Below are 136,154 nucleotides of genomic sequence, written 5' to 3'. Positions count from 1 at the left end.
AAGTTTTATACCTAAGCTAAGTTCACAGGAAGATTTTTCTGAAAGGTCAGAGAGGAATTGTAAGTTTATCCATAAGTGCCACAAGAATCAATGCACAAGAAGTCCGGAGATATTGATCTTCCCAGTGTACAGTTCCTATTGGAGTTATCGTTCTCCAGTTGCACCAATTTCCTTTTCAACAGGGGTAAAACTTTTATGAGATCCCTCAAGCCTGCGTGCAATATTTATTCAGTTAGTCTAATTAAAGGCATTACTATGTACATAGTTACTGGATCTGTCCCCAGTGGCACTTCACATCATAAATAACAGATGTGAAAGGTACTCCTATTGGGACAAGCACTAGTATCAATTCTTATACTATCTCTAACACCATTACATCACCTCATCATTCTTTAGGATTTTGTGTTAAGTTTGGACAAGTACCATTAAGATGATACAAATTTGGGATAATTAAACTTAGTAGATCTTCATGGACCCGGATGAAGAAAATAATTTTGAGTTGTATTCACTTGACAGTAAGGTAAAAAAAAATGGAAGTTATAATATTCATAAATCAGCATTACCAAATCCATGAAGCTTAATTGCATGGGAGTGGCCCAAGACAACAGAACTTTAAATGTGCATTCAAAAATTCAAAAAGCTTTAGCATCGGCCCCTGAAGTACAAGGGAAAAAGAGGTAACACTTTGTGCTTCCACTCTGAACTTTAGACTTGTTCAAACTTCAGATTTGGATTAATCCAGATATGTCATAGTATAGAAGCACATATTAAGTGGAAGGGAGAGAGGTTGTAACTGTACAGTTCAATTGTCTTTTCAGATCAATGCAGCAGCTACAATAGAAGATCAATATATGTTCATGCCAACAACATGGATTCAGCTGCCCACAAACATCAAGGGGGTTTGCCTAACCTCTCTCAGCTACATGTCATCTGCAACATGTCAGAATATACTCCTAACCCACAAGGGTTTAATGTTGTTCCTGAGGTGTGGGCCAATACAGTATCAGCAAAAAGGCTAATGACAGTTTTCCCCTTTATTCTGCACATATACCATGTATAGAACTGTTTTCAGCTAAAATATCTCTATTTCACCCTACATTTTTAACAGCATATAGAATTTTGAAACCACAAGGGAATTTCAGAGAGTGCATAAAGTCCATCTACCAACCCCAAGGCAGATGCAGCTATACAAATCATGCCTGACAGACACTTGTCCAAGTTCTTCTTAAAAGCCTACAGTACTGGCATCTATGGCAGCATACCCCACTGCCTAAACTAAATTGCTCATGCTATGATTAAGTCCATTATATCTTTCCATCCACTCAGGCATAAAGGACAAGTTTTCCCCTTCCTATTTGGGGGACAATTATATCTTAAGACATTCTCCTCAATTCTCTTCGGTTATGCCAAAGCACATTCTTTTCCGATTCTTCAGTGCAGTTCTGATCATTTTTAGTAACCTTTTTAGGACCTCCATCCAAAGGAGCCACATTTCTGGAAGTGCCACATCTTAGACTTTATGAAGTAATTTAGATGATGCTTTATTAGTGCTGGCTACAACAGAAATATTTTCAGACCCTTTCCTCAATTTCCCCAACGTACTTGCAGGTCTCCCTTACCCCTTTCCCAACATAATTGTCATGTATAAATCCAGTGAATATGCTAGTGAGGAGACCAACAGCAGGTTCTTACTGAAGTTGTTAAAGAACACCAGACACAGGACAGAACCTTGCATGCTGCCATTCAATAGCTTTTAATTTGGACAATGAATAATTGGCTACTACCCTGAACCTTTCTAATATGGAGATAAGTTATTGCTTCTCTGCTTTCCACAAGTCCTGTTATGTCACTGTAAAGAAAATTAATTTGACAGTTTGCTCCTTAGAAATCCATGTTGACTCTCACTTCTCATATTTCAAGAGCTTAATAAGTTGGACACTTTATTCCAATAACAATTCAAGAAATTTAGCTTCAGCCAGTAGACCTATAATTCCAGACTCCTCTTAGTACATCCCATCCCCAGTTCCTAAAGATAGGCAAGATTTACTTATTTAACTTTCTAGCCATTATCTGTCCTCCTCAACTTCACAACTTTTACATCTTTCCTTAGAAGAACAGCTTTCAGGCATTTTTTGCTGGAAAATGTTTGGGAGAGAACCCTGGGTGTTTTACAGATGATTGACATTGTAAGCACAGGATACTTGGCAGGAAAGGAGACAAATTAGTTGAGCTGAAATATACCAGAACTGAAGAAAAAACATGTAGACAAAAATATATGACCCACTTTCTCAGCACAGGCCAACAGTAAATGGAATAAGTGACATTTAATATGGTGCAAATTTGGAGGAAGACATTGCTGGGTCTTAGGTAGCCTTGCATGGAGACAGCACAGACATGACACAGTAGGGCGACTGGTGATTAGATCAGGTAGCAATGGCAGAAGGAGGGGACGTGATGAGGCTGAAGGAAGATTGACAGCTCAGAAGGAAGCGCACTTGGTACACAAATTCCTGTGAAGAAGCATGTAGGAAGGCTCTGTAAAATGAAATATTGAAAGAATCCAGAAGAGAGAATACAGAAGTGTTAGTGCTATCCCAGTATAGAGCAAAATATATTGCAGCAAACAGAGGTGAAACATTTTGCAGGAATGGAGAAATCAAGTCAATAAATGTATCAGAAATAGGACTGTGACCAGAGATGCAATAAATGGCATGCAGCTGTTGCACTCCTCTTCTTGTTCACTTCCACATTTGATAATAGTCCTTCAGCAATCATTAACCCCTTTGTTAGCTAAAAAGGACAATACTGACATCCAGCTGGGCCTTCCTCCGCATGGATTACTTTCCAAAACCAGATATCCACCTTTTCCAACTCTTTTTTAAATCACTATCAAGGTATTTTTATACTTAATCAGCAGCTGACATCTGTCAGTGGCCTTATACCCTTACTCACAGCTAAACAGGTCTGCCCTACCCTCTCAGCTCCCTGAATGAGATATCGTGCTAATGTAACAAAAAAGAATCTTTGCTGCTTCACTGTCAAAATAAGCTTTTCTGTTTCCAATATTGCAATGGGAGCTGAGAGTTAGAAGGGTCAAAAACATAATTAAAGCTTGCTTGTATAACCACTTTTTTTCCTCTTTGTGGGTCTTTTGCAAATTGAAGGGTTCGGTTGTTTTGAAGGAAAACAGCGTCTCAGAAATGCATTGTGAGTCCTGGCAAATAAATACTAGTCCTTTTGTAGCCAGCTCCAGGATAAAATCCTTACACATTTCATTGCTCTTTTTATTTATTGAAATGTTTTGTTTCTGGGTGGATTTTTTGAAGATCAACATCCCATTCCTGCCAACATGCTCGGACAGCTATGCCCATGCACAGCTGTTGATTCAGTCTCACAGTGCAGTTTTCTACAGTGCCACATCAACACAAATAACCCAAATTTTTGTTTCCTGATTTGGCTAATCAATATTTCCTCATTGTATTTGTTTTAATAACTGCATTTTTGGACTGTAACCACAGTAATTATGTTCACAGATTAGACTTAGAGCAACTCGGTCATGTTTCTATATACATAAGAGGACTGGTCTCATGCAGAAAACATATCCTGTGAAACCCCACTAGCAAGCTGCAGCAGTACTTAGATAAACTTGAGCCTCTTGAAGTACTGTTTCAGTTACCTGTCCTATGACATCAGAAGTCAGAGTGCTGTTGTCTTCCACTTGAAAACTTAGTGAGAACATGGGAACAGATGAACAATGAAGGCATTTATGATATTCTTGCAAGAGGCAAAAACTGGTTTCCAGGAGTTAATTTTTTTCATCTCATTTTTCTTTTCTTCGAGCCAACTTTTTTTTTCCCCCCCAGACTGTTAGAGTTCATAAAAAAAACTTCTGGCTTCCAGCAAACTTATGTTCTGCTTTCATCTAGAAAGGCAAAAATGTGTTCAGCCAAAACCACAATATTCACCGCTATTTGAAACAATCTGCGCAGCTCTTTTACATCCCTATTTGCAGAGTGCCTTACAAAATTCAGTACAGTAACCACAGCACTAACCTTCCCAAATGTCCATGCACATCAGCCTCTAGGTAAAGTGAATAATACTTATTCACATGTCATCACTGACTTGTGTGACTGGGATCAAAATAGCTCCATCAACTAGCGTGTGTGAACATTGCCTTTATCATCTTACCAACAGAGACTCCAGAATTAGAATTGCAGTGGGTATTTCTGCTGATCTGAAAGATTTAACATCTCCTCATCAAAAATTCCATTTGAGATAAAAAATGAATGTTTCCAAATCTAGTATTGCTGTACACAATGTAGGGAAGAGACAGTAATTTGGTATCTCAATAAGTTTTTTTTAAAAGAATGTTGAGACAAAACTCATTTCCACCAATGAAGCATCAGGGAAATTAAAATAAAGATGTATGACAGGTTCATTTTTTGTATAATTTGACATGGGCAGACCTGACATTCAGTGCAACTGAAACTTAGAAATCCCTGTTCGAGATCAGTCTTGATGAACATAACAGAATTCAAACATACAATAGGCAAACCAAAGCATTCAGTGTAGCAACAAAACTTCCCTGTCTACCCCCAAATAAAATAATGAATTCACCATCAAATGTTTACCCAGAAGAACAAGCCTTTAGTGATTTCCAGTCAAATTGCATGATCAACTTGAACCAAAACAGACGGGAGAAATAATGGGAGCTCAGTTTTAGCATTTTCAAGCAAAAAATATTGAACATTTTTCATCTAAAAATAAAAAGCTATATTTTAATATAGGTCAAACCATTATAAAATAATTTTTAAGTTAAACCACTCATTTCAGACCAGAAATTTGCGTTCACCCAAAAGAAATTGATGGGAAAGATAACTCCCACCTTCACCCATCTGGTTTGGTTTGTCCTGAAACCATTTTCCCTCTGTTCCTTTCAAATGCTTTAATTCAATCATTGAACTGAAAAAGTCCAGCTTTATTTAACATCTGTGCTTTGATGCACATATATAACTGGAAGATTGCAAAGCCTTTTGTTAAGCAGTATTTAATTATATGACAAGGAACTTTAAAAAATGTTGGGTTTTTATTAGATGTCACTGGGGGCTGTTCAAACTGATCAGCTGGGGATAGAATCCATGCACCAAGAAAAAGAAAACTTTGTAGTGGACAAACCATCACTTTAACCTGATGCGCAATGAACTCAGAAAATAGTGTTCTTTTCTTGCTTGCTTTACACTCCTTACTCTTCAGTAGCTTTCACTGTTGTCAGGAAGGGGCCATTGCTGCCGCCATGAAAGCTCTAGGACCCAAATAATCTATTTTAATCAAGAGAAACATGCAGTACCTCCAAGAATCATCATCTACACTGCAGGTCAGAACTGATCTCACTTAATTAAATTAAAAAGTTTAATTAACCATTGTGTAGTAAAAGTTGTTTCCTTGGATCCAGGGGTTACAACTGAGGAAAGGGAAGCAGATAACTTCATAAACTTTAAACACAAATACAAAAGCATGCACAAAAAAAGAGATTGTGTCAAGGCAGAAAATTTCCTGCAATGTTTCTACTTTCCCTCTATACAGATGCATTACTAAAATATATGCATCTTTGATGTAAACACAAAAATAGCACTAGACCAGAGTGCAATATAAATGTGCAGTAAAGAAAAAGACAACTGAAATGAAGACAGTGATAAACTATGGCACTCCATAGCCTCCTCCAACCACTCCTCCCCCTTTCCCTTCTAAGGATTTCCAGGCAAGACTTGATTCAAAGTCTGAGTAGCCTGCACAAACGGCATAGGCACCTGCTAAATGGGAATTTTGAAGGGTGAGGGGAGATGGCACAGCACAAAGTGATTCACTTGAATTTCTTTCAGAACATTATAAATTTAAGGCATACTGTGAGGCAGCTTGTCCAAAATTAATTTGGCTTCTGTGTTTGATAGCTTGTACAAGTCAGAAAAACTATGGCCCTTATCAGAGCGAACTAAGCTTACATCACTCACAGCAAGCAGCATGGTAACGTGCCTCACAAGACTATTTGCAGACAGCCATGGTTCTGCTTTATCTAAAATGCTTTAGATGTAAACAAAATCAAGTGGTATGATAATGAAGGATGTCAAATTTTAAAGTATTTCACGGGATAATTTCAACTGCCATGGAGGTCTGCATGAGACAGAAAAGTTGCCATTAGGTTGTTCAGTTATTTTTTGGGCAGGAATTTTCTGTTAGGAGTGAAAACTGAACACATGACTGACCAATTCAGTCAACTTTGAAAAATCAAAGTAATAAAGCAGTGATTACATACAAACAAGCATAATTTGTGTATATATGTAATCTGTTATTTTAGCTCAGAAGATCCACTATTGGCTTCATTCCACCCAGGTAATGACTCAGGTACTGAAAGCATGGCAGAATGAGCTGCTTCCTTCCCATTATAAAGACAAAAATACCCTATTCAGTCTCATTCCAGAGCTGCCACCCTTACTCTAAAAATGGAAACTGAAAGGAGAGCAGTAGTATTTTAATCACTGCTTCTGAAAAATCCTTTTCTCTTTTCTTCTGATGCATAATATCCAATTCAGTATTCCATCTGAATGGGTTTGATATGAAAAACCTCAAGTGATGGTGCATAGGAATATAGAATAGATAAATCCGTGCAGATGACAAGAAAGGACAGCACAAACTAGTATCAGAAACCTGGAGTGGAACTTACATCTTTGTTGCCATACATCACAGTTCACTGAATGGCTTGCTTTTTTAGATCGAAGACTCAGTGAACATGGGATTCTAAGTATGACTTCTTTGGCAAATCAAAGCACTTCATGCTTCAATAGGAAACAAAGCAAAAGCAATTAATTCCTTAACATTCTAAAAATAAGGTATGCAACAATAGGGAAAAATTCAGATATTTTTGGAACCCAGGTTGCAATGCAGGATTTTATCACACATGCTTGTTGCGGATTAGCTCACTACAGTTCTCCAAACTTGCAGAGTAAGATTTTTATCTTAGAACACTGTTTTTATTCATTGCTGAGACTGAACAGCAGCCCTAGGTATCAGTGAGCATGCCTGTACTTGTTCCAGTGGAGCTCACTACCTCATCTGAGAGGGCTCACCCTCAATGGCTGAGCAAGCCAGCACCCAAACACCTTTGGCATTCAGGAAAGTTAAGGACATAAGTCTACGGTTGAAGTCCCCTTCTTTAATTTGAAGAGAAAAAAAAAAAAAAAGCATCACTGAGGAACCACAGCACATGGTGACCCTATGCAAGGAGATCAAAGCACCTGCAACAGGATGTTGCTGACTTGCACAGTAGATGCTTTTGCTGCATCTGTCAAAGCCCCTATACAAAACAGGAAGTAGACTCATTGCTGGAAGACCTCCATTTCAGTCCATCAGCAATACCAGTAGCATTTGAACACATTTGGGTTTGCTGGCTCTCCAGTCAACTTACAAACTGCAAGAGGTCATAAGCTGACAGTTTAGATTCTGGAGAAAATCCCTAAGCTCTTTATAAATACCAGACACACAACCTCATAACATTGAGGTTTATAACAATATAATCTAACACATCTAATATACACCTATTGGAAAAAGAGTTGCATCAAATTCAGAACAATAATTTTGTAAGTAGTGTCCTTTGGAGGATTACTAGTGCAGCAACACATCATCAGTAGGGTAAAACTTTTAAGCAATACTTTTTAATGCAATACTTTTAAGCCTATATATTAACAATATAGAACAACATTCCTGAATAGAGGTCCCCTATAAAAATTATGGTGTGCATTTTCAGCCAGGTTGAAAAGAGAAAATACAGTAAAGTGTGGGGGGTTTGTTTGTTTGTTTTGTTTTTTAAACCATCAACTACAATGATTTAATGTTACGTAAGATTCAGAGAAAGTTTAATTTTGAAGTTGAATTTATCACAGCATTAAGTTTAATAGAGTATGAAAATTAGACACTGAAGTCTCAAAATCATAATTAATGTTACAAAAGACTTCCTCTTCAGAATAAATTACTGCTCATTGTTAAGTCAGAGAATTCCCCAAGAAAACAATACTGTTAAAACAGATACAATGCTGATCACCAAGCTTTCAAGTATTACCTAAATACATTGTGGGTTGAACTGGTCATGTGGGAAGCCAGCTCTTTATTGAGCTGTCCAACAGGCTCCAAAGGGACACAATTTAAATTATATCAAAGAATAAATTAGGTTAATTCAAAGTACTGGTGATGATGATCAGCCCCATATATTAGATTATGCAACATTCCTATAAACTTTTATTCAAGAGCTCACAAGTTCCTCATCACTCATCAGGCATGCAGAGTTAGATGCTAATTAAGAAAGCCCTCACTCACACAAGAGCTGTTATACCAAAAAAAGAAAAGTCTTTTTAAAAAAAAAAAAAAAGGAATTCTCAGTTGGTATCTTTAAACAGCCACTAAAGACAGGATACTATTTCGAAATCTGTATTCTCAACTACTTTCTGAAGCGGTGATTGGTATTTCATATCATATACTAGAAAACTTCAGCCCTTAAAGCAATCTTTCACACATTGCTCATTATATTTATAGATAAGCATAGAAGCAATCAGCTCCCACAGTGGTGCCTTGCTGTCTGTCTAGAACTACTCTTCTATTGTAAAATTTTCAGACAGTGCTTTTGCGTATTAATAAACAAAGCAGTCAAGCCTGCCTCCTTTCACTAGTTTAATCTCAGAATATCTAAGCTGCCCACAAACCCATATATCTTTATGAGCAAATATTTGGCACAGAAACAAACTTTATTAAAGATCTGTACTTCACACTACAAATCAGAAATAGACTTTTTGATGGCCTTTCTTTATATATATAGTACAAAGTATGCCATTAATAAACAAACATATGTCCTAAATCCCCAGTCAACTTTACAGCAAAGCTGTCTTTATGAACATAGTATTAGACCCCCCCCCCCCAAAAAAAAAAATAATAATACACATTTGCTTAATAAAGAAAGCTGTATGGCAGACTACATCTGCACCCATATTACAAGAATATACATATACAAGTTAAAAAGTACTTTAAACGCATATTCACAAAGATATCTTGTGATACAATGCTTAATTTCATTCCAATTTAGCAATTTCCCCTATGGAAACACGGTGGATCTCTTATTTCCCTTGAGCTTTTCCATCCGTGTTTTAAGGCCTACACCTGCATTAAATTGTTTTCAACTTAATCTGCTAAGAGTTAAAGTTCATAGAAAGAAATCTTTTAAGTTTTAGACATCAGAATTCTTACCATAGCACCAGGAACATAGGTGGCATATTAAATAATTAAAAAGCCAGATATGGCCAGAACCCCAATTAAGAAGCTGCAACCTACTACAGGGAAATGGTAATGGGCAGTAAAAGTCTCTGGATTCAAGCAGTACAGACATTCAATGCTGCTTTCCACTTCTTGCAGATGCATTCAGGAGATGCACTGAATGTTTCCCCAGATGTTTACATTAACGCTTCTTTAGAAGATAATTAATCAACCAGCTAATCAACTCTAATTTTGTTATTAGAATTTTACAGTTAATGGATACTCCACGTGAAAAGCAATCCCCAAGCTTACTGTATTTCTTCTCTCCACAACAGTTCCATTATTATTTTTTTTTAGGAATTACAGTTGCATCTATGTGTAAAAAAATTTGATGAAGCATAGAAGAAGCCAGAAAAACTGAAGTAAAGCAAGTAAAACTTTTTCAGATAAGCTATGCCTCATATAAGTTAATGAGCAGCTTGGCCTTTTATCCAAAGGAGTTCCTCAACACCAAGAAAGGCTTTCAAGACTTACCTTTCAAGGGACTAAAGTTACATATAACAAGCTATTCTAGGCACACAACCTGAATTCAGTAATATCATTCAGGTTATGTAGCTGCCCATTTTCTTTGTTCCAGCTAGTAAAGGCAAACTAAGTATGTGATGTTCTGATGTGGAAACAGTGGCACGTTAGCTCTATTAACATTTGGAGAAAAACAAAATATAATGCTTTTGCTTCTCTAAGTTATATAACCAATCTTAAATGGATCTGCTGAAGTTTACTAAAAGCACTTCCAGTAAGGCATCACTTTGGCCCAATTTTAAGAATATCTTGTATGTTAGGAATATTCACAAGTATTTTGTGAATACTTGTGAATGACTCCTGCCTAACTAACCTGATTTCCTTTTATGATAAGATCACCCATATGGTGGACCAAGAGAAACCAGCTGATGTGATTTTTTTGGACTTCAGCAAGGCTTTTGACACGGTTTCCCATAGGATCCTACTGGACAAAATGTCCACCATACAGCTAAATAAAAACATCATACGATGGGTGAGCAATTGGCTAACGGGCAGGGCCCAAAGGGTTATGGTAAATGGGGCTGCGTCAGGCTGGCGGGCGGTCACCAGTGGGGTCCCTCAAGGCTCCATTTTAGGGCCGGTACTTTTCAATATTTTTATAAACGATCTGGATGTAGGAATAGAGGGTATTTTGAGCAAGTTTGCTGATGACACCAAACTTGGAGGAGTTGTGGACTCAAATGAGGGCGTAAAGGCCTTACAGAGGGATCTGGACAGGTTGGAGAGCTGGGCAATCACCAACCGCATGAAGTTCAATAAGAGCAAGTGCCGGGTCCTGCACCTGGGACGGGGAAACCCTGGCTGCACGTACAGACTGGGCGATGAGACGCTGGAGAGCAGCCTGGAAGAGAGGGATCTGGGGGTCGTGGTAGACAGCAAGTTGAATATGAGCCAGCAGTGTGCCCTGGCAGCCAGGAGGGCCAACCGTGTCCTGGGGTGCATCAAGCACGGCATCGCTAGTAGGTCAAGGGAGGTGATTGTCCCGCTCTACTCTGCGCTGGTGCGGCCTCACCTCGAGTACTGTGTGCAGTTCTGGGCACCACAGTATAAAAAGGACATGAAACTGTTGGAAAGTGTCCAGAGGAGGGCTACGAAGATGGTGAAAGGCCTGGAGGGGAAGACGTACGAGGAACGGCTGAGGTCACTGGGCCTGTTCAGCCTGGAGAAGAGGAGGCTGAGGGGAGACCTCATCACAGTCTACAACTTCCTCGTAAGGGGGTGTCGAGAGGCAGGAGACCTTTTCTCCATTAACACTAGTGACAGGACCCGCGGGAACGGGGTTAAGCTGAGGCAGGGGAAATTTAGGCTGGACGTCAGGAGGGGGTTCTTCACAGAGAGGGTGGTTGCACACTGGAACAGGCTCCCCAGGGAAGTGGTCACTGCACCGAGCCTGGCTGAATTTAAGAAGAGATTGGACTGTGCACTTAGTCACATGGTCTGAACTTTTGGGTAGACCTGTGCGGTGTCAAGAGTTGGACTTGATGATCCTTAAGGGTCCCTTCCAACTCAGGATATTCTATGATAAATTCTATGATTCTAATTTTCACCCTGGATAATGAAACAGTATGTATGTACATGTATGTAAAAAAAAAAAAAAAAAAAAAAACAGTATGTTTTTTAAGTTGCCTGTTTTACCTACATAGGTTTTATTTTGTCTTGTATGTTTCTATTTATAACCAGTTCCTCTTTGAAAGGCAATGCAATAGATACTTATAGAGGAAGCAAAGCCCCGCCTGTTCCAAAAGTATGCTGTCACAGATACAGGAATACTCAAGTTGCATGCTTTATTTTTTCTCATTACTGTTCCCTCTTTTTTCATAGCCATTTTCTGTTCATTTCTTGGTGCTGGATCCTGTTCTTTCCCTTGAATTTCTCCCAAGTGGCAAACAAGTTTATTTGTTTTTGTATTTGACTCAGAGTTTTAAAGTCATCACTGCCAAATTAGGTTCAACACCAACTATGAGAAATAGATTCCCATGAACAGAAGTTTTCTGCAAGTTCTCTATTAAAGAAACACAGATTGAACATACACACAATGTATTTGTCTTGGGCATTGCAAAAGAACTTATTCCATGTCATGTGCATTTCATATATTGGTTCTCATAGCGTACACACAAAGACTGATGACAGTGTAAATATTTGCACTATTTTCAGAATCAAACTTCATTGTCTGGTTTTTGTTAACAAACATATTGATTTTGCTTCTTCAAGTTATATAACAATCATTTTATGACTGAGCTCTTCTGTCAATTAATAGTAGCCCCCATGGGAAAAAAAAATAAAAAAATAAAAAAAATGGATTTTAACATTGTTTTAAGGTTGCAGTCATCTAGGTTCTCGAACTTCACTTCAGTATTTTTCTACACCAAATTTAACACAGATTTTAACTAAAAAAAAGATTAGAAGAATAAATTCACTTCATTTTCCCCTTAGTTTTCTTCTAATCCAAAGTCACTGACAACTGATTTAAGAAGTAGGTCTGATAAAATGTGAATGCAAGCTATGTGTTTTCTTTACACTTTTTTGTCCATGCTGCATAGGTAAATGATAAAAGAATTGCAAATAGAACTTCTGGTCCTATCCATAAGGAAAGAAAAAGAACAGAAAATTTTCCTAGTAACAAGAAAGAAAAGCTTTATGTACAATTGATCTGTTAACTTTACATCTATTCTAGAAGAAAAGCTGTACTGCTGAAGATTTCTGCTCCCTAAAAGTATTAAACACTTACCTTTCAGAAGCCAATTTGATATAGTAAGAGCATCTTATCCAAGCTCATGATCTATGATAGCAGCAGAAAAATAAATCCTTACAGGACAGCCAATAATACAAACATGTATGAGAGATAAAGACATCATTCAATTTTCCCTTGTATTTGTTGGCAATCATATCACACTGCACTTAAAACAATGTTTCATCAAACTTTTTCCACATACATACCGTTTGCAGGCCCAAGACTTTTCTTCACATCACAGCATACATGCACAGCCACAGGGGCGCTCAGTGGCCTCAACCCACAGGGGAGGTTGGGTGAAACAAAGAGCCTAAAACAACAAAGCAGAGACCCCACTTACACACTGAAGTTGTCACACACCTACATGGCTGCAGTAAGAGCAACCTTAACCTGAAGGCATGAGCCTTTAACAGCTCAGTCCCCACATCACCTCTGAAAAGGAAAACTTCCTTTCTGGTTCCTCCCACTCACTCAGCTCAAACTATAACCAGTCATAACTGTAAGGAACATTAACAGAAATAACCCACCTAAGAACCTCAGCCTTTTCCTGAGGAGCTACCTAAGGATAAAAGGGTTGCTCTTTGCTCAGGACTGGCCTTAATAGTTTCCACCAAGGGGACAGCGCTCCCGGCCAGGCCTGGGCTCGGCACAGTTGCAGGCTGGGCCCAGGTGCTGCCCCTCAGCTCTTGTGCCCTCAGAGCAGCTGTGTCCTCAGGGCAGCTGTGTCCTCAGGGCTGTGATACCTTGCAAACCTTGGTCTGAGCTTCTTCTTCAGCTTCCCTGCATGCCATGTGCCCATAGCGTGGCACAGCTGTGAGGGGTAGTCAAGAAGGTGTGCCCGGCAGGTGCTGCTGAGAGCTCCCTGAGGCACTGCTCTCAGCAGGGCTCCCTCAGCACTGCCCTGAAGGTGTGAGGTGAGTGCGCCAAAATGCCTCCCCTTCCCAGAACAACGGGCTCCTGTCGGGGAAGTACCTAAATGTGAACTGACTGCCGCAGCCAGCTTAACCACCAGGCTCCTCAATATTCCCCCACCAAGTACCCCAAAGGCAAGGTGCCGTCTCTAAATCCACATGGATGTGTGCTGCCAGGTGTGGGCTATCTCTGACAGTGAAATGGCTTTCCAACAAATTAATATGCCTCATTAGCAGCTGCACCTGCTGAGCTGCTTTGTCGCCCAGTACCAGGGTATTCTCTATGAAGTGCTAGAAACCCAGCTCTTGCCTGTAATTTCTGAGAAATTCTCAGAGGAACTTTCTGGAAACACCCAGAACACGCGGAGGAAGCTGCACGCTCTGCAAGCCCTCAGGGCAAACCTGCCCGTGCCACATGGAAGATGGTGCCCACGGGCTGGTAGCGGGGCTCAGCCTCTGCAGCTCTGTGCTTCCAAAGTTGATTAACACACGCTAGGAATGTTTCTGTCCTTGGTTGACCTCTAGGGTGTTTATTTGTTTTAAAGTGATTACAAAACATAACATCGACCGTACTACAGCTTGTTTAAATGTCATATTTCTACCTGTGTTCCTCGTTTCACAGCCCTTTGGCTATCTGTTACATAGTGTTCAGCTAATGCTAGCTAATGCCTTACCAGAAGGGGACTTCAGATGCTACACAGAAACAATAAATAAATAAATAAAGTACATAGTAGTCTATGTAAAAATTTCCAGAGCACTTTTTGATTCATCCAGACAAAGAGAATTTCACCTCCTAAAGTCATGCTGATGGTTGGTTTTTTTTTTTTTTTTTTTTTTTGTTTTGTTTTGTTTTTGCTTGTTTGTTTGTTTGTATATGCGTGTATGGCATGATCAAACTTTTGAGTTGCAACAATTCTTAATTAAGTACTTAAAGATTCCGCTTTGCCTGGCAGCCCTGTCCTACTGTGACTTTAAAAAAGTATCAGTCCAAAATTTGTTGAGCATTACAAAGAATTCAGAATGTTTCTGCTTCTAATACTCATCATCTGTCTAGAAAACATATATGATCATAAACAGCTGTTGCATTAGACTTTTAATCAGCCACGATTTTCAAAAGAGACAAAGAATGTTGGAAGGGATGATGGAAAGTTATTGCAGAAAATGCCCTACTTGAGAACTCCAATATCCAGTTTTAGGAGGCAGAACTTTGCTAAGCACTGTATAAAGTTTTTATATATAGCATATTGTATTTTGAAGAGTATAGCTCTCTGAAATAAGTAGAAATAAAATACTCAAATACAGTACACAAAACAAGCAAAACTGTAGAAAATGCTTCAGACAGGTGTGTTTTTTTTTTTGTTTGCTTGTTTTTTAAATATATGTAATTATAAATATATATAATTAAGATATGTATCACTAGCTTGCACAGATGGAAAAGAATAAAGGTTTAGCCCAGCAGTTCATTTTCTCTTCAAGTTACATAAATCTCATTAATGAGGGGTTATGAAGTCTTATTGGAGATGCAGCCTATCCCCTTGCCTAGAAAATGTTGATTTTCAGGCACGGCCAATTTCTCTTCTCATAAATGTTAACATTAACTGCACTAGCTTTGTTGGAGTCAGGAGTCATTATAGGGTAGCTCCTGACTCATTTTTTTAATAGAACATGCCAATTTGAAATAGTAATACATCTACTCCATGTTATCCATCTGCCATAAAAACACAAGATTGGAGGGGGGGGGAAAGGTACTTGAATAACTATTTTAAAATATCCCAAACTCCTGACATTTAACTATTACAAATAATTTCACTAAGTATTAGAAGGGATTTATGATACAATCACTTTGAAATTCAGAGCCTTAGGACATCCTAAACACATTCATCCTGGGAACATCAGAGTGCTTGCTCTGCGTTCAGTCTGCATAAATTTTTCCAGCATTTCTCTTAGTCCTGACTCATCCCCAGACCCCTGCCTGCTGAGCCCATTTCACCCAGGGACAGTGACAGGGAAGAGGAGTCTGGGCCTGTGCTCTCTTAGATGGCCTGTGCCTGCAGCAGAGGCTGGCACAGATGCCTCAGAGCATCTTTTTGTGAGGGAAAAATACTGGAGCTAAGGTGCTAGGGCAAACAGTCAACAAACAGCAAGTGATACAAATTTCCTGGCAAAAGCCAAAATCTTTTACTTTAGCTTAAAGCCATGTACTTTGTCTTCTTTGCTCACAGGCAGGTGAGGGCTTTCCTTCATTCTGGGTTGCTTCAGAGGTCACTCGGCAGCTATTACAAACTCTACTTGTCTTTTCATTCCTTTTCCAGCTGGTTATTCCCATTGTGCCTGACAGCAGTTCAAGCTCAAACCACTGCAAACAGCGAAGGTATTTAGTCTGAAGAAAGCTGCTGTTAGATGGTCAGGACAGACACAGTGTAAAATGCTGTCCTAGGCTTCTACTTCAACACTGAAAATAAGGTTATTCTGTCATATTCAGATTAGTGCATACATCTCCTAAAAGAGTAACCACGGGAGCTTGAGATTCTGCAAGCCCTGGATGGACACCAGAAATCGTCACTTATGACAAGCACTATATAGAAAATATATTAGAGGGATAACTAGGACCCTGCTGTCTATCCAGCTGAGACAACACTGGCAAATTCTTTTTAAGTGGTCAGAGACACATAGTAGGTTGTAATTTAATTTCTGGTGCCATCTCCACCAGACACCGCAGATACGGATTCCAAGCATAGCTCAACTACTTACTGAAATTCACTGCACATTGCAAGCCATCATGTGAAAGACAGGTGGAAAAGTCATGGGAATGAACAATCCTTTGTCCTTCAGAGGTTTTCCACACACGGTCTAAACAACATGCATTTCCAAAGTGTTCCCAGGCAGAATTTTAATTTTCACTATAAATCAGATTCATTAATCAATAGAACTTGCAGAATTACATAAGTGTGGAGTATCTAATAGCTGTAAAAAACAAAACAACAACAGCAAAAAACAGTGCTGAAGCCTGAGTAACATGGAGGTATCTTGCATGATCTGCCTGCATGGCTAGAGTTCTGGAAGCAGCACCAGTGATTTACAGTGTTTTCTGGAAAAGGCAACCTATGGATTCCGTGTGTGATCTGGGGACATTCCATCTCTGAGGCCTGAGCATCCCCATTTTCATTGGCCTTCATGCCATGTCTTGTGAACTGCTCAGCACTTTATAATTACCAGCATTAATACATCTTTAATGTGCAATAAAATGTTTTTCAAAATCAATAGCACGAATCTCTCATCTTTAGATGCAGTAAAATGTGCTATAGATTAATGTTTTAATAGCAAGAAAGATACCTAATATATATCAAAAAAATGCACAAAGATATAGTCTGCTTTATGTCATGTGCCTAAGTGTTTTACTATTGCAGATTATTGGATATTATCTTAAAGGAACAGGGTAATACAAGTGATAAAAATTCTTGAAAATCATAGTTAATTTCTGCTTCTGTTCTGTAAAACAAAACCCGTGAAATAAAGTAATCTTTTCGGGAAGTGATCAATCACATCCAGGAAAGAGAATCTGGGCATTTCTTTGTTTCCATTACAATAAGAAACTGATCTATAAATGAAGAAAAGTATAGCACTCAGAAAAGAAAAAGAATTGGAGAGAGCGTGTGTTGTTTTTTTCCCCAGTGCAATTAATGTTATTCTAAAATATATTAAAAGAAAACCAAATACAGGAAGATAGGAATCACCATGCCAAACCAGATCCAAGATTCTTTGTCTAAGACAAAAAAATGTGGCATTGAAAGCAAAACAATTCTACACTAGGAGAGTAGGAAGTGATTTTTCCATTCCCTCCTGTCCTGATTCTTTTTTGTAAACCAGAACAGTTGGTTTGAATCTCATCATGTATGGAGGTCATCCGGGTTTTCTCTGCCAAAGGGCATTACTTTGCACATCTGTCCCAACTGACCTTCTTCTGTTCACAGTCCCCTGTTCCTCTTGATGCTTAAGACTCCATATTCATCAAGAAATTAGAAGTGCTTTCTTAGCTGTAAGTACTCACTAATAGTCTTCTTGGAAATTTGCTACACCTGGGTTGCCAACACTATGAAATATGTCTCCAACAGCCTCTTAATTTAGGTGTGCTCTCAAGAAAAGCATGTTGCAACAGCTTTCACTCTCTACAGTTCCTGCCTGCCTGCCTTAATGATATGAATCAGTGCTCCTGTTAACACGTTTCCCCATTAGTGTTGCTTCTGTTAAAAATGTTTAATTTATATATTTATTTATATATTTATTTATTTTTGCATAGAGTTGCAATTATTAAGATTTAATGGATGCTCCTGAATATCAGGAGAGAAAAAGAACTCAGCTAGAACAAGGTATGATTCTGTTTCATGATAAAGCTTATGCTCATAAAGACTGCTAATTGGAAAGTAAAAGGACCATCTTTGTATCAGAAATTAAATCTAGCTTCAGTGCTTCTGGAGACAGAAACGCTGAGGTTTTTCTAGTCTGACATTCTGTGCAACAAGCCACAGAACATCTCCTAGTAACATCTCAAGCTTGTTTTTGCACTCTAGACCGCGTTCAGCATTCAAAAACAACAAAGATGCAGAATTAAAAACAAATCCCAAGATAAGCTCTTCTGAAGTTTAACTAGTCTTGCTGAAGTTCTTCTGAATTATTTTCACTTATTTTCAAAATGGATTTGGACATAAGTGTGGGCATCAACTGCTACTTTCTGAGCTACCTAAATCTTCTATATACTGTGTGTTTCTCCAGAGATTCCTGGTTTTCAACATCAGTCCTGGATTTTGATTCCATTAACTGAAGTGAAACGGACATGCAAATTTAATAGATAGCTCTGAAAGTCCTAATTCCTATTCTGTGCTCATTCTGCCAAACTACTGCAGCATCTGAGGTAGGAGATGGGAAATGTATGAGATGGGAGAGGGAACTATTTTGCTTGATGTCAAAGGTGATTTAATTTCTTTCAAGAAATCAGACTCTTGTTTCTCTTGAAACTGTACCGAAAAAGGAAAGTACAGGAGCAAAAATATTTATTCTAGATATAATACTGTGCATGTTTCTTTGAGACAACTGATCTAATGAACAGTGTGATCTGACACACACTTAAGTCAGCACGATTTTCTCAGCACTGACAGCACTTCCGTGTTGCTCCAAACTCACTCACTCGGGTACTAAGCACTATAGCTGCTCTGTCTTTGCAGTCTGCCCTGACAAATCTGTCCTGCCTCTCAGCCAGGCTAATTAATTCTGATGAGAGTGCTGGAATAACATTGCTAGGCTGCATCTGATTTGTGGCTCCGAGCTCACCGGCTCAGCATTGGTTGAGGAGCTCCAGTGCTGTGCTCGTCTGTATGAAGCCTTCAGATAGCAGCACTGCAGTGAACATACATCATATATAGACTCTTGCTAACATTCAAGCTTTTGACAGGTTCGCCCTAGTTATACGGGGGATAAAAAGGAACTGCAAACTGATGTGGACTCATAATTTTCATTTTCCTCTTGAAGAGTTAATTTCAGGTATGTCTAGGAAGCTGTGAAAGGTTTGGCTCCCAGCACCGTGTTCTCCTCATCCAAGGCAACAAAGATTAAATAAGACTTCATTTATGCAGAAAAAAAAAAAAAAAAAAAAAAAAAAAAAGTAGTAATAAAATCCTATTTGCTATATCAATAAGGTTGGGTTAGTTTTTGTTTGGGGTGTGAATATTGGTGACATTTGGTGCTCACAAAAGTGGGAGATTAATCCAGGTCAGAGCAAAATTTGGTGCAAAAGGACCCTGTGTAAACTCCCACACATCTCCATCAATGCATCTCAGTCAGGAGGGGCAGTGAAACGTGGCTGCTGTCCCAGCACCGGACCTCTTCCGAGGGGAGTGCCAAATCTGCTGAAAAGCCCCAATGGTTTGCTTGATTGCAAATGGGTTTCAAGCCCATCAGAACAGCACATTTAATTATACCTCTCTGTTGCTTAAGTCTGAAATTGTAACAGGTACTTGTTTGTCCTCCAGCTATGCTCCTGTAATTGCCCCTATCCAAGAATAAACCAGGAGGTAGCAAAAATTGTATCTGTGATGACGGTTGGTTGGTTGGTTGGTTTTAACTAGATGTTGATTTTTAATATGCTCGACTGAATCTTGATGTAAAAGAAGCCACTTCTAAGGGCAAATTCATGTTGCCTCTTGCTTTGATCTTTTACACACAGACACACATACAAAAACCTTATGCAAAGGAAGAGAGGATTTGAAAAAGAAACAGGTGTTAGACTCTGAAAAACACTATAACCAGGTCAATAGGAATTTCCCACTTGCTGTTCAAATTCTGTGCCTGTTTGCCAAGGAATCAAGGCTAACCACATACAGTTTCCCAGCTATATACTGCTGGCAGGGATCTTATCACTGAGCCAAATTAGCAGGAAGGCATATTCTTAGATTGTTGTTGGCTAGGGGCCAATTCAACAGTGGGCTCCAGGTAAAACTTGAAACCGATTATTTGTGCCTTTTTTTTCTTAAAGAAGCAGAATGTGAAAGTTAAAACTACAAGTTTTACATACCCTGTGTTGTTCTTCACTTACAGGGCAACAGAATCCAAAAACTGAATTGTTTCAAGGCACAGTAGTGTGCCAAATGCACATTTTTATGTAGATGACCTCTGTTTTCCCTTGCTTTGGGGAGAGAAGAAAGAGCTTATTACAGGAGGGAAACTTTCTGCATAGAGGCAATATTTGTGAATGTCAGTATCTCCGGTACAGAAGGGCAAAAATATATATATTGAATGTAGCCTATTCATACTTGCTTCTCTTATTTAAACCCCAACATACGACACAGCAACATCACTGGGAAAAATCCCACTAATTTTCATTGATACAGGACAGAGTCCTGGCTTGGAAGAATGGTGTGATCATATTGACGTCACTGGACACTTTTAAGCAATGTTGCAAAATCAGTTCACCCATGGAATTGCTTCCCCCATGCTCATAATGTGCTTTGTGGAGCAAAAGCCCACACTGGGAAAAATGAGGGAAGGCTGTAACTCAGGGAATTGCTTACGCATTACCCTATTGGGTCAATTTTTTATTTATTTTTTTTTTTCTAGAGAATGTGAAATGCATTGGGCTTAAAAAGCTCTCAGCTTATGTAAGAGATGCCAAAGGGCAGACTATTCATTAGCCAAGACATAAAAGTAAAAAGGCTGCTTCAGGGCCTTGAGGCAGCACAGTTTCTTGAGCTGTGCTTCATAACAGCTGCCCTCCAAAGTCTGGTTAACGTCATCAGAAGTGCTCTTTAACAGAGGACTAAGACCATGTCCTTACTGGCACAGAATCCCCACTCTGGGCAGTCCCTACATGAAAAAAAAAATAAAATAAAAAATAAAAATTAAAAAATCCTCGGTTTCCAGATCTCTCTTTCTATCTGAACCCTGACACACTGGGGCTCTTCCTTTACCTCAGAGTAATCGCCATAGGAATTTTTGCTCTTTTCTTCTTTAATATTACTTTCCACTCTTCTTAGTCTTTGATAAACAATAGCTGCTCAGATATTTGTTACAACATGTACTGCTGGCCCTGCACATTAGTCCTCTCTGCAGAAACTGACTTGATCATTTGACATTTGATTTTTCGAGGTCCCTTCCAATTGCTAACATTTTGTGATTCCGTGACCATCACAGAGCAGCCTTACAGAGTGTGTGCGCTTTGGATTTACAGGAAAGCAGGGAACCAGTACCAGAAAGCAATGGGAGTGCACAAGTTCCTTCCTACCACGTGATTGTGTTACTTTTTGCTGTAGACATGATTAGTGTCTAGCAAGTGGTGTGATTAGCATTTTTTTCCCTTAAATGCTGCTATAAAATGATATAATTGGCTAAAAATTCTTTGCGCTAAATCTGGTACGCCTTTTTCCCATGTAGAAGTCCAGCAGAACAGCCGGACACCTGCATCTATTTCTTGCATACAGCCCACTTCCCTAATGTGGAGATATATCCTGCTCTAGCTTCTGGGCTGGGTTACTCATGCTACCTTCTAGCAGCACTTTATATGTGAGCACTGGCTGTGAATCACTTCAGAGGAGCCATCAGCACACAGTTGTAGCTGTTCAGAGCAGTTACCATCACAGGGTCACTCGTTTGTGTTTGTGATGTCTCTCAGCCAAGAGTGTCAGGTTGCAGGGGAATGTGTTGGCTGGGACGTCTACTGTAGCTCAAGCTCTTGCCAAGGAAACCTGAATAAACCTTATAAAAATATTCTCCCCCTTCCTATTTATCTTAGATTTTTGAAGTTATAACTATTTAATTTATCAGACTTGATTTATTGAAGTATTTACCTTGGATGCTGTTGTACTTGATGGTTTTGAGCAAAGAAATGACTAATTCATAATGACAGTTGGGATGAAAAAAATCGCAGCACCAGGAATTAAACTAAACAAACTCTTGATTTATTTATATTTTTAGCTACAAGCAAAAGCTTGAAGCTGAGTAATAGAGTGCTAGCTGCAATTTAAAAAAAAAAAAAAAAAAAAAAAGCAATACAGAAAGGAACCAAAGCAAGAGAAAATTCCATAAATATAAGGAAAAACATACCCATCTGCTCTATCCAAAAGCTTTGGAGGAGAAAAGGGAGAAGAGATTGAAATGGCTATTGAATAACACTCATTTGATGACTCCTGAGTATTTCTTTACATAAAAAGCATGCAAGTGTGAGGCCATCTCAGTTCAAGCTTCCTTACTCCTTCTCCAACAGTGCCTCCTGCTAGAAGCCTGCTGCCATGCAGCAAGCACCGCTGCTGGCTGCGTGCCTGTACTGCTTTAACTTAGTGAAGCTTCTTGCTATGAAAAGAAGCCTACTGGAAGGCTGTGGAGAGAGACCAGAAAAGGAGATGTGGGGATTGTTAATACATTTCTGTGTAGCAGTGTAAAACCCATGACTTCAAGGACTACTGAGCTGGAAAGTCAAAAATAGCACTCTTGAAACTGTGACTCTCACAAAACACCGTCAGAAAACTATTCCTGCTAGATGGAAAAGTTGAGAACAAAATATCTAGTTTGCGGCTATTTCTTTCGTACCTGTTCTAAGATGAACTTCCACAATAAAATCTCAGCTGGTATTCACTTGGGATGCAGAGGTGCAGATGTAGCACACAGAGTAGAAATGGGTCTTGAATGAAAATATATGAACCTCCTATCTGTAAGTACATGAATTCAGCTAACTTGTTTTTCTCACATCTCTATATGCTTAACTTTAAATTCTACATAGATAGTCATAAACTTTATATCAATAAAGATTCAAGTTTTAGTGTAAATAGTCGGTCAGCACTTAGCCAGCATTATTGGTTTTACAGGGCTCAGTGGTTGTCCTAACAGCTAAAAACGAAAGATCTAAAATCTCGGCAATCTTCAGAAATGCTAAAGCAGAGCCCATGGAATCCTGCACCATGATATGACAGCTGTGCTGACATCTCCTACCTTAGCAATTGCAGGTTGGTATCAGAGGCTGAGCCACAGACCCCAACAAATGGCATGCTACGACGAGTAATCAACCTCTGTAACATCTAGCCAAGTGGCATATGAACTTCATACAGTCAGTGATTCCAAAGCAGCATAAGACCTTTAGAAGAGATGTAACATAAACTTTTTTCTTGACACAAGCCAGGAAGCCTGTGGCATTAAGGTAAGGAGCGCTGCCTAGACTTGCTGTGCCTTAAGGGCTGCCTGTACCTGGCCACGCTCGTGGCTGATCCTGACTCACCCTCGTCTCCTTGGCCTCACAGCTGCTTCGTTGCTTTGCACTTGCATGGCGAGCAGTGGTCCACTGTGTGATGCTGGTTGGTGTCACCAGCCCTGCCCTGCTCACTGTGCCCTCGATGCAATCCCTTCCCTGCCTGCCTTGCTTCACCCTCGATCCAGGTTCTGCTTCCCTGGCAGGGCAGCCAGCTCTTGATGCTCCCTGGCACCTTGCACTGATGACATCCATGCCAGAAAGGAGCAGGGAGGACAGAGATGTGGATGGAGATGGAAGTGGAGAGGCTGTGGCAGAAAACAGATGTCTCTTCAAGTCAATGAAATATTTGATATAACAAAGAATGAGAAAAACTATACATTTGATATTCAGGTATTCAGGTATGAAGAGGCCACCATTCAGTAACTCAAGCAAGAGCTACCAAAGGAAAAGGCAGAGACTGACTAATTGGACTGAGGAGGCAAGAATGGGGCTGTCTGCTGGAAAGGGGGCTACAAACTTTGCCTGCCTGCCATGTCCACAGAAAAAGTATTTCCATTGTGTTTGGAGCAGGGGCAAGGCATGATTTGGTAGTGGAAATTGCTTGCTCTCTTGGGAAGGAGACAGAACTTATGGAATAATTTTTAATGCCATTTAAGAAATTGAATTTCTGTTCTGTGGGAATTTTATTTATACTAAATCAATACATAAAGTCAGAATTTCATTTTACTGATGAATAGGAATTATATTGAAAATCAGCATAGACAAAGGAAACACTTTTAAAGATGCTGAACTGTTGTAGTCCTGAAGTGGTTTCAACGACAAAATGACATAACATTAAAATATGACATTTAAATATTTCATAAAAGACAAATAATTCAGTGCCAAAACTATAACAAGACACGGTTGTTCTCAAAATGACATTAACATAAGTAAAATAGGCTGAAAAATGATTCATTTCTTTCTTTTTTTTTTAAACTTCAAAACTAACACTTGCCAAATTTCTGCATTTGGCAAGAACTTCATTTTTGAGTGAAAACTTACTATTGTCCTTTTTTTTTTTTTTTAACATATTTCTCTGAAGTTGAAAAGTATGAGTGATGACTTCTATTTCAACAAGAGAGCTGACAAATGATTTCTTGGTAGACTGTGATGCTACCACTGATTTATTCTGTATGTATGCAGTCTGCTGTACCTCACATGTAGTTTATTTTTTGCAGTCATTTCTGAGAACCACTATTATAAAGTCTATCAGCCCCACAATCCAATATTGACTCCATGCTGTATTGCCTTACAAAAAAGTTAGCACAGGCACACTACTTTATTCCATTTTTTCTTTTCTTTGTCAGCCCAAGAAGCTTCTGAAAAAAAAACATCAGTTTAAAGTTGGGAATGTTATCTCACTGATATAGCAATGAATTATGTTCACAACCAAATTATCGAGGCTAAGAATGGAGGGTTCGGCTACAACATGCACTCCAAACCAGAGCTTTGTCTTACACAGACACAATCTATGCATTTGTATAAACAAATGCTATCTTCGTTACCTCAAATGGCTCCATGCTACTGAGATGGAGCAAGCTGAACGCAGCGCAGAGCTCTGAACAGAGGTGTTTGAAGAATTTCAGCACAGCCTGGCGGGTAAACTGAGAAAATGCAGCAGGGCCACTAAGGGACTGTAGGGAGCACTGCTGTGGGCACACTCTGCGTGGCCAGGATCTCAGCTAACTGTCAGGCAAGGTCAAGCTAGCATGAGGTTTGCCCTCCAAAACCAAAACTGTGATACTGAGTTCTAAAATTGGTCCAAAGTAAATTTCCTGTTTCTGCTTTGCCTCTGTGTTGTACAGTCACACTTTTGGATTCAAAACACAACCTGGCTGTAAATAGTTATATGCCTGTTCCTTTGAAAAAGGTTTATTATTTTAATTTCACAAATTCAGTAATGTTATGTATTTCTGATGCTGACAATACTGAGTCTGAGGACTTAGCTGTTTGATAACCCCCCTTTTCATTAAGGTTGAACAAGACTTTAAGATTTATTTACAGTAACTTACTGTATTACTGTAGAATTTCTTTCTGTCCCTAGCAAGGAGATATTTTAAATTAAATTTCTTTAATAATGTTGCAGTTGTCATCTTCCTTTCATTTGCATTGAAAAGAAAGATCAACTAATAAAACTTTTGTATAAAACTTTTCATTTATACCTTGCTATACGTTTATGATGTACTGGGTTCCATTCTTCCTCTGAAGCCTTACATTTTTCTGACCACCACAGCCTGGACCAGTCCCAGGCTCAGTGGGCTGGACATTTTTATGTCGTATAACATTCATCTCAAGAATCACGATATGGCTGATATTCATAACATACTCTCTCTGCAAAAGATATTAATATTACTACCTTGCTCGTTACAGAGTGCAAGAAAGTTATGAAAATATAAACAAAAGAGAAAAAACACAAGGTTCATCCCCAGCTGTAGTTACCTGACCAAGAAAGACCTTGTGAAGGCTCTGAGACCCTTCCTCTCTCCACATCTTCCTACACCTGGCTCCACTAACACATCATCATTCTTCCACTTTTCTACTGGTTTCTATCCAGTAAATTGTGGCAGAAATCCAATCCCTTTGATCACATTAAACCTTGATTAACTGAAGTGGTCTCCCAGATTACCTGCTGCTTAACTCACCCATTGCTTAGCTATTTCCATCCTGGATTTCAGATTATAAAATACCTGTGAACAACAGCTAACTCTTAGCTTGAGGCTGTGGTTACCTGTCATTTTTCAGTTTAACTCTACTTGAGAAAGTCAACAAAGTTTTGTATCTTACTTTGCATGTTAGTTTCTCAGTTTCTAGGCTATGCCAGGTATCTAGCCTGCTTACAATGTTGTTCTTGTCTTAACAAAACGGTTTCTTAGCAGATTATTAGCTTGGGCTTTGTGCCTCACCTGTGATGTGCTTCGCTGTGTTCCTGGGAGACATAAAAATACAACCACAGATCACCCACATGAATACAGAGCATCCCAGCATAATGGCACTCTTCTACAGATTCTGTCACCACCTTTTGGATTTTTGAAACTCAAATGGCAATAGAAAAGGAAAAAAATAAAAGGCACCCTGATGTATACATAGAAAGTTCCTAGAAGTAATCAGAAATTCTAAAACTTATTAAGGCAGACTCCATCAATTGTCACATTGGGATTGTATGAAGTGTTATTTTATATATATATATATATATACGCACACACATATACACATGTGAATGTTTGCTGCCACTGTACCTTGATAAGACTACCAAGCTGCAGCACCTAACTGATAATTGTGCATTAATTATTTGATCTCAATTAGCTGCAAAATTAAATTAATGTTTTAACTGTGACCATGTATGTTTTTTACATAGCTCTCAAGTATTTTCAATTATTTTTATTTTTTTTGTAAGGAGAAATTAGGAGCATGCAGTGATAAGTGGAGGGGCACTAAGTCTGTTGAGTTTCTTTAATGACTTCAAGCAAGAGAAAAATGGTTTTTTTCACCTGTAACGAGAGAATCACAACACTTACCTGGATTCATACACAGTATTATAAGAATTTCCTACTGAAATTTGTATTTTTATCCATATATTGGACGGCACAAGATTTTGTGCATTTAGAAGAAATGACTAGTTTACAGACTGTTAGAAAAATTTCCACCATGTTAACTATTAATTAATATTTTTATTTGTCTTAAAAACAGTAGGCTAAAATTCAGCAAGAAACAGTAGAAGTATCACAACTATAACATACAAAATCTCTTAAAAAAAAAAAAAATTGTTGTACTAGTTGAAATATACATGGTTTGGAGAAAAGCATCTACTCTGAAAACAGGTGATATGCATTCATGGAAGTAAACTCTTTAAATTACAGGATATAAGCATACAAAATAAATGTGCAAGCACACAATATTTCAAGCTCTAAGAGTAAACAGAACGTGTTTTCTGTCAGAACTGTAATCATTCAAATCTCCAAACTTTCTGCTTTGAATCTAATATTGAAATCTCAGATGAATTTATATGGAGCAACAAGGACATCTTGAGGCAAGTTAGAAAAATGCAAAACTTCTACTCCACGTTGATTTGGGAGGATTTACTAAAAATCTGACCCTTGGAATTAGCACACAATGTAAACAATAAGCTCTTGAAGTTGTTTGGCAAAGTCCCATAAATTCCACTTATTTAAACAGTGCTTGGTCAGCACTCCTGAAGTGATAGAACACATGCTTACCAATTAGAGTACTTGCTAATAGTTTTGAAGACAGGCCTGTTTTAGTAATACACTACTCTTGCTGTGTTGAGTTGTTTTCCTCCTTGTTACAGATGTTAAAAAACAAACAAAACAAAACAAAAAAAAAAACACTTCCCACTGCGGAATATAAGAACATTGTATTACACTGTACATATTTTTAAAATGAAAAGCACAAAAGCAGTGAAAAGTTTTTGAAGAATTAAATTCAAATCTACACAAAAAACGAACTTTCACAGTTCTTTGTCACTCTATGAGTTTCAAGTATTCCGTTAAATTTGTAACTTTGAAAATCTGATATAAAAATAGATGTCTTCCAAAAAGGTATGAAGAGGGAAAAAAAATCATATACTTCCTATTTTGGTTAAGATTTTTTGCACATGAAAATGTACTGTTTATTTTTTTAGCAAAAAAAATTAAGTTAAAACTGGAGTTGTGGGGCCATTTGTTGAGCTTTCTGTTCCCTTAGTAGTATCTGCAGCCTTAGAATCCTCCCAGACTTCAGGAGCCTCATTTTCCTCTGGTATTGATGTGGTAAGATCAATAGTGATCAAATCAGTTTCCTGATCTTTTTTTTCTACTTCATTGCAAAATTCAACTTTATCTTCCTGCTGGCTGTTCTTCTTTATTTGTCCATTCTGTGCAGGGTAGATACTGGCAATGGTGTCATACAGAAATTGGTAATGTTCCTTAAATATAAAGAGAAGAGGTTAGTATGAATGAAACACACAGAGCCCACAAATAAGCCCATTCATTCTTTCTTTTCTTAAATTTTAGAAACATAGTACACAATTGAACATGCAGAACCACATGTGAAGCAGCTTGCACAGTTTTTGGCGTACAGGATAGTGGTTCTATGGTTTATTCTGATTTCATGTGTATATAATATCTCTGTAGCTGCTTCTATCAGATGCTCCAAGTTGAGTCACTCAGTACCCTCTTGGTTCACAAGGCAAAGTCCCCAGATATGTTTTTCAGAGTACCTAAATTGTAAACAACATTTATCTCTGGGAGAGTTATATCTTATCTTAAACTAAACCTGGTTTGTTTTTTCAGTAAATAAAAAGTGTATGCCACGGAGACGCAAATTCTCTGGAGTGACTTAAAAAAAAGTCGATGGCTCACAACCTGTGAAATGAATTTCGCCTCCTAACCCAGGGTGCTGTGCACACGTCTCTAAACCAACTATAGAAATACCAATTTATGCAATTTGTAATTGTATAATGTGCAGCCTTCCACTAGGTGTTATAGCATTACATCGCTGGATACCTCACAGACTTCTTTATTCTTAACAGCAATGCCAATTTCCAAGTAATGATTAGTGGTTGTGCATGTCTTGATTATAATTAGTATTCCCTATGCAGAAACGATGCATAACATGATAAGGATATTTGTAACTGTGATAAGCAATCTTGTGATTTGTCCTGTTAAGTCACAGGATTTACTTACAAAGGTGGAGACCACTCCCAGCCTGGTGCGACGAAGAGCTTTTACTACTTGGAAAACATCTATTACTTCTTCTGTTTCTGCACTTTCCAAGAGGGTCATTAAAGCACAAAATACACCAGTCTGCTGCGATCCATCACTAGAAGAAAACACGCCTTTTTAAAATGTATAATCAGCAAGACTTCTCACTAAACAATAGCTTAATTCAAAGTCTATATAATGAATTACATTTTTAAAACATTTTTTACTGGACAGAAATTATTACAATTAAGAATATCTGTAGGACACACACAAGACAGTTTATCTAGATTCCATCTGGAACTCATTTGAACACTTAACAGATAAGAGAGAAATTAGAAGTTTTAGTCTTAAAATCTCAGCAATCATTATCAGGATTATCTTCTCTTTAAAACAGTATGCGAGGAAATTCCTGGAAATGATCCTAACTTATGCACTGGGTTGAACTAACAGCTCTGCTGGGTCCTCATTAGTAGTACATTACAAGAACACTCTGAGCTAGCATTTCTTCTCAAAATACATGTACCAGGCAAAAGCACCCAGCTCTACCCACCTACTCCACACCCATGCCGGCTGAAGAGAAGTGCACTCACCTTTCAGCACTATAATCAAAAAGCTCAGTTCTGAGCATTTTAAGGAATTTTATACAAAGAGCTGAGTGTCTCCCACAAGCCATATCAAGCAAGGCTTGTGGGAAAAGGTGGGTATCACAAAATTGTGGTTATTAAGTATATCCAGAACTTAGAGCCAGGTTACAGAGCGTGCTGCATTCATACCCACCGGCAGTGGACGACAAGTGGTACACTGCGGTTGTTTCTGTTGTCCTCAGAGGCTGGTCTGGTTGGGATTTTTTGTTTAAGGTTTAGAATCATGCTGACTAAATCTTTAGGATCTTCTGGAACATCCAAGCCATTCCACCTGTGATACTGATACTGATACACCTTCTGCGTTTCTTTCCTCTGCAAAACAGCAGTGGAAATAGCGTAGTTAATGTTAAGGCTAAAATTAAAGATACATGTAGAACACCCATTGCAACCATTTTACAAAAGAAATCTTTTATTCCTGGGGAACTATATTGTGATATGAGTTCTGCCTTTGTGCAAATATGAGCTAGGCAGAGGTCTAAGCACTGCTTAAAGTACAAAAGAGAGCTGACCTCCTGAGACTCCACTACTACCATCTCAGCAACTCACTCAGTGGTAAATTTTAGCCAATTTGTAACATTTATCATGATTAACTGCTGGTCTTGAAGAGAAATACTTCAGTTTCTTAGCGCAGGGGGTACGTGTGTTTGGAACTGTCCCTGCCCCCTTTCTTTGTGCTAGGCTTATAATTAGAAGAACTAGTGTAAAACTTCCTTTCATAATTTGCAAAGAAACTTTTACCTTCAGATGTGTAACATCAAATGCTCGTATAGTATAGCTAGGACAACAGTTGACATCCGTCATTTGAACTTCTATGCCATCATATGTTTGTTTGCCTTCTCCCCAGTACTGTGCACAGAGTTCCTAAAATAGATAAAAGTACAAGTCAGCACTTACCATTCAAATTTCCTTTTAGTTTATCTTCCACATGCACTTACAGAATGTGTTCACTTCAAAGTAGTAGGAGTTTCTCTGTATTTTAAAATATAGCATCAAACAACACTTTCCCTCAAAAAATTAATTAGAGGTCAAATTAAGGAGGTAAACAATAGAAAAAATTATATTGGAAATACAAATTCCTCATCCCATGAAACACACTTAAGTGGAGAAAGAGAATAAGAGAATGAAATTCAGTGTTTTCCTTGTATATAGAGGACCCTTAATATACCAGTGTGAAAATGATGCCCTCACCTGATCTCCTTCTTTTAGCTCTGTCAGCATAACAATGACTTTGACTTTTCTTTGGAATACCATCTGCCAGAAGTCAGAGATAGTTTCCTGAAGTGGTCCCTGTGTTGCAATCATGGCTTTTGGACCCCAGTAACCCTATAAAAGAGATTTTAAGTTTTTTTTTCTTTCCTTAAATTCATTTGAAATGTGATTGTCATGCAGCAGAACTCGTTATATAATGTAAAGTGATTATCCATTTGTTCATAGGGAAAATATGCCTATCACAATAGGCAATGAATGATCTTACAGCAATTATAACAGCCAAATGACATTAAACTCCCAATATCACTTCCAAAGTATTACTTCCAGACTGACAACAAGATATACTCATGCTATGGTGAGACCTGCTATTATCTACAAAGCATATTTTTTCAGAACTAAAACAAATATTTAATTCTACACAGTTGTTTAATTACACCAATGAGAAGTTTAAACACTACACTAGACTTAGTGCACCAGTCAGTTGACACTGAGCTATCCAAAAGCAAAAAGAATCTAGATAAATCTAATTTACCTAATAATTCCATAGCATATGTTATCCAATTAGCAACTGATAACTGCTCTCCTTGGAGGTAAATATGACACCAAAAAATTGATGGCCCAAATTTTTACTAGTACAGTTTTGTGTATGTGAATAACTGTACTCACATTTCACTCCCAGAGAAAATATTAATACGGATTGTCTTGTAGTAGTGAAATGTAGAAAGTTTTGATTATTAAAATTCTAAATGGATTTGCCAATCAACCATCAGATCTTCCTCCTCTGTTCAGGTAAACTTATTCTACTTGTGAAGCCAATAAGAGAATGAGTTCAAGCTAGTATATAGTTATCATAGGCAAGCTTTATCTGAAAGCTTGTGAGATGCTTAAAATGGACCCTCTATATACATACAGTTATGAAGGAAGCATTGATGTATTTGCTTGATTCTTCACAGTCACTTTCTTCATCTGAAGAATCATCTGAATCATGTTCACCCTCCTTAGTTTGCTCCTCTTCATTCCTGATTGGCACTCGGTTGAAGTCATCTGCATGAGACAGTGTCACAGTTATGCCACTGCTGCTCATACACAGCATTAGAGGAGGGTTGTTTCCACATCACCATTCTGCTTCCTCCAAGGAATCCCAGCTACTGTTTTTTATTGCTGGACGAAGATGGCCACACACGTGGTGGCCTGGCTTCCCCTGTGGCTTGGTTGCTTTGCTCCGGGAGAAGAGCAAAGATGAGTTTTTCCAATGACCCTGAACTGTAGCAAGTTTCTGAACTTGGTGTTGTGCTACTAAGTGTGTTTGTGCCTTCCTAAGCAGTAGAAGGGAGTCAGGGAACTGGTGGCTGATTTTGCAAAACCCTTGCAATACATGCTAAAACCAGTTCCCAGGCAGCTGCATCTTTACTGGGGAAATGCCAGAGGCATCAGGAAAAAAGGATTTGACAGAAGAGGGCCAAGGGCTCCTCCACCTTGGGTAATGTCAAAAGCCAACCTTGATGTAGTCAACATTTGAGAAAGACTCCTCCAGGTTCCCACCCATCAGGCTTCTTCCTTCTCTCTCCTAATGCAATTTTTAAGTGAGCCACAGACATTTTGGGATGTGTTGCATCCAAGTACTGAGCAAAGTTTTACCCTATACATAAGACAGTGACCTGCTCTTTGAAACCTAACACCTGTGATCCTTCACTAGCTTGTCAGTCACCAAGTTCTAGTTCTTCATTTTCATCAAAGAAAAAGGCAGTTGGTTTCTGATGTTTTAATGGAGTCTGTAAGCAGAAAAATTCCAGTTCTTCAATAACAGACTGCAGAATAAAGGCCACTTTATTTGAAATAAACTTAAACACTCACGAGAATTCACAGTTTTTTTTAAAAAAAATCTTCTTTAAAACACTAAGAGAAGTTTCTAATTTTACAACATTGAGAAAATTAATTAATCAAATACATCTCAGTAAGGTAATTTACTGTCCTCGTTTGTTCTAAATATATAGGTTTCCATAAAGAAGATAATAGATAAAATAACAAAATGTTCATAGAAAATACTTACATGGAATTGTATTGGCATTCCTATTTTTGCTTTTATTTTCTTCTCGATTTCCAGTGTTCTGTGTCCGCCAGCCTTTATAGGAAGGCAGTCTCTAAAGAAAGAAATGTGGCATTATGCTTGGAATAAAAACAGTTTCTAGGATCATTGTCCCCTCTGGACACCCATATCCTGTCTTCATCTCCCAGCGCATCACTTCTTACTATAATTCTATAAATTTTGGTCACATCTGGACTACATTGTACTACATGTACAATGGCATGGACAATATGCACATAGACACAAGTAATCATTTTACGCCCCTAATCTTTATTAAAAATAGCAAGAATAGAAACCAAAAGCAAGAATCAAATTTAATTCATTTTACAGGATGGTTTTCTTTCATGAAGGTAAAGAAATTGTTTCTGTGCCAGAGAAAGAAAATAGCACAGAAGTGATCTATTTTATATGGTACCTCTTTTTCATGGCTATATGTTAATGTTCTATGTTAATGTTAATGGGAGTGACAGGTTAGTGCACTTGAAGGCAATGCTTATTTACCTGAAATTCTGCCTCCAGCAGAGATGGATCACTTGGAGGATCTTTTCTTTTCAGATTGTTAAGATAGGAATGCAGTTCTGAGAGACTGATCTCTGTTTCTCCATATTGATTGTATTCCACTAGTGCTTGATGGATAAGGATGTACTGTGACTGGTATTTCCCATTTGAAGGATTTAAAAATGAAGTTATTGATGAGTAAAAAAATCATAGCACTTTTTAAAACAATTATGAAAAACAACTACTTATATGATGTTATTAGTGGTAATAACATTAAACATTAACTTTATATAGGCATTAAATTAAACTATTAAAAATCATAGGGGCTTCCAAATTAAATATTTTGGAGCATAGCGTGTTGGATGAACAGTGTTCTGTAAATAAACATCATATCTTTCAAAAAGCATGCAATTGAGATTTGAAAAATTTGATCTGAAAAATGTCTAAATAAGTTAAAAACATACATTCCACCAGTCCATGACATATATTGTACTCTCAACTCAACTGAAAATCCCAGGAGACAGAGAGATTTTTGAATATGAACATTAAGTTTGATTATGTAAATTCACCTTTGTTCCTTTGTATTTATGAAGTGTATGCCAGAAGCTGGATTATCAAATCCAAAATGTTACTGTCTTTTTTCTCTAATGTATAAACTTAAAAAGCTAAAGTTTCTAAAACTTAAAAATTGTAGTGGAAGTTTTTCTCTCTCTTAATATTTTTAAAGCTATATTTTCTATGAAAAACTTCACCTGAATTGTAGGAGTACCCAAGACTGAGCAGAGCACTTCTGAGAAAAAATGATGAAGAACTTAGAGAAGGAGAGTTCCAAGTGAAAGGAATGTTAGCAAGATACCTCTACTTGAACCATGAGGCACCGCTGCCGACGCAGCTTCACAACATAGCCATAAACATCCACTCTGCCTTCTGCATCCAGCCCCTCCAGCATTGCATCAATTCCAATATAGGTTCCAGTGCGCCCAACACCAGCACTGCAAAGCACAAAGGGATTTGATTATTGAAGGAGAATGGCATCTTCCAGTCCCTCCCTGAGAGAGGAGAAGTCAGTGAGACAGAGAAAGTGAAAACACATGAGAAGTGGATAGAAAGGAAATGAAAACTGTTCTTGTAGTGAATTAATTGGCAACACTAAAAATTATAAGGTTGGATTTTAAGCATCTTTTAATGAAAATAAGGCCGATATTGTCAAAAATGGTGTTTATAGCCAGAATAGCGTGGCATTTACCTGGCTGCTTTTCAAAAGTCTATGTATCCTCAAGTTTAGTTGACTTGAATCAGGGCTTCAGACTTGACTTGACTTGACTTCAGGGACTTCAGAAAACAGGCTTTTCAGTGCCTTTCTAGCTATTTCACTCTCAAGTAATCAAATCACAAAATTTGGGATCAAAAAAGTATCAAAACTACTGAGCTTTCCTAGCTCCCTTTTGTGAATAGTTTCACTTCATGTTCATTTAACATATTTACATATATAAGATTTACCTGCAATGAACCACTATTGGGCCACTAAAAAAGTTGCTTAGAGCATTAACTCTGCGGCGGAGCTTAAGAAGGAGATGAGGATCCTCAGGAACTCCGTGGTCTGGCCAACTTGTGAACTGAATGTGAGTGACTTCTCTTCCAGCTGTCCTTTCTCTTCCCTAGACAAAAAGATGTATATTTTTTTGTTTGGTTGGTTGTGTGTTTTTTTTAACATATCTATATATGCAAAGCTAAAATCAAGTGCAGATACACAAAGCAAAAGAAAAATAAGGACAACAGTCATCAAATGTTGAAACAGAAATTTCAAATAGTGTGCTGTCATGTGGTGCTCAATGGTCTCTCAGGTTACAACATCTTTCATATTCCATTTAAATTAAAAAAGTAGCAGTGAAGAGAGCTGTGAACCATGAATTCACAATAACTTATACAGTGAACAAACAGGAGGTTCAAAATGTTGTTACAAGTACTTTGTTCTCAGGCTAGCTTATGATCCAGAGTATGTCTCCCCATTCTATTCATGAATAGCTTGGCTAGTTTATAGTTCTGCTTGCTTCAAGGGATACTGGCTAGTAATTCTCTCATGTCTCCTAGAAGTACTTTGCTGAATGTACCACATATTAAAAATAAAATTAAATTAAACTAGCTTAGAATAGAAAAACGTACAGGAGAACCTATGATTTTCAATGATACTAACTCTCTTTTTTAAGTCACTTGATTAAGGCTTAAACCATGTCTAGGGTTGCGTCTTATTTTCATATGTTGCTGCTAGATTCAAAGAGAAGACACACATTTTGATAATCATTATAAAACAAAATGACAAAGACTTCCTAAGGCATTTTTACTGGCCAAGATTCATTGTGGCTTCATGGGTATCTTTCCAGTAATTAATCCCCAAATTCTTGCTCAGATTTGAACTATCCAGCTGTGACACAGCTGTTCATACAGTTATTCACCACTCTTTCAGGAATTATACATCACTATTGCGCCAGAAATGTAGAAGTCTCCAATTTCTTGCCAGGGACGACTTAAATTCCACAACCATATTCAGTTTTATCTATATTATTATGACGTCAGCCAAACAGAGAACAGACAGCTCTAAAAATATTAGTTGTCAGCCTGCAGCAATCTTTCCCTTCTACTATTAGATTGTTCTAGTCACAGAGCAGTGTCTTCAACAGTTAATCATCATATTCTCTCTGTCTTCACATAAAGTTGCAATTTTGGCATTACTGACATGCAATGAGACAGCAGAGTAGGAATTCCCAGCTGTAATCATGGATCAAGATGGGTGGAGTCTGTTGCTTGAGTATTTTGCTGAAGAGCTGTGATTTGTATTCCACTTCCCCATACTGGAATATATTTGCAGAGTGTGAGCGGAACATTTAGCCTTAGATGGCAAATTTTCTTCTCAATTACAAATACAGCAACTAATATGATTTCCGACGTATAAAAAAGACTGGTTAACCAGCCTTAGCGACTCTTCACATAGCCAAATGGTAATTTTAAAATGCTTATGTTTATAAATGTACTTGAGATTACCAGAATTTGTACACTGTACAACTGCACAACTATTATGAGGGTAGATAATGTTGGTCTGTGAGTCACATTCATTTTACTTGTAAAAGACAATGCTGAGATACATAAAAACCATGTAAATTTCTGGATTAAAAACAAGCTAAATATCTAATGAAAACACACGATATTAGGTTTTCCATACTTAGTACATTAAATGTCCTCTTAAATGTAGATTCCAGAGTATTAGGGAAAATACAGTTTTAAGAAGGGAAATGCATGTCTAACTCATATTTTCTGTAATGAATGACACCTACATGTGGCAAGTTTTTATTTAAACCAACTATTGCTTGGGGAAAAACAGCAGGCATCTTCCAATGACAGCTGACTCTTCTCACGCTTTAAAAGATTTTTTTAACAAAACCTACAGACTCCAAATACACATTCCAACTCCAGCCAGTCTTACACTCCTGAGTCAACTTACCTTTGTGATATGTAGTTTCTGAATTATATAGTCTGGACACATTTTACTTTCATTGATCTTCACAATAATGTCCCCGTATGTTGCAGAACCATTCTCCATTGATGGCCAGTACTGGGCACATTTGTTCTACAAAGATATGAAGTTAACTGTGAGCAAGCATAAGAGCAAACTGGCAGACAGTAGAGAGCTAAAAGGAAGTCTGATTTTAAATAGACAGCAACTTAGTATAGTTTTCCAGTTTCTCATAGGTCTTGTCCTCTCCTGAAAAGGTGGTCACTACTTAGGATATCACTGCCAAATAATTCCAAATATCCATGGAATTTAACTTGTAACATAAAGTGACAATACTGTACAATAGGTGCACAGCAACCCATTCTGTTTTCAGAAAAAAAAGGATGGATGGATGGATGGATGGATGGATGGATGGACGGACGGACGGACAGACGGACGGGTATTTCTCACCCTGTTTCCTTCCTCACAGCGAGTAACCATGACAATAATTGTTGCCTTCTGCTCCCAGATCATTCTCCAGAAATCATCTGTGGTTTCATCCTTGGGGCCTGGCAGGAGATATATTAAGGGATTTTTTCAAAGAGTCCAGCTACACAAAAGCGCCTTATTGATACGTTTAGCCACACAGTCTGAAAAACTAACCAGAGACCATGCAAATAACAGCCACAGTTTTGCTTTCTTTATGACTGCAGCCATTAGGCTAAAATATTTTAAAAGTTGTATATATATATATCCGTGAAATCTGTATATATATCTGTGAATATCTGTATATATATATATATCTGTGAAATATGAAAATCCCTTGCATAAAACTACGCCTCATAAGAAATCAGACTGTGAAGTACAATTTGTTCATCTTCAAAAAATTTTCAAATTTCAAATCTCATTGGCAATTTTTTTCACATTTAATTTCAAAATGTGAGCTTTTCCATTTTTCTTTAAATTCACTAATACTTTGTGACTACTTCCTAAGCGGTTGAACGAAGAAAACAGATTCTTTTAAATTTAGAAATTACCTTGTGCAGCAATATATTTTCTTGGTTCCTTGAAGCCCTGTAAAAATGTACAACGTTATTCAACTTTTAAAAAGAAAACAAACACATTTTTAAAAGATTTGCAAATTTAGAAATCAATTAAATATGCAACACTCCAATAATATCAAATACATTAAAAAGACTGAAAAAAATCAAATGGAAATCCTCAGGGTGTCTGATACATGAAATGTGCAGACCACAGGGTTTCTTCAATAGCGTCTAAGAGGTTTTATAAATAGAAATCACTCACATCAATATGACTTGCATTGATATAGTCTGATCCTGGATCTCCTGGTATCTCAGAGAGCTCAACACGGTTATGGTCATCTGTTTAAAGTATTTAAACAAAATAATTATATTGTCTCAAAGCACTGAGAAAACAAATATTTACAGAAAATTTATGCAAAAACTGTAATACTCACATGGAAGGATATCAATGTAACGGTTTTTGTTCTGATTATGGCTTTTTTTGGCCTCCCTTATTGAAAATTTAGTGAAAATTCTAGGAATACTCTGTAAAATACAATGTTTATTTAATTAGTAATCATGTACTTAACTTACAATCAAATACATATGAAAGAAATTTGCTGCTAAGAATCTGGAAGATAACTTTCATACAATACTATTTCATGTATGTCTTCTATTTAAAATAAATGAAAAGTATTCTCCCTTAATTATATATCTTCACAATTCTATATTATTTATATCGCCATGTCTAATTAGTGAAAGAGACTGTAGAAAGTTAACCTCATAAAGTACTTTTGAACCCCTCCAGAAAGATAAATAAAAAATATATGTTTTCATCAGATCATAAGGAGTACTTGGTAGCAAAATTAGCTGAAGCCATATTTGACCTCAGATGAGAATTCACTCAATTTTCTAGGTTCTTTGTTATTTATTTATAACTAGTGCATATACTTTAGACATGCTCCTCAACAGAATTTTTCCAACCACCTGGCTACAAATCTGTGGTATATTTTGAGCCAATGACAAACCTGAAATTCATCCAAGAAAAGTCTTCCTTCATCAGCAATCTTCCTCTTATATGTCTCCAACAATTTCTCAGAAGGTATTGGCTCTATGTTCAGAAGCTGTCTTTCATCATCCTTAACTGTGTAAATATGTTGAACATTTATTTTTACTGTCTTTCAAAATGTAAACTACATATCAGTAATGTAATGTGCTTCTCAAATTGTCAGTTAAATTAACAAAAAGATGAACCCGGTTATTTCTACTGAGTATATTTATTTTTCAAAAACTTGTTCCCCACACAATCTACAAGCAAACAGATTCTGGGAATAACAGGCCTTGTTCAACTGTGGATGCATCAGAAGGAGGCCACAAGCAGGGACTTTGCATGAACAGCACTTTTGTACAAAGTGGCCGTTGTCATACTTGGGTCACGGCAACAGACAGCCCAAACACCCACAATAATGATGGGGGTGTACTTTAGTTCTAATCATTTCCTGGCAATGTTTAAATGGATTACTATACAAACAACCTGCTTAACATTTCTTTTGAAATATAACAATAAATGTTGCCCACTTTTCCTAATTTTCTCCAACTTATTCTGAGTTGTTATAATCTGTACTATCTTTTATAATAATGATTGAACAAGGCTTAACATCTCTAACTATTCATCTGTTGATTTTTCAGTTCCGTTTAAAAGATTGTTTAAACAATTAAGTGTATCCAAGCAAGTGGATTTGGGTACCAATACAGTATTACTCCCAATTTAATGTAATTAATTTTTGTGGGCTTGAATGTAATAAAAGATGTTTTCCTGAAGCTTTCTGGTATTGACTTAATCAGTTTTTCTTCATAAGCTTTGAAATCCTGTACAAAAACCTACACATTATGTTTAGTTTCAGTCTTTGAAATTCTAAAGCCTTCAAAATTTATAGCGATAAAGTACTGCTTTATGTTAAAATTCTTGATTTTAAGAAGGTATAGGGAAATGGGAAATCTGGGGTAACTTTTTTTTAAATGAAATAATACCAGTTTTTCAAACTGGTAAACTTTCAGTTCATTTAAGTATAAATACTTCTGGAATATATTTGAAGTTCAATATTTTATCACGTAGAGAAATACTGAATGTGTGTTTTGTTTGTTTGTTTGTTTTTCTCTATAATAGGTTTTATTATGTCAGTATCTGTAATCTACATATAAAACCTAGAATGTAAACAATCCAAAAGTGGCAGTAAGATGTGACTAATTTTATTTCCACCTGCTAAATATATAAAGATACTCACCTCCTACGAGGCTGATGTCTTCAGAAGAATTGCTGTAGAAAAGCAAAAGCATCTGTAAAAGCTTTGTCTAGTAAGACATATCTGATGAGTTAAATAAATACAGTTTCATATATGAACACCCACCAAGACTGTTCAGTAAACAGACAGCATTACAAGCTCTTAGTGAAATAAAAGTGACACAGCTAGGACTTTCAGATCCTGTACAGAGATACTTGGGATCCCTGTCCTACAATGAGCGCTATCACAGGGGAGAAGCAAGGGAGCTGCATCAAAGAGTCTTGCATAATTTTCATGGAATCATATCATAGAATGGCTTGGGTCAGAAGGGACCTTAAAGACCACCTAGTTCCAAACCCTCTGCCATGGGCGGGGATGCCACCCACTAGTTCTGGTTGCCTCGTCCAACCTGGCTTTGAACACTTTGCTGTGGATGAGGCATCCACAACTTCTCTGGGAAGCCTGTTCCAGTGCCTCACTGGAGTGAGAATATCCTCCTAACATCTAATCTAAATCTTTTAGTTTAAAACCATTCCCCTTTGTCCCATCATTACCTGCCCAAGCAAAATTTGCTCTCCATCTTTTTTAGAAGTCTCCTTTAAGTATCGAAAAGCTGCAAAGAGGTCTCCCTAGAGCTTTCTCTTCAGGCTGAACAGCCCCAGTTCTCTCAGCCTTTCTTCATAGGAGAAGTACTCCAGGCCTCTGATCATCTTTGTGGCCCTCATCTGGACCTGCTCTAACAGCCCCACGTCCTTCTTGTGCTGGGGGTCCCAGACCTGGATGCAGCACTGCAAATGGGACCTCACAAGGGTAGAGTGGAGGGAGACAATCACCTTCCTACACCTGCTGGCCACTTTGTTTTGCATGTATTATTTTTAATACTTTTGACTTACTTTATGAAGGAAAGGTTTTGCAGATACTTGTGAATATTTTTTCACAAAAGTAGTAACAAAGCATATTGTTCTGGCAGATTAATTCTTCTGTGGCCTGAAAAAAGGTACGCTAGAGAGATTTTAAATCTTGTTCGTTGTATTTGCATTGCCAGACAAACCACCAAGAGAGATTTTGAGTTTTGTTGTTTTTGTTTTTGTTTTTTTTTTAAAGGATGAAAAGATGAAAGGATGTCTTTTCCATGTATTAGTGAAATATGAAACTTCTAACACTTTTGCACTACCTGTTGTGAAATATCTTTGAAAAATAAAAAATAACATTTTTATAAGGAAGGGAGAGAAATATGAAGCTTACCTAAGCTTTTTTTGGTGAAGGTCATAGATTTTATACAGAACCAATAGCAAAGCAATTGATGTCACAACGATCAAGAACACCAAGAATATGATCAGGGCCCTAGAGTTATCTAGGAACAGGAAAAGAAAAAAATATATTATTTTTCAAATAAATAATTAAGAGCATAAAAACTTTAATTTTTTTCTCTCTTTGTTTTTAAAAAATCTGTATACAGAACCAGCCTCTTTTTTTTTTTTTTTTTTTTTTTTTTTAATGAAAAGAACTAAGTAATTATTTTTAAATATTGAACTTAGGTTTGTTATTTCAAAGTTTAAAAATGGCAAGCTCACTGACAAGGAGAGAACTTTTTCATTAAGAAAACTTTCACTTAAGGTCTTTATGCCCACCTGTCGAGATGCTACATCTCACTCACTGGCCTGGCATTGACATGGGCTGCGTGAGCTGTACATGTGAGCAGGGGAGCTGCCAGCTGCTCCTGGCTTTCAAGGCTGTTACACTGTTTGACAGAGGGAATGTGGTGCCTCATCCCCCAGCTGCAGGACTGAATTATCCTGTGATCAGTTACTCATTATGTGAAGGATCTGTTCCTAAATTAATTTATTAATTTACCTCTTTTTAATCTTTTTTTTTTTTTTTCCTGTCAGCTCTTGCCAGTGCTACAAGGACATTTCAGTAACATATTCTTCAAATAAAAACGTCTTTTATCCAATTTATTTTCTGATTTTGAATTGAGTTCAAAACAGGCCTTCTCATTTGGGAGCATCAATGACAGGTTCCCTGTGACCCTTACTGTTGATTAGACTCCAACAGCAAATATGAAGGTAAAGTGCCCAAAAAGATTCAATGGAAAAAGCCTTCCAGGTGTATAAGTTACTTGAGATAAGTAATAAATAAAATTCTTATTTATTTATTTCTCTTGTCTATAATACTTCCCATATCTACAATGCTTGGACTTTCTCATAATTTTTGGCATTGGACACATAAACTCCATGGGAGTGGGGAATCCCCAGCAACTCACACATGTTCAGCTCCTGAAACACAGTATCTGAACACAGGAAAATAATTCTAAAGTGAATAATATAAGTCAGAAGAATGAATTTCTAATCACATTGGAACGTTTCCTGAAGAAGCCACAGCTATGTAGTTATTCTGAGTCATGTTTGGTGACTTGTCAACGTCATTCATTACCTTAACGCTGAAGGAGGATATTCTTTTTTTTTTTTTTTGAATGCAGAATAATTATTAACTATAAAAATAGGCAGATTGAATTTTTATTTAGAAACAATTGTAATAGAATTCACAATTTACATTATTACTCTATACTATGCTAAAGACAAAAAGTAAAAATGCCATATTTATTTACTTACATCTGGTTTTTATACTTCCTTTTACTGGGTTGCTTTCATTTTCGCCATTAAACACAAGGATCTGCATGCAGCAGGTGAGAATAATAACAATGTTAAGATATAGCAAGTAAAAATGCCTGCATAATTTGTTTCCAAAAGCAAAGAACTATGGGTCTTTGAAACGCATCCATCTATTTTCAAAGAATAAACCTCATTGACAGCATGATCTATTGTCAATCTTTATACAGCCCTTTACAGCCCATCTCAGATCTCCACTTATGTTACAGCAAGATCTAGATCCAGAAATGTGTGTATGACTGAATAAAAATGTTAGTGTAAGAGGAGAGACAGTTTACAAAGTCAAAATCAGATGCATCTCAACAGCAACAAAATCCAGTCTATCCCAAAGCAAATCTCTCAGCTCTGAAAAGTAACCAAGTGATATGTAATAGGACATCATTTTATTTGCCTCAACAGTAAATATCTAAATAGTTAACTGAATTGGATATTTTTAACCCAAGTTCCTGTACCGGAAATAATTCATTTAAGGTTAAATTATAAATGCCAAAGAATACTTTTAAATAAGCTGCTTTCTTGCAACATCATCTTTTGGGTACTTTAACTGATATTAAAATACCGGCTTTGTTTAGACGTGTTCATATTTTGTATGCTATTTTACATTTAGCCATTATTTTTCATTTTCTTAATAGAAAGTCTGATTAGATCTAATAGGCAGCTGGATCTTTGTGCATCAAAGATTTTACACTTGCTTGTGAAGAAAAATGAATCTTATGATTAAATGCAAAGATTTAGTACTGAACAGGGGAGAGTACTAGCAGGATTAAATAATTGTGATTTTAAAGCAGTCTCCTGAAGCAAATGAGTAGGAAGGGGAGGAGAAGGATTGGTGAATCCATTGAATTATTCGCTTCAGGCTGAGCTCTCTCTGAGCCTATCCCATCCCTGGAGAGAAATCTGGAAGGACCTTGCCTTCCACCTCTGTTCTAAAAGGCTGATGTGTCCTGGGGGCTGGTGGTTGCTGAGTTCTGCGGCTGGGAAGAAAAACATTTTCTGAGCAGTGGGTAAGTGGCAGCACCCAGAGGAGTAGCTGGGGCAGCAGGGAAATCAAGCAAGAAGCTTCTCCAACTGCAAAAGCCAGAAACCCATTGCAGCAGTCAGTCAAAACCTCACTAAACCAAAAAGTGTTGTGGGTACCCTTCTGTTTATTCCCTGAACGATTCAGAAAGTAGGCAGAAGGAAATTGTGACATCTGCCAGCTTTCACAGGATATCTGTTTTTCTTGAGCCTCTTGACCCAGAATCTTTTCACTACTGTCTAAGGCCATAAGGCTTTCCCTGGTTTCTCCAGTAAGAACTGGGCAAAATATGTTCAAAGCACAAGCTAGTGTTTTGACACAGCTGGAAGCCAACTTCTTGTCAGACAAGCTGCTCACTGCAAGTTGTGGAGAAGGGCCTACAGGAACGTAAGTATTTTTGCTCCTATTGGAGATCATCTTCATTTTCCAAATACATAGCTTTCTGATCATAATCTGTAGGAGAAATATTGACAAAGGCTCAGAACAAAGTCTAGACTACAAAAGCTCTCTGACAATGCATTCCTCAGGAAGACATGAAGAGGGGAAAAAGTTTTTTAAAAAGGGGGAAAATGAGTGAAACTGGTTCCTAAGAGTAATAAACTCTGTCATTCCTACTGGTTACTTCTAACCTAATGTTTCCTGAGAGAAGCTATCAGGACAAAAAGAAATACTCCAGCTGTCCACATTAAGGGATGGACACAAGGCCATTGGCTTCACAAACAAAAGCCAAAAGGATGAAATGCCTAAAAGATGACAACACAGTAGGAAGCCTCCAGGAAAGTGAAGCCTGTAAATAGGGAAATCAGAGGATGATATATTTTAGATGGATACATGGGCAGGTTTGTGAAAGGCTGATGTAAAAACACGTCACAAAAAGAATCCAAACTGCTTTATGATAACTAGTCCCTAAAGCATTAGGGACAGCTGAAGAACAGTGTACAATGAAAAATTTTGAACAATTAATTTCAGAGCAATTATATCAAGACTTAAGTTTCATATTTATTCTCTTTGATAGAAATGACAACCAGATATTCATTAAATGTGTAATTATTGTAATTGTAATATCAGATACATTTAAGACACACAAATTTCTCTCTGTCCCATGCTATTCAGCTTGTACTTTTCATGCTGTCAGAACTTATATGGAATAGCACATAAGGAATGTGCTACAGATGGACCATATTTGCCTTTTTCTCAAAGATCAAATATAATACACCTAAACAATGAAAATATATTTTTTTAGATGTTTAGCTTCATATGCTTACTTACCTCAAAGTCATAATGTGTTGAGTATGAGAGATCTTGTATTTTAAAATCACAACGATCACGATGTTCTTTTTGATCATTCCAGGATAATATAAACTGTGTTTCTTTCCCATACACTTGTTGATTTTGGCAGGTAATCTTGACAGCATTATCACCTTCCAGTTCTAGACGCAAGCCAACCACCGGATCTGGTACTATTTATAAAAGATGTGTTACTCCTTCCATTCTCATAACTCAAAACCAAATATTTTAATAACCACATGGGTTCATGTCTGTTATCTTCTCTCTTAATAATGTCATACATTTGCTTCCTTAAAAATTTCAGTCGCAATTCAACAATACGAATAAAATCAATGCTGGGTTAATCATAGCCTTATCCGAGCCGGAAAAGCTGTAAAGGGGAGCTGAAGCAGCTGGGAGGACCAGAACTCTACCAACAGTCAGGCTGCCAAAGATAAGATGGCAACTTCACCTCTTGCTACTGACACCACTTTCTCATTTCAGGAACATAAGACAACAAACAAAACATGGGAACAAACAAATTTTTCAGTGTAAGTCAATGTCTAAGTTTCAAAGCTGCTGTAACTTGATTTTCCTATCAGAACTTACTGGTGTATTTTGCAAAAGTATTCTTTTGCTACAAGCGTCACCTTGTCCTAAAATGACAAAAAAAAACAACAACAACAACAACAACAAAAAAACAGAAACTTTTTACGTTTTAATGATTATAAATCTGTTAAGGTGAATTTGTTTCCTAGCTCTGATTTTGTATGTTGCAGCAAAAGGCTTTGAGACTGGGGACGTGGGATCTTTCCTTGAAAGTTTTTTAACCCTTTCAGAAAGTCAGGAAGTAAATAACCTTCAGCAAGCCAGTATATATAAAAATTAAAAAAAAAAAGCAGATTTCATCTAGGAGCTAGCAGGACATATGACTTGGCTGGGCAGGTGGCGGTTGCTCACTTTTCTGTACAGGGCAAGTTTGTGAGTTTCCTACTCAGTATGCTGCTGAAAAAGCTGTGGTGAGGAGAAAGTGAGCATTTCTTGAGGGAACGGAGGGAACATGTTTGTTGAGGTCAGAAAAATATTTTACAAAATGTGATTTTTTCTAGTCCCAAGGAGTTAGGCTCTAATGATATATTCTTCTCTTCAAGAAATAAAACTCTTGCAGTATCAGATTGATTATGTTTTCTGCTGCTGTATGTTTACATACATGGAGAATGTGTAATACCATTAACTCATGAAGGCAAGCAAAATCTTACTTCCTCAAAAAATAAGAGAACCGTGTGTTTTTTTGTTTTGTTTTGATTTTCTCAACCCTTAAACTTGTGTCACGGAACACAATCTCCACCCAAGGTATTAAAATATGAGTATATCCCCAGAAAGTGGGGTCTCCAAAATGCAAATATGCTCATACTAGATAAATCATAACTATAAAGAAATAATCATAAATCATAAAAAAATAATCGTGCTCATATTAGGACTGTTTAAAAATTAAATACATTTTTCAGTTTTGGTTACAGCTAAGTCTCTGATCAAATATGTTACATTATCAATGCATCCATTTACCAGTTGTTTATTTTTCTATGGGGCTTCAGGTGATAATTTTGATCTCCATATTGTTCCAAATAGAATTTAAAACTTGTTAACCCAGTGATTCCCAGAGTAATAGGGAAATTCCATTGTTTTCAAGGATATTTATATTTTATATTTAAAACTGGATGCAAAAGCTCTGTATATTCCAAAGAGAGATAGGATTCAAAATTCAAAATAATAGTCTGTCAGAACTATTTCCCAAAGAACTAGTGAAACAAATTTAATAACAACAGGAGTCAGATTCAGTGTTCTTATATATCCAACTCTACGTACTTTCCAGAAGTGCTAAAAGCAATGAAAGATTTTTATTTTTTCCTAATATTAGGAAAACAACAATAACAAAACACACACCCACAAAAAAAAAATATACATGCACACACATAAAAAGCCTACCATCACTAACACAAAAATAATGCTTTATTTTTCACTAAAAAGTAATTTTTGATTTTTCAGTGCAATAAAGAAAATATTGATTTAGTATCCTAGCAGGTATTTTCTCTGCTAGGATATTTTCCATTATATTTTCCCTGTAGTTGTACCTCTCTCTTAGATGAGCCTAGAGGTGGTAGAACTAGAGCTAAAAAAAAAGTACTGGAATAAATTAGATAAACTTTTTTTTTTCTCAAAGAAAAAATGAGAACAGTAAGAGCCCCTACATCTGAAGATAACAAGGAACAAATAAACAAATAAATAATAATAATAATTTAAAAAACAAACAAACAAAAAACCACTAAAATAATTCCAGCCCCCTTTCCAAACTAACAAACTAATTAAATGGCAACAATAAATTAGGAAGTAGTAATGTCTGCATCTGAAAATTAGTAAATATCTTTAAAATCTGTATTTTTTCAGCTCTTCTTGTAGTTATATTGATAGAACATGCATGTGAAACAAAGAATCATGGCCATGGGGACAGGCTTTCCATGGAGGACAGACCTTTCTGACAGCACGATGCTAGGTATGCTTTTTGTCTATAACCTAATGAGGAGTCTTAGAATTTGACTGCCAAACTAACTGAAACACAGTACAGATATTAGTATTGGTGTATCCTTGGCCATGCAGGTCTGCTTAGAGCAACCAGGCAGCTACAGAAGAGAAGGTATATTCTGCACATCTTTGTAGCTTTCATTCCACAAAGATGTTTTTCTTTCTCTTTTTTGCATAATTTGAATGTTCTCTTTACATGAAGACATAAAGCTTTCTAAAGTCTTCTAAAAAAATCCAAATGAACACAGATATTTTGAAAAGTCTAATATAGATAAAAACAGTAAATGAATAAATTAAAAATAGATTAACATTAAATAATTAGAAATGAAACATTAATGACATAAATGTTAGTAAAAAAAAAAAATCTAATGTTAATCAATTTATCAAGTAGTAGTAATAACATATATAAAAATGTAAAGTACAATAAGAAAGTACATATTTCCTGTGTTAGGGTCAACCTTGACCTTAACAGTTAGCAAACAAGACTTACCTCCTGGTTTTGTTCTAGAGTTGGCTTTGTTCCATTTTCCCACAATTTTTTCCTGATGTATGCCTTTTATATATGCAGCTACAGACACATTAAATTTGGCATAAGCTGTAAAGTTATCACAAGTAAACTCAGTCATGTTTTGTATGTCAATTATACCTTCAAAAAAAAAAAAAAGAGAGAGATATGTTAGGAGCACAGAAACTCTCTCACCTCATCAGAGCTACCTAAAACCACTGTTGCGTAATTCCATTTTAATTACTTTGTCCTAAGGAGGCTTGGTTGGTTTGTCCTGCTCATTAATGCTAAGTGAAGGCTCAGGAAGAAGAATACATATATTCCCCAAACAAACAGGTAGGAAGTTGAGTTTTTTTGTTTATTTTATTTTGTTTTACATCCTCAGTATGTCATTAAGACAAGCATAATTAAAAACTAATGTAAGGCACATAGACAAAGAGAAGCTGGTACTTTCTTCTGTGTTCAGCTTGGGAAGAGGTTACTAGATGTCCAAAGTCACTCTGCATGCTGGACAAGCTTGTTCTAGTAATGATGCAGGAGATGCCATCTGTTTTCAGTGGTGGCAAGCAGGACAGAAAGGTATTGCCCAAGGAGCAGCATGAGCAAAGCTACTACCAACACTGCTTTGGTGGCCTGGGGAATTGAGGAGCAATGGCTTTTTGATGTCTCCACAAAGCACAGATGCTTCAGATGAGACCTCCTCACACCCAAGCATCCTACCTAGGTCTCCTACATTGGCCAAGCCAGACCAACCACAGAATCAGCACATACATGTATGAAAGGAGAGAATGCTTAGTAGAAGACAAGTACCTGGCTTTATCTCTGTAAGCATGAATATGCCACCCTCTGTACTTAGGACTCCCTGACTTTTACATACTGACTTTTACATGTTACATAGAAGGCAGTTCCCTTTCTGCTCTTGCCACCGTTTCAGTAAGTGTACACAGATCCATAGTCCTCCTTAGAAATTTCTGTCGTCATTCTTGAAGGAATAAATAGGTTCAGTGTTGCTTTACTAGAACCCGTCAAGCTTACTATGTTAAGCAGAAACAGGGAAGAAAAATCCTAAGGGAAGAAAACTGCTAAAATAAAAAATAAAAAAAATAAAAATAAAAATAAAAAGGTTTTCACCTAGAATAATTATTCCACTTCTCCACAAACTTCTGATTTGTGAAAAATTAAAACTATTAGATGTGAGTCTTCTCTGAGAATAAATGAACAAGCTATGGGTGCATTTTCTGAGGCAGACAATGCCATTCTAAAAACTGATCAGGCAACTGATGATCTTGTCACATTTTAATACAAGATACTTGAGAAATGAAAGATGACAGTGATGTCCTGAAATGATAAACTAAATAACCACATAGTTGAATTGAAGCAGCCTCAAAGTCAAGAAACTTTTAAAAAAGATTTGTAGAACAACAATAGTAATAATTTAGTGTTTTTACTGGACATTTTTAAGGAATTCCAATATGTTTGGACACTGCCTCATGCTTGGTGCCCACTAAATAAAAACTAAATAAAACATGTGAGGAATTATTTTGTACCAACAGAGGATATACTTACTGTTGTTATCAGTGCCATTGCAGTTTATATAATAGCCACGTATAAGAGTTATCGGAGTCTTGCTGGGTGGTGTCCATTTAACTGTTACATAATTGACATCAATTTCTACTGTAAGATCTTCTGGTGCTTCTGGAGCTGTTTGTTTGTTTTGTTGTTTAAAAAAAAAAATGGATGGGAAGGAAAGTTAGAATGAAAATGCAAAATATTCCGTTTTATTTCTATTTTAATTAAACTCAGTTTCATTGGATATTAAAGCAAGATAGCAATAACGTAAGATTTTGCATAGTCTATTTCATTCAGAGAAATTATACACAATTATAGAGTACATATAACAGCATCAAATTAGAGTAATTTCATAAATTTAATCAATTCAGGATATAGGTGAATACAGCAACATCACATTTTACTAAAATTCTTCAACAATTCCAATTATTATACATTGTTTTGATTTCCTTATAATTTTAACCAACTTTAAATTTCTATCCTGAAATTTTCTTTGCAGGTTTCTTGATTTAAGGTGATTTTCTGTTTAATTGATAAAATAATGCTAAGCCATTTCCAAGGACAATACTGTATAATACTTTATCATTTTATCTGGAGACATTCTTTGCAATTATTCTATCATCTTTCTTCACAAGCAAGAGTTTGATATTTGTTTTTCTCTAGGGCTGCACTTTTTTTTATTCTTTTGTCTTCACTTTCATTGAAAATTGCTTACATTTTGCCACTTTCTCATCCTTAAAAATAAAAAGTCACAGTCTCTTAGGGAAGAAGAGGAAGGTTTGAGACTGCAGGTCTGAGCCTGGGGTTGGAGGGAGAAAGGACAACTGTGACTGTGGTCAAAGAACTACCATAAATACAGGAGATGAGGTGATAAGAGCTGGAGGAGAACCTTAAACTGGCTGAGCATGCTGCTCAAAATTTATCTTAATCCTCCAGGAAGCACAGACAGTTGGATTTGCAATGGGTGTTTCTAGAAATACGTGGAATGCAAAGCAAAATTAAGCATTATACTTGCCATCATATTCTGTTTCTATATTGAAGGAATCGAGGTCAAACTCTTCTCCAGAATGCTTTACTGTATGTTTGCATTTAAAAGAATGGTTGGTTGTTAAATCGTTCATTAATACGCAAGATCCAATTGACTGCCAAGATGTTTCTGGAAAGGTAGAAACAAAAATGGCTTACCCATATTTTTCACAACTCTAAAAATATATCATATATCTGAAAGTATATCAAATCATATCTAAAAATATATTATACCATCTTAACTAGGATTTTATCTACCATATTTATTCAACATAATTTTTAGTACACTACCAGAATATCCAAAACAGAAAAGCGTACGACTTAGTGAACCCAAGTGACTGAGTTCTAGGTTCTTTTACACCAATTCAGTTTGCATAGATCTTTACTTTCCATCTAACACTCCTATTTTTATATCCCTTTTACATTGTGGACCCCAAAGCTGCACACAGTACTCAAGGTGAGGCCTTACCAATGCTAGGCAGAGTGGGACAATCACTTCTTTCAAGTGATTAGCTATATATTGCTTAACACACCCCACAATGCGGTTGGCCTTTTTGGTAACCGGGCCATATTGTTGACCTGTTTTGAGCTTACCATCAACCAAAACCCCCAGATCCCTCTCCAGAGGGTTGCACTGCAGCAACTTGTTCCCCAGACTATATATACACCTAGGATTACACCATCCCAGGTGCAAAATCCAGCATTAAATTTCATACAATTGATGATTGTCCAGTGCTCTATTCTATCAAGATCTCTCTGCAAGACCTGTCTACCCTCAAGGCAAGTGACAGCTCCTCCAGTTTAGTATCATCTGCAAACGTACTTGGTATGCACACAACTCCTGTGTCCAGGTCATTGATAAAAACATTGAAGAGAATATTTGTCGTGCATTTTTCTAGAACATGGGGATATGGAGCATACATATCTTCTTTACCACACCATTTGCCTTTAAGCCGATGTTTTCTCAGTCTGCAAGGCTGGCAAGCTCCAAGCACAGAGTGTCTGTACTCAGCTATTCACGAGCCTGCAGAGCCAGCTGCCCACTTTGTCTGCAAGGGAGCAGCTCACAGGAGACACTCGGATTTCCAAGTTCTCAGCTCCCCTTCAGGCCATCAAGCAGGAGCTCAACACCTCCAAAAGTCTGCAATTTGTGAAGCTGGTAAACTAAAGGAATAGCTCTCTGGGCTTGAACTCTCCCCCAGATCTTCTGCAGTGTGTGGAATGGTAGTTCCTAACCTGCCCACTCCAGAAATTCTGAACATCTCTTCCCTCATGCTGGCACAATTAATGAAACCTGCCAGTCTCATCCAAAGACAACATCTATATTGCTTAATAAATAAATAAATAAGTAAGCATTTTAAATTATGTTAGAAGTTTCTTACCTTCACAGCTAACATTCACATTACTACAGGCATGTAAGCAATCTGTATCTGAGGTATTGGCTTTGAAACAGAACTGTACAGATGTGCTGTTAAGAATCTTCTTTTCTAAAGAACAGTGGCTTTTATCTAGAAAGGATTAATATTAAATAGCAATGTGACATTAGTTGTATTGATTCTTTAAATATTGATTTGTTCTTTTATATTTGTTAATTTGTTCTGCAATATGAAGATATAATTGGCACAAAATGATGTGCAAAGAATTTAACAAGAAGATGAAATTTAAAAAGTATTCATTAGACAGAAACAATTGTTGTATTCAAATCATAAATGAAACTTTTAATTCAACAAAAGCAATAACTTTAGTGAACAAAACATCCAACATAGATAGTAGCTCTCAAGTGCTGGCCAGCCTTGTTATTGCTAGCCATGCTGCATATGACTGATGCAGATGAAGTTCACTTTTCCTTTACAGTGAAAAAATTGTATTTTTTACATGAAAACCTCTGTCTGATTCTCTGTAAAAACAATAATAGACTATGAAATCCATGAAAGCTGTATTACTGCATGTGGAAGGAAGGAAGGAAGGAAGGAAGGAAGGAAGGGAGGGAGGGAGGGAGGGAGGGAGGGAGGGAGGGAGGGAGGGAGGGAGGGAGGGAGGGAGGGAGGGAGGGAGGAAATTACTAAGACCCTTCTATACCTACCAGGTGGAATAATTATATTTTTGCATGTGTGGTTGTTAGATGTAAGTTTATATATTCTGCATCTGTTAAGTTTTGCTGTGTTGGTGTTGACATTCACCCGTGACTTCACCTCATCTTTGAGCAAAATAGCATATTCTGTGTTGTTTTTGAGATTCTTCAGTGTAACTTCAACCATGTTTTCCTCGTCTGTTCCATTTCCTGTGCTGTAGGATATATTATCATCTAAAAGAGAAGGACAAAAAAGCAAACAATCATTTCATGACAATTTTAAGGACTCTTAAATGTTTTGCAGTATCTGGTATCCCCAGCATCACAGGTGCTAAAGAATCAGAAAATACAGCAAAATTGCCTCGTTTATTTTTAGTGTTATTTGTTACCTTAAAAATATTTAAAAGAGAAAATTTCCTTAGGAAAATATTGTTTTAAGTCATTCTCTAGTAAAGGAAACCGAAGAATTAAAAAGATTAACATTCCAGAACTACATTTTTTTTTAATTTAAAATGTCAATTCAAAGTGAAATATTTTATTCTGACACATTGAATCCTTTGTTTGTCCAGAAACTTCAGATTTTCTCATTTAAAACATTTCATAACCATTAAATAATAAAAGCCACTTCTGAAAACTGGAGAGGGGACAGCTCTCTCATTTTGAAGAAAGAGAAACCAATATCCAAGCTTTGGATTTACTATAGTTATGAACTGCAGTTTGCAGCATGTGTTCATTGGCAGTACGGGGAAAAATTAGAGAGAGCCTAGTTGAATGAAAGCAGATCTCTTCTGCAGCCCTTACATTGACAGCCTAGTTCAAAGGCAATTCAACATAACTCTAAATGAAGATTAGAAGACCAGAACTGTTAATAACTTTAATGCAAATCTTTCAGAAGCATGAGACAGTTTATAAAGCAAATTGAAATGGTAGCTCATTTGTTTTAGTGATAAGTTTTCCCTGAGTTTACTGATATGTTCAAATATCAGGGCTGAGATAAATAAGGGGTTTGGTTCTTACCACAAGGTTCTTCAGTTGGCACTGAGGGACTTTCTATAAGAAAAGAAAACAAAATGAAGGTGTACTTCAGCAAGTATGATTTTCACAGAGCATTAGAGGAAGACAACTGGTACTGCCTAAACTGGTACTCTTCATTCAACACGTTACAAGTAATTATATTCAGCACCCTATTCATATTTGAAAAAGGGGAATATATCAGCCACATACATACCAATTCTTCTACAAGCTATTTTAGTCATGTGCATTTCATCATTCTCCAATGATACCAAACTGTTTTTTTCATAACATTTCAGCATACAAAGTTACACAAGAATATTCCAAAATCACGTTCTCGCAGTGGTATGATAAGCTACAGCAGTTTGCTGGGATACGAATGCTATGGAATGCCTAAGCGAGCACTTTCCAATGTCACCAAAGAAACACATTTTATCTACTTTATGCATAGTTACTCGTGTATCTGGAAACAGACTAATTCAAGAGTACAGATCGTTTTACAGTTATTGTTACACTGGAATATCCAGAAGAAATTAAGAGCTGGTATTTAGGAAATCTGTACGGAAGCTTGTGCAAAAAAAACGTCATCCTGCAACCAATTATTTAAAATATACTAAGGTGTGAGTACTATCAAAAGACAGATATCTAATTTTCTTCACAGAAGTGTCTTGGATTTGTCTATTCCCTCTGGCCTAGGAACCAGATGGCTGAGCAGTGCCCCTAATGAGAGGGTTAGCTAAGAGGGGCCAAGATGGCTCAGGGCAGGAGACCCACAGGTAGAAGCTAAGCTCAGTCTGTGAAAGAAGACAGCTAATGACAGCCTACAGCTACTTGAAGAGCAGTTATGAAGATGACAGGAGACAAACACCTGGATGTACTTTACTCAAACACACACACCCACCTCAATGACCTGAATAATTCCTTACAGCACAATTGCCACAACAATACATGTAAATGCTTCATATATTAGGTCCCAAGAAAATATTAATGCTGAGTGAAACAACAGGGAAGCCATTGGAAAACAGAAGTTCACAGGTCGCTGGATGTAATCTCATGTTTTTGCTGCTTTAGCAAACTTCTATGAGTAACGAGGAGAGTAATATTGACTGAGTAATTGGACAGATTCACTTTCCTACCATGCCACTCCATGGAAACAGTTTATGTTTTTCACTTCCTTAACAAGCAGTAAATTTGGTGCCTCTAATCCTACTCTTAAAATATTAATAATACTCCTTAAAAAAAAAAAAAAAAAAAACACCTTAAGTTTGATGCAGTTGTATGCCTACTTGCATACCTAATTTGTATAACTTAAAAATATATATCAAGATTATTTATTTCATTCTAACACATTTTCTGTGGTTGCAGTGTGATAATTGCGATAACTGTGTGCAAGTTTGTCACCTATTGTATGACTGGGGATGGTCCCCGTGCTTGCTGGCATGCTGACTGGTGAGGTGGTGCTGTGCAAGGATGTTGTTTTGTTATCATCTGTAAGGAAATAAACAATACGTCAGCATTAAAAAAAGCAAAATTCCCTATTTCATATGGCTACATCATCAGTAATGTCTTACGCTACACTCCCTCCTCCCCCTTTATTTCCTTCCAGGGTTTTTGTAATTTAGAGAAGAGTGCTGAAGGAAAGATCATGTTCATATATCCAGAAAATGAGAAAATACATTATATAAAGAGAAAGCAAACTTTTAGGAATATAGCATTTACTAATGATCTTTGAAATGTACACTGATTTTTTTTTCTTTCCTTTTTTTTTTTTTTTTTTTTAGGCATAATCCGCATTGGAGTCAACAGCGTAGAACAGAGCAGAATAAGAACTACCTTAGTAATTGTGAACTAGGAACTAAAACATTCTGCTATGTTCTGACAGTACAGCACAATTATGAACAGTGCCCATGCTCTTTCAGAAACAAGCAATCCAGTAATGCTTAAATGCCAGATAAGACACATTGCTCATTATATCACTTACTATATCTTAGTATTTATCTCCCTGCTTATAAGCCTCGGATGGGTTTCTCTATTCTCTTAGGTCCGTTCCTATTCTTGCTTTGGCAACAACCTTGTTGACAGTAGTACGAGTTTTGATACTACTGAGGTAACTACAAGATTGAGCATCAGACACCAGATCCTGAAAATAATCAATTTGGCTCTGGCTCCTATGCTGAATTGCAGGTACCTATTCCATTTGATGAACCACAAACTGGAAAAGGCTACCCTGAGGCTAAATTACTCATTTTTCCCCTACAGCTCAGAGTGCAGCATGTGGCACCTAAAAGAAGTCAGCAAACCTGATGAAGCATGACTGAAGGCAGTGGGAGTGCGTGTGGTAAGGGCAGCAGGGCTGCTGTGTGGTGAGTTGCTGGGTCCCGTGGTTGGGTCGGAGCCTGTGTGCGTGGAGAGGTGTGTGCTGTTTGAGGGGATGCCACCTGTGGCAAGAGGAACGGCGGTTTCATTAGTGTTTCGGAGGTCACCCACTCACAGAACGAAGCAAAACTGCAAACAGCACAGGACAGCCCCACTGGGAGCTCTCCTGCGCTGAGGCACTGTGCATTTGGAGCAATCAAAGGTACGCTGAATGCACAAGGGTCATGGTGTAAGGGAGAACAACAGGCGGCAACCGAACATCCAGTAAGTGTAACCCCTTATGGCACGGACTGCACATCTTCCATGACAAATGCTAGGTTTTAAAATACACTCAAGTACATGACTCAGAACCAAACTGGTTTGATATTCTTCCCTCTTAAAACAGTGTATTTCATTTCACCGGGCTGAATGAAAAAGCATTATATGTATTGCACACATTACACAAGACAATTATACACAGGAAATGGAAAGAAGAAACAACCTGAAAAAAGTGTCAGTGAATTTCTTAATGTAAATAAAAAGTTTCTTACTAGTTGGTGTTGTCACGTTCTGAGCTCCTGAAAAAGACAAAGAGAAAATGTGTAAATTACATTTTCAAGGAATCACAGGCAACCATATTATATTAATTTTTTTTAAATAAAAAGAAACTTTCTTTCCTCCTATCAGCTGAGCTTTCCCCAGATAATTACTTATTCTAAAGTAAACTCTATTCTAAACTTTAAAACTTTATTCTAAAGCAACTACTAGACCCCCAAAACATCAAGTATATACATGTATGTAGGCTCTAATTTTCCATATTAGAAGTCCCAATTCCTTGAGCAGGGAGTCTGCTGTGCATCCTGAAGGATGGACATAGTTTCAGGAAGGCTGCAGCAGATGCTGGTTCAGCTGAAACAGAAGAGCAGCAGTGCCACGGTCCTGACTTCATGGTTACCTTTAGTGGTGCTTGGAGGTGGGAATGACGTGGAGCGTGGAGGTGACAGAGGGGAGGGGGAAGAGCTGGTAGGTGCCTGATTTTCATCTCCTGCTAAACAGTGAGGAAAAAATATCATTGAGTGAGCAATGTGTGATCATGAGAAGTTCATTTCAAGCAGAAAGACTACCACTTGTCTTCTGAATCAAATGCCTCCCTCCAGCACTGGCAAGAACAAGTTTGCATTGCTCTCCAGTTCCTGCACAGAGCATGTAACACACCTGCTTGGATTTATCCCAAGAGCGTAGCTTACAATGAGGTCTGCAAAACCATGAAGTGCCAAATTCCTACCAATTTCTCTGGGATGCCTTTGTGGCAATGAGATTTGACAATCCTTTAGCAAGGTAAGGGGATGTACTGACTTCACGTGTTTGAGAACACCAGCTAAAGGGCGTGAGTTAACACGCAGCTTGCAGAAAGCACATGAATGGGGCTGTTTTGTTTCATGCTATCGATCTGGGAAGGACCTTCTTCCCACAGATCCTCAGGTACCGCTGTGGCACCTGAGGTAACTGCAGGTAAGTAGCACTGTGAGAGCTCAGGGTGAAATTCTCAGCTGGGAGCTCAAGGGCAAGGGGTGTCCATAAGGAAAACACGAACCCATAACAACAGCATGTTGCAGCTGGAATTGTAATTGCTTTCTTTAAAACACATGCTTCAAATTTCCACATTTGATTTAATTAAAATAAATAAATAAATAAAACTACATATGTCTTCATCATATTAACAAATTTTGCTGCAGTATAATTGGCCTCGCACAACCTAAATCACCGGATTGCTTTAACAGTGACAGAGTTAGTGTTTGATAGAAGTAGATGTCACTTCAGCTGAAACCGAAGAGTAGCAGTGCCATGGTCCCAAATTTCAGTATTACCTTTAGTGGTGCCTGAAGGTGAGAGTGACGTGGAGCGTGCAGGTGTAAGAGACGTAGGGGAGGGGGGAGAGCTGGAAGATGCTGCAGTTTCATTTCCTGCTGTTTAGTGAGGAAAAAATACGACTGAGTGAGCAATGCATGAAGGTGAGAAGCTCATCTACATTAGAAAGAGGGCATTATTTTGTATGACTTTCTCTAAACCATGCTTCTTAGGTCAGGTGAGGCTGGAGGGTACTTAAATGGCACTTTCATATTTATTGATGCATTTTGCGACAGCAAAACCAAAACCCTCAAAATCTTTCACTTCATCACACAGCAGCGTGTACAAGTAACATCAACAAATAAAGCATGATTTTGCATGAATGAAGAATGACTTTATTAGCAAGAAGAGACACCAACACTAATTCTCTTCTCAAGAAAAATCTTACCTGTCTGTAATCCTCATCATACAAAAGCCAGTAATCCAAGGCTCGGTATTCCCAAAAGACCTTTACTTTACCTAATATTCTTCTCTAAATCCCAGCACACTTCCTGGACCACCCTGCTGATATTAAGAATCCCTCTAGAGAACTCTGTCTCCAGGTTAACCTTTCATAAACTACTGCCTGATTTCAGCTGGGAGTTATGCCCTTTTCACAGCTATAAAAATAAGCCCCACTTTTACACTCAGTTTTGAAATCCTGACCCAAAACATTCTTAATTTGTGTAATGTGAAATTTCTCTCAGGATAAAGGGAGACAAAAATAAATGGCAATTGTCTGGAACCAGGAGAATAAGGACTACTCGTAGGAGTGTCCATCAAAACAGAAGTTTGTTCTCATCACTGTGTCTTTTACTCATTTAGAGGATTAGAATCTTCCACTTTGAAATACAAATTTTGAAAGTCATGCTCATTTCCTGGAGACATCTTTCTCTAACACTATTGCCAGGCTTTCAAAAGGAGAAAAATTCCACTTGTTCACATACTGTAATTGTCCACAAACTTTCATTCACTCATGTCTCTTCCTTTCTTGGCCTTTTTCTACTAGTTCTCCTCCCCTACGTTTCTGTTACAGATAAGAAACAAAAGTACAGATGATCTCCATATATCACTTCAGTGTCTGAAATCTCAGGTAAGGACTGGAAATTTGTTAACAGGAATTGTATAAACTAACTATATGTATTAAGGTGCCAAGAACCATGTAAAGCTAATGTGTAATCATATTTGCCATGATCAATTCAATCTCAAAGTATCTTCTTATATTTTTAAAATTTGGTGTTTGAAAGCCAGCAGTTGGTCACTTCCTGTTTCATATTATGATTTTGTTTTCTTCAACCTGCTTACCAGCTGAAAAATCAATAATTCCCTCTCCTTCCCAGATCTTAGTTCAGCACATAAATCATACCTCAAGCCCCAAATTAGCTTTCTGTAAGCATCCAGTTTAAATACAGTGTGATGTTTATTGCTTGCTGGTGGTGATACTACATGCCACGCATGATCACAAAACTGTTGAGGTTGGAAGGGACCCGAAGAGATCGTCTGACCCAATCCTCCTGCTCACACCTGGGTCAGCTCTTAAAACAGTTTAAAACAGAAAATAACAATCCTAGATCACCCTTACCCTTTTTTTCCCCTAAATAACCACTGGCATTTTAACAGAACTTCATGGCAGTTTTGTGCCATTCTAAGCAGTTTATCATTATCCTGTTCTTCTGTGATTCAATGATATTATATCATGTTCATAGCAATGAAATAGGATGCAGTTAATAAGAATTCAGTAGGTGGCACCAGAACACTGAAAAAAACACAAAACTCTCAAACAGCAAAGGTATTGCAGTAACAGCAAGATACATTTCCCCATATAAACTTGTACAGGGATATCAGATAAAACAAAGGGAAAAAAAAAATAAAAGAAGGATCCCGACACACTGGACTATATTTCTCCAGTATTAATAGACATGTTGCTAAAATTAATTTAGTTTTCCCAAAATGTCCCACAGCTACAGATCTATGCCAGATCTAACCTCTGGGTAACAAAGTTAACTGCGAAGTCACAGCTGTCTGCTCATGCTTAAATTCTAAAACACATACCTGGAAATTTAAAGGTTCAAATCTGAGAATATCTTTAATAAGGATGTTCAGCCCCCAGAAAACATCATGTGCAGTATGAAAGCCTGATGATCACCAACTAAGCAAGTTGGTCTATTTCCTCACATCTTAAACTGCACCCAGCCATAAGCCATTTTAAGATAATATACATAGGATAGTCTCAGACATTCCAAGTGCAAGAATTAAAGTACGTAAAAAGTTGCTAATACAAAAGGTGTATGCAAGCTTCTCTTCACCTTCTCTTGATTTGGCCACTGGCTGGTTCCTACTAACTTACCCAAAAGCTAAGACCTATCAGCAGTGTTGGAGCACTTCTGGCCACGGTCGAGTGCCCTGCAAAAAGATAACCCCGGCACAACCAGCAAATGGACAGCTTGGCTAATTACTTTTCTGCTCTCCAATCTCTCTCTATTGGCGGGCAGACAGAGTGCAACTGCTGCCTTAAAAAAAGGTTTGACATGAGATGACAGGTTCTCCACGGAATGCTCCTAACTTGGACGAGCTAACCATCCTTTCTCCTGAAAGCTTGAAGGCATGCAGGCCCTGAGATTGAAATATGGGACTATTATATTTTGAAGAAGCCCTTCAGTGTTCAACGAGAAAAGTAGATGGAAGAACTATGAAAGAAATCAGGCCAAACATCTTAATCTCCAAGCAGAACAAGCTGTAGGGCACATTTGGAGGTCCAGGAGCAGCTGTATCACTGACGCAGTCATGGCTCTGCACCTGCTGCCGTGAGCCATGGTTGCACCCTCATAAGAAGTTAATATTTGCTGCTGTTCTCTAAGGAAAGACAGAATAAAGTGAAAACACTTTCCATTCGGAAGGACCAAGCAACCCAAGAGCAGACAATGCAGGCCTAGGATATGTTAAAAGATACTGTGTTTCAAGTAAGTCCAGGGTATGATCTTCTCAAGCAGAAGGAAGCACCAGCACATACTTCCTGTACTTGTGTGTTATTAAAGGAAACTCCAACTGATAAGATAGCGAAACTGGAGAATCTGCATTAAAAGCCTAAAAACATTACCATGTTTTAAAATGTTACCATGTTTTTATGGGCAAAATATTATCATGTTTTTATAGGCAAAAATGCCTTAACTGATGGCAGGGAACATGCCTTTTAACTACTTTCTGCTTCGTATGTTGCACAGTGGGTAAAATGGCCCCAGTTTGCTATTTCCTGCTGCTCTAGGCAGGGGACTGAGCTTGCAGGCAGGTATGTCAGGCAGCTTCTCCTCCATGCACAGGAGTGCTGCAGTACTGCGTCCCGGACTGCACACACAACACAGAGGAATGAGGAGAAAGAGGGTCCCTTTCTGCTAATAGCATATTTAGTGTTTTATCTAGCATGGTACCATACCCATTGGCTCTTCACAACCAGCTGCACTCTGCGTGACTTCGCTAGACCCAGGGAGGGGCGGAGGAAGTCATTCTTCCTCTCAGCCTCACGTCTGCAGAACTGCTGGCTGCCCAGGGCTATTCTCTCCCAGGAAAAGTGCTTTGTGATTCTGCAGAGCTGCTGCCCTTTCCCAGGACCTCCTCACCCTTTGGCATATTGGGCAGACCCCAGCATCCCCCACCAAGCAGGACTTCACACTAAGCAGCCTGTGTAGGTCCAGAATTGGTCTGCCCTCCTTTTACAGCTGAACAGTGCTGCTCTGCCTCAGCAGGGTCAGGGCTCTTCACATCTGCACTGAAAGCAACAGGATGTGGGCTCCTTGTTCAGGTGGAGTAAAGCTCTTTGAGGGGGTCTTCTAGCAAACAGCACAGACATTACTCAGCTCCACTGCAAGCCAATGCTAAATTGAAGAAAAAAAAAAGAAAAAAAAGAACAGTTCCTGGTGGGAGGTAAAGGGTGAGTAAGGCAAGGAACTACACAAAGTGCTGCCAACCTCCATTCTTTGGTTTATTTTTAAATTTCAAGTGGGATAGGATATAATTCACACCTATTTTAAAGCTCCTTTCCGCTGCCAAAACCAGCTAAAGGGACCTTAAAGTAAATGAGCATCAGGGCCAGAGATGTTACTGCTGCTTTTGGCAGCAAACACAAAATGAAGGGATCCTCTGCTACTTTATAAATAAATCTGGGCAAACCTATGAACAGGCTTGAAAACACTTCAACATCTGAGTAACTCTATATCACAGAAGACCCCTCAGATTTTATAAGAAGGATCACGTGTGCTGAAGTGCTTTCATAAGCACAGAGTGCAGAACTAAACTTCAGCCTTTATCATTATCTGTATTTCGGGAAGAAAAGTGTTTCTGTTTTCTGGGCAAACTGCTGCTTTTTGAAAATTGGTTAAAAGAAAGCCACGTGAGGTTCACACACAAAAAATATGTAAAATTTTGCATGCCCTGAGTTAAAAATCAATAAATATTCATTTAGGATTAACATGTAGAAACTTTTCAGTTTCTAACTGGAACATTTCAGATAGTCCTAAAAAAAAAAAAAAAGTGCCTAATATTTTTTCATTGCAGATTTATCAACAAAAGCACTTCAAAATAATCTATAATCCTAACTGATAAAAAACTCAGTAGCTGTACAGCAGTCATAGGAATGATATAAATGTACAGCAGCTGAGAATTAAAACTAAACAAATATTATAAAACCTATTCCCATGGGACATATTCACAATATTTATTTTCACCAGAAATTTGGGATAAACAGTTGAAACTGTAAATTTTAATCTAACAGAAGTTCTGAAATGATTTGATTGAGAAAAGCCAATTGTCTCCATTTGGCACCAGGCTGTAAGTGCTCATTCTAATTCTCCAAAATTATAATTGAAATAAACAGATCCATTGTGAGTTTGTCAAAACGTTTCCTGTCACACAAGTCCATTAATAATTGTCCCCAACGTGACTCCTTAACACACTGCAATCACAGTTTAAGAACCTGATCCCGCCACTCTTTCCTAGCACGAGTATCCCTCGGAGGAGCCCCGGCCTTTGCTCTTCCCAAGACCCAGGGAACCTTTGCTTCCACCTGAATTCCATCACAAAAGGCGGAGTCTTTCTGCAAACCGTGTCTCAGGAATAAGCACAGGCCTACACTACAACTCAATATAATAGGACACAGTACTGTATTTTTAATGAAAATCAACCTTTAAAATGAATGCTTTTTCTTGCTTGCCAACACCTATGCACTTCTTGCTGTCCATCTGCCAGGATGGGAGTTTCGGAGCCAACTAGAAGAGCTCAGCAGCAGTTAGAGCATTAGGAAGGCAATGAATTCAAATTGGCCAGAAAACCAGTATGAGGGCAGGAGATAGAATTAAGAAAAACTTATCGCTGGCAGATACAAGAACACAATGCTGCGTTCCGCAATGTTGCAGACTTAGGAAAGAAGGGGAAGGACAAACATCAAAGTTTGTCAACTCTGCTATTATACAGAGCCTTTCTTAAGGAAATGATAAGAAGAAAAGCTTACAAATGCTGAAATATTTTCTCAGCTAACCTGAAATTATATTTCAAAAATAATTTCAAAACCAGAATTTTCTGATTCCACTTATACAATGCAAGAGTTTAATTTTCCCACAGAAAAATAAAAATGCAGAGAAAAACAGAAATTTCCCTCAAGAAATATCACATTTATGGAAGCAACATTTGTTACAAACGATAACTGGAATTTCACAAAACCATAAACCTGGAGTAGAACATGAACCAAAGGCAGCAATTCAAATTCAGTTTGCCAAGTACACACATCTTGCAAACTTAAAATAAATACCTAGAAATATCAAGAATTTATCAAGCAGAATAAAGGCATTCCTATCAATTGCACTGCATTTTAAATGACAACCTCAGTCTTCATAGGAATACTTTAACTACAGTAACCCACTTGTTCAACTACAGCTAACAACGCCTTTGCTGCTCTGTGGTTTCTCTCATGCTGTTTACTTCTGTTTTTCTTCTACAGAACCCTACTCAAAAGGAAGAGGGTGCAGCATACTGTGGTTTAGAGCTTAAGCACTTCCAAATGGTGAAACTGTGTTACCATAGCACCCACATGCTCAAGCAATCAGACCTATCTCAGTGCTAAACCACAACTTCTCTAGTGCAGTCATGAAATTTCCCTATTAAACTCCTTTTCACCAAATTTGCATTTATAATTATTTTTAGTTGTACAAATTCATTAATATGATACAGTCAAGGCTGCTTTGCAGGGAGAATGTGCAATGATGTGAACTGTCTGCAAGAGGGGAGAATATCAAATCCTGATGGAACAATTAATTCAGCTGTGAAACGCTGGCTACCATCCACAGCCACTAAGAAACACCTATACATGAGGAATGTAAGATTGGCTGTCATACTTGCTCGGTAATTTCGTGATATGTACAAAAGAAAAAATGTGCTAATGTTGCTTTGCCTTTTGTATATTTTCAGTGTTTGTGCATGTGCAGAGCCAAGAGCCAGAGAACATGTGCAAAACTTACCGTATGTCAAGCAGCAGTACCTAATCTCAGGTATAACTCTTCTAGCTCCAAATCTACCACGAGCAGAAAGAAACACTTGATCCAAACTATCAGCTTATGATACAGACAGGCTGGTTTTGGAATTGCTGAGTGCATATTGTTTGTGGCAAACAAAAGAAAGGAAGGACTTGCAACAATTACACTCTCTTCTCAATTTCTGTGCCCATGTTTTTGCAATTGCCTCCTCTGCTAGTTCTATGTATTCAGCAGAGTCGAAGGCAGATCAGTTCCCAAGATTTCTGACCACAGAAAGAAGCTGCAACTGAGAACTGGCTGAATACTGGAGAGAGTGCGAGCTAAGGGCAAACTTCTTTATCTTGGACTATCTCATTGGACCTTGGCTTATTTAAATATCTGACTTAGTTCTCTATCCACCTCTGAGCTGCTTCATGATAAAAGTGTATTGCTGTATTGCAGACATTTTCCTGACTACAAATTGCTTTTTACATAATTTTGCCAGCAATAAAAAAAGAATGGGTCCTGGAAATGTTTCTCTAAACTCTCTCTAGTCAGCTCAAATGATAAACCATAAACAGTTTAAATACATACTGTAAGAACTGCAGCATTTGAGCCACTGATAATCTAAAATCAATCAAAATCATAAATCTCCCCTTTGGTATAGGTCTGTTAGCAGGAAGTCCTTCAATCAACAGCTCTGTATCTACAAGGATTATTTCAGTGAGGTGAAATCAGTGAGTTTTAATCAGTGAATTTCAAAAAAAGTGCAGCTAGAAATTTTTAAAAATAAATGAACATTTCTTTCAAGAAATGATACCCACCTATGAGCTTTTACTCTACGTAATAATATTTTTCTCTGATCAGTTGCTGAGTTAAAGACTCAAATAAATATAATGTGGCTAACTGTCCTAGGGGTTCTGAGGGAGGAGTGTAGCTTACAGAGATAAACAAATAATTTTCAGGTGCTCTGAACATTTATGTCTCCAACCGGCATCACCTGGATTGCAAACACTCAGCTCTCCTACAAAATAGGATCAAAGTACAATCAAAAATGGAAAGAAAGGTCATAGGCTGTGAAAAGACACAATAACATTTCCTTTAATTTAATTTTATTTTTTAAAACTTTAGAAGCATATTGTATTCAGAGCCAATAAAGAATTTTAGCTGGGAGACTAACTTTCAAGGCAAGGTTGCTTCCTACTAATTTTATTTTATTTATAATGCAGGAATATCAATGTTCGCCAATCACAAATATAACTGCTTGGTGCTATGTTCTGGTTGTGTACAAGAAGTTATGCCTGCAAAGTTTTCATTTAGACATAATGGAAAAATGGAAAAGAATATTTATAATTTTACAAAGAAAACAAACAAACAAACAAACAAACAAACAGAAAACTTGTCCCAGGTGTTTATAAGATCCTTAACTAAAGAAGAGATGCATGAAACAGAATAAAGATGTTCCTACTGAAAAGCCACCACTAAAATTTCATTTTTTCCAGTGATCTGGCATTCATCTTCCTGCTCCAAGCTTAACAGGACCCTCGGCAGTTCCTGTGCCCCATGAGCCAACGTCCCAGTGAGACGTCGCTAATCAGCAGTGCTCCAAACTATCCTGCTACTCTCAGTCACCTCCCATGACCCAAATTTCTTGCAGCATTAATAGAAGATCCTAACCAGAATTGGTTAATATACATCTAGCTTCTGTTTCTTAAAAGCACAGAGAGTACAGAGAGATAATAGTTCATCTGGCTCAGTGGAGAATCATTCCCAGGCCAACTCTGCCTGCCGGGCATCCCCCTTGCCCACCCAGGGCTGCCAGCTGCAGCCCTCAAACTGCGTTTCAAGGGAGAGTGATTTTACTTGGTGAGTATCCTCACTTTTTCTTTTTTTTTTCCTACAGACATTCAGGCCAGAAATGACCAACAAAGTCAAATGAATACCATTCGTCAGAGACACTACTGAATACCTTTCTTGTTGTCCATGAAGTATTATGACTAATAGCATTCACTGATCAACAGTTAAGTCAGCCATACACTTGTTAGGTTACAATTTAAGTATGGTAAAATAGTGACACATAATAGGAAGTATCATTTAAGGATCAGATTTTACCACCGTTATACAAAAATGATTTGAAAAGTAAATTATTCATTGAAGCATATCAATATATTTAAGAAAAACTGTCAGTTAAAAATTATGTATATATGTTCCCTATGTAAAATAATAGGGAATTGTTTTTATTTTTTAATGTAAAAGCAGACATTTACCAGTATTTAAATTAGAACTTCCAGTGTTTGATGGATAACCTGAAATCCATCTTGTACTCGGCTAGCATGAGGACAGTTGGGTCTGTGCCCTGCTCGGTGATTACATAGACACTGCTTCAGTGTTACTACTGTGTGAGCAGTCGGACACAGCCTCCATCTCTGTGCCTCTATAACATCATCTGCAAAGTGGAGACAGTGGCACTATCCTACTAAACTGGCATGTTGTGGTCAGAAAATCATTTTCATTAAAAATCATGAAGTTTGCAGTCAAACCTGACAGTGCTATAAAAAATAAATATGTTCAGACCTGTCTGATGGCACAAACAGGGAGAGCCGTGAGACTGCAAAGAGTCAAATAGACTCTCAAAGAGAGACAACTCAGACTTGAACTCCCCAGAACACCATGCACGTACATACAAAATCTCACATTATCTCAAAATCTGGATTGCTCTGCCCCTTCAGGAAAGCTGAGCCAACACTCAGGAGAATGGACCTGTGATTCATGTCACAGCAGAAGCAACAGTGATGAACAGCTTACACAGCAGTGCTGAGCACCCACAACTCCACCTAGAATCAGTAAAAACTAAGTGAAAGGGGTTACTCTATCCCCTTGACCTTTTTTTTCTTGCTATTTTAATTCAAGCAATCACGAGACGCTAGCTCCAACTTTAACCTACCCATCTATCTGGGAATGATAAGAAGGGGGTGGGGGTGAGTGGGTGGAATAGTTCATCTGATTTTGCTTTCAGTTCTGCGCTGGCCATTCTTTTCTAAAAGACTGTGTTTGCTGAAGATGTCAGGAGATGAAAATACAGGCTCAGAACGACTCCACTGGGCTCACAGGGATTGCAGTGCCCAGTATTCTAGCAAAGAACCTGTGAAATCTAAAGCTCACATTTCTCAGGATGTGAACAGGACTAATTTCAGTACTTCTTTAAACAACTCAAAGCAACAGAAGCACAGTCTGTTTCTTTCTTTTGTATGTAGCAAGTAATTTTTATTAGCATTTCATAAATCTTTACTTTTTTGTTTGTTTCTTTACCACAATTTTGTAACCTAAAAACGCTAAGTGAGTGGTCTGGGTAAGAAGATTAAAATCAAAGATACTAAGTAAAGAAACTTAATGTTTTGCTGGACAAAAAATTATTTAGGAAGAGTTTTATTGATTTTTCAAAGTATAGGGACCCAGAGAAAGCCCTCAGGCCAAAGCCAAGAGAACATCCAATTACATGCTCCAGATAATTTAAACTCTTGATTTAGACACAGAAATGCACAGGCCAGGAAATTTAGCAGACCTGTAAACATTTCTGATGTCTAATAAAAAGAAAGATGTATGTAGTGGCAACTGTACATCTTACAACAGCAAGTACAACTCCCACTTGGAAGCGGGAGGTCAGAAAAGCTATGTGAGCAGGAAAATGAGTATCAGGTCGTATACAGACACACACGCAGACAGAGCACCGTGGACGTAGCATGTATAACGTCTCCTGTGAGGACAGATGGAAAAGCTGACACAAAAAGACACAGAATGTGCAAATGTGGGTAAGAAATCTATTCTTTGCAGGTCTATAATTTTCCAGCATTTGGGTGAAATAGTGATGTATTTATGACCACTTGACCTGGTAAAATTAACTTTTTTTTTCCTTTTTAACCAAGGGAATGTATCAGAATTTTTTCAGTGTGTAGACTAAGACACTTGCAGAGTTTATTGAGCATCCCTACAGCCACAGAAATGTGATTATATGAACGAAGCAAAAAAAAGACAAAAAGTTCTGTTAAGTGTTCACTTCCACACCCAAATTCATCAATGCCTTCAGTAGGAATTAAGCCCATAGTTTAAATTAAGACGATGTTCTGAATGAGGAGTGCTACAAAGGCTGTGGTATAAGCACGGGACAGATCCCTAATATCACCCCAGCAACAAATAGGAATGGGTATCAGGGACTGACAGGGCTGAATTCAGCATTCAGCTCTGCTGGTTGGGGAAGGCACGTGAGCCTTTCCTCTGCCTGCCGCTTGGTGCACGTAGACCAGCTCCAGCATGGAAGTGCCTGGCTTTCTGTGGGCTGGTTTGCACCAGATGTGAATGCTTGAATAAACTGAACTACAATCAAAACCCGTCATGATCTACAGGACCCACTGCCAAACTTCAATAATTCGTCTATTTTTATAACACTTTGTGACGCAAACTGAAAATTTCAAGGTAATTTCATTCGAATTGAAATTATGACAGTTTGTAATGGTGCCCAGCATCAGCACAGCAGCTGAGACCATTACACCTGAAGCCTTGAGAAAGCTGCAGCTACTTAGTTTGGACTTTCAAGATTAGCTTCACACCCAGAAAGTCTGAAAAATCTATTAAAAACTAAAACTCTATCTTTGGGTTCCCATTTTGTACAGGATGGGTTTGTAACAAATCCCATGGTAAAGAATGGATGACACACTGCCCCGTGTAACAGAGAAGGTGTAGAAAAAAATTGAATTAAAGGCTGTCCTTTCATTTTGGCAGGTGCCTGGGGTAGATAATTGCCCCAAGGGAATACGGTTCTCTAATGAATGAGAACAGAAATGGAACTATTATGAAAGCATCCCCCAAAGAACACAAGAAACAATGGTAGGATCCCTAACGCCTCTTACACCAGCTGACATCCCCTCAGCCTCCTCATGGGTGACTGGAATCTGGCCGCAGCGAAGGAGCTGGCTGTGCAGAGGTGAGGTGCTGCTGGCTGAGTGGGATCCCAGTGGGATCCTCATGGGAACTTCTCAACCGAGACCAGTTGCAGTCTGTTTGACCACACTGTTCCCCCTGTGAGCATGGGTCTACATTACGTGAGGAATGTAGGCTTCTTGCCAGAGCATCTGCTCTCCAGACAGGAGTGCAGGTGCTTTTACTTGGCAAAGGTAGTACAATGGCTTAATAGCCAAGCATGTTTTGTCTCACAATTTTAAGGTACCGGTAATTGCCAATGAAAGCCATCTTTTACCACATCGATGTTACTGAGCTTTGGTACTACATTACCAAACGTAGTGTTAAAGATCCTGCTTACGCAGCTAGCTGTGTTCAGGGATGTGTCAGTCTTGCTTTGCTGTGCCCTGTAGTCGTGTCTATTTGGCTATGAGTCATTAGTCAGCTAAATGGTTAAACACCCGTTTCAGTATAAGTCAGCTTCAGTTCGGATTTGAGTGGCTAAACTATGGGAGGGTTCCTTTTGTCTTGTGTGTGAACTTTCTTCCTCTGTCCTTAGGGGACAAAACTGCGAGGTCAGTTTTGGTGGTTACCCATCAGTCAGCTTGGAGTTTTGCTTGGTCTTCATCTGTTAGTTTGGCAGAGATTTTGAGCTACCATAAAGTAAATAAAATGCATGGCAAATCACCACCTCTCTAGGAAGTGTAGGAAGTGGAAGAAAAATTATTTGAGCACTTTAACACTACAAAATTGTAGTTAAACGTGCTTAGTCTCTACTAGTAGCTTTGTCCAGCAATACGTTTTTTGTGGTCCTGTCCAGGTTACGTATAATGCTGACATTCACAACAGCTTATGATGACATGTTAATATACTAGTGGTCTAAAAGAGGGGTTTGGGGACAGCTGTAGGTCCAGCAAAGCTCTGTTGCTTTGCGCACATGCACCAGACAATGGTACCGTCAGCTGGGAAGCCTAAAATTGCACAAGAAGTGTTTGGTTACTTCTAGCTTTTTTTTTTTTTTTTTTTTTTCTCTTGCCATACAGTTCCTAATTCTCTGCCTCTTCTGGAACAGTTTCAATGTCCTGCCTCTAAACTGCAATGGTCCCTGGTGTTACAAGCAAGGCTCTTCCTGCCTGGCACAGTTTGTTTTCTTGCCATCATGTACCTGCTTACATCAAACTCCAGGAAACTGGTCTCTGCCTCCACAGCACAAATATTCCCACCTTAAAGATGCGTTCAGTCTCCGTAGCCTAAATGCTGGCTATTTCATACACAAGTCTCACTATAACCTTGCAGTTGCTTTAGAATTTCAATGTAGATTGCATAATTTGGGGTGCCTTGAAAGTTTGCTCTGTCTTCCAGCTTGACCAAAAGTCCTGAGATTTAGAGATGATAAGATCAAAGAGATTGGCTTGGCCTTCTATAAAGTTATTTAAATCTTCTATAAATTCTTCTGTAAAGTTATTTAAGTGATTTTTCAGCAAGCCTGTGACATGACTATGTCACCCTGATTATCTTCCTAGTCTTAGCCAGATTGCACCAGGGGAATACTCTTTGACTTCAGGTAGACTAGCAAGCTCAATGAAAAATTGTTTCTTTTCAAAAGCTAACCTACTTAATTTCAAAGGGATTTCCAAATTCACCCATTTGACCCCATTTAATCATCTATTGTTAAAGATAGATAAAAATTTAAATTCCTAGCTTTGTTCCTGCCAACCACAGGAAGAAGAAGGAAATGCCCACTTCCACCTAGTCTGTGACTTCAGAAATGTGTACTTGTTCCAGAAAGAGAGCACAGTCCAAATCATTTAATGGTTTAAGGCTGGATATTTTGTTGTTTTTTGTTGGTGGTGGTGGTTTTTTGAACAGGGACAAGAACTGAGACATGAAATAACAGCAAATAATGGTTGTAGATGTACATGAGCAGTTGCATCAACTACAAATTACAGCAATGTACTTATTTTCATTTGCAGAGCTAAAATGGCTGGCAAGTGGCCAGAGCTGTATTTTGCTCTTCCTCTGACACCACCAGGAAGAGTCTGAGTTGCATCAGAAGATCTAGCTCACAAGGCATGCTTTCAACTGTATAAAGCAAATCAAGCATAATATAAGCACTGTGGGGTTTTAACTCTGTTTGGAACTAATGGACTTCTCTTCATTTCCTGGTAAATGGCAGCCTACAAGAACTATATGGTATCACAGGATGTGGGTGTCTTAATTTTATCTCCTTTTTGCAGTGTGCTGGTCTCTATTTAGCAAACCAGCTCTCAGCTAGCATTTTAAGCAAGCGCCTTCCCCTTCCCATGGCAAGGCTGCTTGTCAACCCACAAATGAGTAAACTTCCTCACTGAGGTAAGTAAGGTGAATAGCAGCAACATACAAAAATATTAACACTTCAGCCTACAGAGTTTGAAAACACAGAATCCTACAAAACTAAATTACCAGACAGTGCAATTGTCCTAATGACTCATCTCTCATTTTTAGCTACAAAGCAGTCCATAAGCAGCCTCTCCAATGACACAAGCCTCATGGTACATCACAGTACGAGACAGTCATCATCTAACAAATGAGATGGTTTGTGCTTTAACGTCTGCGAGCGTTACTCTACAGAGAAAATCCCAAGACTGTCCTGGACTTAGACATTTGAGTTGCCCAGTACAAACACCTGATGTACTTTTTTTTCTCTCACAGTTTTGCTATTGCTTCTCCAAGTTGGTACATCAACTAACACACCTAGCCATGACAAACCACCCCCACACCATTGCCAGCACATGCTGCCAACAGGGACAAAGAGCTTCACCTCCTTACAGAAGGCCACTGAAGTAATAAATATGCCTGTGCAAACTAGATATGGGGAAATCACTTAAGAATATGCATACAACCCACTAGCAAATATTAAAATGTATTTGATATGTGATTCTTTTCAACCATATACCACCCCTAAAAGTGACACTGAAATATTTACCTAAATCCACTTGCTTTTTCTAGCTGGCTACGAATGCAGTTAATCATTGCCAAGAGATGGTTCTCCCAGTCAAGGGCTTTCAGATGGGTTTCAGGATTGCTGTACCTACTGCTGTACCACGCTATTGCCTGAAATACCTATTCACATTTGTGGGTTTGTTCCCTCTCCAGAAACACTTTGTGAGACCTGATTTTGAGAAAATTCATTTCAGCCAAAAGTAAATATACAAGTTCAATAGTATTTCTGAAATAAACATATATTTTCCTTCATCTAATCAGCTTCCAGTCAACACAAATTACGACAGCACGGCTACATAGCCTGTTATCCAGTATCCATCCCAGGTGTCTGGCCATACAATCACTTTTCCCTATTGTATTGTTCCTTAAACCTTTATAAGAAACTTTTATCAATGGGACAGCTGTTTGAGAAAGAGATTGGCACTTCAATATTACACGATTGCTTTTTACTACCAGTATTTTCTTTTCCAGCTCTGACTGGAAACAACCTCAAAGAAATGAAATTAGCTAATTTTTTATTATTCCCTCTTTCCACAACTTCCTTCGTGTATGTGTGCTGGGACTGGCTGGGACAGAGTTCCCTTTCCCCACAGCAGCCCATACAGCGCTGCGCTTTGCTCTCGTGGCCAGAGCAACGTTGATGGCACACCCATGTTCTGGCTGCTGCTGAGCAGGGCTGGCTCAGCACCAAGGCTCCCTCCCCAATTCCACCCCCCAGGGGCCAGTAGTCTGGGGGTGGGCTGGAGGTGAGGAGTGGACACGGTCAGGAGAGCTGCCCTAAACTGACCAGAAGGATATCCCCTACTGTATGGTGCCACACAGCAAGAAATCCAGGGGAGAAGGGGGGACACCCACTACCAAGGAGTTCCTGAGCAGCTGTGATGCGCACTGAGGTCCTTGCTTCCCAAGAAGCTGCAGTACATCTCTTGCTAATGGGAAGTAGAGATTTTTTTTTTCTCCTTTTGCTGCCATACAGACTTTGCTTTTTTTTCCTTTCATTAAGCTGCTCCTCATCTCAAACCAGGAGCTTTACTTTTTTCATCATATTTTCTCCCCCTGTCCTTCTGAGGAGAGGGAGAGAGAGAGCAGCTTGGGGGTACTCAGCTGCCCATTGGTTGTTAAACCACCACTGTACAAGCTGGACTAAAGATTTTTAATAGAATCAATGTGTTTTGTTTTTCCTTTTTTTTTTTTTTTTTTTTTTTCCTTCTGTGCCTATTACATTTCAAGTATTCTTTATCTAACTACTGAAGGTTCATTGATCTGAAATGCAAAGAGCCACCCTCAAAAAGATGATTTCTGGAGTACACTGAGTACCCTACCGAGCTCCACTCTAACAACTGATGCTAATGATAAGGCAGTTGTTTTTTTGGTTTTATTTTAAGTTCATATTCACAAGCCTCTTCAAGAACTTTTGAGTGAACACCACATCGTTCAGCTCTGAAGCTAACTTTCTGAAGACAAGATGCACAAGCTTTATGCAGAGATCTTTCCTGAAAGAAAATCTAGCATCAAGCAAAAAGGCAATAGTCTAGCCCTATACCAACAAATCCAAAAAGGCTTCCAAGATTGCAGGTCCAGATCAAGCATACCAGAGAGCAAAGGGTCCATCTGCCATGCCTTGGCTGCTACATGAGGAAGCCTGAACCTGCAGGAGGGAAGGGAGCAGTGCCGTGTGCCTGGATGTCCCCCGACAGTCACAGGGCCAGGCCGCAATGAGAAGCTTTGAGCATTTTTTACCTGCAGAAGAGATCCACAGATGTTTACACCTAGGCATTTCACATCATATTTCTTATCTACCATACCATTTTTAAGAATTATTTTTTAATTTAATAGTTTGGATTATTACTGAGGTTTTGGAAAAGATTGGTAGCAATAAAAATACTTTAATTTTATAAAAGAAAACAACTGTTTCTCTCTGCTTAACAGATTTATAAATATTAGAAAACAGAAAGAAAAAAAAAAAAAGATTGATTTCAATGAATTTGCCTGATAGGCAAATCGTAAGTGCCATTGAAAAGAAGGATATATTTATATAAAGAAATACAGAAAGTTCAGTCTGATTAATTATTAGCCTGCTGACAGTACAGAGCTAATGCAACAGACCTGGATGTGTCCTTGTGAGCCAACAAGAAAGCAGCAGGAATTGAATTTTGCAGAATACGAACAACCCTTGTATCTCAAGAGAATCCTCAAAATTCCCCCAGATCTGTATGTTATGATGTTCAAATCTTTTTTCTTTTTTCTTTTCTACTGTACTCTGCAGAAAACTCCTGTCCTAGCTGAGAAATTCTAAGGAATATTTTTACTTCCTCTATTTTCCACATAGCAAGGCTTCATATGCAAAGAAGGCATGGGCCTGGCTGGTGCTCACCACTTCAATTACATTAATAAATGTATCAAAAGCAATATCAAAAACATGCACTAGTAAGTCTGTAAACACTGGACATTTAAATCATATTAAATCTAATGCTTTTTAGGCAAAGAATCATCAAAGAACTGAAATTCTGAAAGTGTTTTGGTTTTTATAACAGCAGGCATATGAAAAGCACCTTATTATAAAGACAATATGTGGAGAGCCCAAGCTAGGATTTATTTGCAGTCAAACTGATTTCTTCTTCAGCAACTGCATTGTGAAGCTTCTAAGTGGATTGTGCAGACAAGAAACCAACATCCAACACTTCAAATACTCAGCATCAGGCGCTGTCAGTCATTCCCAGTATTCTTCATTATGAGTGAAATCTCCTGTCTCAGTATGAGAAGAAGTCACACAGATTTGGTTTTGAGTTTGTTTTTGAGCAAAGGCTTTGAAGCACTTTTTGTTCTGAAACATATCATTACAATGAATTTTGTGACAGATCATTTCCCTAACGATCACGTTTCCTGTAGTGAGACTTCTCATCTGTCTCTAAACTGCACCAACACTGCAACCACGTGCACACGGTAACAACTCCCACCTCCAGTGAAAATGCCATTATGTGCACACGGACTGGCACGTGGACAGGATGCAGAGATGTGTCACTTTGACCTAAAGCACAGATGAGGAGTCTGCTGCACCAGCGTGGCTGAGCTGTTTTGATTTTGCATTTGTTTTACAAGGAGATTAGATAGTAACTTTAATAGAAATCCAGATTGTGAAGACCTATCAGTATAGTCCTGACCATGCTAATTCCTGTTTGCGTTCACCTCCTGCAGTAGCACAGTAATTCCAGAACATGAAATTAAGTGCAGCTGCTGAATGGACTGGTGCTGCAAAATGGCCAGCACTGTTTGCATTACTGCTATTTCCCTGCTCTTAATTTACTCATTTCTCTCTAACTTATGCTAACTTATGCTCCAGAACACATACAAGGTACCACTCTTTGATCTTACCCAACTGTCCAAGCAGCATGTTACTTTGTACTTCAATTTAATGCCCCTGCCTGAAAGTAGGCAGAAATTTTCCATTGAAGCTGACAGCAGTGCTCTCTCAGGAAGAGGGATTTACCCTTACATCATTCCCCACTAGCCCTTGCTGATTTTCAGGCGACATTATTGTGTCCATCCTCGACTAGAGTAACAAGTACTTTATGCAGAAGATTACTGAGGATTTCTGCAAGTGTCTCAGGTGATATACACCCCTCCTCCCACTTGGCTGACTGACTGCAAGGATTCATTAAATGAATAGATAATTTTGCACAACAATCAGCGTTGGACTCTACTTTCCTTTTTGTATTTTTCAATATGATTTTTGCTTGTATGCTACAAAATAGATGACTTAAAAGTTTGAATTTTTAAAAATGCTCTTCTTGTGCCCTCATTTGCCCTCCTCTTTTTGCTTTTTCTTGCTCTGCAAAAGTTACAGAGTATTTCTTTTTGTCCAGAAACTTCCCAGGTGACACTGTGGACATCAGCTCTCTGTGTCCATTTCCATTTAACCTGGGAATAATGACTTTGATTAACTAATGTGTTTTGAGCTCTGTGTAACTGCAAGATATTTATGAAGGTTCACTGAAGTCCATTTCTGAAGCAGAAATATTTTATATCAACTCCACAAGGTGACAATTTGTGAGGATGAACAGGTGTCCCAAGGCTCTTTGTTTCGCATTTCCTCTAATAATTACTGTTTAGCCCAACTTAGTACAATAAACATGCAGTCTGCTTGCTGCAAATACATACAACACCTTCTAACGACACAAGCATCTCACAAGCTAATAATGTAATGAAAAATGTTCCGTGATTGTCACTGCTGTGTGAATATACAGAAGGGATCAAACCTTGTGCATTTAGCCTGACACTGAAGTATTTTACCTTCACTGTAAAGAACTCCACTGAAATTGCCTCTTAAATTTAAGATAGTGAATAACCCTTTGCTTTCTCAGAGGCACAGAACTTAAATAAGTGAAATTGCCAAAGTCTTAGTAACATTTCTCTTAAAGACAAGCTATTTTTTCCTCAGTTAACCTCTCGTACGTATCATCTGAAAACTTCTCCAGGTAAGAATTGCAGAAGGGAGACTATAATCATTACAACAATTATTAATATGAAATAAATGCCTTCCTGACTGGAAAAGGGATGTATTTTTCTTAACTATATATTTCTTCTTCCCCTTTGCATTCATTCTGCACAATATGCTTACTCCGTAGAGAGACATTCTCAGCAACTTCTTCGAGCAGGAATTCCTCCCCCTCCCCTGTAAGAATTGTCTTTAATCTTTAAGTGGAAGAATGATAGTATTCTGCCTACACTTCCTGGAAACTAAGCATAGGTCTGTGTGTCTGCGTTTATCAAATATCCATCAAAGGTCAGGTAATTTTCCATACTCATAGAGAGACAAAGATGCTACCTATCTTGATGAATCAGTTCAAGAGCGTTAGTGTTTGTCCCTCAAAATGAATCTGATTTGATCACTGAGAAAATGAAGGACATTCTTTCCATAACTTTAACTGTGCTCAGAATTACAATCTTTGCATGTCCTTCCACTGTGGGCCCAGATCTTCCCTAGCTCTCAAGATGGTGACAGGAGACAAGTGACCAAGCAGCAAATCAGCCAGTAAGTGGGTAACTAGTTAGAAAAGCTAAGAGCTGGATTTTGGAAAGTATGAGGTCACTAGGGAGCAACAGGTTCCAAGTGCTACCTTGGAGAAAGAAAAATAAATAAATAAATAAATAAAAATGCTTTCTTTGTCCTAGCACTAAAATGTTGGAGCTTAGTCATTACACTTTTATTCTCTTCATTCTAATATATAAAATAGTGATTGTGCCCTCAAAACTTGTTTACTCCCTGCATATGCAAGAATTCCACTTATTTCTTAGGGAAAACAAAACAAAACAAAACAAAACAACACAAAACAAAACAAAACAACAACAATAACAAAAAAAAAAACTCCAGTGTTTGTTTTGACACCGGGATTGCAATTATTAGTACAAGGTATTAGTATGTCAGTACATTCATAGTAAGACATTTCAAAGGCTTGTAGTTCCAAAACAGGTAGGGGAATTAGGAGCCTAAGTGATCCTCAGGAATTCCAGTATATCCATCAGGAAAGCTTCTGTCAGCTTCAACAATAACAATACAAAGAAACTTGGCAGAAATCAGTTTATGCTGCAAGTATGTTAACCTGATCCAGAGAGGCCAACATATTTTCTAATATTTAATTCTTATTTTGGCATTCCAGCAGTAACACAAAATTTGCTAGATGTCTTAACTTTGAAAGAATTGAAATAGTCAAAAAAAAAAAAAAAAAAAAAAAAAAAAACGTAAGTTTTTGTTTTTTATCCTCAAACCTCTCTCTTACACCTGAGCAAAGATAACAACTATTTCTGCACAATATTTTGCACCTGTATTCTCCGTCTTTCAACATTGCAAGTATTGGTGCTGATTAAATATATAAAAACAAAGGCTAAAACACCAAACATACCAGAGACTGATTTGATTTTAAACTGTGGTGTTTTTTCTGAAGCATCTTCCTGCTACTTCCATGTCAGTTCTACACCCCACTGAATGGGAATCTACTTTGCAATGTTTCAGTCCTTTTTGCAGGAAGCAGGAATACCTCCAAATATTTCAAGTCATTTGTCAAATATGTAACAACAACAAATGCCATTTCCATTTTGATAAACAATAATAGAAAGCAGTACAAAAACAATGAAAACATTAACAATACACAAGTCAGTTTCATTGGTCATAAATACCATAGAGATAATCACACTCCTCAGAAATAAGTAGAAGACAGCCACCAGCGTGTTGTGCTGGGTCAAGAGGTGCAGGATTGACATCACACTGCTGCCAAGAACTGGATGTGTTACCAGACCTCGCTAGATGTCTTAGCAAAAAACAAAACAAAACAAAAAAACAAAAACAAAAAACAAAAACCAACCACCAAATGATCGTCAAGGAGTAGCTATGAGAAAATCTCAATTTGCTTCTTTTACAACATTACCAGAAGGATTTCAACACAGAAATACACTCGATAAAGTTTCAGATAGATGTGACTTTCACAGACACAGCGACTATTTTATACGACAGTCCTACGCACACAAGCTGTTTCAGAAGACATTGTTTGGGAAGCAGTAGCAACTATTCAAGAATTGGCAAATGTCCACTGGTATTGTCTTAGCCTTAGCTTGTAAAGCCTCGGCTCTTTCCCTTTCCCAAAGCCTATGGACATCGCTGAGATCTTTTAGCCGGTGATCACAGGCTGCTCTTTTTGTCCAGCACAGCCCAGAAACACCGCAGAGTATGCTGTGAAGATACCTTCTGCCTGCAGAGCTAATGCTATGCAGGAGCCATGGGACCACAAAAAGAAAAGAGGTCTCATAGCTAAGTAGTAAAATTCTGCTTTAGGTAAGAGGATTATATAGCAGCTCACCACAGGATTCTTATACGATGCTACAAAACCTACTTATGCTAAATGTTCCATGCAGCAGCCATGAACTGTTCTGCATTTAACAGGTTCTTATTTTCATTACACTACCCTACTTTACAGAAACGGTGAGCCTTCAAACCAGCAAATTAACAGAAAGGATGCTTTAAAGAGTATACTCCCTGGTAGATCTCAGATTGAGCTTTCTCTTTGGATCATTTAATCATCCCGAATTTGGAAATCCATTTTTGTACAGCACTGAGACACAGATGAGGAACACCATTGAAAATCTCAAGGGGAAACTACCATTTCTAGCTGCAGAAAAGGTTTTGAATAGTGAGTCAATAAATATGGCCCAAACTATGCATTGAACAACACAGACAAATACGTTGTCTGAATATATTTTCATTCTCTACACAGAAAAGCAAATCCTTTAGGCGAAAAACTGTGTGACAGTAAAAACTACCATAAGACATACAGAGAAAGCTGAGTCCTGAAAACTGTGAGTGCTTGGCTTTACAACTTTAACATCACTCTGTGTGTGTGAATTTTTATTTTTAAAAACATCCTCCACCCTCCAAAAACAAAACAGAACACATGCTCAAAAAAAAAAAATAAAATAAAATAAAATAAAATAAAATAAAATAAAATAAAATAAAATAAAAATAAAATAAAATAAAATAAAATAAAATAAATAAATAAAAACACGCTATGAGAGGGCACAATAGTACTCTTCCCAGGCTTTATCAGCAAGACTGAGACTTGTATACATCTCCTTGCTCAGGTCTGCCTCTGGAGTTAGGGGAGTACTGATAGCATTAGCATGTTTTCATCTTCCGTGCAGGATGGTGCTAGAAGACTTTCATCAATGAGGTATTTGCTGACAGCAGAAGAGTGGTGAAACTCAGACTTTCGCTGAGTATAACATAGAGATAAACAATTTTTCTTACTTCCTTACTTCTAGTCCTGTATATCTTTACTGGCCTGTCTTTGCTCAAGGCGTGTTTTCTATCAAAACAGAGCTATCTTGTTTTCTCATCTAGTTAGACCCAATTCCTTAGGCTTCCGATTCCTACCGCAGACCTGTCTTTTCCCATACCCCGTCTAGGCTTGGCTAGCAGTTTTTCAGGTCTTTCCTTTGCTCCTTCCAGCTACTCTGTTCCCTGCTGCAATCTCAGTCTCAGCATCCAACCTCTTCTCTTAAACCAGTTTCATCACTTAGCTTCATATCTCCTTAGAACTGCTTTCTGAACATTATATGCTTATAACTACAGGGAAAAAAAAAGTCTAAAAGAAGATAATTACATCCACTAACACTGTGAAGATCTGATATCAACGATAACTTAGAAGATTTATCACTCTATCAATCACTGCAGAGCTTTTCAAAGGCTGCCATGAAGATTTTAAGTGATTTTTAAACAGGATGCAGGGCTGTACCTGTTTCCTGCTACCTATGTTGCACATTGTCACAAGGATAACCTGACATAACAGACAGAGCTCAGATTTTACAGAAAGACAGTATTATTAAGTATATCTTACATCAATTTCATTTGGAAGTCTAGTGATAGCCGTATCGTATGATCAGCTGCTTTAATAGCAGCCCCAGCCATTCCAAGCCCTCAGCATTTCACAACAAAATCTTTTTACTCAAACTTGCAGCAATCTAGAACCTCAAAGTCCTTATACCCTAAGGGATTCCAGCTCACCACCAATCTCACACTCACACAAACCACCTCTGTGGAGCTCAATAAGTATTTCAAAACTATTCTATAACGCACTACGGCCAAACTTGAATTAATTAGAGGCAATTCCAGAGCTGATGTCTACAAAGTTCACAACGTGATATCCAAGAAATATGATGTCATTCTCTGTGCTCCTGAAAGCAACCTCTGTATTTCTTCTTCCTCTATTTTTTCAAGACAAAAAATTTTCTTTTTTTTTTTTTTCTAATCTAAATAAATATTTAGGGACAATGACAAGTCAGAATTCATTTAGCTATTGTTCTTACTGTTTACGAGCACTCAGATATAAGAATGCTGAACATAACGTAAAGAATTTTGAAACTGAGCAGAACATGAAATGTGGTCCCTCTTTTTCACATGCAGATGCTATTCACATTAGATACTATATCTACAGAGGATGAGCTGTTACAAGAATTGAGTATCAGAGGGGTGAAATCATATGCTCTCCCAAACAAAAGCGTGAGTGTGTTTGTAACACATCATCCACACATTCTGTTGTTTGTTTTCTGTATTTCACTCACTGGTTAGAGAATACAATTTGTTAATGAAAGGATTAAACAGCTGGAGAAAATAATCATTACAAACAAATCTAGTGCTTTCATATGTGAACTGATTTTGTTATTTCTATCTAGCAAGAAAAGAGCTCCAGAGAAGCAGAAGTTTTTACCTTGGGCTATTTTATCATTAAGAATAATCTGCCATGAAAAAGCTGCATCAGTTGTTGTCACGTAAAGAAGTTGCAAGAGCAAAGTGTGAGAATTACAATACATGGATTTATGCAGGAGAGTTTGTTCTGGATCCAGGGAATAATTTATTCAGTTCTGTGTTCCTCTCAATAAGGTGTTGTACGTTCCTTTCGCAGAAAAAGAAATAACATGGGACTGGGCAAAGTGTTTGGCTGGGCACTTGTGCTACTATTGCTTTTTTCCCCTCATCTGTCTTTCCTCTGTACCATTCCTTTTCAAGAAAGGTCCATGCTGTCCAGAATCAGATCAACTCTGTGGACAAGGCTGTCCTTCATCCTCTGTTAGTACAGCACCTGGCCCAAGAGGAATGCTTGACCACGCCTGAGGTCATTAGTCCTACTATACACAGAGGTCAGACTGTCCCAAACACACACACAGGCAGCTCCCCCCTGATTTTCCAAGTGCTCAGTATTCACAGCTGCAGCAAAACTTTCAGAAAAGACTAACTTGCAGCTGCACTCTCAAATTTTTCATGTTATCTGAGTGACCAACATGTAGCGGTCTTCTGAAAATCTGAAGATTTTCTACTATGAAAAAATGCCCTCAAGTGTTTTGGAACTGACAGTGAAAACCAGGGGTGTCTCCTTTGGGCAGCCTTCTCAGGGAAGCAAACAGGAAAGCAGCTCTTAAAGTTTAAGGACTTCAGGCAGGTTATATATATGTGTGTGTATAATTTTTTTCCTTATTTTAATATAAAGCCAAAGAAAATTCAAAAAAAACACAGTATAAACCACAAAGATAAAATAAACCCTATAACACTTTTAAAAGTTTCAAAGGCTTGCCTTTGCAGACTTTCCACTGACGTCACCACTGAGGCAAAACTTAGGTAACCAGCAGTTCTGTTGCGAAGAGAAACCAAGAGCAGCGACTGCAGAGAGAGCAGCTGAAAATGGCGTATCTGACATGCGCTCTACTTTTAAAATGTCCTCATTGCTCAGTGGAGAGTGTTTTTTAGAAGCTGTGGTTTGCAGGCAATCTTTCCCTTGCCATTTAAGGCACACTCCTGCAATGATAATACACTTGTTGACGTCTCGAGCAGAATTACTCACACATAAACAGCTCTCTTCCCAATATTAAAACACAAACTAAACACAGGTACTTGTGGATCTCACATTCATCTGCTTGAACTGCATCCCTCATATTCAGCACAATTCCACTGCAGAGCTTCTGAACTCAGAGCTATTTTGTCATTCTGCTACGTGTATATCAGCTCAAGTGGATACTAGGTTAAGCACTTATTAATTCCTAATGTTTTCTCAGAGTGAAAATGAGTGCATTGGCTCCTAGAAACGTTTATTTCTGTGTCCTTTGATTAGCAGACTAGAGCTGCAAAACCAGCAATGCTACTGTCGCACTATGCCACCGATTCGCACTAATGTGTAATTCTTACTGCTATTTCACATCTTTCCCCAAACCTCAACCACATTTCATACTCCAGACTAGAACACCAGACTGCAGGTGTGGAGGATGTAGAAAAGTCTTTCAGTTCTGTTGAGCCAGCACAGTTGAGCACAGAAGCATTAATGAAACTGCAAACAAGGCCAAACCGTTTCATGTACATACTGGGCAGACTCAAGTATCCTAAATGTGATCTCTCTGCTCGCATACCCCTATACATTGTGCAGGCATACAAATTCACACACATGGGAAATATTATTGGGATGGGGGAGCTTGTGTACTGCTTACAAGAGACCTAGGGCAATATTCTATCACCGCCATCAAGAACCTAGTAAGAAATCTGCCTACCATTTAAAATATAAATGATTTATTTTCATTTGAATGCTTCCAAGAGTATGAATAGAGAAATCCTCCAGATACTCTAACAAAAACTCATTAAAACAAAAGATTTATCTAACGCATGCATGTGATTCTGTATGTGTTTTAAGGTATCTGAGGTGTATCTCAAGAAGATAAGTTGAATTGCAGCAATATTGGCCATCTTTCCTTCTGTTTTGTGAGCCTATGATTTTAAATGGATTCAGCTTGGCCAGCACTTCTCTAGGAGAGTTGGCTTACATTTATAAATGTTACGACTACAACTTCTAAAACACCTAGATTGCTAGAAAGACTCAGTATAGTATTCACCCCTAAGTGGGGAGGATGCTTTGTAAGGTGAAGCCTTTTGCAACTCTGGTCCATGTGGCACGTGTTGATCTCACCTCACCTGCAGACAATGGAAGTAAAAAGCTGGCAGATCTGTTTCTGTCTCTCAAGGGCTCACTGGCTTCAGTTCTTTCACCCAGCAATGGTTAAAATGGAGACTACATTGGACGTGATCGCATTTTAGAGAATTTCAGATTGGCTGACATCAAGCACAGTATGGGTTGCTCTTATTTAGCACAAAAGTATCAACTCCCTGTTGACAACACCTGTGCTTTAAAATGGAGAACAGATCAGAGCTTTATGCAGAAGTCATTTGTTTCATGCTTTTCATTTTCATTGCTCAGATACACTACTCAAAATATTCTAATGCACTCTAAAGTTTATTCAGATTAATTTGGGGTAACTTACAGGCTGCAAAGGACAAGAATCCCTCTGAATATTTAAGGAATTATGACTTTGTATGTTGCAATATGATAGCCATTAGTACCCTCAACTTTATAGATGATGTCACAGATCTGGAAAAATGAAGACAACACTTCACACCATGAGTTTCTGAGATAGCCAATGATTTCTGTCTCTTACACCTTATTTTAAAAGCTTGAATATGTTCTGCCATTTATCTTACTCTTTTCTCCACCTACATATATTTTAACTCACAAACACCCAGAAACAGTTCAGGAGATAACAACACATTAAATATTCCACTCAGCACTGCCTCAGCAATGCATATGATTAGCTGGAAAGGCTTTACTCACCGTACGCTTTTGTACCATCTCAGCTAAGATTCTGTATTGTACTACATTTCCCTGAGTTAAAATCTGTCAGGTTGTGTAAGAAGTATAAGCTTCGTATAACAAAAAGCTATTTGCTTATATGCTGTACAGAAAGCATCTTTGTATGGCTTCATTTTTCTATTAGACACAGACTGATTTATTTTTTTTTTTTGTCAGGGAAAAAAATACATTTGCAAAGGCAATTAAAAGCATTGCTCCATGGTGTCCACATTTTTGCAACAACAACAGAAATTATTCATGCACAACAAAATATACCTCTAGAGCTCTGTGCAGGGCAGTGGGATTATGAATGAATTACAGACAGGTTGTAACAGAAGTCTTTGAAAGTAGAGAATTGAAAACTAAGCAAGCAGGCTACCTGAGGAGGCACTGACACTGAGGGAATAAGTGGAAGAACTTTTTGTGGAAGTACTGCAAAGCAGCAGCATAAAAGAACAGAAAAGGAGCGGATTCCGTTAGCTATCTGCAGAGCTATGGATAATATGTGCTGGCACTGCTCACAGCTAGGTTCTAAAATCCTGGCACTGAGGGCCCCAAGCTGCTTTACTTGAAACAGAAGGAAGCCTGGAAATAGATAAAATGCTGTAAATGTTACTGAAACCCCATTGAACATGATCTGTTTACAAGTGTATGGATAGCCTGGAAATGTATCAGGACACACAGTGCAGCAGTCTGAGAACAGTTAAGTTGCAGGAGGAAAAATAAAAAATAAAAAAAAGGAGGAAAAAAAAAAAAAAAAGCTTTCACTACTGTTTAGATTACTTTAATCTCGATATTTACAGGGGGAAGTCAGTTTTGGCACTTTGAGACTTTTTACCAGTGATTGCAAAGAAGGAATTCAGGGCCTAATCTTTACCTTGAAGAGAGTAGACAATTACCTCCCAAAACGTTTTGATGTTCTGTACTTCATAAGTTTGCCTAAAAGAAATAGTTGTTTGATTTCTAGTTATATACAATTAAAGATGAATAAACGCAAACAACTGACAACTCCCCACAACAGGAAAACTGCAGAGCTCAGGGACAACCACTGCTTCCCAGGCAGGGCTGCCAGTCCCAACCTCAGCAGCCAGCTCAAGGACATGGCAGTCCTGAGAAGCCCACGCGCATCCTGTCCAACCCTAGCGAATCTGTTAACGTGTTAACGTTCCCTTAACACACAGCGGTTCTTGCTAGGGTTTGAAAGGCACTCACACGCTAGCAAGCCTTGCCCAGCACATGACACCTTCCCACATTGCCTCTTTGCACAGCTGTCTTGGGTATCACTGCTGCAGCCACCCCGGTGCGCTGCGGTCTTCACCCCCAGGGCCAGCAGCAGGGGAGGAAGAGACACCACAGCTAGGGGGAGAGGCAGCAGCAAGCCTCAGGGTGTGTGCGTTCTGCAAAATGCAGGGTAATACGGAGACACCTGAGCTAATGCTGAACAAGGTAGTTAAATGAGTATGAAGAAAAGTCACACCAAGACAGCTCAGTGTTGGTTAATTTGCTCTGCCTGCCTGGTTGGCCAGATCTATGCCTGTTAATAGTAACTCTTTGAAGTAGACCAAGAATATAAACAGAGGACAGAATAGTTTCACGGCCTGCTGTTCTCCTTTGCTTGCTTCCAGAAGGGTACAGAGCATGCCACAATGCATCTGCACAGAAAAAGAGAACAGGATAATTTTCATGCGCCACACAGAACATGTTCACAGTTTCAGTGTGGAGGTTGCCTACTTGTTTAACGCGCGCACACACTCTCAGGGAGGCAGACAGCTTTGCAGATAGGTCACTGAAGTCAGACAAACATAGCTTGATTCCTAATACAAGAAATATTTTGAAAAGTCACTTCATCCTGCTTCCTCCTTCATGCCTCGTTATATACATGATTTTTCTAACCCATTCACTATTGATACGTTATTCAGAATCAAAACATATAAACTTATGTTCACCAAAGAAAAACTAAAGCTAGACGAAATGGTTCCAATACACCCTGCCACTGAGAGCAGGATTAACATGAGCATCCTGTTAATGATGAACTCCACCATAATGAGTGGAGTTCATTATGAGTAGAGTTCATCATAACTCATAATGAGAACTCCACCATAATCAGAGTGGCTTCCAGTTTAGAGCTGGCTTGCGTCTCAGACAGCCCAGTAAGTGAGCAGGACTGCCTGCAGCTCCCTGCAGACACCAACTCTTGATCTTGAAGCAAGTATTTGAAGCATGCAGGATGTGAAAAGCAGGTAATTTGTTTCAGGTTATTAACAGGTCCCTGTCCACAGGACTCTGAGATACGTATTTCAGAAAGCCTCAAGTTCACCACTGAAATAAAGAACACGATACAGTCCTAGAGGGAACGTGCAGTGGGGTGCCTCTAAGAGGAAAACCTCAGAGGGGGTGTTGTGGAGACACCGGACTTCACTTTCTTTTACCCTAATGCCTATCCTCCTGCCTGCGCAATTCCCCTTATCCTTTACTGGACACAGAAAATGAGCCAATATTACAAAGTTCTGCCACTTAAAAAGTAGATCTGCCAGACACTTTCCAAAGGAATAGACCTTTTCACAGAAAGTCAGAACCATAGCATTATACATACAGAAGCTGACGGCTGTGCAAAGAAAACATAACGCTTCTAGGTGGGAACCTCCACAACTGAGAACAGAGACTCCATGGCCTCAGATTTCTGCATGCCTGCTGAAGCTCGATACTTTTTACTTGGAGAATAAAAAAGTCACATCGAAAACTACCAAGCAATTTTTTAACTTCCTGAAATAAAGGAAGTGGCACAGCAGTGGGCGAAGCTTTCTGAAAGCTGCCAAATTGCTAATACTTTTGTGGGGGAGATACCTAAATTAAGAAGCTAATGGGAAAAAAAGTGCTAGTCCTGCAAGCATTTATTTTGCTTTCTTTATTATTATTATTATTATTTAATGGGAATAAAGGATTTTTTAATTGTTGTTTTGATTGTTTGTTCTGTTGTCGTTGTTGCAAAGACAACACTGTTGTTGCATTGCATCAGTTACGTTAGCATGACTTTTTTGAAAAGCAAGTCAGCCTAGATATTTGAAAGTATTATATTATCAATTTCACGCTGAAGATTTCAAAGAAGCATTCAGCTGTCTGCTGAAGATTTTCAGAGAGCTAGCTATGCCAAGCAGGTGAAGATGAAAGACAAATGAACAGTGCACAAAGCACTGATGAGTTTAGTGAAACACTTCAGCAATGCAAACGCTTACAATGCTCTCTGAGTAAATACTAATACAAAAATGAGTCCCAAAGCACACCCAACCCTTACTAGTAAGTGACTGAAAATTGTTCTTGCCATAAAACCAAAGCCTAAGCCAACATATCGTAACATTTATCCTCCAATAACAAATTCCTGTGGAGAAGACTGCACAACAGTCCCTAGCCACCAGGCAGAGTAATCTATGCAGCAAAGCTGAGATAATGGTTCTGGCTCCCTGATGGAAGAATCAACCTCTCTGAGACACCTGCTCCGACCCTTCCCACTCTGACCATTATTTATATAAAGGGGTCCCACATCAAAATTCAATGAAATTAGGAATTTACGCAGATGGGTCATAAATATAAAGTGTAATACCAGACAGAAGGAGAGGAGCTCTGTGTTATCACAAGTGCATGTGCCAAACTGCGCGGTGAAAACAAGGTCTGTGAGGTTGAGTACTTGACATTGTAGCATCAAACTGTTAATTGCTTTAAGTGTTCTAATGAAGAGTTAAAACATCATTTCTTTGATGCTCTTCATTAAAAAAAAAAGAAAAAAAAAAAAAACACAGAGAGGAACTCGCTCAAGCTAGACTGCTGTGTGCAGACCAAGAAAATAATTACTATTTGAAATAAAATATCGCTAACCCTCTTTAAGTCTTCCAGCCCTCTCTGTTAGTTAACACATCAACTGACTGTGGAGGTAGCTGTGAGAGAGCAGACACTAACCTGCCCTTCCTGAAGAAAAGGGACCAGTGGGAAGTCTTTTTCTAAGACTTAAAAAATAGAAAGTAGGACAGAAGATTCAGAAAGAAAAAGAAAAAGAAAAAGAAAAAGAAGAAAAAGAAAAAGAAAAAGAAAAAGAAAAAGAAAAAGAAAAAGAAAAAGAAAAAGAAAAAGAAAAAGAAAAAGAAAAAGAAAAAGAAAAAGAGAAAAAGAAAAAGGAAAAGAAAAAGAAAAAAAGAAAAAGAAAAAAAGAAAAAGAAAAAGAAAAAGAAAAAAAGAAAAAGAAAAACTTCACGCTTTTCCTTTACTGTATGGCATTCACTTTTCTTATAATGTAATCTACTAACCAGATTTATTCAGCGCTGGTTCTCTTCAGGGACTCTGAAGGATAAGAAGACTAATGCTTGGACTTTAAAGGCTCTTCTTTGCTAGTTATCAGCTAAAGGCAGATAATTTTCCCGCTCGCATCACTATAAACCTGGAGTTTTTACAGTGACATGATAATAAGAACCATACATACGCATGTGAGAAGAGGTTTCAGTGCTGCATATAATCTACTACCATTTCAGAATACATGTTATTAGCCACTTTTAGGGCAAACATTACTTAAGGGAAAAAAAGCCCTTTGTGTCTACTATAATCCCTAGTTTCATTAACTAACTAAACTGATGGCAGGTACATGAATATAAAATGCTATACATTCTTTTTACAAAAATGTCTTCTTAAACATAGGTGCATGAAGTTATTATCTTTATATAGAGTACTACCTCAAAATTAACTGCTTTTCTTGCTACTTACAGTATCTGTGACAAATTCACCTGCAGTGGCCTAATATCTATATCTACAATTCTGAAAGTTTTTTAAGAAGCAATTTTTAAAAACTAATTAATTATAAAAGTAATTTTCCAGATATAGAAATTAACTTACAATGGTTGAGATTTTTTTCTTAACCCCACTGCAGTACAAATCAAAATTTGAGGAACCACAAGTAGACTCTAAGATCAGGGAACAGCTTAAATGGATGGGAACATTTTTTTATTTTTATTTTTTTTAAGATTTTAAACACAGAAGACAAAGTACTGCATTGTGAGATGAAAACAAACATAAAGGTTATATTGAACGCATTCACCTAAGAGATCTGAATGTATTCTCTTTTAAATGCAACTACAAATCTTTTTTTAAGTTGTTCTTAAAAAAATCACGAATGAAATGACCACACAGAAGACATTTTAGCCGTGTACGTTATGCATCGATCTTCTTGATCCAGGTTCTGATCCCACTGCAAATAATTGCATTCTAGTTGCTGAATAAAGAACTTATTTCTCCACTTTGCAAAGTTTTGAATCTGTTTTAGTTCTATAGAGGACATTATGGGATCAAAATTTGAGAATGAAGTATCAGTTGCTACCTACCTTTGACAAAAGCATCCTGACACAGGAGGGCAACGCCAAACGCCAAGAGCTTAAGCCACAAAAACATGGTTATTTCTGGAAATCAGGCGTATCCTTATGGAGCAGCATGTGTCTCTCACTGGAAAGCAAAATAAGAGTTATCTGTCTGCAAAATAATTTCTCAGCAAAACTTGAACCAAAAAGGAGAATAACCAGGCACATACATTATACTGCCTGCTTATCTGTGAAGGAGTCGCTTCCTCTGTTACCCCCAAACTAACCACTCACAAACTTGCTATGCAGTTTAGTGATGTCAGAGACAACTACTTCTTCAAAAAAAAAAAAAATCTTTCAGTTTCCAGGAAGTCAACAGGGTTTTTCTTAAGTTGCTGCAGTAATGCTCAGCTTCCTTAATTCGAATGAAACAGGTTGTTTTCAGCCATTTCTACTGAGGGAATAAAAAGACTTAACTTTTCAAAGGACTGGACCCAACAAACAGTCAGTCATTCTTTTTCTTTGTATTCACTTTTCTACTGTATGCATTTCACTGAGACCTCTCATTTGTGGACTCTTGAGATTTCTGTTGAAAGAAAGAGAAACCCAAAGAATCGGTGAATAAAATCTTTTCTCTGGCAACAGGCCTTCATAAAAATATATATTTCTGAATCTTTCTGCAAGAATGCAGTTCTAGGCATGACAGTAATACCCAACAAATGGATAGAGGTCATCTAATTCTGCTTTCTGAGATGGTCAGTTCTTCACTTGGTATTCTCCGTACAATTCTCTACCATGACAGTGATGGAGGATTGTGGTCCCTTTCCTGGAGTAGATGCAAGGTAGACCAAAGGCATTTACCCACTATATTCACTGAGCTAAGATTCAATAACTGGATAACAAATGCCCATTACATGGTAGCTTACAAAGGGAATAAATGTTGGAATTATTTTTTTTTTTTATTAGAGGCTGCAAAGTTTTTAAAAGATCCACCAGAATGCTGTCATGAAATTAAAAGGGAAAGGAAGAGTATATATGTAGAATCACAGAATCATTAAGGTTGGAAAAGATCTCCAAGAACACCTGGTCCAATCATCCCACAAATTTTGTGTTTATTGCTCATGTCATAAATACTTCAGAGACTTCCTAAAGCATCATACTTGAAAATGTTGCACATATTCACACAATAATTTAGATCATATAAGTGAATCCAACTCCTCATAAGATTAAATCCAACTTCTACACATCCAATATTGAGTGAAGTCCTATAACACAGGCCAAAATCTTAGCTTCCATTAACGAGTACAATAATGACATTGTAAATGTGTTTAGAACAAAACTCATGTAAGGCTGACACTTCAGAGACACCAGTTTTGATACATAACTCCGTCATCCTAGAGGTGTAAGTTGAACGTGGAATATAGCCATATCTATGACATCTTAGTCCCTGTTATTCTGGATGAAACCTTACTACTGAGGCGTCCCAGCTGATGAATATAGTGCACTGCAGCCAATGGAGAATTTTGTGCAAAGGCTCTCAACAACAACCAGGCTCCATTTCTACCTGACATGCCCCAGCAGTTGTACACAACCTCTGCTTGACTTCTCCAGCTGTCTCCTCAAGAAAAAGTCCTTCATAGTGGACCTTTCCTGGCTGTGTGATATTTAAAAAGCCTTCACATCATTTAAAAATTGCAACATATCACATTATTACTTAATGATAACATCACACACTCTAGCCATCATACCATTATTGCATATTCTTATTACTCTCACTTGATGGCTGAGAAACTATAAACCATTATCAGCCGTTAAATTACTGATTAAGGTTACAAATGCAACTCATAGATGATTCACTGATTCAAACCATCTACCAAGTCTTAGTGAAGTGCAAAGAAAGATCTCTTTCCCGGAGCAGACCCTTCATTAGCAAAACTATTTCAGTGGGCATTGTTTCACAAGGAGTTTAACAGTTGCCCTGTATCTGAGGGAGAACAAACACCTTTCACAAAAAATACATAGTGCCTTTGATTTTAGGTTAGTCTCAGATGTTTTAATATTCAATCTGCTTGCGATGCATTTAAAATACAAATCTCAGTAGTCTGCCTATTTGACATTTGTCTATTTGGACATCTGAAGGAGAAATAAAGGCTATCATGGTACTAAAACACTGCGTTTCAAAGACTAATTAATAAGCTGATATTTTACTGAAGCTCACCATGTGCATTTTACTCACCAAGTCCTTAGAACAGCTGTGTACCTGGTCTAAGAAGGAGGAAGGAAGTGTGTGACAAGAAGCAAACTCTCTCAAGTTTTCTCCCCTCATAATGAGCCTTTGAAAGCAGTCATTATCAAATACATACACAAAGCTAGAAGTTACACAAAAGAAAGTTTGCATCTAAGCAGAAATATAGAAACAGTCTGCAACCTTCTGTAGATTAACATGTTATGGCTACACAGATATATTGTACTCCACCTCTTATTTCATGGCTCAGACAGAACAAATCACAAATATGTTTAAGGCTACTAGAACTTAAAAGATCTTCTCCTACACAGACTGCAGGCTTTTTTCTAAGGATAAATCCAGAATTTGGGGGGTGGTAGAGGATTTGTTTACTCACAGATTAAGCAATGGTCTTGTAAAATAAACCCCTTCTCAGGACAGTGCCTTAACTTTTAATCAGCCAAATGATTATGTCAGTATAACTACAGAGGTACACTTCCCCTGAGCCAGAAAGAATCAAAGCCAGAACCATCAATTTTATTATTAAGGATTTCTAAAATTACATTAAAATAGCACAGAAGTGTAAGTCTCCTTCTTCTGTAAGTTATGAAGTGGTAAAAACAAACAAAAAGCCTGTAAGAAGTTCTACAAGGAGAGGCTGAGGATAACTGAATTGCCCAGTCTGGAGAAAAGGAGTCCAAGAGGGCAACATCACTGCTCGCTGCCACCTCCTGAGGTGAGGAAGCAGAGAGGGAGGCGGCAGCCTCTGCTCCCTGGGCAGATAACAGGACTCAGGAATGGCACCAAGCAGCACTAGGGGAGGTTCAGACTGGACGTCAGGAAAAATGTCTTTACCGTGAGGGGGGCCAGACACTGCAACAGGCTTCCTAGCCAGGAGGTTGATGCCCCAGACCTGCCCAGAGGCTTTTGGATAATGCCCTCAATGACGTGCTTTAACTTTTGGCTGGTCCTGAAGTGCTCGGGCAGTTGCACTGGATGGAGGTCCCTTCCAACTGAACTATCCTAGTCCAAGTAAGTCTTCCATTGTCTGCTTTACCTATCTCACTATACAGTACAGGTGTTAAATTAGCATAAGAAAAAAGCTGTACAGTTATACACCAGTTCAAAGGGCAATTGTGTCACAACTGGAAAAAAATCTAAAAAAAAAAAAATATAAAAAGAATAGGATGAAGTGCTAATAATTTTCCCTTCAGATTATACCTAAAACCTTCAGAAAAGATCACAAATGCATTGCAGAAAAGGTACACTGAAGTCATTTATATTTTCTTGCAGTTTTAAATAAAGTTTTCTGCTATAAATTGTGGGTGGTGACAGAAGAATAGACAAATATGAACCTCCTACAGCTCACAGCTGTATTGTTTGTCACTGCAGCCTCCTGTTTTATGCCAAAAATTAGTAAAGAACCAAGTCCTTGACATACAGAGGAAATAAGGGGAATTCAAAGGAGAAGGAATTAAAACATTATGTCCTTGTTGCAAATGCCTCCACAACTTCTCATAAAGCATCAGGAAAAAGCACTGCGGTTACTCAGACACTGATCCTAGATGGTGCAAAAGCCCTGACCAGGTCCCAAACAATCTCAGAGGTTGCAGAACGAGACCAAGCTCTCTCATAGCCTCCCAAGTTGTTGACAACACCCTTTTTACTAAGAGGTGTTTCTGAAGGTCTGTTTTTTAAGCTGTGCTGTGGCAAGCACTAAAGCATCAGATTAGAGTGCACCAGGCATGGTGAGAGCCTCAACACTGCTACACAAGGCATTTCACCTCTGTGACTTCTGAAGGCATCGGCACGGAGCAGTTGTCCTGCTCGGCCAGCTCTTATCACCCTGTGTAGGCAAAAGCAAGGAAGGGAAAATTCAGCTGGCTGTGCCTGCTGGCATGGTTAAGCAGATTGCCTTTCCCTGTGCATTTCACCCACTTTCAGACAAAACCAAATGGGAAGTTTGGGCTGTACCTGCTTATACAGAAGTCACAAGGAATGAAGTCAGTGTGGAAGGCACTGAATTAGGCTGGAGTGGGCAACATGCAAAAAGAGGCCACGGTTTTCAAACACATCTAAGACAGGACAAGCACGAGCAATAACGGGGGAGTACAAGGTACCCATGTAGGCCACATAAACTGCTCCATAGCTTCCTGCTTTACAATAGCTTTACTAGGAGGTGGTTCAGGGCATGTGTGGCATCTTGCTCGTGTCAGTACAGAATTCTGCTGTATTTCCTCCCTCCTAAATAACACGGGGGAGGGCGAGGGAGAGAGAGAAAGAGAAAGACTGTGTGCATCATGTCACATCCTGCCCCAAATAGCTCCATCACATGTTTATGAAGCTTCAAAATCCCCTGCTATTCGTTGGGGAGGAGCTGGTTCCTGCTCCCACGAAGGGCAGAGGAAAGCAGAGTCTCGCCATAAAAACCACCACTATTTACCCGAGAGGCAGAGAGAGCACAAACACTTCATCCATGCATGGGACTTTGAAACTTCACACTTCAACCCCCACAGGGTGTTCCCAGAGCTGCTCCCTATCTTTACCTGGTACAACAGGTAGAGCTAGGGAAGACCAGAAAGAGAGAGTGAAGGCCAGGAGTGGTAGTAACCTGGGTATGAGCAGGGTTTTCATACAGCCGCAGACAAAATAAATTTCTGTCTCAGGTTGGATTGTCACGGGATGCCCCGAAAAGACTGTGGCATGCTGTATGTGCCATCAAGTATAAAATAATAGCCAGACTCAACAGCTGTCACTTCAGCATTCATTGGAAAGAATTTTAACTAGGGCGTGTTTATGTGAATTTAGGAGGTGGTGTTCTCCATAGTTACATAACCTGATGCTACTTTATGCTAATGTGCTTACAGGATGTTGTATAAATTAGTTTTCTCAAGGAACTCTACTTCTGAGAACCCACCTTTGTTTTCTTTTTTGGTCCAGAGGCCTCAAAGCGTTAAGCACAGAGCACACAATTCAATAAAAATGGAACTCTCTAGATCTCCACTCGTCACTTGGATTTAAATGACAAGTTAAGCACACTTTCTTTGTTTTGCATAATTTTCCTTGCATGGAAGTCATTTCAAATGACTCAATTCAGTTATGTTCACATTCACCATGGCTGCACATCAGAATTAAGCAGTTCCACAAAATCTGAAGTCGCTCACCTTTGCAAACACTACGAGGCACAGGACAAATTCATCCCAAGGGCAACTCTGTTTAAATCAAGGGAGCCACCTCCATACTGCATTTCATCCTGTGAAATTAATTTGCTGAGATAACTGTGAAAACATTGTCCATGCTAAAGAATATATGTTATACTGCTTTTAAATTTGTGCTGAGTATTTGCTAAAGAATCTATTTTGCACATACTTTTTCAAGCTTGTTTGCAATTGCCAAGGAACATTTCTTGAAGAAAGAAGACATTTTTACTTAATATGTCATATTGGATCAAATTATTTTAAGCTCAAGAGTAAACAATGCATCTCTTTGTGCAGGCATCCTGCTCTGCTACTCTCAACCCTCAGGCAATGATGATTTGACATCTTCATTTCATATGTTGTCTGCATGATCTGTATTATACCTGTTCAGGACAGAGAGCAGATTTTGGTATCCCTGAGGCACTATTCACAATCTGGCCCCAAACGAGCAACACATCTATGATAAGCGCTCAAAATTGCCAGGCACTTGCTTCTTTCTTACACCTAAAATCATTCTGGGACAACACTAGGCGTAGCTATTCTGAACTGGGTGTTCTTCAATAGCTCTCTTTAACACACCCCTTTAGAATTTGCTCCCTTAGACAGTGGCAGCGTACCCAGAAGCATTGCATCAGATTTTTGCTGAACATCTGCTCCTCCTTCTGGTTTTGGAGGAGGGCTAGATCTAAGAACAGCTCAGAATTTAGCTTTGTAGCTTTCAGACACTGCACTATGAACGAGTTCATTACAAGTTATGCAGGCAACATGAAATAAACATTTTTATGCACAGCGTAAAGGATTTCATCTTATCCTTCCATCATCCAGTTTGAAAGGGAAAATAAATAGGAGGGACAGAACAATTATTTAAGTATTTGCTACCCACAAGCTCCTTGTTTAACTCTGTGCTGTTAGTTAATTTCCCCCAATTATATTATACATAAATACATAAACTGATGTATATAAAAATGAATTTATATATAAAATAATATACAGGCATATATATATATATTATATATAATCCATGACACTCTGCAGGAAATGCTGTCTTACCTGCCACATACGGAAAGTCATAGTTGTGCCATGTTTACTGAAAGCCTGACAGAACGTGAGTCAAAGCAATAGTAACACCAACCCACACACACACACTGAAAAGAAAGAAAAAGCCTATAGAAACAATCTTTCCCAAACTATTTCCATTTTGGTTTCAAAAAAGCAGTCACATACTTTATCACGGTTCACTGGACGTTCCCTTATCTCTTGGACATTGTTTCCTGTGTGCTCCGTAGCATACTTCAAGAGATGCCTGTTTATTCTGAAACAGAGTGGGGATTTTTTCTCTTCTTTTTTCAGTGTGGTTCTGGCTGGAGAAAGCCAGGACCAGTGTCAGGGTGGGTTACTGAACCTGTGCTTTAGGCTGCCTTTCTTCAAAACGATACCTCTAAGAAACTGCTGGTTAGCCTTTATCTTGAAGAAGTAGGTTATCTTTCCTTCTGTGAGTTCTCTGTTCATTTTTTTCAGCTTTGTCCAAGTAATCTAGCACTATGTTCTTGTTCCACACAGACTGCTTCCCACCTAGGATGCCAGATTCGTTGTCATATACTATTAGCTAGGGCTGGCAAATCCTCCCAATGTTTTTGCAATGTCAGCTGACAGTGCTTATATCCAAGAGTATTTGTGTTCATCTTTTCAATAAGATACCAGATGACTTTATACCAAATGCCTTTGTAACATCCAAACTGTGATTATTTTGTGGATAAAAATGTGTTCCCACAGCTGATTGCAGTCATTATGGTATAGAAACAGAAAAAAGCCTCTCAGCAAGGTAGTTACAAGCATAAACCACAAATATTTACCTAGAAGGCTGGTCTGCTTGCAGTAATGCTGCTGGCCATCTTCTGACAGCCCATCTCTTATCATTCTCCAAGTTCTGACATGATTTTTCTCTCTGGGGCTGTCCAAATGGTTTAGATACATGTCTCCAAAGATAAGCATGTGGCAGGCATTACTTCTTCCTCAGTGACTTGTCAGGAAGCTACCGTTGTAAAGCCAGAAGAGTCCAGAAGATTTCTATAATCTTAACTCCTAATATGCATCTTTGGATTTGAAATAGTTAGAAAGCCAGACTGATCCCACAGACTTACTTTGCACATCAGGGTCCGTGCCACAGCTCCCTGCCTCGGTTTCCCAGCCTGTAAGCTCTTCATTTTAGTTACGTTGATGCACACGTGCACGTGCACACACACACACTAAGCCAACACAAAACGTAGCAAGTTCCTACTGAGGATACTCAAAAACAAGACTACCTAAAGATACACTGGTTGTCTTTGTTTATCCTCACATCACAAGAACAACACAGTAATTAATGCATGCAGTAAATTGAAATTTTCTTTAAACAAAAATAATTATAAATCTTGAAATATTTTTTAAAAAGCAAACTATAGGCAGAGATTAACTTTTCTGAGAGCTTTCTGTAGCATATGAAGATTTCTGTAACACTGAAAATCTCATGAAGCTGCATCCAGAAACATGTTTGTTAAAAATATATTTAGATGTTGTCCCAGCAACATTTTCAAGTCAGTCTTGTGAAAGTACATGCCTTGATTATTTGCTCCTTTAGCAGAAGTGCTAAAAATCTGATCTTACCACATGCCTTACCCTGACTGACCCAGAATGAGTCAATGATGTTTAAATAAACAAATAAAACCGCAGTTTCATGACACAGGTAAGAAACGGGGATGAGGTGGGGACAGAGGTATTAAACATGTGGGATGGAGTGCTGTAGTTTGGGGAAAAAAAAAAAAAAAAGAAAAAAAAAAGGTTATTTGCCATGTTATACGTGCTTCTTGGTCAAAATATTTTAAGCTGGTAAAGACTCTGCAATAACATTTACTTTAAATCAAACTTACCAAATTATCAGCCTTTTCTCTGTTACATCCATACTGACTTTGTACTTTCTTTTAATCAAGAATAGTACTGTCCTGGGACACTAAAATAACTTATTGCAAATAAATTGAGAGTGGAAGAGATAAAAATTAAGATAATATTAGATTATTTAGGTGAAACCATGATCTACAGTTAGGACCTACTAATTTGAGATGGTCTGGTTGATTTTTTTTAGCTCACATATTCATTTGACATTCTCCAAATTTCTACGGCATTCATACATTTCTTTGAAAATCCTCACAATTGGGTAGACTGATTCTAGGCTGAATGAGAACTGCAAAGGATAAATCTGAGCAAAAGTGGGAGAGGCTCAATCAAGCATTTCAACTTCATTAAATGGATTAAAATGAGTATTCTTTAAGGTCATTTATGCAATTTCAAATGCTTCTTTATCATTTCTTGTTAATGGGTGTAATTAAAGTCAGCTGACAGAGGTGCAGAAATAATTGAAAAACATACTTGTAAAGCAAAAGCAAGGTAAACAGCGGGCTCTTGTGCAAGAGAAATTGTGGCTGAGAGCCAAGGAAATGCTGAATGATTTAAAGACAGGTAAGAGGAAAGACAGCACTGGGAAATTAAACACTCTGAAATAAAAAGACTTGTTTCATTAATATTTTTGTTTCATACCCTATTTCTATTTCAGTGTAGGACGTTCTGTAATAACCACTCAAAAATATTTAGCACAAATTGGCTATTTTAACTGTGTCAGAAAACTTCAAGAAACATATTGCTGGACCCTTATAAAGGCATATGGTGTGTTTATTGCACACAGTGTAACAGAATGGCCAAAAAAGGCCAAAAGAGGATGATGAAGGAAGAGCAGGAAAAGCTCGTAATCCATCACACTGAAACAGTTCATGCCACGATACTCCCAAAACACCAGGAATTCTCAGTATATAAACTACTGCATCACAATGGGAATAAAATAGTAGCAGTTTCTGTGAGTCATAGGGAAGAAAAAAAACTTCCATGTCTCACAAAGAAACATAGGAATATTAAAATCTAATGACAGCTAATTTTATAATTTATGCTCACATATAAACCACCAAAATTCTAGTTTGTCAAGAAACAAACATTGGCCTACTATCACTTTTTTTCCTTTTTCTTTTACTTGATGTAGGTTTAGTAATATAAATACTGGCATGGCAAGAATATCTAATTTTTCCCATACCAAGCTCAGGCTGGCAGACCAACTAAGGTAATGTGCTCTCCCTCCAAAGACAAGCATAAAAGATTTTCACATCCTCTTTCTGCCTTACAGCAAGTGTTATTTCCTATATTTAGTAAGTTAGGAAATATTGCAAATGAAACTGTGCAACAATTATTTGGAAAGAGGCTCTGTCATCTTCTGATAAGATCCGCTTTAGAGTTCATGAAATTCTGAATCAAAATGCAGAGACGTTATTTAAAACTCTCCTTATGTAAAACTTGTTCGTTAAATATAGATAGTTCCTGGAGTTAGTCAGTCTATCAGGCCTGTAAACTGGTAAACAAAGAGTTCAGTTTTTTCTTCAGACAATTTTAGAGCAAGAAATGTATCAGCTTCGTTTTCAGTTTGCTGGTTTTCAGTGAGTTGCTCCAGACTGATCCATAGAAACTGATTCTAAAGAGGAGAAGTTTCTGACAGATTTTACCCTCTCAGTCAGCACACCGACATTTTAGGGAGAGGAGACCAACACCTATGCAAAAAATACAGATTCAAAAAGGAGTTTTTATAAGAAAAACAACTAATTTGGTATTCATTTTCATTTTCTTCTTCTGCTGTAAACAGGAATACAATTTAAAGACAGACAAAGACAGTGAAGAAAATAAGACCAGCCTGTTCTCCATGGTCTCTGACCCATAAAGTCTTACCATGCTTATTTTCTCACTATTGAGAGAGTGTTTGCCTTCTTAAATCTTAATCCTTTAAGGTCAGACTTATACTTCTAGCTGTAAATAAAGTTTTTGCATGCTACTACAATATTTGGACAGTGAAAGCACCCAGTACCAGTCCCGAGGAAACCAAGCTCCAGTCAAACCCTTGAGTTAGGGGCACGGCAGAGAGGAGGGGGGGGGGTTAAGTCTTCTTTCCATTTTGTTCACATGAGGAACACAAGCAGGGTGAGAAAAGAGAAGTGCCAAAATAAGATGGGAAGGGCCTTTTTCTGATGCTTCCACAGTGGTCTTTGCTCTGCTCCAAAGGGCAATGGCAAGTAGAAAAAGTGTTTTGAGAAAATTTAGTTCTGATGTATGTCAAAAGGACAGTATTGGAAAGATGAACAGGCTGAAAATGCAAGTATTCTTTGTACAGCCATCCAAACATGAGCTCTGAAGGTGATGCATCTTCACTTATTTCTTTAAAAGAATTTCATGCTTTCATTAATATTCAAATTATTAAAGGAATAAACTACTTTGGTTTGCATGATCTACAATAACCAGACTGTGTAAATCTGATTTTTATAGATCATTTACACCAAGCTTCAAAACCCCTTAAAAGTGCTCAGTTAGCAAGTGAAAGCCCAAAAGGAAAAGCAAAGACTGAAAGCCCTGTTAAACAGAACTTCTATCTTGCATCCAACAAATATCCCTTAAACTACTTCACTGCTGATACTGCTTTTCATGCTGTGTTTGTCAATAGCTTGTGTACTGGAAGCAAGTTTGGTCAACTGCACCTTGAGATGCACTTCGTGTCTTTGCTGTTAATTTCTCCACAAAAGACTGGCAGCAACATTATTATCAAGACCATTTGATTACAACTATTAGGCTCAAATATGCTATAGCTGAAGTCAACGTAACTGAACAATGAAAATTCTGCTTTCTGATTCTGTTTCAGCTTGGCTGCAAAGCTAGGCTGCTGTCAGCCTTCCAAGGCAGTTTCACTTTCTGGTTCCTGTATGATAACGAGTAAGGCCTAGCACTGGGGCAGAGCTGCGAAGTCTGTAACAGAGGTCTAATGAAATTCAGAACTTTTCTGGCTAAGTGAAATCCAAGCTACATCTGCGAAGGCACAATTGCTTTCACGATGTCTGTAGTCAACCTCTCTGCAGATGGACCTTGGAGAACAGCTAAGGCATTTTGATGCAGCCCACTGCTGGTTCCTGCTACGAAATACTCTGGGAGCAAACTATAGCAGTCTGACATCCAGCCCCCCTACTCCCCAGCCTTCATTTAACATATTGAAATGCTTTATGTCAGCATCTGCCTTCTTGTCTTTGGACCGTTTGGATGAAAACATCCTTCCTTTCATGAAGATCTAATTAATATCTCAGATTTCATTTTGTACATCAGAGGTACATAACTCATTTTCACCAGTCTGGCTTTGTATCTGAAGTGCCACAAGAGCCAGCACTTTCTCAATGGAAGGGGGAAAGAACAGTGACAGTGAATTGCTACCCAAATTCAGCAAAATTTTTTCATCAGTTGCTTCATGTTCTTCTACGTTGATAATCTGGTTTCTTATCTCTTGTCAAGATACCTCAAAACTATTTCAAGTTTACATTGAACTAAAGCATACAAGACACTGACTCCCAGGTCCTGCAGGACCACTGTACCATACCCAGCTCTGGGGTGGTGGTGGAGTTACAAAAGTGTGCAGAAAACTTGAAGATCAGCCCAGTCCAAGTGCTGGGGGATGGCTGTTGCTCTGCTTGGCCTCTGGCTGCTCTTTCAGCTAGTTGACATCTTCCAGTCAACAAGAGAGGAGTTGAACATGCTGTACAGAACGAAATATCCTAATACCACTTTTTAGCAGTGCAGTCAATGAGAAGTCACAGAATCATAGAGTGGTTTGGACTGGAAGGGACCTTAAAGATCATCTAATTCCAACCCCCTGCCATGGACAAGGACACCTCCCACCAGACCAGGTTGCTCACAGCCCCATCCAACCTGGCCTTGAACATTTCCAGGGATGGGGCATCCATAGCTTCTTTGGGCAACCTGTTCCAGTGTCTCACCACCCCCATAGAAAATAATTTATTCTTAATATCTAAACCTACACTGTTTTTGTTTTAAATCATTACTCCTAGTCCTACCACTACAATCCCTAACAAAGAGTCCCTCCATAGCTTTCCTGTAGGATCCTTTTTAGGTCCTGGAAGTCTGCTCTAAGGTCTCCCTGGAGCCCTCTTCTCCAGGCTGAACAGCCCCAACTTCCTCAGCCTGTCTCCATAGAAGAAACTGTTATATCTCAGCATGTTTTGGCTTGTAGTTTAACCATACGCCTGATCTACCTACTGTATACACAACTAGTACCTCCCTCCCTCCCTCATCAGCTAAGGGGTGTGAGGTTTTCTGTATTTAGAAAGCTGGAACTGTTGCTTTATGGTTATGTCTGCAGCATCCTTTGGTATAATTTAAACATTTTCATCTTTAGAAGATATATTACTAGTAGCAAGACCAATGTTGTCCTTCTCCTAAACAGGGATCAAGCACTGACAGCATCTTTCATTTTTCAGCTGGTGTCCTGTAATCATACAACCTTTCAGAGAAACGCACACTTTGATTAATCCAGCTCCATGCAGCACTCATGTTCTGGCTTAACAGTGCAAATGTGCATGGAAGGGAAGGGGGAGGAGAAGAGCAGAGAAGAATAGGTCACAAAGTAAGTGGTGTGATCACTCAGAGCACTGCAACTGAAAGTAAAATGCTTGTAATAATCTCAGCAGAGGAAGCACAAGTGCTGGTATGACGTGCTTCATTATGTTCACCTCCTGCTAGGTGTCAGATGGTTGTACTTTACACTCACTGCACTACATGCATTTGGCAAGTTCCAAGCAGTGATACAAAGGGATACTGATATACAGGATCATGAATACGTGGATAGGTATACACAGGAATGTATACACGAGCATGAATACATGTATGAAGTTGCAAAAATAGTTGTCATTTTCAGATGGAAGGGTTATCAGGATAAGAGGACTTTTTTTTTTATGTTCCATTTGTCTGTTATGTAGAAGTCCTTCATCAGACATTTGTTTTAAGCAACTCACACTGACCAGCCCAGCAAGGGTAACGTTCATATTTCCTGCAGAAATTACCACAGCTAGAATTTGAAGGGTCATGTCTTCAAGGTTCTCAGGTCTAATAACCAGGAAAAAAAAATATCTAGCAAGTAACTTGGTAACTTAGATTTGTAGCTAGACCTTGAATGATGGGAAAAAAATCTTACAATGTTACAGATTTACAATTCTCCTTTCTGGAGACCCTGACTGGAAAATTGAGGTTTGACTTCAAGAAAGTTCACTTCTGTTTTTCTTAGAAATGAGATGTGTCTTTGAGCTGTAGCAACCTGGAATCTTGTAACAATTAAATACAAACCAGAAAAAGCTTTCAAGTAATCTACATATTCCCTTGATAATCTACATATTCCCTATATTCTCTTAACTGTTTTATATAGAAGTGCATTAAATCCAAGCTGGTGTTTGTATTTCCTTGTATCTCTAGCTGCATAGAGATACTGTGTGAAAATTCTAGTTTTTATTCTGAAGCTTTCTTGAGATTATGATACTCTTTCTCTTCAGATCCAAATCTTAAAAATACCTTCTCTCTTTCCAGGGTTGCAGCCTGCAAACAAACCTTTGCATTTTAGCATATCAGAATTTTCAAAACCATATCGAACAGCAATCGTTAGGGATAGTTCATAGCTAAATACTTTCAAGCCTTAGGGCCTCACTCATGTGTGATGTCCCATATCCACACAGAATCTACTGCAATTAATATAATCTGCCAGAACAGTAATTTTTTTCAGAATAGAAACCTTCAATACAAGTGTTACTCACTTTACAGATTAAGTTGATAAAGACAGAGATGCTTATAATGAATTATTTCCTCTATTTAGGAGTCAGGATATAAACCTACAATATGATATTGCCTGTTTTCTGTCACAGAGTTTTGTACCTCTCATTTACTACATTTATATACTCTACCCCGGTGCGCTCTATCTGCGCCGCTGTGGCCTCACCTCAGGCACTGTGTTCAGTTTTCTGTGCCACAATATAACACAAAACTATTTGCGAGTGCCCAAAGCAGGGCAACAAAGATGTTGAAGGGCCTGTGTGTGAGGAGCGGCTGAGGTGACGTGGTCTGTTCAGCCCCGAGCAGAGCAGGCTGAGGGGAGGCCTCATGGCGGCCTGCAGCTCCCTCACAAGGGGAGCGGAGGGGCAGGCGCTGAGCTCTGCTCTCTGGGGACAGCGACAAGACCCGAGGGGATGGCATGGAGCTGGGACAGGGGAGGGTCAGGCTGGGGGTAGGGAAAGGTTCTGCACCCAGAGGTGGTCGGGCACTGGGACAGGCTCCGCAGGACGCATGGCCTGAGTTTTGGGTGGTCCTGTGTGGAGCCGGGTGTTGGACTCCATGATCCTTGTAGGACCCTTCCAACTTAAGATATTCTACAATTATAAAAGTATAGAAACCTGAGCACATGTTTAGGAAACAGAAAATAAGAAAGCTAAGTTTGTCATTCTGGATTTAAAAAAAAAAAAAAGCTAAAAGGAGATCTTACTGCTGTCTCGGCTGCCTGGTTGGTGGTTACAGAGAAGACAGAGTCTGACTCTTCTCAAAGGTGTGCAATGAAAGAACAAGGAGCAACAAGCACCAATTGCATTGTGGAAAATTATGACTGCACATTAAGAACAACAACAACAAAAAAATCACAAGGATGATCATTCAGCAGAAGGAGCTGCCCACTCTGGCAGTGGGGCGTACACCCTCAGAGAGAGTGAAAACTCTATTAGGAAAGGCCACGATCAACTAACACGGAGACAGGCTCTGCTCTGAGCAAGGGATACAACCAGATGATGTTATGAGATCCCTGCCAGCCTATGTTATTCCATAACTCTACAACACCAATGCATAAATCTGAAGCAGGAAAGTTTCAAGCATTTGGTTGGGAGGGGGAAGGAAGAGGGGATAGAGTTACTTCCTAAAGGTTGGGGATTTTGTTGCTTGTTTTTTAATGGCTTCAAAAATATGTAGTTTACTTTTACCTTCCTCTCCTTAGTTTCCAGAAGTAACTATAAATGCATTTCAGTTATTTCTTTATTTATTTTCTGCAAAGGAAAAAAAAAATTAAAAAAAAAAATGTAGGAGTAGATTTCAAACTATCAGAGGTTTTCTTTCTTATTAGGGTCCACTGGCTGGCCATAAAAATGTATTGTGGCATTAGATGTATTTGTTTGAAATACCTTATACTGAAATTCAAACAGTTCTTCAAGCAGAATTCCTAGCAAGAAGGATTTGTGACAGGGAAACTACAAGATTTACTTTGAAGAAAAAAAAACAAAAACGGGTGTTTAAGAGACCCACAAACCTTCAAAAGAACACCTCCTTCAAAAGGCCCCACCTCACAGCTATAAGGGATTTTTTCAGAAGTTAATGTATTTACATAAAGTGGAAAGACTTGCAAACAGTACAAGGCAATTACTGCAAATACTGCAGCAGTATTGAACATAATGTTCCTGATTTTCGTTGTTTTTTCAAAGAAATCAATTATTTCTTTCATCCACACTAAAACTATAGGCCAAATCCTGTACTTCTTACTAAAAGAGTTATTCTAGAGACCTCCTGCTGGTCTTCTATACAAAGAAAATGAATATGCCAATGAGGTGGAGAGAAAGAAAAGGAGATTGAAGATACAGTCCATATGGAAAGAAAAATTGCATTTAAAATGCACCCAATAAACACAAAAGATCTACTACATTGTATTTGAGTAGCTTTGAATTTTGCACACTATTGTTGACATTTATTGACATTTATATATTTATCTGTATGTATGTATGTATATAAAGACACTTATATGCACATAAATACACACATGCTTCACTCTACATATAACCATGCAGATTAAAAAGCCTGCCCCTTCTTGTTTTTAGTATTAACACACTGGATCCTACATATTCTCCGGTATCATTAGCTAATAGCTCCCTGAATGTTCTCTGTGGTTTCTTATTCCTGCATATTTTAGATCAGCTTTGTGAACATACTAAAACTGTATTTCATGAAGAACAGTTTAGAAAAGATAAAAGATGCAGATAAGCAGAAGTGTCTAGTTAGGCAATTCAAAGTAATCATTGCATCTTATCTTTGGTTTACTTTTTTTAAAAAAATCTACTTCTGGTTTATACATAAATACTTCTGCATCCCACATTTCATGTTTCTTGTTATTTCTGGGCTTATCCCTAGAATGCTTCAGGAAGAGGGGGGGAGAGACCTTAAAATTATTATTGCAGCAAGGAGAAGGACTGCTTTCATCAACCAGCGTACACACCAACAATCACACTTCCACTGAGGTTTCTTTCCTAATCTGTAACTGCCAGTAAGAACTGGAGGAAAAAAAAATAAATTAAAATCACACTGCCAACTATGGTACAGCAAGTGTCCAATCTTTCTGTATAGCAGCTCTGTAGATTTCATCAAGGGATTCTCTTCTCACTGCTGTAAGCACAGCAGTATCCTTCATCCTATGCACAATAACATATTTTGTATTTTAGTCCAGCAACATTTTCCAACGTGACAAGAACACTAAAAAGTAAGACAGTTACCCAACATCTGCATTCATTCCCACCTATCTCCTTTAGCAACCACAAAAGAAAAATTTTAATCAGAAGTTAGATTCATTTTGAAAACTACCCTAAATAATTTAAGAATATTAATAATCATCAATTCCCAATAAATTAATTACATTACCTGAATGCTTCACATCATTTAAAACCATGCTGCCTACTTGAAGGTTGAAAATATAAAAAATACAATTTTTTTTTCTATACATCATACCCAACATATGCATTCTATGAAAAATCAAGGTTCTGTAATTGTGAATATCAACACAGTTGACAAAATAAATAAATAAAATAAAATTTCCTTATCATTCTCTGCATAATTAACAAGTTAGCTCTGAAATACTAGCAAGCTGAAGTGTTATTATTTCTTGTGGGCACTTGGATGGTGAATTCTGAAGATAGTTATGAATCAGTAACTGAAGTACAGCTAGTTAATACCTACAGCTTATAGGTTTGCATACAGAGCTATAACTGAAGGCAGTCCATCAAGCATTTGCAAAATCGTGCATGAAGTTTGTTTGGGGTAACCCTAATGTTTGTTGTTTTGGTTTGTTTTTTTTTCTTGCTTAGAACCTGGTCTCCCATAATTAGTACTACTCTTTTCATTTCTTCCCTTAAACTTCAAGTTGCTCTGTTGATTTTTTTAATAGAAAAACATAGATATTTCCTATCTGAAATGATGATTTCAAGATAAAAATATTTTCATTTACTTTTTAATTTCCATAAGTATATATTTCTGATACCATTATTTCATCAATAATGATACCACAAATAATATATAGACAGCAGAGGAAGGTCAAGATACCACAGACTGTGAGGTAGAAGAAAAAAAAAAAGGCTTCCAAAGCTCATCTTTTAATCCTGGCATATGATTTAAGATGACAGACCAATCTAACAACCAAGTTGTACAAAGAGAAAAAGATAAGGTAACATTGATGGAGACTTGAAAGATCATCAGCATTCAATGAGTACAGAGACCTCGGCACACCATGTTCAAACTTAGAAATTCTTTCCATTTTTATGGCATTTTGCTAAAAATCAGAAATAATTAAATGCGTAGCCACCTCTGGAATGAGCAGTCTATGAAGACAATTTTTACTTTGGGATTTCAAAAGTGAATCAAAGGTTTTTGTTTATGATTCTCCAGAGTGAGCCTGACTGCCTTGTTTTCACCAAAATCATTCCATTCTTATGGGAATTTCAAATATTTCTGCTTTTAAACATTCTTTTTAATGTGAGGGCTTCCCCAAGTGCAGAGCCTACTGCCACTCACCTTCTACAAAAACCCTGTGCACTAAGAACTTGTGCAGTAATTGCAGTAAACACAAATCTTCCAGCCATTTCCCAATAGTCAGGTATTTCTTTGTTCACATGTCAAGGCCTGCCACTTAAAGGTTTCTGTGACAGAGACTGTGATTTAGTAATATTATTGAAAACTACAGGCCTGAAAACATTTCACTGAACTCTGATTTCACGGGAGGAAATACAGCCTCTCAGGCCCTTTCACTTTCCCATATGGATACTAGTGCAAACCACAGAACGCTACCTCTAGAAAGGATTTAAAAACTAAATGTATGAAGCAGTTTTCCTACTTTATGTCCTTTGAACAAACACCAGAAATGATTCATTACAGCCATGTGGATACACTGCTTGTTCCCTACTGCTGCCTGCAGCTGTTACACAATGTGAAAGACATAAAAAGAACTGCGCCATCTCTGCATCCTCTCTAGACTAGGATACAGACAGCCTATCCATAGACCATATGGATGAGGTCCTGTCATGCCATAGTGCCCATGGTTTTAGTTTCCAAGGATTAAGGATGCCTTTTTGCTGCACCACTATTCTGCTCCTTCAGAGCTCAACCAAAGTTCAGACAGACAATGAACTAAAATATCTTTCACCCTCAAATGCTGGTAGGGTTCAGGATTTTCAAGTCATGTTCCTGCACAGAACTGTGAAGGTTTCCCTTGCAAAATTATTTTTCAAGTCTTTATTTAAAAAAAAAAAAAAAAATCTCCCTATCAAAGAATCTGTGTTAAGATGTTATTAAGATTTTTGAGACCAATACCAGCACAAAATACCTCTGGCCATAGGTTTGAGTTTATTTTCACACAAGCCTTTGGTTTCTTGGTACTAGGCTATCAGATACTGTCTGGGGAGGGGAAATGTTTCCACAACTAAGTCATCCCTTTATTTTTTTAATCTGCAAGCTTCAAAACAGCTAAAATTTGTCGAGAGGAAGTCAAAGTTACTGTAAAGCATCAGGTTTCTGAACGTCTTACCGTCAGCTCTCCTCCCACCCTGTAATTCACATACCTATTGACACAACTTTCTACACTGCAGAGCCTTGTTATTTCTTCAGTATCATCAATGCTGAAAGAGCAAGTGTTCCACAAGCTACAGAACTGCAAAAACAGAAATGTGAGACGGTCAGAAGAAAACACCAATATCAAAGATATTACAATGACAGTAGTAATTTGTAGTGCACCATTACAGGGAAATGAGCGCTCTACCTGTAATGCTTCAAAGCATAATAATGCCTGTTCCTTGTTTTTTTTTCCTGAAGTATGTAGGACATAATGTGCACATTATGAAAAGTATGTCAAATCTGTTGCTACTAGAGTCAGCTTGCACAGCATCCAAAGAGACTGAAAATGTAACATAACAGTTATTTGATGCACAGGTGAGTGCTTTCCTTCCCCCCCCCTAATTGCTGCAGTTCACAAGAAGAAAGTCCTGCCTTTTCATCACCATGCTCTCTCTCTCTCTCTCTGTCTTTTCCTGGTGGGATTCATGAAAACACGGCTGCACATGCCAGTGAAAGAGCTGGCAGTGCTGCATGCATGTGCGTGCAGAAGGCTGTCCAAAGGAGGTTCTGAGCACACAGCTCTGGACAGCCAGCTCTGAGCAGAGAACAGCTGATACCTACAACATGCAGGTGCTGCTCTCTCTATTATCACAAGTTCCAGTCATCTTTGTTCTGTAGGCAAGAAGGAGTAGAGTGGCCAGAAGGAGGTAAAAAAATAATTTCAGAGAGTACCAATACATTGGCATAAGGTGTTCATCCCTACCTGGAAAAAGAGGAGAAGTAACAAGGACAGCTGAACTGCTCTAATATTTAGAATTGTAGGACACATATCTACAGTCACCTCTGCTATTAAGAGGAGGAGCTCAGGTGGCTTGGAAGGAAAAGATCCAGTGGGGCACGTTGACAGAATAAAAGCTATTACATTTTAGGCCTTTACTGAAGAATTTCAATGGATTTAATTTAATTTCAAGAGGGTTTTGAAAACCAATATTGTGTAGCCTTTCATCCATAGTTATAAGCATGAAGCTTCCTTTTTTTTTTAATGCATCTTTTGAGGTTTTTCAAAGCAATGGATTTTCTTTTGAAACCTCTCCTATTATAGCCTGTGCGATGCTCTATGAGAAAGGGTTTAATCCACACTGCTTCTGCTGTTCCCCCATAGTGTCAAAAAAAGAGCAATGCAAATATTCACAGTATTATCAGACAGATACAGAGAATAGTTTTCTGCTTTCGTAACAGTCTAATTATATTTTTTGTCCAGTAGAGAAAAATTCATCCACTTTTCCCTCATGACTTTGAGCCAGCACACATCTCTGGTCAGAACATTCCCCTTTGAAACACCACGTGTTACCAGAAATCCTGTGGTTCTCTGCAGCGCCTGAAAATGCTTGCTATGAGTCAACAAGGAACTCCCAAAATGTTCCTCCTGCACAATGCTTTGCTCCTCCTTGTTCTTTGCACCTTCCAGGAGAAGTTTGACCCACAAAACCTGTCTGCAAAACTACAGAAATACAGAGCCAGCTTCTCCACACAGGAGCTCCGACAGACATGTATGAGGAGCTCTTCCATGGCAGCCCCTGCTATTAAAAGCAGAACTCCTACCAGAAATGAACCTTTCCAGCACAGCAATGCACATCATCTTTGACTGGTCTCTGGATCATGACCATCTCATGTGAAGGATGGGTCTCAAGAAACGCTGGGCCAAAAGCTGAATTTAGAGGCCAGTCTTGCCCTTCCTCTGTAAAGGTGTTATGAGGGCCCCAGCTTCTCTGAAGCTGTCTCCTGCCAGCTGCAGCCTCCTTTTCCAATCCCACGGCCTCAGAACAGGCCCCTAACCCCCATCTCGCTCCCTCAGCTCAGGTTTTGCTCCCCGGGCTTTACAGTTCCTGTACCAACAAACAAGCAGCTCTAGGAACCTGGTGCTCTCTGCCAGGGCCCTGGCCTTTCTGAGGGACCTGTTGTCTCCTGCATTGCACTGAGAGCAAATAATCTACACGTTGGCCTTTGGATCCACTGACGATGGCTTCCTTCTATGCACAAGGCCTCACAATCCACACACAAAGCTGCTTTTCTGTAAGCTTGAAACATTACCTAGTTCTAATGTTCTGATTGCAGCTCCCGTGTTTTTTTCTTCACAAGTTCTGCATTTGCATTTTCATCTTAAAAGATACTACGTATAAAGCAATACTTCAAAAAATGATGCTACTGGATTAGGAACAGACTGCTTAATGATGCATTGTGCAGGAGCCTAAAATATTCACCAGAACTGGATTGCAGAAAATAATCTCATGTGATTTTTACAGTGCCAGTCCTGAAAATATAAATGAAAAACACAAAACAAACAACCACAAAAAAAAAAAAAAAAAAAAAAAACACACAAAAAAACCACACCCTGTATCAGTAGTCTTAGATGCATGCCCTTACCAGTTAAAGCTGCAAAATTCCTCACTGCATTTTCCAGCAAGGAAAACAAAGTGTGTGGCACACAGACCTTTTGCGTTGCTCGCATTTTTAACTTTCTGCACTCACCAGCATAAATCATCCAACTTTTAAAGAAGTCTGACACTTGGAGCCAGGACTTGTTCAACATGCTGTAACTGCTTAGTTTAGCTGAGCTCTGAAATTACTTGCAAGTGAAGTGTTTGGAAAAAAAGCAAAACTAATGGTGATTTTTGACCTTTTCTCCAAGTCTGTAAAGGGGAAAAATGAAATACATAAAACATACAAAGATCCTCACTAGCAGAATTACTTTCTGTGAAGCAAAACTCAAACCCCTGTACGTTACCACAGAACTGAAGAAAAAAATCAAGTTTACTGCATCATGCCTTGACGAGAATAGTCCTTCCCCAAAGATGAAGAACTGACTGACATGCAAGACTTGCTATTCTCAAAGTCACATGAGAAATAAGAGACATGCAGAATAAAAATACCGGAGACATGATGTAAAGTGGTGAATAGGCTAAAATTAGTTCATGTTCTTTTTTTTTTTTTTTTTTTTAATGAAGAGAGTGTAAGGTTTTATTATTATTATTACACTGAAAACCTTGGAAAGCGTGGAAAGGTGAAAAATGGAGATTTTAAATCTACATGTACAAACACATGCATGTGAACCTATACTTGTACCAGAATAACTGCACGCATCCATTTCTCCTTCCAGGAACGCTAATTCAAAGGCAGTTGTTATAAAAATAAGGAGAAAAATACCACATCTCCCTCATAAAAAAAAAAATCAGGAATAACATCAGGAAATTTTATAATGACTAGGCAATGTCTATTCTGGTCTCAAAGACAGATTGCCAGTATTCAGCATTTTTCCATCCCAGGTTTTGTGCCTTACCTTTCCAAATGTTCACTTGCTTTATGAAGACTAAAAATAAAGGCTTCTTTCTTCTTATTGTAGTATTAATATTTTCACTTGAAGAATGGGAATTCTTCTTATTCCTTTTATTCATTTTCAGTTTAAGCTGGTATTACTCAAAGCTGGAATGAAATACAATGAGATGACTGAGTATAAAATTAAAGTTTTATAGTCAAAGGTCAGCAAATTGGTTAAATGTCCTTTGAGTTATAGAAGCAGCAGCAGCAGCATATAAGTACAGGACAGCAGATTACAAGTTCAGCTTCTCTAGGCTGCAAGCAAAGCTGAATTATTTACTTTGTGATGTCTCTGTTGAGCTCAGTAAATCTAATTCTAGACAGCATTGAAATTTTTTGATACACTACAGTCACTTTCTTCAAGTAAATGTAGAGCTGTGACATGGATGCAAGTTGTTGGTTAGCTTACACAGTTAAAAATATATTTTCATGACCCCCCACTTCCCCTCTACTCCAAGCCTGCCTGCACAAGTGCACTGATGAGGCTGCAAACCTCTTTGGAAAAGCAGCACTGCTATAAAGTCGTCAAGAGGATGTGGTAAGAGAAGAGGCATGCTCTGTGTGCCAAAGGGTGCGTAAGAAAATAGTGGAGAACAGCACTAGGAAAGGGGGTGGGGGGAAAGGAGGAACACATTATTTGAAGCTGGGTCTGACTGGGAGTTATTTTTTTCCTAGCAGCCTGCACGTTGTTGTGTTTTGGATTTGTGGCCAAATCAGTGTTGATAACACACCTAGTGCTTGCAGGGTGTCAAGGCTTCCTCTGCTGCTCACTCTGCCCCCACAAGGAGCAAGCTGAAGGGGCCAGGAGGCTGGGAGGGGACCCAGCTGGGACAGCAGGCCCCAAATGACCCAAGGGTACTTTATGCCATGTAACACAAGGCTCAGCAATGAAACCGGGGCACTGCTCTGTCCACAGTAGCCATTGCTCTGAGGCTAGATAGCAATCGCCTTGTGGGAGGTGGTAACTGATTTGTCTTCCCATCACCTGGGTTTTGTTCTTTGCTGTTTTTTTTTTGTTTGGTTGGTTGGTTGGTTGGTTTGGTTTTTTTCTTTCTTCCTCTCCTCGTGCCTCACTTTTTCAACTGTCTTTACTTTGACCCACGAGTTTTCTCACTTTTGCTCGTTCAGTTCGCTCCTCGTCCTGCTCTGGGGGAGGGCTTAGCTGCTGGCTAGGGTGAGCACACCATACACTGAGAATAGGAAGTAATCGCAATCATACTGATAGTCAAGTTATAAATTAACCTGGACATTTTGAAGACTATATTTGCTTTTTTTTTTTTTTTTTTTTTTTTTTTTTTAAGTTCACTGTACCTGAATAATCACATGACTAACAGAAAATGCAGACATTTCTCTTCAATGTCCTCCTTGCAGTTGGAGACATTTTTAGAAAAACTAATTAAATAGTTAACACTGTTGTTCTCTGAATGCTGAACCAACTACAGAAGCAAGCATAACTGCTCATATCTAGACTGCACAGGCCAAATTTGGGAAAAACTGTGCACTGGTTTACAGGTGGACACTCAACACAGGGCATGCAGGCTGCCATGGCAGCTGAAGCAGGGTCTGTGTCAATAGACTTGGCCAGCAGTCAATGAGCTTGCCCAGACACTATGGCAGCAACCTACTTCTGGCAGTTCATTAATAGTTATTCCTCTTTGCTTACCTATTTGTTCCCCTGCTGTTCAGGCCTCTGGGAGAAACTCAGGCTGCTGAAGTCAACTGCACTAACAACAGAGCAAGAACATCACCGGTAGGAACTGCTGTAGCGAGAATCCCAGGTTACAGCTGTAATCACCCCTTCCATACCAAGTTCAAAATTGTTTTTCTTCAGATATAGTTGTCTGATTGTGACAGAAAAGGGCATGATTTTGAGAGGCATGTGATGGTCGTCAATGCATACAGTTTAAGTTACGTGCAAAGCCTTTTAAAGTCTATTTGACGCGGATGCTGACAGAAGCAGCAGACCTGCGTGCCGTGGCCGAGCTCAGTCCATTTGAAGGTGCTCCATTTGTAGAGGAGCGGCCCTGACTGCGGTGTAGGAAGCTACGTAGGTGTGCACTGTGCCTTTCCGTCCTGAGGCCTTTCTAGAGCAGCGAAACGCAAGGCACGCGTGCTGACACACAAAAGCTTCTGCAGCAGCTGTCCTGCCTGGCGCGCCGCTGATTTAACGCTTTCTCCTTGAACCAGCGCCGCTGCTTTGAAGCCGCAGCCCGAGCAAAGCGCACTGCTTGGTAGTCACAGCAGCTCTATCTGGAAACAACGTTTTTTATAATTTAAAAAACGATTACAAAACGTGTGTGCTTAGGGAAATGCAGCCACAGAGATGATGCATGGGAGACGTTCAGCTGAAATGTGTTTCAGCGCAAGCTGCCTGCCGCCGCCCTACATAGAGGACGGCCTCTGCACACAAACCACAATAAAAGGAGGCCAGCGGCCTCCACTGCTTCGACTGCTCGGTGGTAGATGCACTGAGACGTTGCTACTTTCATGCTAAGTGAACTCAATCTGAACAACAGCAAGTGGCCTTTTCCAAATAAAATAATAGGAACTGCCTGGGGTGAATTACCCCACTGGCCCTGACCGACCCAGCGCAGGCAGCAGACAGCAGCTGCGCGGCTCAGCCTGCACCAGAACCACCTGGCTTAAAGTGCCTCTGCTGGCTGAACTGAGGATGAGCAGCGGGATCCCTGCAGGGACTCTCATCCTCTATAAGACTCTTCAATTTCCAGCCCCACAGTATTGCTCTGGGGAGTGCGAATGGCAGAGCTGCGCCTGTCCTCCCGTCCTGGTGGTGGCAAGAACCAGGGCAGGACACTCTGGGCATGAGACAGCTGGAGGAGATGCTGAGAAGGAAAGGGAGGCATCTTAGAGAGAAACCTCTCTGCTAACACCTCTCCTCCCATCACCAGTCATCCCATCAGCTTCTCTTCTCTAATTAAATGAGTTCGGAGCTGACTTGGAAAGAAAGGCAGTGACTGCAGCACAGAAACGTTACTCATTTGCTTGGTGATGAAGTAGGAGCCTGTTTGGTCAGTCAGTGGCTTAACTTACTTTATTTTAATGAATTATCCTAGAAGTGGGATACTGAGAGGTGCCATGTCAAAACAGCCTGACATCATCACCAGACAAGCTTCAAAATGAGTTCCAAGTGGCAGCATTTGTGTGGAGCCTCACACACCGTGTAGCAGCACCAGCCAAAGTAAACCATCCTTCTCCCCCCGCGAGGAGCCGTCCCAGTACCCCACGTCAGGAGTGATGCCAGGGCGGCGTGCCACCGTGCACTGCCCCGGCCCGCTCGCACGGAGCCAAGACCTGAAAACTGACTACAAGGCAAGTTATAAACTGAGAGTCTTTGATTCAGAAAAAAAAAAAAAAAAAAAAAAAAAGGCATGGAAATACATGAATGTGACATCTGCAGCTCATACGATCTGCTTGAGAAATATATGAATTTTTGAACTGTGGAGTAACTTAGTAATCAGTTCAAGGGCGTGCCATTTTTCCATAAAAATTCATCACATAGAACTATTTTCTCTGAAATATTAAAATTAGCAGGTTGTAAATAACAAAATCTAGATCATTACTGAGGTCCAGGTAACATAATTACAGCACTGAGACCTGCTCTGAGGAATCGACGTGCCTCACCCCTGACACGTCCAGAGGCTCCGAAGCAGCCCCGTTTGCCAGCAGGTTCGGTACAGGGCTTGGAGCGCAGAGATTTGCCTGACAAGACCCTTTGCCTTGAATATGCTCCTGGTGGCTGTGACAGGCCTGACGACATCTCTGCTCTGCTTCCTATTAAATTTTTAAGTAACTTGCTTTCAAGTTCTGAGCCCAAGTTTCCTGCCCCAAGTAAACCAAGTATCTTTGCTTTTTTTCTCTTTTTACTTTCATTTTCTACTTCTGCTTTTCTCTGCCGGTCAGCAGGCTTGGAGCTCAGCCCCAGCAGCACACCAGGCTTCCCAACCCTGCAGCTTGCCCTTTTTCTATGCAACTGATCAGCACTTCCTTTTCTATTTCTAAATAAAATAAACTTGAAAGCTATGCCTTAAAACCCGCTAAAAATAGTGCCACGTCTGCTCTCTTGCAGCTAGAGCTGATCCCTGATGTCAGTGCTAGGCAGGGGGAGGCATCTCGCGGTTTCTGGATGAAGGAAGAAGCCCAGCAAGTAGCGCGCTGTAAGAAGGGAGCATCTTGCCGAGACTGAGCCTGGCTGGAATTTGACTCCACAATATCACAGATCAGCAAACAAACGAACTTCTCAAAGCCTTAGCACTTACTCTTATTCTGCATGCAGCTGAAGGCAGCATTAGGGCAAGAGGTTTCTGCCCCCATTCTCCCTCAAGCCCGCAGCCACTAGGAGAAGAAAAGCCTTCATACCAGCAACACGCGTTTCCTCACAAGGGGCAGGTAAGAGCCCTGCAGCAAGCAAACAGGACATCACAGCCTGCTTGATCTATTCTCATCCCAATTTTTGACATGTTCCCCTCCTGTGTAATGCCCAAAGTACCTTTGTCAGTGAGATTTATTTTATTTTTCAGGATTCAAGCTATGATCGTGCTGCTCCTTCGCAGTAGCACGCAAGACACGCGCCCACCCTAGGGAACAGGATGTGCACCTACAGCCACGCACACGCTTGTGTGACCGCTGCACACGTTAGCAGGGCTTGAGAGGAAGCCCTAGACCAAGAGCTGCACCATCCCGGAGCCTGGGTCTTAGAGCTGACTCCCACGGCTACCACTCACCACACTCAGCTGCCTCGTGGGAGATTACAGCTTGGAGCACACCTCTTCCCCCACACGCCTATTTCAACTGTAGTCCCTGATAAAAAAATTAAAAAAAATACCTTCAAGTAACACCAAACAAAAGCCTACAACCAGTTCAGTGTGTTCAATCAAAACAATTCACGGACTGCCCGAGTCTGATTCCTCATGCTACGGGAAGTTTTATTAAAAGCAAGTTTCGAGAAACAAAATGATTTGTTTCCCCAGCGCCTCTCACAAGGTTAACCACGTTCTGCTTCAGCATTAGAAGATTTTTAAAAATCCCAGTAAAACTACAAGCCACTTGGAGCGTTATTCTCCTCTTCCCCAACGTGTTCATGGGACGCTTCGGTGACCCTGGGGAGGAGGGAGCGTCCCTGTGAGCCCAGCCACTGCATTTCTCTGGTTCCACCAGCAGCCCTTTGTGCCCAGCAGCAATCCGGACAGAGCAGGCTGGTTTGGTGCAATCTGGAAGGCTGTTGTAATAACCGACAGACCAAAAACACAGGGAAGGGTTTGGCAGCTGTATAAAGCTCCCTCCGAGCTCCAGTCCCCGCAGAAGGGCACCAGCCCCAGCAACCAGCATGACCAGCCAGTCTCAGGGAATCCAGCAGCTTCTGCAGGCAGAAAAACGTGCCAAGGACAAGCTGGAGGAAGCCAAAAAAAGTAAGCATCTGGCCTGTTTTTACTGTCTTTTTCTACTGTAAGCTCTTCAGAAATACAGTGGCTCATGGAAAACCAGCATTATTTCATCTGTACGCAGCACAGATGGGCTGCTCCTATTCTTTTTCTGTGCTACTTTCCTCCCACTCGCACCAGTGCAGTGCCTTGACGGCAGTCAGGCATTTATCCCAGCCTTTGGTGCACGGCTTGCTCCAAATCGTGTGCACACGTGTGCTTGTGTGTGCATGCATGCACGTGCCTCTTCACACTGAACAAGGTTTTCTTTGTTATGTTCGTCCTGTCAGCTAGATTTATTACTGCTTTTTCTCAATGCCAATAATGTCATTACATCCTTCTTCAGGCATTTAAACGAGAAACCTGCACACCTCTGGCTGCCAGCTCTGGAGAACCAGACTCCAAACTCTATTTCTCTTTACATAATATTTTCAGTGTTCCTCTTTACTTATGAAAACCAGTAACTTGCCTTTTAATCTCAGCTGGGCTTCAAAAAGAAATACATGGAAACAAATGGAGACTTCAGAGTAATAATAATAGTAAAAGCCACAGTACAATCCTAAGAAATGTCAGTACCGTGGTCATTGCTGTAAGTCTTATTACAAACGACAAGCAATCACTGAGTGATCAAATGGTGATTTTAAAACAAACATCTTTTTTGCTGAATGCCTAATGCCCAGTGTAAAGTATGTGTAGATACCCAAGAATAATAAATTCAACCTTTTTATTCTAGTCAAATATAAGCAAATACAACAATAACAACAAATAAGAAAAGGAAATTAACATCCCAATAAAATGGGAAAAAATGTAGCTGAATCTGCTAATGATCTAAATAAAAGAAACAATTCATCTGGCAGTCTTCCTGTTATATATTTCCTTCATTTTCTGCATTTCTCTCTCATTGACTTAATACAAAATAGTCACCATAATGTCTCCTGAGTGTAGATACCGACCACACAAGTCACTGGCCTGCATTAGCCATGAAATGTTAACACTGTTTCATGGAGAGATCTTGATTTAGAAACCAGCAGCAGGAAACAATGTCATCCTCCAAACTCAACTAAAACGCATGAAGATACCACGTGCTGCAGGAGACTTTGATGAAGGATTTTGTTTTTAAGGCAGAAATAGAAGCTAGAGAAAAACTACTTGTCTAGTTTGTGTATCTCTTCTAGTACAAATCAGCGTTGCTGTGTGCTCACTATTTGTGTAACATGTTAATTTGTACAGCAGCACGCAGAAAATAAGCAGAAAAGCAACACCCCTTTCCTAAGCATCCAGCCACTGCCTGCACCTTGTAGCCGTGCAAAAGCAGAGAAAGAACATTTTTCCATCTTCATAACACTCACAAAAAGAGGGTGTTTGGGGGCGCTGCTCCTAGCTTGAGAGCAAAGAATTATTAGGGAGTGATTCAGCCTTTATGCAGCCAACTGAGATGCTCTCAATGGGATGTTGCCTCTCTTCTTATATAGGGCAGAGGAAATGAATGGTTCCCCAGAGCAAGAAGCAAGAAAGCCCATGATCTGGGAAGGCACAGCCTCACGGAGGGAATGGGCATTAGGTCTGAACATGGACTGCAGAATCAGGCATTTAGCTATGACAGCTTGAGGCTGCTCACCTTATTTTATTTTTCAAATCCAAAAAAAACATCACTTCAGCTTTTTCTGAAACAGACGGTTTAAAAAAGGTTTAAAAGTTTAATAAATTAAGAAACCCCCAAATGCAAACTACCATAATAACACAAATGATGACTGCTAATGAGAGCATCTTGCTGAATCCGGGCACGAGCTCCAGCTGCACTTACTCTGCTCTGCTGGCGAGCACACTCCTGTCCCCACCTCGGCCCCACGCACAGCACGTGTGAGAGGCGCACGGCTTCCTGCAGGTGACCCATCTCCCAGCCCCTGAACCAGCAGCCTGAATTGAGCCACTGCCTGCGCCTACCAGCATTGCAGTGCTGAGGTAGAACTTACTCGGTAGCTCCAGAAAACCAACTATTAAAAACTCTGTCATCAGTAGAAAACAGTAAAACTATTTCATCAGTATGATTTTCTTCTCTATTCCTTGCCTCTGCTCTCACACATCAGACTGTTCCAGTGTACCAGCAGTTTTCCTTTTCCTTCATTTCATTGTTTCACAGCAGCATGCCACCTGATAGACCTAACTAAACCAGCATGGCTTAAATAACTTGGGACAGGGACTGAAGGGGTTCTTAGGGCCAAAGTCTGTTGTGGCCAGCATAATTTCAGCAGCTTCTTCCCCAGAGTGATTCTGTAGTTGAGTCAACGTAAGGTATTGCCTCGTTCATTTCAGACAGAGTACAGAATCTAAAACAAAAGGCAATGCACGGCTATCCACTGTCACAGGTGAACCAGCACACACAGTGTGGAGGCACGAGGCGAGGCGATGCTGCTTCCCTCAGCAAACAGCAGCCCAGACCCACCCCGTACCAGTTCAGATCAGCAGCCCCTGCTCAGGGCTGGGCACACACGGCTCAGGGCTGCAGGTGAAAGCGCTGAACCTGCCCCGCCGAGCTGTAAGCATGACCTCTGCTGTCACTGCAAACAGCCCTCGAGCAGCGGCACCGTCCCAGTGCGTCAGGTTTTTCTATTTACCTTGTAACGTGAGAAGGAAGAACAGCAGGTCGTTCGTGGGACACAACCAGGAAAAGGCATTTTCAAGGAAATGTGATTACCAAAACTATCCTTATGCAAGACCGTCAGTGTTTACAGCTGATATGCACATCACCAGATCAAAAGGAAAAGCATGGAAACGCCTAATGCTGTATATAAACACATCATGGGCCTCCTTACTGACACACGCAGCTGCTGCAATGCAAAACCCACTTTGCACAACTGGAAAATCGACACCAGAATTCTGTTTATCTTCATAAAGTGAAGCGGAAGCGTGGTGCTACAGCTCTTCTGTGCATGCCTTTTCACACCTCTTGCTCAATGCCCTTTATCTGGCCTTGCAATATTCTTTATCGTATCACGGGCTGATGTCATTTACACCTGACCATTTATTAATAGCTTGTTGGTAAATGCACTTAAGCAAGGCTGAAGCTACCAAATTGATCAAACATGAAAAGAGCCTGCAGTTCTCTGTCCTTTTGTACGCTGCACTGCTTTGTCTGTCATTTTTTCTTTAAGCATAATTTGGATCCCAGAAATAGCTTCACATTATCAGAGCCAAGATGTTGATTCCTGAAAATCCTTCTGGGTAAAACAAGGGAAACAAATGTAACGTGAACACTGGGTTTAGCAAAACTTGGTTTCCTATAGATTTTTTTTTTTATATTTTGGCTTGAATTTCTAGTTTCTAATAAAAGTGAAAGCTCAGATGAAAATTTTCAGGAAGTCAGGGTAAAAAACAACTATTAAGCAAAATAAGATATTAAAAAAAATAATAATAAAATTGCATCAATTACATCCATCACACTGACTTGGATAACATCCAGGACATACTTTGTCTAGCCAAAAAAGCTATACATCCACTGATCAGCTGTTTCTATTGTATTTTCATTAATATTGCAAATGTCTGCCCAAAATGAGCATTCCTAAATCCCATTTAGCAACGTAGCACTCTTAAAAACAACAGAAATGGTCCTATTTAAAGAAAATGTCATTAAATTTTGGCAACTTATGCATATGACATTATTTCTGTGCAGAAATTTAGCTAGAAACCTAGATGTTCTGTTTGAAAACAGCAAGCCAATTTTAGCAACTCTGTTCTAGGAATGTAAGATAACTTCGTGTTTAAGCAAATTAGAATGCAAAATTTTCAGAAATATTCTCTTGCGAGACCTTAAAAAAAATAGTAACAAAACTGAGCATTTTGAACTTAACCTGAGCTAGTTCATTAACATCAGAGCAATACCTACAAAGAATATTACCTTTCTCCAGGCTAGTAATGCTTTCCCACAAGTTAGATAAGACAATATCTAGTACAGGGCTGACTTGCTCCAGAGAGTAAAATGATTAAGATTAGGCCAATTTGATGTGATTCTAGAAGCTCCTGACTGTCCCCTTCCCTCCTGCTCAGCTACCATACCCCTGGACAGGAAACTTGGGCAGCTCAGCTGCTTTGCTGCTCCTAATATTCAAGCACAGGAAGAAAAGACAAGCAGGCAATAGTAAACCTGGCCCCTGGGGCAAAAGTCTCCTCAAATTTGGAGTTTTCCACACCTCTTCTTTTTAGTCCTGGAGTAAATCTCTCAGGGTCACATTGGTTTGCCCACCCTCCTGTATTTCTAGCCCTCTTTTTGTATGATCTTGGCTGAATTTCAGTGCTCTGCTACCTGTAAGGACATAAGCTTTAATTTCAGCTCAGTTCTTTGATACAGAGAATCCTGTCCGGGAGATCAGTAAGACTTTGAAAAGGCAATCCCTTATTGCACAACTAAGGTAGCAGACAAGTGGTTAATAACAGACTGATTAATTAATTTTGGTTTGCCTCTAGTGAAACAGCAGGTTAAGCTCTAGTTTCTGCTTAACTTAATCAGGTGCAGCATATGCACGATCGCATATGTTGGCAGTTGCTGATTCTGTCCACAACGTTGTTGAACTAGCAGTAATTTACTCACAGCTTTTCCACTTAATTAAATAGGAAGCAGCAGGTTCCTGCTGTGCCAATCCTAAAGGCACTGTGGAAAAAAAGAAATGGCTGCCACCCTACAGTGACACCCTATGTATTGTGCTTACTCCAGTGCACTGTCAAGATGTGCCACGTATGTGTATACATACTTTTTGTTCACTAGCTGCTTTGTGAGAGGCAGATGAACTCTTGTTTTACAGCTAATCCCTTTCTATTGTGTGCATTTAAAATGGATTTATTTATCTATCCTGTGGCCAAATATGCAACATATTTACTACAGATGGACCCCCAGATGGAATTTGAAATTAAAATCCCACTGATTTTGAAATAATGTAATTTGCTATAGAGACCCAGTTCTTCAGCTGGTGAAGTTGGCAGAGCTTCTTTGTAGTCACTCCCTCCAATTACAGCTCCAGAGAATCTCCTCCCGGCTCCTTTTCTCAAGGAAAACTCTATAAAAGGCCGGTCAGCTCTAAATTTGGAGATGAGAACAAGAACAACTTCAAAACATGAACCTAAACCTAGTTTTGAACTTCGGTGTCCAGACTGATGTCAGGCTTTTACACGTATCAGTCAGTTTACGCATACTGGTCCCAAGACTTCATACAGCAAGAGACAGAAGCTGAGGGAATCAGCTTTCATCAAACAAATACAAACTTTGGGAAGGTGTGTGCTAGGTTTCAACCTGCATCACTGCCCCCTGTACAAATTAGATTGCCTTGGTGGCAGGAGCACTCTGAGACAAGCAATAAACTACACAAAAGAACACTCCCCACTGGTGAACTGTCAGTAAATCTGTTGAGCTCCCCACCATACTCCTCCTTGCTGTAAAATGCTGTACACGACCACCTCTCACCTCTCCTCAGGTCCCACAGTCAGTACACCCACAAAAGCCAACGGTCCAGGAACCAACGCTTCAAATGGACATCCCTGTTTCAGGCATCCCTCAGCTGATCTGCAAATAATAGCTTTAGAAGGGGCCACCAGCTGCACGTGTAATTTACTACAGGATCAGGAATTTTACCTGGGATTTTGTTGAATCACAGAAGTATCACCAGCAAGCATCTTCCTCGCAGATTCAGCTTTGCTGTTGTGCCCTGCCCAGGGGAAGAGGAATACCCCATGTCACACCTGATAAGGCTTCAGAAGCCCAGTACAGGTGTAGCCCATCTGATACAGCAGCATGGAAAACCAAATCATAAATACTAATGCTCCTCTCCCTAGCTTAGTTGGAGAATACTGTTTAGGATCTCAGAAAAGGTACAACTTTCTGAAAGTATTCATGTTGCTCAGTGACATCAAGTAAGTGGTTCCAATAAATAAATAAACAGATAAATATCAGGGTGCTTCGTGCACCAAATTGAGGTGCCTTTTTCAGTTGTGCAGTCTTCACACTCTCATTCTGGTGATGTCCTGATTTACACAACTAAGCAATAGCTTTTTTAGCCCCTGGAGCCCTTTCCCCTGGTGAGGGAGCAGGCACATCCTCTCTTGCTCCCTAAGTTCAGGTTGTACGGAGGAAAGAGACCAACAACACAAATCAGCATCAGCCCAGCAGCCTCAAATACAACATGTCAACATCCAACGCAAGGGTTTTACAGCTGGTGACTTTTTCCTCACAAAAAAAGCAGAGCCCTGGGAAGATCCACGTGCCTTACCGAGTTTCTGTAAAGCAGGCAGACAGGTGCGTCTCCATGGGGTGGTCACGGCATGTTCAGCGCTTGCTTCATGTAAGAACTTCAGTATTGCATGCCCATCAATCCTCCTGCTTTTATCCTTTGCATAACATCCCTGTGAGATCCAGGATGTACCTGGGCCTGGCTCTGCAATGATTTACATGGGTTTAATCTTACATACCCTTAGGATTTTACCTAAAGTAACTATTATCAGTGCACAAAATGAAGTTGGCAAATACAACCCTTTCCAGAAAGAAGAGTTTAGTTTCCACTAGCCTAAAATGCTACTTCCATAAGAATGCAAGATCACCATCCTTTTTAAAAATAAAATTATATATATATATATAAAATCACTTTCATACTTTCTACACATTAGTAGAAATAATACCATCAGCTTCCTTTTTCTCTTAATCATTCACCTCTGCGTTTAGCAGATGTTAGGGAAAAAGGGTGGGGGAGAAGAGGACAGAGCCTGAAGGTTGCAACTCAGTTTGGTAGTGGTTAAGATGTACCTCGCAGCATGCTGGAAATCTGCCAGCTCTAAACAGCATCCAGTTGGTGCGGGATGAAGGGATCCTGGCAGCCAATCAATACAGAAAAACTTACAGAATAACGTCTTTTCCAATCACTGACAACTAAAATCTGTTATCTGGCTGCTACTATTGCTGATGAAGGAAAGATAGATATTTATTTAAACACAAAGCTGTGATAAAAAAAAAAAAAAAATCGTTTCTGTTATGAGAAAATGCATAGTTGCAAAAAGACTTGTGTTGTTAGCAAACCAACACGCTTTTCATGTTGATGCCCAGGGAGCTGGGCTCAGAAGATGTGTGCTGGTGAGATGGGCTCTCAGGCACAAAGTGCCCTACAAGCTCACTTCACCCCTCTGACAATCCCAGGCAGATAGCACCGCTGTTCACTTTGCTCACAGCTTCGTCCAGGAAACTTCTGCACCAGGTAGAAATACCTCTGATGTTGAGCACTTCACCTCTTGAGATGAAGTGACACCTGCGAAGTAAATCCTTGTTTCTCCTCTCCATTAGGAAAGGGAAAGAGGCTGAAGCAGGCCAAAGAAGAAGCCATTGCTGAGATAGACCACTACCGGCTGCAGAGGGAGAAGGAGTTTAGGAATAAGCAAACAAATGTAAGTAAGAAACGTGCATGGCCTTTTTTTGTCAGTATGCTCACTAGTAGAACAAATTGCTTCAAACAGCATTACCTGGACACTTTCCACAACCTAACCTGACCACACTGATTGAACCCAGCTGTCACACAGGCATCTCCTGTGACGTGCAGATGCTTCATTTGGACTTCTTCACTGGCATGGAATGCATTTGTACCTGGTACTGTAGATTTTAACACTAAAATTGTCTAGATTCTATATTTGGTTCACACTTGCCCTTTTGAAGACGTTAACTCCCTCAAGTAAAATGCCTTCAAGGTTTTCCTTCAATTCCAGACAGATCTTGATTCTGCCCTGAAACTGGAGGTTGAAATAAGGTGGATGTTTCGGTAATAGTGACGATTTAAAATCCTTCTTTCTATTTCTGTTCCACTTTAGCTTTTTGTCTGCATACAACACTGCACCTCTGGTGAACTGAAATCATCCAAGCCTTGGGGTTTTTCCTATCTTCATAGTAAAAGTGGTCTGGATAATATTTTCCTATCTGAATTGCAGTTCATTTTATACATTTATGCCATCTTGCTGTCTTCCCTAGTATTTTCATAAAGATTCAAAAACTGTTCTCTTTTACTTGGTGACCTCCCTCTTACATTTTTGTTCTTGTGTTGTTTTGTTTTTACTGCCAAAAAAAAAAAAAAAAAAAAAAAAAAAGCCAAGGAGGCCAAATGAAAACTGCTTTATAAACCTGCTATTTCAGTCACACTTCACATAAGACATTCTCCAGCAGAGATCATAAGCCTTAAGGATATACGTACGCAGTCTCCAACAAACACAGCCACCAGACACACCATCACACTGCCAGGCCAGGTGGTGGTGTCTCAAACGTACAATATCAGATTTTTACTGATACTAAAATAAAGTAAAAATACACCTACAATTTATTCACCTTTTCAGTCAAAACGAACTTCTCGCTTTAGGTCTGGAATAGCAGAAGAGAAAAAAGCCTTTCTTTGGTGTGAATTGAATTTTTTCATCCCAAACAAAGCTGCAAGGAAAGGCCACTGTTGGTCAACTGAGCGCATTACACAAGCAGGCCAGAGCACACACTGCTCCTCAAATGGCAGCATGTGGCTATCTGTACCCATCACTGCAGTCCTCCCTCATGTTCCCTGACCCCATTACATCGAACATTTATCTACCCCAGACTAACGTCATCGTTATTTACCTGTGCCTGGAAGGCAGGCAGGTGTTCCAGCTAAGCCAGTGAGGTCTGATACCCACTTCACTTTGCTGGTTCAGGTGTCCAGGCACAAACACATGTTCCTTCTCATCCTTCTGTGTTGCCATATCCTTGCTGGGGTAACTTCCCTCATACCACAAGAAGCTCCACTTCAGTCCGGAACAAACAATGGCAACAAAAACAATGATTAATTTGAGGTTAGACACTACTAGAAAGATTTTTTTTAACACATAAAATTTAAGCCCAGCGCTCAAGCTGATTTTGATAGTGCTCAAAGTGTTTGTATTTGGGGTCTGAGGTCACTGAACTCTGGAGATGTGAACCCTGGCTCTGAATTTGTGTTTTGTGTAACATGTAATGTTTTGCCAACTTTGGAATGACACTGACATTAGACCAGTATAGGCAAGATAAGGGACAGGCCTTCAAGGTCAGCAGAAATCACAGACTAAGCAGAACATTGCCTGCATGCTGACAAGAAAAAGATCTTCAAAATCAGAAGCAGAAAAAAAAAGGAGAAAGAAAGAAAGGAAGGAAGAAAGGAGAGTAAGAATTGATCTCAGATTACGATATTAGCATGGTCCAGGAGAGCAAGTTCCCAGTCTACAGAGGCTCTTCTTCAGATTAGAATGGTCTCCCTGAGGTTTTGCGAAAGTATTTAGTAGCTGGATAACACGCAACCATCTGGGATCTTTAGAAAGTTATTTTGCCCAGTGGAAAAAAAATCAACTTCATAAATCCAGTTTAAGCTGTACAATCCTTCCCACATGAGGCCCTTACAACTTGTCTAAAAGCTAAAATAAAATGCCAGCTAAAAATAGTTACTACAGAAAACAATCTTCTTTTCCCAGTGTTTACTATTGTGTCTACATCCTGTATATCTTCCAAATCATAAAATGTTTTACATCTGGAGTGCAGACGAACTTCATACTACGTTGCCAGGTACAGATAACTGCAAAGGTGATTTGTGCAAAAGGAGATCTTCATTCAGCTGCTTTTCCTTCTCTCAAGGACTAAGTTGGGCTGAAATCACATGGAAAATAAAGCTAACGACCCCTCCCTTTGTTTGTGGTCAGCCTCTAGGTACCCCACTACCCCCACAGGTTAGTTCAGCTGCTAGTCCATGCCAGAAAACTGTGGCAGGAATAAGAAGGATACGTTATTTATTCCTTTCTTACTTTGTGTGCAGAAACGTCTTCTGCTCTCCTCCATGGAATTCTCTGGCTGAAAACAAATTTCTCTCTTGCTATCTGAAGGACTTTTCCACAAGGGAAGAATGCAAGGGATGTTGGAGCAGTGGGGGAGGAAGGAACAAAGCCACGGATTTGGAACGTGTGCATCTGTTTACAACATAACCTTGCTAAAATGTTCAGCAAGTCTAGAGTCAATTAAATTCTAAGCGAATGTCCTGATACTAACTGTGCCAGAAGCTGTCTGGTATTTTGCCAGATAAGAAAATGTAACATTAAAAGACCTTGTCTGAGGCCTGTTGAGGGTTATACATCAGTAGCTGCTGAAGACTCTTCAAATACTCTGAAACTCTAAATTATGCATTTTCAGGAAGGCTTTCCCATGTTTTGCTCCTTAGCGGTGCTCACATTTATTCTCAGTGAGGCCAAATGAAGCACACTAGTGCTAAAACTTAGTTGACTAGTCATTAAAATAGAAAACAAATTAAAATGAATGGTATAAAAGACAAAACATGTACAACGTTGTTCCCACAGCGAGCTAGGAAACTTGCATTTCATGGGGAGATACCCATTGCTAATGAGCATATGAAAGAGTTCCCTCGAATCCTGTTTCTATGTGTACGGTTCAACCTAGATCACACCCTTACTGTTAGAAAACACTGTGACATGTTTGCATTGTGTTTATGCTAGATGATAAAGAGAAGTACAATAAACATGGTCATATACAATGCCTTTTTTTGCTTAGAGGGCTTCTGCTTTTCAGGTAATGGGCTCCCAAGGTGACCTCTCTGCTAAAATAGAAGAGCAAACAAAGGAAACCATCCAAAAACTCACCAGCAGCTACCACAAGAACAAGGAGACCATGATGAAAAAGCTTTTGAACATGATATACGACATCAACCCTGAAGTCCACCCAAACTTCCGACAAGCAGCTTAAGATCAGCTATGTGCTGGGGAAAGACGTTTGTAAGAAGTTGGCTTCTTTCTTGATAACCATAGATATTTCCTCCTTTATCGTTTCTGTATTTGTGAGAGAAAGAACACTAAAGCCAAAAGTGCACAGTTCCAGAAAGGTTTTTGATGCGACAAGAATTATACAGAGTTTCACAAGCATTTGTTGGAATATTGTTTTTTCCTGGTGGTAGTTAAGCCCCTGTCATTTGAACAGGGGCAAGTCAATAACTGCAGAATAAATGATTATTTGACACCAGCAGCTTTTCAGTGGGAGTCTTTCTTTCTTTTTCTCATATAATATGTTCTGTACTAGATGTGTTGTTGCATAAAGTCTGTTTATCCCAATCTTTAGTGTACTTCAAGTCATGTGAAATAGAACTCCACAAAAATAAAAAAAATAAAGCATTTCTGTTCTCCTTGTGACACACGGAGCAGCCAGATTATGGAATATATAGGAACTGTCACTTTTGGTCAGAAAGAAGAAGTCAAAACACTCTCAGCTGTTTAATCCTAATTTAAAGCAATATATAACTGACTTGTACACAATCATGTTCAAAAGCCATACTTCAAGTATCGTCCTATTGTTTAAATACATCACAAGCTTTACGTAGCTTTTTTAAGGCTGAAAAGTGAGAGCAGGAGTAATCATTATGTGTAACATTGCCTTGGTTCAAGGTGCACTGTAGCATGCCCATCATTATCTATTCAGTTACTCCAAAAGCACAGGAACCCAGTGGCTCAAACTTCACCACTGCTACACTAAATAGTACCTTAATCCACAAGAAGTTGATGGAAATCAGGTCACTCAGGGCTCACTTCTGTTACCCAAAGTGACCTCGAGTAATAATTCCCTCCACAATGGCACAGATTTCCCTTGAAATAAATATTTCTGAGGTTAGGAAAATATAATACGATCTGGTTGCTTCCAAGGGGAAGCCTGTTAAATCTGATGGAAGGCACTGATGAGGTGTGGGGGGGGGGGGGGGAGGGTTCATGAACCTATGCCATGAACCTCATTAATGCCTCGTCTTCACTACAGAATTATACTGAATTAGAAAACAAGCTTGAGAAACTGCAATGACTAGCAAACAATAGCCATGATTTTCAGACCACGTAGACTCAGATAAATCATTTCAATTTCACAGCAGCTAGTCATAGGCAATCTCCTGTTCCAGAGAGGTTTACACAGCTGACATGCTGTCATGTGTAAAATGACCATAAAGCTGTAGTCAACTTAATGTCAGCAAACATGACTCCTCAAGGCTGTGCCTGATGCTACGCAGTCTCAAAGCCCTGATTGTTACTGTCTCCTGTGCTTGATTACATTCTCTGGAGACACAAGGATGCGGAGGAATGGGAAAGAGACTAGAAATCCTATTGACATCAGCTGAAAGGCTTATTTCTTTAGGAGTGCTTCGAATCACGTTGTGATAGGGTTTGATTTACTGCGGGGATGAAGGAACCCCAGTCTCAGTGCCAGCACCCTTCTGCATCATGTGGCACAGCTGGGGCTGCCCAGGCACACATGCCTCTGACTTGGGTCGTGGCTGAAGAGCCAGCGTAGTGCTCAACTGTGAAGCATATATTTTCTGTGAACTTAAATGAACACTATAAAAAGTGAACATTTTAAAAGGAATAAGCTGAAACACAGCCTCAACTCCATACCAGGGGAGTATTCTCCACACAAAGGGAATACTCAGTATAAGAAAAATGACTTCTCGGCGGTTACTGACAAATACTCAGATTTTGCAGAACTGAAAGAAGTTACTGACTGTGAAACTGATTCAAATTTTGGCTATGCCAAAGCAGGGACTGAAGAAGGAGAGAGAATTTCTTTAAAAAGTTGAAGTTTGAGGTGTGGAATCAATGACTAGTTATCAAGATGTGTTATCTTTAACATAATTAGATAGCAGTCCTTTCTGCTTTTCTTTATGGTGGAAATCTAATATGAAAACTACTCCAGTGGCTAGAAAGTAGGCCCAAGGCCCTACAGTGGTTTTCAGAGGGGACATCAGATAGCAAAGAAATGACATTCCTTTGATACCTTCCCCTCTCCCTGCGTTACACAGTTGTACCAGCATTTTGGAAGCAGGAAGAGTTATTTCTTAAACAAATTCTCAGTCATTTGTTCTTCTCTTCCCAGACACTTAGCAGTCAGTCCAGCAAGGACCTCTGCTAGCACCCTTCAAGGTTGGCACCGACCTCTCTGGAGCACTCCTTGCTGTGACCAGGACTGCTCCACTTGCCCTCTGCGCTACCTCAGCGCCCTTTCTGCCAGTTATCGCTTATTTGTGACACCCCGTCTTTCTCTCAATCTTGCCAAAACCTGTCCTTTGTCACCAATAGCTTCTTGTGTGAAGCTTCTGTCCTCCTTTCAGGGCTGCTTTTTACCCTTCAGGTCCGAGAGGCCACACACATTTCTTATTTACGTCTCCAAAGCACACGGTCCCTCACAGGCACAACTAGGCCACGAGTGCCGGCCTAGCCACTTCAGCGCCAGCTCTCGCCCAGCCACACTGCGAGCGTGGCAGTGACCCACCTGCAGCTCTGTGCCCTCCGTGGACCCGAGATAAAATTGTTTGATGTTGAGAGATAAATCCAAGAGCTTTGATCACTCTGTGCATTTGCTCTTCCTACATTCATTCCTACTTCTGGGTGGGGATTAGGGTGGTTGTAGCGCCACTCTGAGCTGTGCAGAGGTAAAAGGCTAAGTTAGACTTTGTGTAAATTGGAAAGATACCTTTCTTTTTTTTTTTTTTTTCTTTTTTTTTTTTTTTTTTTTTTTGATGAAGGGTGTAAAGTACCAGCTGCATCAATAGAATACTGAGGTGCCAAGAAAACGTCTGCTGAATTTACAAGTGCACAAAATATCTTGTATTCAACATTCAAGCATTCAGGGTAATGGCAAACAATCGTTCCACTCCAAAGAAAAAGAAAATATAGAAGCAAAGAGGTTTAATTTAAAAATGCTCTTAAACGCATTAAAAATAAGCAAACACGCCTACCATCAATACTTTCTCTGTCAGGATTCCAGGAATGTATTTTTCCTGGTACTACTTGTTCATCAGTGAAGATGAAAAATCTCAACAGGATCAGAAGTGGGATGAGCTTAACTAAACAGCCACAAGCCCAAGCATTTCCTGGAAACTTCTCCCTGTCTTTCAGTTTAGTTGAAAATGCTGTCAGACCATTGTCACTGGGGCTCTGCCAGCTTCCAGAGCTGTAAGGAAAGTCTCCCAGCAGTAGGGCTTTCGGCAGCCTTCAGGAACACGTCTCTGGGCAGGTCCCTGGGGTTCATTTTGCTCTGTCCACCGAACAGGGCAACCATCGCTATATGAGCAAGTGGTGGGGTACAAGAACAATGCATGACCCTCACTGCAACATGCCCTGCAACTAGAATAAGCTCTTCAACATGCTCCTTCTTGGTGCATAAAGAGCCCTACCTGTCTCACCTGTGCTTCAGACCTAGGACAAATAGTCATAATTTTTTGGGTAGCAATGGATCACTAGCTAAGCACACAGGCTTCATCATTGAGGAGAGGTGGGAATTGATTATCTTAAGCTTTACATGAGATAAGCACTGTGCTTGCATCTGTATTTAGTCCTGGCCATCAGCAGAGCACTATCTTGTCATGTCACCAAAGCACTGAGGCAGCAGGCAGCTATAATCTGAAAGATTTTGGGGGTGCCAGCAGCAATTGCAGCCCAATTCTGTTCCAGGAACCTACCACAGGCATGTGTTGATTAAGTAGGAAGCATGAATGCTATGTAATATTATGTTCTTCTTCATGTATACAATACATATACTTCAAAATGATTTTCTCCAGCTCGTCGCAAGAAAAGAGGAAATGCCTGCTGCAGAATACACAAGTGTCATATATTCCTGCCAAGTTCACAGCCGCCTGTCCCTCACAGATTTGATTATTCCTCATTTTATGGTAGAATAAGGCACTTCAAACTCTGAGTCTTCCCTGAGGAATGTTAACGCTTGTTAGAAGTACATGACCCAACCAGTATTACTACAAAACACTTGGAAAATGTTACATCGGAGGACTATTAATGCACTCCATTGCACTTACAGGACATGACTGCATGTGGAAAATCTGATGACTTGCAAGCCTATTAACTTACCAAGATTCCTCATTGCTTTTATGAAAGATATGCCACAACCGAATTACCTGACCCAGGGTGATTCCTGAAAGTCCCCTTTTGCCCAAAATATTTGATTTATTTACCAGCACATCATATTCCAAACTGCTACCAAATTTCCCTACCACATTTGGAAACACAGAATTTTTGAGTAGAGCTGTGCTCCAAAGAAAATTAGTTTGGTTAAAACTCAAATATCATACCAGAAAACTGATCTCAATAGCTAGCATTAAATAAATTTTGATTAAAAACAACAAAAAAAATGAAATACAGTATTTATAATTCAATTAATTTTTAACAAACTAAATAACACTAGTATAAAACAGATCAGCAAGGTTGTCTCATTTGTATAGCCTGCTCTTTACAGTCTATGTAAAAATTTATTTTACAGTCCTATGGCACTGATTGTAGGAAACAGATTGATAAATAAAAAACAGCAGCAGATATATAAGGTAAGCATAGCTGAACTATGCAGGTGTCACTTTGGTAAATAGATTCAGCATTTTGTGGCAGTCTTCTTTCCATTCACACTTACCTGAGAGAAACTAAAAGGTACCTGTGCATCCCAGGGATGGTAGCAGGATAATTCATACTCACGTTTAAAATTAAGCCAAGATGACGTGGTGGCAGCGCAGTGACGAGAGCAGAAGCAAGACCTTCCAGCAAGGAGAGGCTGCCAGGGCACCACAGGGCTGGAAGTTGCTCCTGCCACGAGTCCTGTCCCATGGCCCCTTCCTCTGCTCCTGGTCCTGGCCATGGCACCACGGCTCTCCCATCCCAGGATCATGCACCGTGACCCTGCAGTCACTGCAGGAGCTGCCTTACACCTGCTTCATACCCCTGCATGAGGGGGATGGATTTTAGCTCCTCCTCATGGCTTCCCAGCAGTTAGCGGCAGTAAAGAATGTTTAATAAATGAAATAGTTGCCTTGCATCAGATTAACACTTCTTAAACAACGTATCTTCTAATTTTAGTTTCAAGGAGAAAAAATAGCATTGTTTCCTATTAACACTTAACTGCTCTGTCTGCATGGGCAATGGAAAATGTTTCTTGCAGCACAGGCTGCCAAACCTAGTCAGCTTATTTCCCTGAATGGGTTTTCCATTCAGCTCTACAGTAAGTAAATTATCATTCAGCACTTTTCTCTGTTTAAATAATTTTTCTTCCACATCTTTTCTTAAACATCCTTTGGAATTACTCACAAACATGACATTAATACAACAATTTACTCCAAGAGAAATAGTTTGCAGAGCCTTCACGTTTTGTGAAGTACTCCAATCCATACTGCCAAACACAATGTTTACTTACAGATACAAACGTATCTACACACAAATACATCCCATAGGTATCCATTGTATTTTTAAAAGTTATTTTACATTTTAAAAAGCAATTTTCATTTTCCAGTTCCAGTATTTGATCCTAATTATTTATCTGCCCTGAAAAAAACAAACAAAACCTACTTTCCTGCCTGTGTCAAATTCAAGCTTGAATAATTCACCAGTTTCGATTTAAACAGTGCTAGTAATAGCTCACATTCACCACCTCGCTTTGTGGATCTGACCTCAGAGAACGCTCTCCAAAGCAATTGCAGGTTTCCTGGCAATACTCCTTCCACACTTTTGGATACATAGAACTGTTGTGAGAAAATCAGCTTAGACTTGATCGCCAACTGCTGTGAATCAGCGCAAGGCAGATGATGCCAAGGGAGCAGCAATCGACCCAATTCTGTGATAATTTCTGAGCTCTGCATCAGCATATACCTCAGGCACTTCCTAGTTTCTGTTGTTCCATAACGTCCCTGAGCTTCTACTGCTCCTTTGACACTATTTCTCATCTCAGAACCAACTCAGCAAGAAAAACACCTTATGATGGAGAGAGTTGCTGGACTAACAAGGCATGAGAATCAAGACAACGTCCATAGTCACCATTTTCATCGGCCTTGCATGCAGTCATTTTGACTCCTGGAACAGCACACTGTCAACAAAACTGGCTACAGAGTACAACAGAGAATTAAACAGAATTTCAAAGCCAGAGTGTGTATCAATAAAACTGGCATTTGCTGAGAAAACTTTCCTTTTTTTTTTTTTTTTTTTTCCAATCAGCTCTAGCTTTGAATTATGATGCTCTATTATGTTCAAATGAGAACAACTTTAAGAAGCAGAAGCTATTCTAAAACACTCCCCAGGAATCTGGCCGTTTCAACATAACAAATTGATATGACCATGGTCAATGTGACATGAAACCTTGTAGCAGAAATTCGATAATTCCATGGTATAACATGGTGCTTAAAAAACGTGATTCACTTCTTTGAGATGCGACTTGCTCAAGCACTAAGACCAATATTTATACCCTTTGGTGGCTAAGAAAGATGTCATTCTGGAGAAAATATGTTCTACACAGAAACGTGTGGACTTGTCAGCAAACACTGAATGCAGTCATATATACTAATATGTTATTAATTACTTTGCAGATAGTAAAATTGAGTCCCTGATACACTTCAAAGTGAAAATATCTTTCCTTTCCTTGAAACGGTGAGCAACACTCGTATCCTCCACACAAGCACACACTACAGCTTTCCCCAAAATCGCGTGCAGCTTTTAAATTAAACTTGAGACTCATTCTCTAATATCAGCTGGAAAAGGATGAGATTAGACGTGCCCTAGCCAAGGCAGCATATAATTAAAATTCAAAGCATTAACAAAAACTGTACTATGCTGTTTATAGTTGAGATGCAGGCATAAAGTTTAATGAGCCTCTTTGTTTTCTCACCCCCCTGCGACTTGTTCCAGCTCTTAACTATTCCTTTGCCTTGTAAAGTTCAGGTCCATGAGAGGTGAGGATCAGTTTGAAGGTGCATGTAACATAACAAGCGTGTCTGAGTTTATGTTACAACGCCTGGCTTCCGCTTTGCTGCTCTTGTGAGGCTGGAGTCTTGCAGAGTACTAACAGCAACAAAGTTCAGAAGTCAACCAATAAATTGGCACTGAAGCAGTTACAAATGTTTGCACAGCAAAAACGTTAGTAGTACATACACAAGCATTTGCTGACCTTACAGGCTACTGCTGGA

General features: G+C 39.1%; 2 protein-coding genes across 2 annotated transcripts; one reads left to right on the top strand and one right to left on the bottom strand.

Moving 5' to 3' along the window:
• Positions 1–26,929: 26,929 nt before the first annotated feature.
• PTPRC (protein tyrosine phosphatase receptor type C) lies at positions 26,930–111,999 on the bottom strand. Its single transcript, XM_084291188.1, has 33 exons — positions 111,878–111,999; positions 109,357–109,445; positions 90,617–90,725; positions 90,167–90,284; positions 58,147–58,242; positions 57,234–57,326; positions 56,830–56,856; positions 53,930–53,962; positions 52,925–53,146; positions 52,224–52,349; positions 50,831–50,971; positions 49,813–49,947; positions 48,232–48,387; positions 45,165–45,355; positions 42,821–42,881; positions 41,454–41,562; positions 40,212–40,243; positions 38,955–39,070; positions 38,382–38,472; positions 38,210–38,286; positions 37,942–37,978; positions 37,376–37,473; positions 36,914–37,039; positions 34,918–35,075; positions 34,274–34,409; positions 33,421–33,570; positions 32,884–32,974; positions 31,744–31,877; positions 30,813–30,947; positions 30,363–30,485; positions 29,758–29,936; positions 28,963–29,098; positions 26,930–28,202 (listed from the first exon to the last, which is right to left on the bottom strand). Exons 4-33 carry the CDS (start codon positions 90,231–90,233, stop codon positions 27,930–27,932), a joined length of 3,549 nt encoding a protein of 1,182 aa, XP_084147314.1. The 5' UTR covers positions 90,234–90,284; positions 90,617–90,725; positions 109,357–109,445; positions 111,878–111,999; the 3' UTR covers positions 26,930–27,929.
• A 6,068-nt stretch (positions 112,000–118,067) lies between these two features.
• On the top strand, positions 118,068–128,920 carry ATP6V1G3 (ATPase H+ transporting V1 subunit G3; the record flags this gene model as incomplete). The annotated part of the gene is made up of 3 exons (XM_084290986.1): positions 118,068–118,149; positions 125,477–125,577; positions 128,747–128,920. 3 exons carry the CDS (start codon positions 118,068–118,070, stop codon positions 128,918–128,920), a joined length of 357 nt encoding a protein of 118 aa, XP_084147112.1.
• Between the last annotated feature and the right edge of the window lie 7,234 nt (positions 128,921–136,154).

The sequence above is a fragment of the Netta rufina genome (genome assembly GCF_964035555.1).
Source record: "Netta rufina genome assembly, chromosome: 8".
NCBI lineage: Eukaryota > Metazoa > Chordata > Aves > Anseriformes > Anatidae > Netta > Netta rufina.
This window is presented reverse-complemented; position numbering and strand designations above follow the sequence as displayed.

Bases quoted from the DNA above. Each gene is read 5' to 3' on its own strand.
- PTPRC (XM_084291188.1), bottom strand. From the start codon at position 90,233: ATGTTTTTGTGGCTTAAGCTCTTGGCGTTTGGCGTTGCCCTCCTGTGT. The intron at 50,972-52,223 runs GTAAGAAACTTC...CTACCTTTCCAG, and splicing joins TGTGAATGTTAGCTGTGAAG to AAACATCTTGGCAGTCAATT. The intron at 39,071-40,211 runs GTGAGTATCTTT...ATATTTACACAG, and splicing joins AGACATCAGCCTCGTAGGAG to TTAAGGATGATGAAAGACAG.